Genomic DNA, 129,226 nt, shown 5'->3' on the forward strand with positions numbered 1-129,226 from the left:
TGCTTCCCCAGCACTCTCCATAAATCTCTTTTATCTGCCAGCGCAGACAGAGCCAGGCACGTGGTGCAGGCGAGACAGCGGCTGGCAGCCTGCAAGGACCTGCGTGCACTGCCATGAGGTTTAGGGGGTGGCTGTGTGGTGTGACCAAGGCTGGATGGTCCCTGTAGGGCCTGAGACCCATGTGCCAGGGCTCAGGCATCTCTTGCCTTGCAGCATCCCTGTGCGGGGCATCAGGAGGTGGGGGGGGGGGAAGGAGGTGGTGGTGGGGAACAGGGCAGCATGGTGCTTCCCTGCAGTTCTTGCATCAGGGTTCAATGAGATATAACTCCATTTTTACTGCCACTTATTGATGATGGGATTACCTGCCTTGTTAGCACTGCAGCTTGCTGTGTAGGATTTGCTCGGCACTGCATGAGTAGCAACCAGCTGGCTGCTCCAGAAGGGAGGGTCCCTGTGCTGGGGGAGATGATCCCTGTTACGGGCAGAGGGCCCCTACGATGGGGGAGTGGGTCCCCCTCTCCCTATGGTGAGGGGACAGTCCTTGGAATGGAGGCAGAGGGCCCCTCCAAGGGGATGGGAGGCAGATGGGAACACTGTCCCCTCTCCATTGGTGGACCGTGACATCTCATGCTGATCCCACCCGGAGCCCCCACGGCTGCAGGTGAGCAATCACTCAGCAAGACCACGAGCAAGTTTGCAGCCACTGTGGCAGTGGAGGAAACTCTTCAAACCTGACCAGCTGAGACCTGCTGAGGCATCTGACATGGATTGTTATTTTCTGAGCATTGCATAAGCTGTGATCCTGCACAACTGGCTTCTCGACAGCACCAGGACCAACCAGTGGGGCCAACAGATTTGGCATGCAGCCACCCTACGTCATAGGGACACTTTGCCCTTCCTGGCTCCACCCGGGACTTGGGCACAAAGAAAAGCTCCCCCTCTTCCTCACAAAGATGCCAGGACTGACAGCAACAGCCCTTCCCCTCCCCTTCCCCCCCCAGCAAGGCAGATGGGGCAACCAAAAGCCTCCAAGTGAGCTGTCACAGGAATTTCCCCTACCCCAGTCCCAGCTATATGAGCCTCCCTAAGTTGGTCCCTAGAGCCCTACTTTTGCATCCAAAACATGAAAAAGCCCAGCCCAGGCCCAGTTAGGAGGGATCCTTGGCAGGCTATAACTACCCTCAATGAGCTCAGACCTGAGTAGCCTGTATCTGATATGCTCCAGGGCTGCAGTCATGGATTGAGGAGTTTCCATCTGTCTATAAAGTCTTTACAAGGAGTAACTCCTCAGCTCTCATGCACTGGAAAGGATGCCAGGAATGGAGTGAAATCCCCACCACTAAAAATCCTTTGGCATGCAATTGAACCCACCCTGCTGCATGGGATCAAGTAGGTGCCACAGGGCACTGGCCCTGGCTGCAACGGCAGGGGTATGCACAAGGTCTGTGCCATGCAGCTGCTCTTCAGCTGCTTGCTGTTCCAGTCTAGTCCCCTCTGAAAGCACTCTCCCACCCTGCTTGCATGCCTCAACCCCAGGCTCCAGGCAAACACGCTCCCCTCTGGTGTCATCTCCTCCCCTATCATCAGTGCCATCAGAAGCCAGAGACATGGGTATCCACAAACCTGGGGAGAAATCAAAGCTGTGCAGAGCCTCCTTCCACCAGAAGCACCCAGCTTGCCTGCTTCGCTCCCTGGAAGCAGAGATTGAAATCGCTCCAGAGCCAAGATGCTACAGCTCCATGCAGGGAAATTTCTCTGCATGCCAGTTTGCCTTCCACAGCAACATTGATGGGGAGCATGCCAGTCCATGCCAGCCCAGGTGCAGACATGTATATGTGCTTGCAGAGCTGAACCCCATTCTCCTGGGGACAAGGGAATGGAGATGTGAAGTGCCTACTTTGGGGTTCCCACAGTTGCAGCACCGTGAGGCATGCCACTGGCTTGCCTGCCACTGGGGCTCCAGGCACTGTGCAATGGGGAGCAAGGCAGCCGTGCTGCCATGTTGGGGCTTCCCAGATGCTGCCTGCCTGGCGCCGGGGCCATCAATTCCTCCTCTTTGCCTCCTCCCACTCTTTTGTTAGCTATTTCCCAAACCTCTTATTTTTAGGTTGCAGCTGAAAAGCTGTGAATGTGCAGCTCTTGGGTAGGATCCTAAGTGTGGTACAGGTGGGAGCCATAGCAGGGTCCAGAGCAGTGCTCCCAAACCCTGCTGGGGGCAAGCAGCAGGAAGCAGTGGGAGAGATTCAGGATGGGAGACTCCAAAGGCAGGAGAGAGGGCCTGGCTGCAGGCATGGGATGCAACAAGACACCAGTGTGCGAAGCAGCGTGGCCCCCGGACAGCTGCCCTGGAACCAAGCGCAGTGATGGAGCTGCCCTACTTAAGTGGACCTGCCGGGCAGAGCATGGCCACATGTCTTGCTGGGGATGCTGATCCTGGGTTCAAATCCTGTCACTGGATGCAATTCCCCCACTCACTGACTTCCTACTGCCATTTTCTCCTCATTTGGCTGGCTGTGAGGAGCTGGCCTGACAGGTTATGGGGCAGAGCTGGGCAAAGGCACAGCCATGGGAGTGGGGCTGGTCGCTGGCAGCGACCTTGCCCTGCCAGGTGGCTGTGAACATCTAGCAAGGACCTGCCTGGGAAAGGAGATGGAGATAGTGCCAGGCAGCCCTGTGGCTCTGCTGTCATCCTGGTGGGTGCCTGGACAACCTCACACACATCAGCTGTCCCTCTCCAGAGAAAGCTGGAGAAAGTTTGAAGCACTGCATCCAAACACACTACGTATGCATGCAGCAAGAGGAAAGGGAATAGACACCCGCTCTCTATCTATGTATCTGTCTGTCTATCTGTGCATTCCCCTCTCAAATACATCCATCAGTCTCTCCATCCTTCCATTCATCCCTCGTACACATCTGTTTATCCATCCAGCCATCTGTCCATCTTCCAGAGCTGTCAATCTGCCTGTCTCTGCCTCCCCCAGCATGACGCTGGCTGGCTGTCCACCCTGCCCTGAGTGACTTTACCTCAGGACTTTCAAACTCCCACTTCCTGATGGTTCTCTCTGGACCAGAGACCTGGCAGGGACAGTCCATGCACCCAGTGCCTGCAGCTCTGGCATCCATGTGCTTCCAGCCTCTGGCATCCATGTGCTGGCAGGACTCCAGGACCCACCTCTCTCACAGAAAACTGGGAGGAGGTGTAGGGCCACAGGTTCTCACTCCTGACCTCCCACCAGACTGAGCCCCACCAGGGAGAGATGAGCCAGGGCCTCCTGACAACCTGCTGCTGCTCTCCACCGACAGCCCCAAATCGACCCCATAATGGGGAGAGGATGCTCGCAGCTCCTTGCAGCCCTGCACTGGGCAGTGCTGCTGCACAGCAGTACCCCCCTTTCTGGCCCTCCCAGCATGCCTGCATCTGTAAATGCCAGCCTATACACTGCAGCTGCGCTGCTGTCCTGTGCCGGTATGCGAATGGCAAGCAAGCTGCATGCATAGCACGTTCATGTGCTGCTCAGCCAGGTTGCACAGCCTTCCTCTATGCATGCATGCAGCCATGGGCATCACTGCAGAGCAGACACATCAGCATCTGTGGGGCAAACCACCCATGTCCACTCAACCAGCCCAGCACTGCAGAGCTACCTGCAGCCACACATGCCTGGCCCCATGTGCTGGGTGTGCCAGCCTGGTTGTACATCTCCTGTTGTCAGATAGCATCCATGTAATGCCCAGGGGATGGTAGCACACGCGGGGTGGCTGGGCTGGATCCTGACCCCAGCAATGCTGCAGGGTGGGCAGGTCCCCCAGGGACATGGCCTGTGGAGGTTTGCGGTGCATCTCCCACTACATGTCTGCAGGTACCACTCCTCTGCTGCTTCTTTCCTTCCACTGAGTGTCCCTTCTCCAAACAGCAGCACCCAGAGCAGGAACAAAACCTGTCTGGCCTCTTCCCCTCATCCTAGCTTGGGACAGAGCCACTGAGCGTGATTTATCGCACCCATGGCAGCACTATGTGGCTATTCCCATGGCTAGGAACACGTGGACACTTCTCCACAACAACCATATCAGGCAAGGGCCAGTCAGCACGTGTTGCTCCCCAGAGGGACCATGAGCAGAAACTTATGGTAGAAGAAGAATTTGGCAAGTGTATATGACTCTTTCCTCAATGCTCTTCCAGTCTCCAATTACTTGTGGCTCAAGATTTCCTGAGACTATGTGGTTTCTCTGTTCAGTGGTCCCCAGGGGCTCTCTTTTCCCAGTGAGTGTCTGGTCCCCCCTGAACGCACAGGACTTTCTGCAGCCATGCCATCCTTTGGCAGCAAGTCCCATAGGGTTTTTGTCCCTCACATGAGGGACCTCCTTACTTTGAACTTGGCTCTCAACAGCTTGCTTTGATGCCTCATGTTTCACAAGAGGAGTGCCTTTGGCTGCTTTCTCCCACTCAGCTTCAGGGCAGCCTTTTTTTCTCTTTCTAGCCAACTCCTGATGTCTGGAAGGATGTCTCTGCCCCAAAACATGGATGTGGGCAGGACTGTCAGGCTCATCACCTGTACACACAGCCCCTGCCAGAAGCCCCCTCCCCTTGGTAGGGGGTTGTTGCAGGAGCATCTCGCAAAGGTGCCGCCCCAACACTGGTAGGTCCTCATATAGTGATAGCTAGATTAGTTGAGCGGTGGTGGGAAGAGGAGGAGGAGGAAAGCTCTGGGGACGGAAAGGCAAGAATTTGTGCTCATGAAACCGCTGCTTGTGGAGATGATGGCTGGAAGGTGCAGAAGAGCCAGTTGGGCTTGCAGGCACACTTCTGCCCTGCTGCCCACTTCGGCAGCAACACACACCAGGCGTTTAGTGTGAGCAGCAGCACCCTACACAGCACTGGCTCCTGGTGCTGCTCTAGCCCAGGGCATACATTGCTGTTGGTTCTCATGCTGTCATGCCACTGTATCTGCTGACATTGCCTGGCCTCTCAGCCCAGGCAGGAGCCAGAGCCTCCAGAACCTATTGCCAGTGCAAATTCTCCTGTATACCCAGCCACTGAGGGATCACAAGGAGCTGGGCCCAAACAGGGACACCTGTCCCCACTGCCACTGCTGCTTTCCCACAGGCCTAGCCAGAGTGGAAGGAGCATGTGCAGCTCCCAATGGGGGCATGTGGACCCCCCAACTTGCAGCCCCAGGGCTCTGCTGGCAGCATCCCCCAGCCCAGGAGCAGCCCACAAGCACAGGGAGAGTGGTGGCTGCACTGTTCCTCCTCCACTGCCCTGGTGTCCTTCACCACCCCAGCTTCATCTCCGTCAGTGAGATTAGCCACTTCCCTTTCAAACCTCATTAGTTTCCCTGAAGGTGACCCTCTCCCCGTCTCGCCTGCCCTCCTCCTGGGCTGGTGCCCAGCTTGCCAGGGTGCCCACCTGTGCAGTTTCCCACACCTCAGCGAGCCCCTTGGACACCTGAGACCAGCTGCCTGGGACAGAGCAGCCACTGTGCCCTGCACTAGCCCTGATCCCACACAGGCACCTGGCATCACATTCCACTCCAGGAGCCTGAGCCCCCCATCAGCACCCCATTCTATGCTTTCCCTGGGTGCTCTGCCTTTGCACATAGTCCCTGCACATCTGCCCTGCTGTCTGCTTGTGGAAAGCCCTTCCCCTGCTGAATTCATCTACAATAGATATTGTAGCTGAGCCCCCAGGGGCCAGGGGGTGGCAGTGATATTATCTGCATCTGTCTTCATTCCCATCTCCCCTGCCCTTCCCTGGCAAGCTGAAAAGCCGCGAGAACAGGCGGTGCAAAGCCGCCTCCAGCTCCTCTCTTGTTCTTCGGTGTGGGAGAAGATTGGGCCTCCACAAGGCCCAAACTCAGGGATAGACCACCCTGCCCTTCAACAGCCCCCATCCCCATTGCTGCTGGCCTGGGAGTGGGAGCATGCATGTCACATGCATGTATGTGGCCTCCCGTGGGCACTGGAGCTATTCTGGGAGGCAGCAGCCCTGAGTGCATTGGAGGGCTGCTACTGAGATGGTGGAGAGAACGCCAAAGCTGGCAGGACACATGGGAGAGGGTCAGGCAGGGTATGCAAGACAGAGCCAGAGGGGCTTAACTGCAGGCATGCACTGCTGCTGCAAAGGATGTGTCAGAGCAAAGCTGTGGGGTGCCGGGAGGATGCAGGTGCTGCCAGACCCAGGTATGACAAGATGGGATGAGGCCCCAGGGCAATGCTCCATGGCACAGCAGTAGCCACCCCTGCACTTGAGCCCACAGCCCTGCAGCACCAGGAGTAGGATGGGGGAGGGCAATCAGGTGATGAACCCTGCCCTGTGCCAGCCCCATGTGGGACATGTGGCTGCAGCAGGTGCCTGGCTCTCAGCAAGGCCACCCAGCCCACAGCTGTGGGTGCTGCCCAGCAGCTGCCAGCTCTTTGCTCTTTGTCTGCCTTCCCTCAGCTTTCCTCCTCTTCCTCCAAGTCTATTCACACAGGACCCATTGTGCAATCTGCCTCCAACGGCGTGTTTTGTCTTATTTTTAACCTGGCTGTCGGCTTTTGTCCCAACTCTCGGGATCTGAGCTGTCATTCCTCCCAACACCTGCCATGTGGGCACACAGACCTCACTATTGCTCCCTGCCACCTGCCTGGAGACAACATTCAGAGAAAAGGCACAGCCACCTGGTTATTTATTCACTGCCTCCAGAGGGGCCATGGTGGCTCTGCTCTCAGCTCCCTCTGGCTGAGAGTGAGGAGGCTGCCAGGAGAAACGGAGCTTCGGGGCGGGGAGGCAGGGATGCACGGCGGTGGTGGATGGACAGAGTAGGGCCCAGGGCAGACAGGGGATGCAGGACCAGGTGCAAGACTCAGTGCCCTGGCACCTACTTGTTCCATGGAGGAGATGAAACAGCAGGAATCAAACTGCCTCCCAGGAGAGGGGACAGCTGGCATTGGCATGAGGAAGGAGAAAGATGGGAGATCTTACATCGCAAAGGAGAAGAGGGCAGGATCTGGCACCAGAAAAGTCAGCTTGGCATGGTGGAGATACATCTCTGTGATAGGGAGGGCACCTTCTGCTCCAAAGCCAATCTCTGTTTTGCAATCATGGGTTTCCTGACATGTTGCAGGACACAGGTACCACAGGCAGTGGCACCTGAGCAGCACGGCACCAACTGCTAAATTCTGTCTGCATTCAGCTGGGGTGGGGGTGGGGAATGAAATGCTCTGCAAAGCACCTAGGTTTGGTCCCAATTTCAACTGTGCCAAAACATCTCTCCCTGCCATGCTCCCTTGCAAGGTCTCCCCATTCCCAGTAGAGCTGAGCTTCACAAATTTATACTCTGGCTGCAAGGCGTTCTTTGTCCTGGATCATAAAGCACTTCACAGATGGCAGCAAACAAAGCTTCCCAAATTACCAAATTTCTCTTTCCCCCCACCATGAAACGCAGCCGGTGCTGGAGAGCCACAACCGCCATTCCCTAGCACAGTCACACAGAACAGCAGACAAGGCCAATGCTGTGTCTGGTCACAGGGCCATGGGAATTCCTATTGGCAAGAAGCACAAGGCAGGATGTGGATATATCGCACACAGATCTTCCCTGGATGGGATTTGCCTCCAGAGGAACACAGCATGGTGTTCAAAAGCTCTCTTGTATCAGCGCTGCCAGTGTGGTGCCTCCTTCAGCCAAGGAAGGGCCTGTTTCTTGCCAAATCTGGAGGATACCCTGATGTCCTCACCCAGCTACCACAGATGCTCATGCCCCAGCGCTCCCCAACATCCAGCTGCACTTGAGGGCTCAGTGGGACAAATGTCTGGCTCTTTCTCTGCCCAAAGACCACACAGGAGTGGAGGGCTGAGCTCCCACTACACTGGAGCTCTGTGGGTCTGACCAGAGCAGGCTGAGAGACACCCAGGCTGCCCTATGGCACCCACTGCATCTAGCCATGTCCAGTGTGTGAGTCCAGGTGCAATGGTGGGGTTGTATAGCACAAGGGTGCCACACGCTCCTGCTAAGCAGGGCAGCCTGGGGATACATTTCCCTTACTGGGCAGTTCAACAGGGCTAATTCCACATGGGACATGGTCAGAGAAAAGGCCCTTGCCAGTATTGCTCCCAACCTTCACCAGTGGAGGAAAGCCTTAAGCCTCCACAGACAGCATGGCCACACCTTGGCTACACAGTGGTGCGGAAGGAAATGAGGCAGCACATTAGGGCATAAAAGAAGCAAAGGGCAAAAGGGAAATGGTGAATCAGGCATGCAGTGTCCTGGTGCCAGCTGAGAGCTGCCTGGCACAGGTATATTCTGTGCCCGTAGACCCTGTCGAGGCACCCTGCTGCTGACAGCACCAAGATGAACAGCACAGATTGCAACCAGGTTGCTGGAGATATGGGAAAACTCCCATTTGGTGAGAGACAGATAAGACAGGATGTTTGGTTTGGGAAGGGATCTGCCCCTGGTTTGAAACCCAGGGGATCAGGACAGTTCAGGCTCAGCCATTTTAATCGGCAGCCTGCTAGCAAGCCTGGGGAGCAGCAAAGGTGCCACAAACACTGGCAGTACTGTCCGCTGCAGGTAAGGAGACTATCAAGTGGAGGCCAGGGGGCAAACCAGGAGAAGACACACAGGGTAAATAAGCTCAGGTGCTGTGGCAGATGTTCGCTGCCCTCGGGCTGTGGGAAGAGCAGCCCAGCCTTGATGCTGCCAGCTGGAAACGGGCTCACAGCCCCACTCTGCCATCGACCTGCTGAGTAACCTTGGACAAGGCACTTAGCAATGCTGTGCTGTGCTTCCCTGTCCATAAAGGCACCTCCACAGGGGCGTGAGACCCAGCTATTCTGACACTGCAGAAAGAGGGACTGCTGAGCATCTAGGGAGGAAGAAACGTCCCATCAAAGGCAGCTAGTCCCAAGCTACCAACTCCAGGGCAGCACCAGTGCTGCCACAAACAAATGCCAGAGTAATATGGTGCCCAGCACTGCCCCAGCCTGCTGGCTGCTGCAGGCCATGCTCCACTAAGCGTCCCAGGCATGCTGGCATCGGCAGTGCCTGCTCTCCAAGCACCAGGGCTCTGCTATGTCTCCCACCAGCATGTCCACATGCTGCCACCGGACATGCCATCCTTCTGTCTGTCAAGCCCAGCAGCAGCTGCTCCCTTGGCCCCAGGACCCTGCAGGTAAGCGGTTACCAGGCCTGGCGAGCTATGTTGCTTCCTGTGGCATCCCTTCCCCTCTGCCTTCTCGTCATGCTGGCAAGGGGCTGGGGCTGCTGCAAGCTCAGGCAGGCCCTACTGTGTTGCTGTATGCCCCAAACCCTCCAGATCAGCATCCCAGCTTCCTAAGCACGGAGCTGACTGATGCCTTCAGAGCATGAGATCAGCAAAACAGCGTTGGCTAAAGCACCTTCCCAAATTGTCCTTGGTGGGCAGAGGTGCAATAGGTAGATATGGGGGAGCATGAGGGAAATCAGGGCTCGGGGGAGCCCCAGAAGCAAAGGGCTGAGGCAGATGATGATGCTCTGCTCAAGGCTGGGTGTTTGCCTGCATCTGTGGGCTTTCCTTGGTGCCTGCACTGAGTGCTTCCTCCCAGGTGCCCTCCTGGGTGCTGGGAGATTGCCCTTGCTCTAGCACTGGGTGCCTGCCTGGTGGCTGGGTGCTTGCCTGGAACCAAGGTGCTTGTGTTGGGTGCTCTCCTTGGAGCGGGTTCTTGCCCCAGTGCCTGCCTCGGGACTTGGGGAAAGGTGCTCACCTGGGGGCTGGGGGCTTTCCCAGGGGCTGCAGGTTCACCCGGGACCTGCTGCTCGCTCCGGGGGCTGGAATCGGGCGCTTGCCGCGGGGCTGATGGCTGCCCTGGGGAGCGGCCGCTGCCCCGGGAGCAGCGGGCGCCCCGGCCCAGGCAGCTCCGCAGGGCGGTGACTCATTTGAAAGCCGTGGCGGCGACTTTCTCCCCAAACTGTCCTAAGTCCCGTCCGGCAACTCTGGCGGGACCAAGCGGGGACTGCGGGCGGCCCCTTCGCAGGCATTTCCCCCCCGCCCTCACTCCGTTGCTCGGCGCTGCAGGGACACTCACCTCCTGTGGCAGCCTCCGGATGGAGGTGCATGGCGCCGGGCGGCGGGGCGCGGCGGGGCGGTGGGGTGGCTGCTGCCCGGCGCAGCGGAGCCGCGGCTCATCAGACGGCGGCGGCGGGCGGCGGCGGCGGCGCGCCGGGCGCGGGGGCCGCAGGAGGCGGCGGCGCGGCGGCAGGGGCCCGCATGCGGCGGGGGGCGGCGGAGCCCAAGCTGCCGCCCGGCTGCTGCTGCCGGCGGGGCGGGCGCGGGCGGGTGTGTGTGCGGATGTGTGTGTGTGTGTGCGGGTGTGTGTGCGGGCGTGTGTGTGTACGCGCGCGTGCGCGCGCGCAAGCCTGTGTATGTGTGTGTGTGTGCGTGTGTGTGTGTGTGTACGTGTGTGTGTGTATGTGTACGTATGCGCGCCCGATCGCACATCCACTTGCTGCTCACTGCTGGTGGGAGAGGAAACTGCAGCCGCCGCGGCGAGAGAGATGCTCCGAATCTTGCCTGCTCGCAGCCCGGCGCGGAGACGCGCGGACGCACGCAGTGCTGCGCGCGCGCACACACACACACACGCGCGCGCACACACACACACACGCGCGCACACACACACGGGGTTACCACGCACTTACATGCACAGTAACACACACGGGGTACTACGCACATGTGATAGTTCTTGTGGGGTCCCATGCAAGCACACACATGCACAAGCATGACATGCTCATATGCACACATGCACACAGAGTAACATACATGGGGTAGTACATATACACATGATAACACATGGAGTACTGCACACATGTACAGTAATGAATATGAGGTGCAGTGCACACACACAGGGTAACACACTCGAGTTACCACACACATCTTTGTGGTAACATGCAGGATTACATGTACATGCAGGCTAGCACACACACAGTAGCATGCACAGGGTTGCACATATACACAGAGTAGCATACATAAGACTGCACACACAAAGTTGTGAGCACACACACTGGGTAGCACACACAAACACACACACAGAGGGTGGCACTCACACGATTACACACTCACACACATGTATCACATGTATTCAGGGTAGCATACACACGGTTGCACACACACACCCCAGGAGAGCAAACACAGAGTTTTGCATGGGCGCACACAAACACACTCACACACACACTCATGCACACAAAGAGTTGCACATAGACACACAGTGGCATTCAGCTCCCAGGGAGGCCACCTGCTCCCTGGAGCAGGATCCAGTCCTAGTTTTTCTGCGGGGACCAAGGCTCACTCGGCTGCCACTAGTGGCAGAAAAAACAGGCCCAGATTTCACATGTGGAATGGGTCTGAGCCATGTGCTCACTCCCACTGTTTGCCCAATGGGCAAGGGCAATTTCTGACTGTGCTTTTACTGCTTGTTTAACATTTGCTAAACAGAGCCAGGTGAAAAACAATCACACTGCAAACAAATGAGAAAGCTGCTCTACAGTGGGATGCCTGGATGTTCATGGCGTAGAAACAACAGGACCTGAGGGAGGCTGGTGGAAGAATGCTTCGGTTCACCTGGTCACCTGTGACTCCATGGTCCTGGGGGGTCAGAGACTTACCCTAATGCATAGTGATAGAGATAGGATACTCACCCGAATGGTCTGGATCCTGTGGGAGCTCTAAGGAGCAGATCATAACTGTGGCCTTGTGAGATCAAAGGATTAGTGTCCAAACTCTCCAAAGTTTTCCTGGGCACCAGGCTGCACTGGGGAAAGCCAGGAAACCACGCCCATGGTGATTCAGAAGCTTTTGGAATTATCTGCACTGCAACACATCATCCAAGATTTTCCTTGCCCATAGGCTGCATTGCAAGCAGTTAATACTTCCTTATATAAACCATTTAATGCAGAATGGAGGCAACCCTGACAGAGCAGTGATTGCATTTAGGGATAGGGAATCTGGCTTTCCTAGGCTGCAGGCAAGTTCATGCACCACATATGCTGCATCCAGCACCTGGAACAGGTGTCCATGTGGCCTCAGTTGCCTGGATGAGAAGCTGGTGCCTACAGAGGTTCCCACTTCTGTTTAGCAGGAATGATGGAGAGGTAGGGCTTTCTAGCCAGGTTTGCAGAAGCCCCTGGGACTGAGGCCCTGAATGCATGTGTGTGAGTGTGTGTAACCATGTGAGTACCACCCTATATGTGTGTGTTTCTGTGTGCTAATCCTATTCTGAGGAGGAGAGGATTAGAAATCTCTTAGGCAAACTTGACATTCACAAATCCATGGGCCCTGATGAGATGCACCCACAGATACTGAGGGAGCTGGCAGATGTTGTTGCCAGGCCACTCTCCATCATCTTTGAAAAGTCATGGAGAACGAGAGAGGTGCCTGAGGACTGGAAGAAAGCCAATATCACTCCAGTCTTCACAAAGGGCAAGAAGGAGGACCCAGGCAACTACAGACCAGTCAGCCTCACCTCCATCCCTGGAAAGGTGATGGAACAGATTGTTTTGGATGTCATCTCCAGGCATATGGAGGAAAAGAAGGTGATCAAGAGTAGTCAGCATGGATTCACCAAGGGGAAATCATGCTTAACCAATCTGATAGCCTTCTGTGATGGCATGACTGACTGGGTAGATGAGGGGAGAGCAGTGGACGTAGTGTACCTTGACTTCAGCAAGGCTTTTGACACTGTCTCCCATAATATCCTCCTAGGTAAGCTCAGGAAGTGTGGGTTAGATGAGTGGACAGTGAGGTGAATTGATAACTGGATGAAAGGCAGAGCTCAGAGGGTTGTCGCTGGTGGCGTGGAGTCTAGTTGGAGGCCTGTGGCTAGTGGTGTTCCCCAGGGATCAGTATTGGGTCCCATACTGTTCAACTTCTTCATCAATGACCTGGACGAAGGGACAGAGTGCCTCCTCAGCAAGTTTGCCGATGATACCAAACTGGAAGTAGAAGAGGGCTGTGCTGCCATTCAGAGAGATCTGGACAGGCTAGAGAGCTGGGTGGAGGGGAACCCCCTGAGGTTCAACAAGGGCAAGTGCAGAGTCCTGCACCTAGGAAGAAATAACCGTAGGCATCAGTACAAGCTGGGGGCTGACCTGCTGGAAAGCAGCTCTGTGGAGAAGGACCTGGGAATGCTGGTGGACGACAAATTGACTACGAGACAGCAACGTGCCCTTGTGGCAATGAAGGGCCAATGGTATCCTGGGGTGCATTAGGAAGAGTGTTGCCAGCAGGTCGAGGGAGGTGATCCTGCCCCTCTACTCAGCCCTGGGGAGGCCTCATCTTGAGTACTGTGTCCAGTTCTGGACTCCCCAGTACAAGAGAGACATGGGGCTACTGGAGAGAGTCCAGCGTAGGGCTACAAAGATGATCAGAGGGCTGGAGCATCTGCCCTCTGAGGAACGGCTGTGAGAGCTGGGCCTCTTCAGCCTGCAGAAGAGAAAACTGAGGGGGGATCTTATCAATGTGTATAAGTACCTGAAGGGAGGGTGTCAAGAGGATGGGGCTAAACTCTCTTCAGTTGTCCCATGCGACAGAACTAGAGGCAACAGGCAAATACTGAACCACAGGAAGTTCCACCTGAATGTGAGGAGGAATTTCTTCACTGTGAGAGTGATGGAGCACTGGAAGAGGTTGCCTAGAGAAGTTGTGGAGTCTCCTTCTCTGGAGATATTCAAAGCCCCCCTGGATGCAACACTGTCTAACATGCTCCAGGTGACCCTGCTTGAGCAGGGGCGTTGGTCTAGATGATCCGCAGAGGTCCCTTCCATCTTTACCAATTCTGTGATTCTGTGGAAGTAATGCTGCATGTTTGGAAAACAGCTGGGAAGAAGGAAGAGCTGGTGTGTTGTTGTTCCCATAGCCTAAGCTGGCTCAGTGCAACCCCAGAGGAGAGCATCTCTCTGTGCCCCATATGCACCTGCGAGCTGGAGCGGCTGCTGCTTGTCCAGCCCAGACTTGCTGGTAGGAATGCTGCAGTATTCCCCAGGCCAGAGCATGGTGAAGGACATCTCCTGCGGTTGGGACAAGGCTGGGCCTCATGGCCCTCATCACTGGCATGCCCACAGCATGAGCCAACTTGGCGCATCCCGCCATGCCTCATGTCCTGAATGTTCAGCAAATGCTCTCTGAAAAGCCAGAGCTTGACCACGTTAGGATGAATTTCCTCAAGCTACACTTGCGCAAGGCTCCCCATCAAAGACTAATTTCCCTGCCAAATTGCAGTTTTCAGTTCCCAGCCACTCTGGCTTTCACACACAGGGTCATTACACTTCTTTCTTTCTCTTTCTCTTTTATTTGGACGATGGGGAGAAAATGGGTATTTCTCCTTCTCCCCAAAGGAGAGGAGCCACCAAAAAGGGAGAACCTTTTCTTTTTTTTATTTCTTTTTCTTCCATTGCTCAGGTCTTTTATACAAATTAAACTTTGGGCTAAGGCCCCCAGGGGGAAATTTCATCTAAAATGATGGAAGTTTTGAGCCTAACAAGAGTAATTATATGTGGTTAGAAAGCAAACTCTTTTGCAATTTTAACAAGAGCAGAATGTGACCTGGAACTAGTTAATAATTAATAAAAATGTTAATGAACCAGCAATAACAATGCAGCATTCAGATTCCTCCCCTTCTTTTCCTTCTCTTCCAGGTGTCTTGGCTTTCCATTGTTTCTCCCTGTTCTAGGAGCGGGGTCTGATGGCAGGAGTGAGTGGTTGGAGCCCCTTTGAGCAGATGGTGGAACTCACCAGTGCAGCTGGTGCAGTGAGGGCCAGCATTTAAGTGAGCTGCAGGACGGTGGTGGGCAGAAGGCCGTGGGTGCCACAGAGCACAGGGCTGGCCCTGCAGGTCCTTGCCCACTGACATCAGTGGCCCATGCAGCCTGATGACACAGTGCCATGTTTGTCTTCCTGTGCAAACATTGCACAGGGAGCAGAACCAGTCAGACAGCACAGCAGGATTAGCAGCGCTCTGGCTCACATAAGCAGCTTGGCATGTGCCTGTTTGTGTGTTTGCATGGGTCATAGGAGACCAGGGCCACCCCAAGCCTGGCCCAACCACCAGGAAGAATGCAGCCCCATGGGCTTACCTGACTACTTGCCCTTGGGATGTACTGTGTGCATGCAGGGAAGAGAGCAGCTGCCAAGTGACTCCCTTCAGGAGGATACCCATCACTTCAATGAATTATTTCAGTGTACAAATAACAGTAACTGGCAAGTTTGTCAAGCCAAGTGCACTTGGCTACCATACTCATGGAGAAGCTCTGGCAACTTACCCAGCAAAGGAGCTTACCCAGCAAAGGAGGGAGAGCTGGAAACTCATCCAAGCAGCCCACTGGACAAGCTATGCATCCATTCCTGCTGAGGATTCAGTTCCTCGTCTGTCATGCCATGGTGGAGAATCACAGAAGAGTTGAGGTTGGCAGGGACCTCTGGAGACCATCTAATCCAACACCCCCTGCTTAAGCAGGGTCACCTAAAGCACCCTCCAAACACTGCTCTGCACTGAGTACCCTGGCACCACTGGTGGCACTCAAATGCTAGTGTCACCTGAGGGCAATCCCCAACATGTCCTTCAGACTGGCCCAGTCTCCTTTGGCGCGCACATACATTACCACGGGCAGCCAGTGCCATGTTAGTGCAGCCCCTCCCAAAGCCCCATGCAGGATGTGGGGTGATGCCAAGCAGACAGAATTGTCTGGCCTCGAGCAAAATGAGCAGTGGGAGAGGGTGTCTGGGGAGCCGCAGCTGCCAGCCTCCACCCTTGGCAATGAGGTGCACTTTTCACTTGGAGGCTGGCATATGAATATTGGGCTACTGGTGACTGAACTGTCTTGCATGTATTTTAATTACCGAGAGAGCATCTGTCATGTGTTGCTCCCGCGGTGCAGCTGTTTTGTGCAGCATTTGCTGGGACATATTTGATCACTGCCAAAGTCTTCTGCTCTGGGCTCAGAGAGAGATTTCTGCTGTCATTGGATGCTGGTGCCGTGGGCATCATGTGGGCCTGCCCCTTTGCTTTGCCTGAGTGCTGGGGCAAGGCCAGCTCTCATTGGCTGCACACTGCCCCAGTGCAGGCTTTCCATGCAGGGCTGTGCCGCACCTGCCACAGCAGTGCAGAGACAGCGTGTCCCTGGCTGCTGGCCCGGGTAGGCGGCAGGAGCCCGAAGTGCAGTTGCTCTCTTGAGAAGGTGCATCATCAGTGCTGTGTCCCCTTGCTTAAGCTGTAGCCTGAAGACCTGGGATTGGTGCCGTGAGCCAGGAAGTTCCTGTACGGAGCCAGCCAGCTGCCTGGGAAGTTGCCCTTCACGGCCACACCATGTGCTTTATTGCACTGGCTCTGTATCAAAGCACTTAGCCATGACTTTGCAGTGACTGAGCTGCATGGACTCCCAGCCCCGGGCTGTGAACGGCCTCTCCCAGGCATCACCACTGGGACTGGAGGGTAGCACTGATGTTCTTGCTGCAAACAGGAAAGATTTGGGCTCTTCCTATTATTAAACTTGGACGTCCCAGTGGGGGACGATCCCCCACTCACAGAGGCAGTTCTCATGCTTCCCCTCCTGCCAGCCCAGCATGCCTCCTCTGCAGACTTGCCTTGGAGACCCATTTCTGCATTTTTCTGAGACTCTCTTCCAGTCTGCCTCCAGGTGAGGGTTTTTTCCCATGTCCAGTGCCAAGAGGTGAGCCAAACATCCCTGGCAGATTCCCTGGGAAGAAGAACTGGGGAAAGAACTTATGGACAACAATCACAGTTGGGAAGAGAAGAGTAATGTGGAAAGGAGTATGCTTCTCCAGTGGGCTGGGGCAATCGTGGCAGTGCTGAGACAACCAGGGCACTCTGCTCAACCAGGTTGAGTGTGCATTGCTGGAGAGGAAGAGCTCAGAAAGGAAGGGGTCAGTGGTCCTTCAGCCTGATTCCTCCAGCCCTGTTGCTCACTGACATAAGAAGTCATTATTTCTCCCCTCCCAGGCAGTAAACAGTATTCAAAGAACAGAAGAAACCCAATGAGAAACATGAATGATGATAAACCTGAATGCTAGAGTCAGCGGCATGGCTAGAGAAATGCATTCTGGGACAGTTGTGGGGCTGTTGCCCATAGCCCCCTGGCTGGCCACACAGCTGAGCTAGGGGCAGGGGTAGCACTTCCACCCCCAACTGCATCCCCATGTCCAAGCAAACCCTCAGCTTTTCTTAACCCTGGGCAGATATATGTGATGCAAGGGCAGATGAGCAAGATAAAGACAGAAGCAGCTGTGCATGATGGCTCCTGAAACCATGCCTCCTCCCAACCAACTGCATGCTGCATTTGCCTGCCATCCTCGCTCCTCTCTTTGGTGCTCCTGCTCCCTCACAGCCCTGGCCTAAGGTCTTGCACACCTTTGCTTTCAGGCTAACAAGTGCTTTGTGTCTCTTCAGGAGCAGTTGTAAATGCTTATTGCTATCCTCTCTGCTTTCCTGGAGACAGTTGTCTTCCTGGGCACTTGTGGCAGGATTTAAAATGGACCGAAAGGCTAAACTGCCCTCCTTGACATGGCCATGGAGGGAGTCAGCCAGCTGCAGCGGGGGCTCAAGGGAGGAGGGCCACCAGCTTCCCAGGTGGCCGTAAGGCAGCAGCAAAGGCACGGAGAGGTGGCAGGTGGAAGAAGAGCCTGAAAGGAGTGTGTTGGATTTTGCTCCATTCTGTCTGAGACCATCACCGAGGCCCCGGCCCCCTCTCAGCCATCCCTAAGCCCTCCACAGCCAGTGTTTTTTCATGTTTTAGTTGCCATTAAATAAAAGGATATTAAATGGCTCTGGCACTTGGCCTAAAATGAAAAATGTGTCATTCACTCACCATCTCTCATGTCCCCCATTCCACAGGTGCTGGCTGCTAATAATATTTCCCTAAATAATTGCATCTGCCTTGAGCACTGCAGGGCGGCAGGGACCAGAAGGGACAGAGAAGTAATGCAGCAAATGTGCAGCCATTGGTTGCAGAGGACTTTCATATTATAAGCGCAGTGGTTTAAGAGTCAGGTTTCAATCAATGAGGCCACAGGAAGGGCTTGTTCCTGCCCTGCTGACCTGACTCATCAGGGCAGGACCTGGGGCATCGCCATCAGGTATGGATGCTGATGGCCCCACAAGTTCCTGGGGCAATGCCAGCTCTCCTGGAGGTGGCTGTGGAAGTGTTTGCAGCAGCCCTGCCAGGTGCTCCCAGCTTTTCCAGTTCCTGCCAGGAGCCAGTGGGACAAACTGCTGTTCTGTGATGGACTCAACCTCCAAGCAGATTACACAGCCTGGGGACCTTTGGCATGCACTCAGAGCCTGTTAATCGCAGGCTTCCCTCCTGGTGCTTGCAAAGCCCTTCAGGACTGGCCTCTGGTTATTTATTTTTCATGAGTGCTAGGAGACATTTGCAGTCAATGTCTCCACTGGAAGCAGACGTTGCCTTTGCACAGCCCGTACAGGTGAGAGCGCAGTACATTGCGGCTCCATAATTGCACTGCACTTCCTACGGGACCCTTAAGTGCTCTTGCTTGGCTGATCTGGGCCTAAGCGGTTGGACTGTGCGAAAAACAATAGCTCTTTGCATCCTTATGCTTGTATTGTTTGTAGTACACGGAGCTGTAATGAATGGTGACCTCTATTAGGTATGCTATTAGTCTCATCAGGGGCTCCAAAAGTACATTGCTTGGGTTTTTTGATAGATATAAAGGTAGTCACATTCTGCTGAGCAACTGTATAATTAGGAATAAATCATTGCCATGACTGCAGTCACTGATTAATTGAAACCAGTGGTGATGGCTGGGGGTGACTCGCAATTTCTTCTGTTTTTGTTTTTAGCCATGGCATCACTGCAAGGGTAGTGTTAACATTGGTTGGGAACGGTTCCTCTGGTTTGTCCCATAAGGCATCCAGCCTGAGCATGTTGTATCATCTTGTTTTTTGTGCCAGGTAGGGGGATTTCGTCCACTGCACAGAACATCAGTTTTGCTTTGCTTTATGACAGTTACAGTACTGGAAGTTTTTCCACTCCCTTTCCCAGAGCCAGAGAGAGTAATCGCTATCATTCTTGAACTAGCAGAACCTCCCCTCACTCTCTCCCATATATGCATGCCTGGAGTGCACACATATTGAGTGATAATGCCTTTCATCATTACTATGGCTCTGACACCACTTGAAGTCATTGCAGCTTAGCCCACTAAGAGAAGGCCAGTCATCACCGGCCTTCCTCCTACGGCACTAGCATGGCCTTGGCACCAGGCACCCCAGCTTACAACTCACCCTCAAGCACCCAGGAGCAGGCCATGATGTGAGGGACCCTGGTCCTGCACATCATGGATCCCCACATTGGTGACACTGTTGGGACAGGGAGGAGGCAGGAACATACCAGTTGCAGCATATGCACCAGTTCTTTTTTGCTTGCAAATTCAGATGGATGCATGTATATATTTTTGAGTTTCATTTAATTTTCCTTTTCCAGCTTCCTTTTCACTTATGTGTCCTTGAAGCACCTGAATGCTGTGCTTTCCCAAGGAAGTGGATACTAGTATCAAAAGGGCACCCTACCTTAATCTCTTCAGAGTTGCTTATGCAGAACACACTACTTACAACATTTATGTTTTCTGAGTCAAGACACTCACTTGCAGCCAGCCTTCCTCCACCTCCTGCACACTGACTTATTAGACAGATGTATAACTTTGCCTAGGAGAACAAATCCAGTGATTCAAAATAGTTTTTTCTCGCCTCTGTAGCGCATGCAAGGTTTGGCATGTAAAAGGTATATAAGACATGTTCACTAAAAGCATACATTCTTCTAGGGTGCAATTGCAAAATATACTTGTTACAGTGTTCATGTTATCAGGGGAACTTGGAGACTTACTCCTGCAGCAACACTGGCAGGGGTAAATCATCACTTAGCAGAGGTGAGTCCTCTCCCCAAAGCCTCATGAGGCATCCAAGCAGTGTCAATCCATCATGGTTTTGCACTAGCATCAAAAAATTTTCTCTTTTCAAAGCAGTTGCCCGTTGGGCAGAACTAGCCCTGATCTTTTGGCCTACAGCTGTGTTTTCTGCTGAGGACGTCTCACATATGGCTGAGGAGCCTTCACAGTGGGACTTGGGTGGTTGCAAAGTCTGGAGCAATGAGCATGTTCAAAATGACACAGCGGAAGATTTGGGACTGGGGAGAGTGCTCCTCTGGGGAAGTTTGAAAGCCGAGATGCTTCTTGTTATGATGGCAGGCTGTTCCCACTTGTAAAAGCTGGGGGAGACCTTGGACCCCAAATGAACCAAAGACTATGGAGATCAGGGAGAAGAGATCCAAGACAAGCCTGTCTTCACAAAGTTGCAAGGCAGAGATGGTCACGAGCAGTGCAGGAATGGTCACGAGCAGTGCAGGAAGCAGACTCTATTTGCTTCCTGCCAGCTCCATGCCTGTTCTTACTACAGACATGTCCTGCAGTGGAGTGTGGGCAAGAAGGCCTAGTCCTGTTGTAGCTGGTATAGCTTGATAAGACCTGGGCTACTCAGAGGATCTCCTGAGCCCTGGGATGTCTGTCAGAGGTTAAGACACCAAAGATATTTACAGGACTGGAGTGACTGGACCAGACTGCACAAGGTGAGACACTTGGAAAACCAAAGTAGAGGAGTCTTAGCTGGACGTGCTGGCCTCTGCTGGGACTAGAGTGCTCTGGTGCACTTAGAGCCACTGTGCTGAAGTCTGCACATTCTGCTACAGCAATCAGTATTCATCCAGCGGGCACTGTTCACAGCTCAGGCTCTGAACCTGTTGGCATATTGAAAACTTGCAAACACGGAGAATACCCCCACAGCAGCAAATCAGCTCAGGCTGGGTTGGCAGAGGAGGAACTGGTGTGTCTGAGAAGGCACCCTCTGCACCCTCTCTGGCAGTGTGAGCACTTTCCACTGACTTTGCTGCGAGGGAGGGCTCTCTGGCTAGCAGAGCTGTGAGGGGGTGGCCATCTGCAGTTGAGTACCACTACATCTGCGTATAAATTAAATGTTGCTGCAGATGTTGGACAAAAGTCCAGGATGACCAGAGTCCCTGCAAGACTTGAATCAGATCTGGTAGGAGTAGCCTCCAGCATTGGGCTGGAAAAGGGAAGCAGATATCCAGGAAGCCACAGCCTCAGAAGAAAGGAAGAAGCACTCTGTCTTGATGCACTCTGTCCCAGGTACAGGAAAGACAAAGGTAGGAAAGCAGCCAAGCTGTTTAGCTTGCCATTCAGCCCCAGCAAAAAATAACCATCCATGGAAGAGCATACTCATGAATGCAAGTGCTTATGAGAAAGGTTTCTAATAGCCGGTGAGCAACACGGGTTCATTAAGAACAGGTTGTGCCAAACTCATCTAATAGCCTCCTTAGGTATAATCATGGATGAACGAGATAAGGGAGCACAGGGCAAAGAGGCTCCTTATGTTTCAGCCAGGCAGTTGCTCTAGTGTCATAGCACAAACATTAGGAAACTGGACACTCACCAAGCAGAAAAAGATGCCTCTGCATGTATTAGCAGCTGATGGTAGAGCCAGGAGCACTCATCAACCAGGAGCCCTCTGCCCAGGAGAGGCTGCAAATGGGGTGAGCCTGTCGAGGGGCTGTCAGGACACCCAAAGCTTCATATTGTCCTCAGCTGCCTGAGGAACAATGGGATTTGACAGAACAGAGATTAGCCAATGGCATCCAAACCAACTGCAACAGGCACATGGGGAACGAGGGGAGGTAGAGAGAGAGGAGCCCAAGGGCACCTGGACCCTGGGTGGGTGGAGAGCATGGCCATAGCTGGTGGCCAAAGCCAGATGAGGAGAGGAGCTGATAGCTCATGGCCTTGTACTGCCATGCCTGGTCTAACCTATGTGGTTTAAGGATGGACAGAAAGGGAATGACCCCAAGCTGGCAGTGGATTGGGGACTGCTATCTGTCCGCAGCCTCTGGGGCTGAGAGGAGGAGGGTGCCACAGCTTTGAACTGTACCTGAGCAGCTAGTGAGCAGAGATAGCTGGTAATGAGGGGATTAGCAGTTATTAAATGGTAATGACTACAGTCAGTGCAATTGCAGGGAAGCAGACACTTCACACGGCTGTAATAATTTATCACTGGCTGCTCTGCTTGCAGGGCAGTAGGATGGTGGAGATGACTTCCAGGTGTACGCTGCAAGGAGCAAATGGTTGCCAGTTTAGTTGAGAGCCCCTTGCCTGTTGCGGGAGCCTTTGCAGAGCCCATGTGCCTTGCCCATCACATCACAGCCTCTTTGCAGTGCACATTCAGTGCCCAAGGCCAGGTGGCCATCCTCCAGTCCTGCAGTCCTGCCCCAGCAGTGAACTGGGGCATCTGGTTGGAGGGACCCTGCCTCATGTACCACCGCATCCTACAGCTCCCATGGCAATCCCACCCGGGAGCCTCCTCCCATGGCTGTCCTCCACCTTGCAGGGGGCTCTGCATGCCTTGTTCCCTTCACACCAGGGATGGCATCACAGAGAGAGATGGCATCCCCTCTCCCGGTGGCTGAGGGTGTCTGATTTCTCCTAGACACCATCAATAAAGTCCTGCTAAATCTGGCACCCAGCTTTTGGGGGGTGGGAGGATTTGCATCAGTGGGTGACACTTTTAGATGGGGAGGGGGACTACAGGAAGGGAAGCAGCTGCTGGTTGAATCATGCATGGAGAGGGCTCTTTGAGGCAGCTGGGGACTGCCAGCAGCCCTGAGCGTGGGACGGAGAGTGGGCTCTCTCCCTGGACCTGCTCCTAATGCTCCCTTTGCAGAGGGGGAGTGAGGGGAGGACTGCAGCCAGTGAGGTGCCAGCAACTCCTTCCCTCCCAGGGGGCTCCCCACGGCTATCTCTCTGCTGAGGCCCCACCATGGCTGGGACACAGTGATGGCATCGCTCCTGCAATTCCAGCAGCCAAGCTGCTTCCCGCCAGATGCTGGGGCTGTTAAAGCTCAGCATGCTTTTGGCAACCTGCTGCTCCAAATATCATGAGCTGGTCTGTGACACCATTGTGCTCATTTCCCCGCAGTCCCCGTGGCTCCTAACAGATGTCCAGCATCCCTGCTCCTTTTGGCTTTCACAGCATGCTCATGCATCCCTGCTGCTCTGCCTGCACCTCACTGTCTTGCGCAGAGTGCACCATATGGGCCACCAGCAAGCAGGCCTGATGGGCTCTCACACAGCAGAAAAAAGCAATTCCCTGCACAGTGGGAAGCCCAGGGTGAGGCTTCACTGCCAGCACCATGTGGGTCGGATGAGATGCTCTCACAGAGGCTTCGGCCCCAGCATTTCTGAATGAATCAGTTGTCCTCGTGCATCTCTGGCGAACAGGTCCTGGCACCCATTTCACTCCATAGCAGACTGTCTAAATCCCAAAGAGACAGCGTCTGACTGTTAGTGCTGCTGAGCACCTGCTGACTTCAGCTGGATTTGTGAGCCTGTAGTGTATCTCAATAATGGCCCATTTGTTTAGCTGTCTTTACATGAACATGCAGCATCAGAGCAGAGCCTGCCCTGGTGCTGTCTGTGACTCTCCCTGCTTCCCCATGGACACCAGTGGGTCAGGTCCTGGCATTCCCCGCAGCTCTCAGGCTGTCCTCTGCTGGGATGAAGCAGCTGTGGCATCCCAGGCAAGCTAGCAAGTTGGCAGGGGAGAGGGTATGTGATCACACAGTTAATGGCGTATCGTAAAGCATATGCAGGAGCCAGAGGAAGGAGCATGAATGAATTAAAGCAGCACGACAATTTGCCATTTCCTGATTTCTAAGCTCTTAATTTCATCCTGAGTAAAGCACTTTAGGCCTCTGATGTGCATGCATTGAGGCAGTGCCAGTATTTAGTTGGGCTCTGTAGTGCCTTGCCCTCATTAGAGATAGCCTGTCCCCAAACTCAGGCAAGAAAGGAAGAATACCCCTCTCCATTTTGGAGGACAAAGACTGGGGTTTGTTTCTACCCCTCTGGGCAGAGCTGGACATGACACCAACTTTCTCTGCCAGCTTGGAAACCCTCCTGGCAGGCAGTGGGATGGGATATGATAGAATATGGGATGGGATATAGGACTGGATAGAAGAGAGTGGCATGAGGTGGGATAGGAAGGGAAGGAAGGGAAGAGGAGGAGGGGAGAGGGTTGGGATGAAAGGGAGGGGTGGGAAGAGGATAAGATATGGGACAGGAGATGGGATGGAGGGAGTGGGATAGGATGGGAGGTATGAGGAGAGGATGAGACATAGGATGACTTGGGAAAGGAAGGAGAAGGGAGAGAAGATGGGATAGGTAGAAGAGGGAGTCATGAGATGGGATGGGAGGGGAAGGAAGAGGAGGGGTTAAGATGGGAGTGGATGGGATGGGAACAGCTCATTCTGGCTGTCATCTCCAGGCATATGGAGGAAAAGAAGGTGATCAAGAGTAGTCAGCATGGATTCACCAAGGGGAAATCATGCTTAACCAATCTGATAGCCTTCTGTGATGGCATGACTGACTGGGTAGATGAGGGGAGAGCAGTGGACGTAGTGTACCTTGACTTCAGCAAGGCTTTTGACACTGTCTCCCATAACATCCTCCTAGGTAAGCTCAGGAAGTGTGGGTTAGATGAATGGACGGTGAGGTGGATTGAGAGCTGGATGAAAGGCAGAGCTCAGAGGGTTGTCATCAGTGGAGTCCCCCAAGGATCAGTATTGGGTCTCATACTGTTCAACTTCTTCATCAATGACCTGGACGAAGGGACAGAGTGCCTCCTCAGCAAGTTTGCCGATGATACCAAACTGGAAGTAGTGCCTGATACACCTGAGGGCTGTGCTGCCATTCAGAGAGATCTGGACAGGCTAGAGAGCTGGGTGGAGGGGAACCCCCTGAGGTTCAACAAGGGCAAGTGCAGAGTCCTGCACCTAGGGAGAAATAACCGTAGGCACCAGTACAAGCTGGGGGCTGACCTGCTGGAAAGCAGCTCTGTGGAGAAGGACCTGGGAATGCTGGTGGACAACAAATTGACTACGAGACAGCAACGTGCCCTTGTGGCAATGAAGGGCCAATGGTATCCTGGGGTGCATTAGGAAGAGTGTTGCCAGCAGGTCGAGGGAGGTGATCCTGCCCCTCTACTCAGCCCTGGGGAGGCCTCATCTTGAGTACTATGTCCAGTTCTGGACTCCCCAGTACAAGAGAGACATGGGGCTACTGGAGAGAGTCCAGCGTAGGGCTATGAAGATGATCAGAGGGCTGGAGCATCTGCCCTCTGAGGAACAGCTGTGAGAGCTGGGCCTGTTTAGCCTGGAGAAGAGAAAACTGAGGGGGGATCTTATCAGCATGTACAAGTACCTGAAGGAGGGTGTCAAGAGGATGGGGCTAAACTCTCTTCAGTTGTTCCCTGTGACAGGACAAGAGGCGTAGGAAGTTCCGCCTGAGTATGAGGAGGAATTTCTTTACTGTGAGAGTGACAGAACACTGGCACAGGTTGCCCAGAGAGGTTGTGGAGTCTCCCTCCCTGGAGATATTCAAAGCCCCCCTGGATGCAACACTGTCTAACATGCTGTAGGTGACCCTGCTTGAGCAGGGGTGTTGGACTAGATGATCTCCAGAGGTCCCTTCCAACCTTACTGATTCTGTGATTCTGTGGGATGGAGGAAGGTCACATGAGATGAGATGGGAGGAGAAGGAAAGCAAGAGAAAGGCATATCAGAGAGGAAGGGAGAAGAGAGAAAGAGGTATGTGAGGGGGAAAAGATATGGGGGTATGGGATGAAAGAGGATAAGAGGGAATAGTCATGGAAGGGAGGAAAGCAGATCAGAGAGGAGGGTAGGGCAGAGAAGGGGGTGCGATATGGAGTAGGATGGAAAGAGATGGAAGGAAATGGGAGAGGATGGGATGGGAGGAGATATTGATGGGGGGATGGGATGCGATGCTATGCAATGGAAGGGGATGGGACAGAAGGAAATGGGGCAGGAGAGGAAGGGAGTTACAATTTTGTGGCTACTGCTGCTGAGGAGCTGTGCCCCGACGCTTAATCAGAAGGCTCTGCAAAGCATAATGAGACCAAACATGTGGTTTGGGATATTTAGGATTTTCACCACCCCAGCTCCAAACCTCATCTGTAATAGGAATGAGTGATGGGCTCACTGTCCCTGCTGGGTTGTACGGAGGGTGGATCAGGCCAGGCTCCAGCCCCAGGGTGCCCTGTGAGTGGTTGGGGGTGGCCAGGAGTGCATCAGTGAGGCTCCTTGCACTTGCCACAGAGCTGGCCAAGTTGGGGGGGGAGGGAGGGGGGCTGGATGGCTCAGCACAGCCTGCTGCATACATCACTCCAGCTTGACAGCTCCCACGTCAGAGCCAGGAGCTGGCAAAATGCCACTGACAGTGGGGGAGCTCATCAAAAAGCTTTGAGAAGCTCCCCATGCTCCTGTCCTTCCTGTCCTCCTCTCCCTTTCACATACCTGGCTGGTCAGGCCCATCTCAGAACTACCAGCAGTCCCCAGCTGCCTCTGGGGGCTCTCTCCATGCATGACTCAATTGGCAGCTGCTTCCCCTCCCAGAGTCACCCTCCACAGCTAAAAGTGTCACCCACTGACGCAAATCCTCCCACCCCCCAAAAGCTAGGTGCTGGATTTAGCAGGGCTTTATTGACAACGCCAGGGAGAAATCAGATGCCCCTAGCTGCCTAAAGAGGGGTTGTCATCTTACTCTGTGATGCTTCCCCCGGTGTGCAGGTGTGCCATGCTCCCTGCAGGATGGGGGGACAGCAGTGGGAGCAGGAGGCCTCTGGGGTCATTTAAGTGGGATCAGGAACCATTGCATGTCTGTTGTAGATGTGAGACACATTTCCCTGACAAGCAGACTGCAAATTCATCTCCTGTGGCTGCATGCATATATACACAGAGTCCCACTGCTGCAACCGCTGCCTCGCACCTCTTAGTGACACTACTGGATGGTGGGCTCAGGGTCTGGACTTGAGCAGGAACCAGCTCTGCAGCATCTTGATTGTCCCTCCAAACCCTGCATCCTTGCAGGGGGCTGAGTGGTGCAGTGCAGGAGGCTAGGAACTTGCAAGGGTTCCCAGCACCCTGGCTGGGTCCCTGCAGCAGGGAACAGCTGCTCTTTAGCTACCACCTCTTGCCTCCCAATTAACCCCATGAACAACAGTGCTCTGTCCTCCTCTCTGTGCCAAGCAGAGCAGGCATTGGAGGTGTCAGCCTCGACATGGCTGCATGAGAGGGGCTGGGGGCTGCTGGTGGCATGGCACGGGAGAGGAGGACTTACGCCTCTGTGCAGGCTCCTCTCCCACAGGGCAGATTACACACCTCTCGCTTGTGGGGAGCTGGCAAAGCCATAATTAGCCCTGTTCCTGCCGCCTGCTGAGCAGCACTTTCGTGCTGGAGAGCCCAGGCACAATGAGGTGCCCACACACAGGCCCACAAGACATTGCAGGTCTCAGCCATCCCACATGGCCACCTCATGCTCCTGCAGGGCCGTCAGCTTCTTTAGGGCAAGGCACAAAAGCTGGAGGCAGAGTCTTGCTTACTCTATAGATGGGTGGTTGCTGGGCCGGGTGCCCGCCAGCTGCAAGGAGGAGGCAATGCTCACTAGACCGTGCTGCGGCAGACCTAGGACACGTTTCCATGCCCAGTGCTGGCACCACTGTTTGTCGCTGGCACAGTGGCACAGAGCTGATGCAGAGCAGGTGTGGGCATGAAGCAGACAAGGCCTGATGGCACAAGGCCTACCAGCAGGCAAGAAGAGCAGAAGTGCCTGGAGGTGCATAGCACAGCCTGCATGAGAGTTGACCTGCACTTACACATCGAGAGTCAAGAGTGTGGCAAGCTGTTCTGAATAACTTACTTCAACAACAGGGGCAAAGTCCTTGCACCAGTTAACTCCAATACCTGCATGCATCTCTTTCCCTGTGGCACACTAAGGACCATTCTCCAGCCCTGTAGCATTTCCCACTGACAGCACCATGAGCCCAAGCGCATGACTGGGCTTGTTCTATGCCCAGGATGTTCCAAGCACCATAATGATGGGACTAGACAGAGGTGCAGGCCTGGGGACCTCCGCTCAGCCTGCTCATGCATCCAGCAAGCCCTGCTTCTCCCCCACAATCCCTTGGGTCTCCCTGCAATCCTGCTGTAGCAAGGCCTGGCAGTGCAGAAGCCTGCAGTGGAGCAGCAAGGCAAGGCGTAGCCTGGGCAAAGGTGACCCTGAGCAGCGCAATCCCGAGAGGCTCCTGAAGGGCTCTGAGAGAGCAAGTCCATGTCCAGATCCGACCTTTCCCCGGGGACAGCCTGGTGGGAAGCATGGCGAGCTGAGAGGGAAGCGTGGGGCAGGGATGGGAGCCCAGCTTCCACCGGCCCCAGGCGGCTGCACTCCCAGGGCAGCATCCTAGGGGCGGTGCGAAGCTCCGGCAGCCGGCGCGGTTCAAAAGCGCCTCCTGGTGGCTCCCGCGGAGAATTCCCGGCGGTGGGCGCTGAGGGATGAGGATGGACGAGGAGGTAAGTCCCTCCGATCCTGAAGCCCAGTGTGTGCCACTCCGACAGTGCTGTCTTAGCAGATGACAGTAGTTGCCCTGGGTCGGACCAAAAAGCAGCATAGCCTCTGTGTCCATCTCCATAGCAGCCAACGGCGGAGGCACAGGAAAAGGGCATGCCTGTTCCATGCTGGCCTCTAGCAGCTTTTTCTCAGGTCCTTCCTGCAGCCAGGGGCTGCATCTTCCTTTGCCCTTAGCAGCCTTTCATGAGTTGTTCTTCAAGACTTTAGGAAGTCCAGGTGAGGTCTTGGCACCCTGATGTCCTGGGAAAGGAGCCTGGGAAAGGCTGTCACCCAACAACACTGCAGCAGAACTACTGAAGCTTGCTCCTTCATTCACACCCCAACAGCTCCATGGCCTCCATGTTTGGCCCAGGGGAGGTGTGGAGAGGCTGCTGGTTCCAGGGGCTGTCCTGAAACATCCCTTCTCCTTGTGTGTCATGGCAGGAGGGCTTTGCACTGGTGCAGTGTCCCCAGGGCTGGCTCCTCCCAGCTGCCTTGCCCTTGCTGCCTGCGATGGGGCCACAGCTGCATCCAGGTTCACTTCCTGCAAGAACCCTGCCAGAACAGGCCACTTTGTAAATGGAGCAAACAGCCACCCCAAAATAGTCCCTCCACGTGATACATCATCAGGGTAGGATTTCCGCCTGCTTCCAGTAAGGCATTAAGCTAATGCATGAAATATGATTTCAGGCCATAGTCCCTGGTTGGATATGTGTGTTTGGAGTTAGGCAGGAGCAGCGAGACTGGAAAATCCCTTCTGCTAGTGGCAGCAGTTTCTTTTTTTCTCTTACTAGCAAAAGTCTTTTTAAAACAAGAGGGGAAGAGGAGGAGGAACATGAGCAACTGGGGCCCTCAGGGCTGTTCATGGTTGCATTTCCAGAGTGCTGTGTTCCTTTCCTCATGCTGCAACGCAAAGGCCCAGACAGGCTGTGCTGTCCCACTGCCTGTCCCCCTTCCTGCCTGGGTCAGTGGACTGGATCCTTCTTTGGGAAGAAAACCTCAGCCTGGGGGCTGGAGGCCACATAGCACCACAGCTCTTCCACAGTGAATCTTATATACCTCATCAGGTTTCTGCTCCTCTGCAGAAGCCACAAAACAAGGTTGCTTGCCCTGGCTGGCATGGCTCGAGCTCACTCAGCCCATGGTAATACCTGAGGAGGGACCAGCAGAAACATTGTGAGCCCCCTCAAGTAATTCCTAGCTCTGGCTACAGGCACAGCCCACCCTACTTCCTGCAAGCCCTGGCAGGGGGAATAGGCCGTGCCCCAGGCATGGCCAGCTAGCGAAGCAAAGAGGAAGGAGACTGAAGCAGAGGCCAATTCAATTGCCAGATACAATTCAATTGCCAGTGTAGCTACACCGCCTTTCTTCACCCTTGCCACCTGATACAAGCACTGACCAAGGGGCATGGGCAGAGGGAGCTGGGTCTCATGTAAACAGACATGCCCCTCTGACACTCTACCCGCCAGTTACAGATAGACAAGGAAAAATCGATACCTGGCTCAGAAAAAGAAAAAGAAAAAGAAAAAAGAGAAGAGAAGAGAAGAGAAGAGAAGAGAAGAGAAGAGAAGAGAAAAGAAAAGAAAAGAAAAGAAAAGAAAAGAAAAGAAAAGAAAAGAAAAAAGAAAAAGGTACGTATGTGTCTCTTTTTATAGAAAGCTGTCCCATTTGCATCTTTCCTCATCTCTGACCTAGAGAGACTGACCTCTGGCTAAATTAGCTATGTTGTCCCAAGAGAAATGTGCTTTAAAAAGCAGCAGGCAAAGACAGGGAGACAAATCTGACCATGCTGGAATATTCCATCTCAGCCCACTCAGTCCTTCACCGCCACTGTCTCCAGCCCTGCTCCCACATTCCTCACTCCCTACAGACAGGGATGTTGATCCCAGGTGGCTTTGCCCATTGCCAGGGACAAAGAAGACATGGCAACCCTCCCGGATGGGTTTGGGGAAGGCTGCTGCATTCTACCCTTGCTGCCATCCAAGCCCAGACCTGCAGAGAGCCCAGCGCTGTGACAGGGGACACCAGATAGAGCAGCCCCTCAAGGAGGTGGAGGAGAGACGTGGGGTCCCTGAAGAGTCTGCAGAGTTTCTCAACCATGAGGACAGTCCAGAGACAGAAAGGAGCTGGCCCCTACCACCCCTTTGCAGAAAGCTCCCCTGCAGCCCACTCGCACCCTCTGGATTACACAGGCAGCAAAAAGGGGGAGCGGAGTGTGCTGGCGTATCTAGGTCACAGATGTGAGCAGGTACATGAGGTTCCTCATTAGCTGCCTCTGTCTCTGCATTGCACATATGCAGTGCTGGGGTAACAGCACATAAATTACTCTTCAAGTGCTGTAGCTGAGCCCCATTTCTACATGGAGCAGGGGCTGTGCTGCTTGGTTTGGGACCTGACAGGAATGGCACAGTCCTCCCACTTTGCAAGAGGTACTGGGCACTCACCCTGGCCTTTGAATGCTCCTGGATATGGGCTTGGAGGTTGTCATTGACCATTATCGAAATCTGTCCTGATAAGGAGGGATTTATAAACCCCTGAGTGGGAAGGAAAAACAGATGGGTCCATTATCACAATTAGATTGGAGCAAGCCTAAACATGGGGAGCTAGCACTACACTGGCATGGTGAGGGAGGGAAAACACACAGCATTGCCAGGAAGGAACGGATGGAGGGCATTGGTGGAGGGGTCACACAGGCACACACTGAGTGCAGGCTCTGGTGTCCTCAAATTGCCCTTGGTTTTGGGGCTTCCCGGCATGTTGCAACCACCCACACAAATGCCAGAGCAATCAGCAGCTGTATGTGAATGTTTAGTGTCTGTCCATGGCACTGGCTAGCTGCACAGCTTTTCCCATATCCAGCATATCTGGCAGTCATGGCATGGGGAATTCCTCACTCTAAATTTCACTTCTGCACAGATTGTCAGCAAGCCTTTTGTAAAGAGTTTTTTCCCCTCTGCTTTTGCTGGTGGTGCATTAAAGGGAGGGCAGAGATCCAGTTGCCCTCTCTTGCTAGCCCAGGTGGCACCAAGCATCTCACCTGATGATTGCATGTGGAGTCACATTGATAAAAGAGCATTCAGGATGCTTGCTCTTGTGGGACTCCAACTCCAGTTGAGCTGTTCCTGTCCTGACTGCTGGAGGTTCAGCTTATGCCGGCAGAACCCAGCTGTGTTGCCATAAAGATCTTTTTTGCTCTCATTTGCTTATGCCTTTTGTGGCTGAACATTAAATCATGGCATAGGGCTGCTATGGTGCCTGAAGCCCTCCTGCTATGTTATTGCTACAGGTAGGTCCTTCCACCAGAAGAGTGCTTTTCTGACTTGAGGAGAGGACTCTTTGGGTGTGTGTGGCCTTTGGAGCACATCTCTGGTACTCCAGGGCAGCCCCAGCTGGGAGATCTGTGCAACCAGCTTACAAAAATAGTGGTGTTCCCAGCTTTGGCTTCCCAAGGCGGCTGAGGGAGAGCAGTGGGGTAGAAGGCAAAGAGCTGTGATCATATTACTGACAGATAAGATCTGGAGTGAGACTGGCAACAAAAGTGCTGAGAATGAGTCAGTGTCACCGATAATGGGGCCGGTGACCAGCCAAAAACTGTTTCAAGGAGACTCTGTTACAGTTCTTGTTTTTGTGCAGTGCTGTGGGCTGTGTCAGTGGAGTGATCCCCAGGAAGGGCTGGCCCCTCTCCCTACCTAGCCTGTTCCCCCCCACAACATGAACCTCCTCCATGTGCCTGTGCCCCTGTCAGGTGGGACGAGGTGTGCGGCAGAGGTGTCCCATTATGATACAGCAGCTAGACCAGAAGCCTTCACAGCACCATGTAGTATCACCTTGTGCCTGCGCTGGGTCCCAGGCTGACAGCAGCAAGCTGCTGTTTAAAAGACCTCAGCAAACACTAGCACCTCATTATTAAGGTAGAAGCCAGGAGGGCTTGTGCTGTGCTCCACTTTTTTGTGAATGGCTGCAGCAACAGAACACTCAGGTGAAGAGACAGGTCTAGCAGGCTACAACTATGCAGACCTGGGTGTATAACTGGTGTCACTTAGAGCAGTTGAGGCTGGCATTTTTTAGATGAGTAATTACATGAGCCTCATTTCAAAAATCAGACTCTTAATGTCTTGCCAGACTCATTTGCAGGACAACCCTGTCACAGTCTGTATTGCTGTGCCAATATTCAGGCAGCTGGGAGCCCTGCTGTCATGCTTCCTGCTGGCCTGTGGGGATGGAGCCACTAGAGATGCATGGGTGCAACTGCTTTCCCTTCTGCCTGGAAGGAGGGGCTTTTTTCTTCCCACTGCCGTGTCTGGTGAAAAAGAGGAAGGGGTGTCCAAAGGACCACTCAGGCAGCTGGCAGGAGGTGAGTTTGACAGGCAGAAGGGGATCTTCAAAGTCCTTGTGGGTACAGGGGAGGGCTCTGGGACATGTGGGCAGAGGAAAGCAAAGGGCTTGGGAAAGCATCTTTTTCTTCTTACTCTGTGTTTATTTTTGTGCATGTTTTTGGTGGTAATGGAGTGAGGGGAGAGGGCACCTCTCCTTTCTGTGCTTGAGTGAACTTCTACCATGCTTGAAGGCCAGTGAGAGGTGCTGGGCTGGGGCTGGCACTCTCTATCTCTGTGCTGCATTTATCCAAGCTGTCCCACAGATACTGCAGTCCTGCCTTCCCAGAGTGATCATCAGCTGGGCAGAGACAGGGTAGTTTTGACTGTTAATGTGAAGGCCAAGCATGGCTGTGGCTGGTAGCAGAAGAGCTGGGCTATAGCTCTCAGTGACAATGAGTCACACAAGTTAGCAGGCTGGTTTGGTCCCTGTAAACGTCATTGCACAATCTGTTGCACAGAGCTGTCCTGCTTGGAAGGAGGTGGGGTGAGGACATGCAAGAAAAGTACATCTTATCTGCTTGGCCCCAGACTCCTAGGCTGAGGTTTCAGGATTTGGGGCAGGGGGAAGGGTGTCTCGCTGTGCAGGAACCTGTTGCTTTGCGCTGGAGGCTTGCTCCAGATGAGGCTGCCTCAGCCAGGCCAGGGTGGTCAGTTGGCAGCTCCTGAACAATGAGATGAGAGGCAAGGCTTGACTATCCTGGTGTGTGGAAAGACATAGTGAGACCAGTAAGGAGTTCTGGAGGGAGTGAGCAACCAAGGAACTGCCTGTGGCTCTGCCTCTTGGTCTCCATCAGGACAGTGGCCCTGAACAAAAGCCCTTGTTCCTTGCAGAGCTCCTCAGAGCACCCCCCGCTCCAGAAGCATCCAGGCATCCCTCATCAAGCAAGCGGCTTCTTGCCAAGCATGCAGCATTGCCCATCTGGCAGGGCTGAAAGGACTGTTTTAGGAGGAGTAAGTGGAAACAGCTGCAATGGCATCTTCTTTTTAGGGAGAGCAACATCCCTGAATCACCAGCCTCTGGCTGAACAAGAACCAGCAGGAAACATGGGTTGGTGGGCTCTTGCACTTAGCCATAGTGCAAGTCCTTGTCCCGCAGGCAAGGCACTGGGTCTTCACAGATGGGACAGAAAGGAGGAAATCACAGCCTTGTGAAGCCAGGTCTCTGCTGTGCTAGGGATGCCAAACCAGAGAGGGAAGTATTACCTTGCTCCTACCCAGAGGAGTTTCCTTCAGCAAGCAATTAGGAATCAGTGGAACAAATCTCAGTGGTGTAAATCAGTTTGGCCATGCCGCAGTCAGCAGGTGTCATGTGACTGACATTGGTCAGTTAGGTGGGGTGGGGGACTTGCATGCATTGGACTTGCCACTGCCTAGGGGCCAGAGGAGAAAGGTGTTCCCCTGGCTGTAGAGCTCTCCTTTCTTCTTGCTCTATCACCCAAAGCCTGTGCCTGGCTTTGTGTTTGCTGCTACAGGCCTGAACTTGGATTAAAGTTGGTGTCATGCAAGCACAAAAGAAAGAGCCTGAAAGGAAGGAGGCTGAGCCCCTGGCAAATCCCCCTTCACTCTGATGTACTGGAACAAGATGTGTTGATGACTTCTCCATCCTTACAGGACCACCAGGACAAGCTGGAGAGCAGCCAGTCCAGGGACAGCCCATGGCATGGTAACAATGCTGATATAATATATATCTTCTTGACTTGTCTAAATGTCTGTTTGTTTGTGTGGGTTCATCTCAACAGCAGCCATGGCAGTTTGGCATCCAGTATGGTAGCCGGCAATATGTGCAGCTTCTTCAAGCGCAGCTCCAAGATGTAGCTGCCTACACAGACAGCTGAATAGTCCCAATAAATCGGCTCCTAGCTGGCTCTCACACTTAATGTCATCTTCCCCCTCCCTGCTGCAGAGCCTGTTAATTCACAGTGGCCTGAGGACATCTCACATTGGGCAGAGCAAAGCTGATGAGTGATGGTGGCACGTTCTACCTCCTGCCTTGTCAGTGGTGCATCCTTCTTCTGGTGAGCCTCAAAATATCCCAGGGTGTTTTGCTTAGTGTTGTCTGCTGTTATTCCTGGTGCAGGAATTGCTTACATGAGTCCTAGTACAGCTGCAGAACCAAACAGGAGGAAAGCAGAGGTGCTCTGTGGCTGGCTGTGTAGAGCACCAAGATGGCCATAGCATCTTCATCTCTTGCTTAGCAGCAGGAACAGAGTAATCCTGCAAAGTGGTTAATCTTGTCCCTGCTATTTAGAAGTCTCCTCCAAGTACTCAATATGTGTGCACGTACACGGGCCTACTGGGAACAAGACTACCTAGGAAGGATCCCATTTGGACACTTGCTCACAGAACTGCTAAGATCTGCAGGTCCTCATTAACCTTCTGGGATGATTTCAAGCCCAAGTGGCATTTCTGACAGTGGTTTGGATAACAGTGTCATGTTCACTGCTCCTGCCCCCCTGCCCTTAATTTGCAGGTTTCTCTGTTTTAGGCCCTTGCTGCACTGCCAGCTGCGAGGATTATGATGGGAGGCAACCTGGTCTCATCCAAGGTGACAAGAGAGCCCTGGTCAGAGCTGGGAAGGGAGCACAGATTCCCCAAACCCAGAGCTCTGCCCTCAAATTCCTCAAACACAGACACTCTCTTCAGCCTTACACAGTGGTACATGTCTTGGTTTGTGAGCTCTGCTTTCTTTGCTGCGAAGTTTTGGGGTTTTTTTTAATCTCTCTCCTTCAGTGATTTGTTTATAGCCATCAGGATTTGACAGATTCTTGGCACCCTTCCCACCTTCAGCAAATTACATGGTAGCAGAAACTCAGGCCACCTCCCTGCTTCCCCTTGTTCTGCCACCAAGATTTGAGATCTGTTGGGGGGACTGCATTTGCAGGGAAGCCAAGTTGGAGATTTTTGGAGCCAGAAAAGACCTGGCACAGGGATGACAGCAGCAGAAGCCAAAAGGCTCAGATGGTTTTAAATGTCAGGGAGAGGTGTAAATGCGTCTCAGAAACAGTATGTCCAGGAGGCATGGTATTTTACAGACAGTCTGATCTCCAGAGCCAGCATTCTCTTGGCTTTCCTCTCTCTCAGAGCTGTGACTTTGTCCTGTCACTGTCCCAGGGCCTGCTATTGCAGAGCAGTGCTGTGATTTGCATGCGATGATACTCACTGCTCCTCAGGTGCCAGGTCTGGGGTGGTGGGGATGTTGTTGGTTTTCGTGGCCTCCTTGTGAAAAGGAGAGCATGCTGAAGGGCAGGCAAGGGCTGGAGGAGGAAGAGCTCTTGATGAGCTACAGCACTTAGTCCGTCTCCTCTTCCACTGCTTGTGTGACCTTTTAATTAAGAAATGATCAATCTTGATAGTTAGAGGCAGAGGGGAGGGAGGAAGCTGTGGTGGTCTTACTTTTGCTGCTGTGTTTGCCTGTTCTCCCCACACACATCTTCTTTCCTTCCTGCCCCCTGCAAAATCAGAGTTTTGAGTCTTCAAGAGTCAGCAAATTCTCTGTGCCAGCCATCTGTCCCATTTCCCTTAGCAACCACTCGTCATTTTCTTCTCATTCATTAGGTATCTAAAACAGATCCTGACTGTTGGACCCTCTCTCATTTTCCTTTGTTCTCTTGTGTTTGGCTCTCTGGATCCCTTAAGTTTGTCAGTATTGTACATTTTCCTTGCCTAGAAACACAATGCTCCCCTGCACAGGGATATTCGTGTTCATATTTTGATGGGCTCTTTGTTTGCTCGTGTTCTGGGCAGGTTCTGGTTGCTGTTCCTGTATTCCCAGGTACCAGGTGAGCCTGAGTTGCTGAGTATTTCTTTATAGCTTGTTCTTTTCCAGTTCCCTCTCCCTTGGCCTCATCTTGATCCAATTGCTGCCTCCTCAGCCTGTGTCTTGTTTTCTAGTATGCACAAGTTTGGTAATATGAGTTGGCACTAAACATGTCTCAGCAATGCAGCTGGGCTCTGACCCATTTGGCTGTCTACTGCTGCAGCAGGGTAAAGATTTAAATAATTCTCGGGGAAGTGGCTTTGGAAGGTAAGGACTGGAGAGGTGGAACTGGAGCTGTGGGTATGTGTTAATTTGATGGCTTCTGTTTTGGCTAATGATGTAGGTATGGAACGAGTGACTTCCAAAACAAAATAGCTTGAACTACAGCAACTGAGGTGAACAGGGCACAGCTGGAGGCTCAGGGAATCATAACCTCATCCTCTCAACACGGAGGAGACTGACAGCTTGCACACCCATCATCTCTGTCCCTGCTCTGGACAGAGCTGATACAGCTGAGCAACTGGATTTTCAGCATTGCCTGTTCAGGCCTTATACTGTCTCTGTTTCCTGGCACGAGGCAATGAACTGGCAAAGGAATTCTGCACCCCTTGAGATGCAGCACATTAGCCTTGACAGTTTTGCTGCTTCAGCTCCCTCAAGTGCTGCTTTGGGCTCTTTGCACCATTTCCCTTGCCATGGTTCCACCCAAAGGTGCATGAGGAAGGAACACCCTGGGTTTTGTTGCTCTTCTCCCAGCAGAAATGGGTTGTGGCCAGTGAGCACAGCTCCTAGAGGCCACCTGGACACACGTATCTCAGCTGGGCTGCTTCATGCCTCAGGGACAAAGATAAGGCTGTTGGTGCACAATAATACTAAATGTTGCTTTGCAGCTCTCACTGCTACAAAACAGGGAAGTACTGAAGAGAGACCCATTAGGAGGGAAACTGCCTTAGCAGAACCAAGACCTTTGAAGACTTAAGGCACAATGGCAATCTGTCTCTGTTGCTGCTCTAAGTACTCAACAAACTGCATTTTTGAGGGAGGGGGGAGGTAATACCACCCTGCTGTTCATGGGCTTGTAAAAAAGGGAATTGCTGTCTGCAACATAAAACTAGGAAATCAGGATAATTCTAGGATAGGTAGGATCATAGAATCATACAATCAGTAAGGTTGGAAGGGACCTCTGGAGATCATCTAGTCCAACACCCCTGCTCAAGCAGGGTCACCTACAGCATGTTAGACAGCGTTGCATCCAGGGGGGCTTTGAATATCTCCAGAGAAGGAGACTACACAACCTCTCTGGGCAACCTCTTCCAGTGCTCCATCACTCTCACAGTAAAGAAATTCCTCCTCACATTCAGGTGGAACTTCCTGTGCCTCTTGTCCTGTCACAGGGAACAACTGAAGAGAGTTTAGCCCCATCCTCTTGACACCCTCCTTCAGGTACTTGTACATGCTGATAAGATCCCCCCTCAGTTTTCTCTTCTCCAGGCTAAACAGGCCCAGCTCTCACAGCCGTTCCTCAGAGGGCAGATGCTCCAGCCCTCTGATCATCTTCGTAGCCCTACGCTGGACTCTCTCCAGTAGCCCCATGTCTCTCTTGTACTGGGGAGTCCAGAACTGGACACAGTACTCAAGATGAGGCCTCCCCAGGGCTGAGTAGAGGGGCAGGATCACCTCCCTCGACCTGCTGGCAACACTCTTCCTAATGCACCCCAGGATACCATTGGCCCTTCATTGCCACAAGGGCACGTTGCTGTCTCGTAGTCAATTTGTCATCCACCAGCATTCCCAGGTCCTTCTCCACAGAGCTGCTTTCCAGCAGGTCAGCCCCCAGCTTGTACTGGTGCCTACGGTTATTTCTCCCTAGGTGCAGGACTCTGCACTTGCCCTTGTTGAACCTCAGGGGGTTCCCCTCCACCCAGCTCTCTAGCCTGTCCAGATCTCTCTGAATGGCAGCACAGCCCTCAGGTGTATCAGGCACTACTTCCAGTTTGGTATCATCGGCAAACTTGCTGAGGAGGCACTCTGTCCCTTCGTCCAGGTCATTGATGAAGAAGTTGAACAGTATGAGACCCAATACTGATCCTTGGGGGACTCCACTGATGACAACCCTCTGAGCTCTGCCTTTCATCCAGCTCTCAATCCACCTCACCGTCCATTCATCTAACCCACACTTCCTGAGCTTACCTAGGAGGATGTTATGGGAGACAGTGTCAAAAGCCTTGCTGAAGTCAAGGTACACTACGTCCACTGCTCTCCCCTCATCTACCCAGTCAGTCATGCCGTCACAGAAGGCTATCAGATTGGTTAAGCATGATTTCCCCTTGGTGAATCCATGCTGACTACTCTTGATCACCTTCTTTTCCTCCATATGCCTGGAGATGACATCCAAAACAATCTGTTCCATCACCTTTCCAGGGATGGAGGTGAGGCTGACTGGTCTGTAGTTGCCTGGGTCCTCCTTCTTGCCCTTTGTGAAGACTGGAGTGATATTGGCTTTCTTCCATTCCTCAGGCACCTCTCTCGTTCTCCATGACTTTTCAAAGATGATGGAGAGTGGCCTGACAACACCCACCAGCTCCCTCAGTACCTGTGGGTGCATTCCATCTGGGCCCATGGATTTGTGGATGTCTAGCCTGCCCAGAAGATCTCTAATCCTATCCTCCTCAACCAAAGGAAAGTCTTCCCTTCAGAGTTTCTCCCTCACGTCCAGGCTACAGGATTCTTGAGGGCTGCCCTTAGCAGTGAAGACTGAAGCAAAGAAAGCATTCAGTAATTCTGCCTTCTCTGTATCCCTTGTCAGGGCCCCTGCCCCATTCAGTAGTGGGACAACATTTACCCCAGGCTTCCTCTTGGATAATTATTCCAGGATACCAGTCTTCATATACAGCAACCTCTACTTTGTCCCTAGGCTCCTCTCTCATCTGCTTGAGTGGATGAGATCGCAACACCTCTGTGCACAGCTGTGTGGAGAAGCTGTGTTCTAACCCATAGTGTTGGGAGAATTAGGATCTCAGTGGGGAAGCACATTCTCCAGTCAAGAGCAGAGACCCCTCCCCCGAAGCATGAGTTCAGAGCTGGACTAAAGTCAACTGTGTTTAGAAAGATCTTTGAGGTCCTAGAGAACTGAGGGATTGTTCTGCAGCCTGATGTGAACAGTATGGGAAAGGACCTAAGAAAAGAGCCAGAGAAGAGGAATCCTTGATTTGAAACCTTTTGGTTCAGCACATCTACCTAAGCCTGTTAAGAACCACCTCTAGAAATAAGCGCTGTAAACACTATTCAAGTTCCAAAGTAAACATAGATGGTAGTGCAATTGACCTAATAAAATTATCAAAGTGTCCTGGCTCCAGCTGCTTTTTCTTCAATTGTGTCTGACCAAGGAGACATAGCAAATGGGGAGGAGTGGCATCCTTGGGCAGTGTCTACATCTAACAGTGATGTTTGCTGCCCCTCTTGCTTCCTGCGGAGCCTGGGAGGCAATACGTGCTGCTTGTTGAGAAAGAGTCAAACTTAGTGCTATCAGAAGACCACTTCTCTCTTCATTTCCTTTCCATTGGGGGAACACCAATTCAGTTGGGAATAGCTGGCTCTTGGGCCCATGTCAGATGTTTGTGTGTTCTGCAGACCCAGCATGGCAGGCACAATACTGCTGAACCATAAACCTTCCTTCCCTGCTGCAGTGATTCCCATAGCAGGAGATTAACAAGCCACTAGGAATCAGGAAACAGTTCATTCTCTGTTATCCTATGAGGTAATTTTTCATGCATGGAAACTGTATTAGTGCAACCTGAACAAGTCCTGCAGAGTCCTGGGAAAAGGCCAGCTCTCCTGTTGAAGGGGGAAGGGGAGGGGAGGAATTCATTCCACATTCCTAAAGCTCTTGTTAAATATCCTGATTCATTTCTGGGCTATAGCTCTTCTTCCACATGAGGTTTTAGGAATGAGGATAGAGCCAAGGGCCTTTGAAAGGTAGGTGATGAGGAGAAATAAGAGAGTACACATGAATTTAAGGAAGTCAAGCAGATGAAGAAAATTGTTACCACACCTGAAATAGGCAGTGTTGTAAGGAAAGCAGGGCCTCTGCTGAATTACCAGTACTGTAAACAAACTCATGAGTCAGGTGCCCAGAATCATGAGCTTTGGACTTGCATTTGTCTTCTTGCCTCTGAGCCTCTAGAAATCATTTTTGTGCTTTCTTTTCCCTCAAAACCACCAGGCTTTACAATCCAAGGAAACTTTAGCATGTGACAAAGTAAGGCTTACTGAGATCAAGAGGTTTTTCCAAGATCCAAGAGGAACTGTGAAACAGAGGTAGAAGCTGATGGCAGAGGTACTAAAGCCCAGAGCGCTGCTTTAACCACTCACCTCACTTGTCTCTAATGGAGAGAGGCCACCTGTTGCTGACAAGTAGGAAAAAGGCCCTGAGCACTGCTAGCTAGACTTTGCAGCAGTGAAAGAATTCTAGTGAAATGTTATTTAATGATTGCCTTCAGTGGAGATGGTTATTTACTAGCAAGAAATTTCTGGGCTGAAGAGTTACAGTTTGGGTAATGCTAGGTAATGTTTATGGAGAGGGGAGTGCTGGCAGGATTTATAGCAAGCCTTTGAGTATTGCCTTCCATAGTTAGATCTGGTACAAAGTTAGAAAAGCAGCCGGAGGATGAGTTTGTGCTTGGAATCATTAGCAGCAAGGGTTGTACTGAATTACCAAATGCAACCTGAGGGTTGACAGCCTTGACAAAAAGCCTAGAAAAAGTAAAATAAACACATGTACACATTTATATATTTACTATAGGCTGAAAGTGAACCCACAGCATTGCAAAGGCATGTGCTGCCCTGGCTCTTGGTGTGCGAGGTTGCTTGTGGAAGATGGAGATCCTTACAAAGCAGTGCCCAAGAGAAAGCAACTTTGTGACTAGAAAGGCAGTCTCACCTAACAAGAGAGAACTGGGAAACATCAGGGCTGGACCTGCTCACAAGATGGGAAATCTACCAATGCATGTATCTATGACAGTGCAAAAGGGAAAAGCTGTGGCCTAGACAAGGAGCTGCCAATTTGGTTGGGAATATGCCATCTCACAAGCAGTGTGAGATAACAAGCACACACCAGGTGAGTGCAGGGTTCAAATGGGTAATGGGATGGCAATCTTTTTCCTGTCTAGTAAAGAAGAGTGGCAGCGCAGCTCTCTCTTGAGAAGATCCAGCTAGAGCCTTGGACACTATTCTGAACACTTGTGGAGCCACAGGACAAAGTCCTACAAAGGTAAATATTCATGAAGACTTTGGGACAGGCTCTGGCCCTGCTAGGTCTCCTAGCTCTGATGTACTAGGACCTGCCCACTGCTTTCTCTGGGAGGCCCCCTCGCCAAACCCATGCAATTACTCTTGTTGCTGTTCCATACCTCAGTAACAGGTCTGTCTCTTCAGTGCATGCATGGGAGAAATTCTTTGCTGCAGCAAGTAGATGAGCTCCTGTCCTGAATGATTTTTGGGAGCCATTTCAGCTCTGGAGCAGTCTAGAAACCTCAGGGTGTCAATCCAGCAGCTTGATTTGCAGGATTCGGCTTGCGATAAGAATGGGCTTGTTTCAGAGGTCAGATTCAAGCATGCTGGGTGGGACAGGAGCAAATCCAGCCAGCCAAGGTGTTCCATATTAGACCAGCCTCTAGCCTTTTGAAAGGCAAGAATGGTGGCAAGGCATCTATCTTGCACTGAGCTGGAGTTGGTATTTCTGTCCCCAGTGGAAATCAAGCATCTACACCTGGGTGGTTTGACTGATGGCAGTACCAATGGAATATTTGGGTCAACAGTACCCCTGCTTTGATTTGTCCAACTCTTACAGCAGATAGCTATTTTAGCTGTAAATATACCTGTAAAATGCTAATGAGTCACTTATTTAATACGAGGTGTAGCTAGATACAGAGTTCTGTTATGCTCCATTTTTGAATGCAGTATGGAGCAGATGCTGTTGGGTGAAGCAGGTAGCGAAGTGATTTTTGTGCTTAGTATATGGGCATGTTATATTTCAAAAATATGTTCTAGTGGCTAGAGGATCTGCAGAAGGCCCTGACCCAGCTTGGAGCAGACCTTTGCAAACATGCTGAGTACAAGAAAAGTGCCTTCATTAGGATGGTGCTATTTACTTAAGACTTAAGCAATGCGGTTTTTCTCTTCAGTGCTGAAGCTGCTGGTCTTGCTGCAGCTGGTGGGGAGGAGAATTAGCACCCATTAGAGTTTTACAGTTCAAGGGTAAGGGAAGGGTGAGTGTTGAGAAAGGAGGAGACATAAGCCAGTCTGGAACATGGTGGTTGTGGCATATGCTCAGACTCCAGCTATGTCTTATGGACATCAAGGCAAAGAAAATTTCTAGGGAGATCTGACAATGGCTAATGAAGGACCTACATGGCTGGTGTGGGGGGAACTTCTCCTAAGCTGAGGAGAATCAGTCTGAAGATGCTAGCTTAGAAATACTTCAGAATTAGGTGATGGAGGCTGATGTCTCTGGCTAATTGCAGGTGGCAGTCCATGCTGGATAGTGCAGGAGAATTGACAGGTAGGCTTGGGAGGCACAGGAAAGGGTGGATGCTGAAGATAAAGAGGCAGCTTACACCTGATGTAATGAAAATGGGGGACAGGAATTCCTGTTGATTTTGTTTGGTTTTTAAAAGCTTTAGTCTTAGTGCTTCCTAGATTCTAATCTTATCTGGCATTGATATCATTTGAAGAAAACTCTGTGATGTTTCTGTATGCTTTAGTGAAACTTCTCTTTGGACCTCTAGTTGACTGAGGATCCCTGGAAAATGAGGGACCATGGATGCAAGGTACTGGGATACTTCCCTCTGACATAATGTTATCCCTCATCTTTTGGTAATGTCTTGTCCCTAGTAACCTTCTCTTTGATAATTACGAAAAAGTCTTGCCAGGACACTTCATGCAGCCAGCGTTTTGAATTTAACCATATGAAACAGTGATCAGCATCAGAGGGCTCCTTTGGAAGAGCTAGGTGCTGATTACTTCCTGCACATTGCTAAAGCTTCCTGTAGCCTCAGTTTCAGATAAGCTACTGTGTTGTCAGAATTAGCGAAGAGATGGCTTTATTTCCTGATCTATTTGGTGGAAGTGGCTGTGAAATGGTCATTTGGTGGTGAGAGTTAGTGCCAACCTTTTTAAAAAAAGGGGGGGGGGGTGATCTCAAGGTAGTGAGACCCTACAAAGAGGTAACTCCGGAGCAGGACATGCTGTTTAGGGAGACTGTCTTAATTTCTGTTGCCTCTCCCACCTTCAAGAACATGCTCCACCTTAGGTTAGGACAGGCAGTGGCCAGAAAAGGGGGGGTTTCCTATTTGGAGGCTCAGCTGTTGAAAGAACTGAGGTGACCCAGGTTATCTCCATGCTTCAGGCTCTGCTCAGAGGCTGAGGTGAACCTGGCACAGGAATTCTGCAGCTGTCGAGGAGATGACAGGTTTTAGCTTGGTATGGTGTTACACAGGGCTTGACAGGAGACTGGAGTAGGTTTGGGTAGCCTGGGTATTTGAACCACTCTGTCTGTTATCTTTCCTGTTCATGCACTCTGACTAATCAAGCAGCTTTTTTTCTTTTTTTTTTCTTTTTTTCCCCCTCTCCTGCTTTGCCTTTCACAGCAGTTGCTACCCAAGTGCTCTACCAGCTGCCTTCATGATGGATTCAGTAGAAGTAAATGCCCTTCATGTATGGGTAGAGTTGGAGGGTATTTGAGGATTTGTACAGGAAATGGGATTGCATAAAATGAAGCCTGATCTTGCAAATTGCCACTGCCTCAGGTGTTTTGAAAGAAAGAACTGTCAATAGCTGTGATGTACTCTTTTGCTCTAGCTGTGCTATAGATATGGTCTGGTCCTTTTTATCAGCAATTCTTTCATGGAGCGGAGTTACAGGTATGGACAGCTGGGACCGTTCACAAGTGGCAAGCTTCAACTATATGAGACTAACTGTGTATGATGACTTGTGTATATTAATTGGCATAAGTGTTTGCAGGATATGGGCTGGTATATACTCTATACCACTATTTGAATTTAGAAGTCTTGAACAGCTACAGATTGTATTTTCATTAATAAAACACTCATTTATAGTTTTCATGAGATGTTGCTTCCATCTGTTCTACATTTCAGAGCTTTTAGGAGGTCTCTGACCTCCAGACTGGTACGGATGAGAAGATTTTGTGCTAACAGAAGACCTTGGAAGTGCCACATATGAGATAAAATGATTTGTTTGAATGGTATATTTATACCAGCTTTTCATCTAAACCAAAGCCATTTTACACCTGTTTGACAAGACAAAAGGACTTAAAAAGAGCGTAAGTGTAATTTCATGCCGGAGCAGTATACAAAGACCTCAGCATAAATGCATACCAGAACTTCAAAGCAGTTTTTGCCAAATATATTTCTCTATTACCTATAGTACTATCTGTTTTTTTAAAAAGGTACAGTGATATTCACTGAGCTGACTGTTTGAAGACTAGTATCCTACTTGGTCTAATGAGGAATGGGCCAAGTGCAGCTATCGCTGTCCCCTGCTGGATGAGCGTAGCTGTTTCCTAGGACCTGTATTCACAGCCGCAGGAGACTCATCTGCTGTTTTTCTAGGTTTCTGTGATAAGACTCTCGAAATTCTGTTCTTGGTTGATGAAATGGATAATGCGTCTGTGGCACATGGGGTCAGTGGGAATGCTTATCTGACCTTTTGGTGCAAACTGCATCCAGTATTGCAATTTTTCAACAGGTTTCGTTCAAAAACATTGACTTGTCAAATCTGAAACTCTGTGGGAATGTGCTGGTTCCCACCAGGAAAGAATTTGTACGACTTCTGGTCCAAAGCCTGGAGAAACTAGTAAAGGCAGATGCTTTGATACGTGCTACGTTGAGGTCATTGCCATGTCAGATGCTGGCAAATGCCATCCTTCCTCCCACCCAACACTGTGACCAGGAGCAGACTACTTGGGGCGGGCATGTCCTTGTGAGGAATGGGTGGTAAGTGATGTGTGGGGCAGGGGCGTCCATACCAGGACTGGCTGTTTTAGGTCAGGCCAAGCTCTTGGCAACATATGCCAGTGCTTACTGATGGCCAAGGCCCTGACTCCATTTTAGTCATAGTGTAGTTCAAAGCTTTTTGATTAAAAGGTAAGTAAATTTCAAGCTCCCCGACAGTAAAGCCTCATGACCCATGCTAGAGGTTTAAAAAGGAGAGGTGCATCGGCTATTTACGCACTGGGTAGCGGCTCTGACCCAAAAATGGGGCTGCAGGGCGAGGCTGCGAGTCCTGGGCTAGAGATGGCCTGGAAGGAATGTTTTATTTTGTGCAAGGAGGCTTTCCTCAGGGAAAATGCCGTCGGGATAGCCAGAGGGGACTGATCAGTTGGGGTCGCCCTACATGCAGGCCTGTCCACTTGCTGGTGTCGCTCTGCTGCAGGTGGCGCGGTGGGGGCGCGGGTGACTCCGCCTCCGGGCAGCCCTGCCTTCCCCCCAGCGCCTCAGCGCACTGCCTCAGCCCAGCTGCGGCCGAGGGCCCGGCTCGGCGGGGCGCCAGCCCTATCGCCGCCTGTCCGCGGCTTGGGGGCGTCAGGCCCGTCTCGCCGCCGCCCGCTTTGGCGCAGGCAGCGCCGCCGCCGCCCGCCAGGGAGCGCGCCAGCCCGCCGGCTCCCTTCCCCGCGCCCCGCCCACCGTCGCCATGGTGACAGCTGGGTGCGTAGCGGCCCTTACGAGGCTGACGCAGTGGGCGGCCCGGCACGGGCGGGGGCGGCCCCTGAACGGACGGAGGCGGTGTTAGAGAATTGGGGGGCCGCGAGGCCCCCGGGATGGAGGTGGCGGTGGCAGCCCTGGGCCTGCGTCGCAGCCGACGGCGGCGGAGAGGTGAGGGGCGGCCGCCGCGGGCTGGGGCCGGCGGGGCTTTTCCCTCTGAGGGAAAGGTCGTGGGGGCCTGTGGCAGGTGGTCGTCGGGTGGGGGGTGCGGGGGGCCAGCCATACGGCCTCGATCCGCGGGGCGCGCAGGGGCACAGCGGGCGGCGGTGAGGTGATTTAGGGTCCACTCAATGCAGCCTCCCCGTCGGCATCTCTTGGCTGTCCACCATCTTCGTGTCCTCTCCCACCGTCGTCTGCTCTCCTCGGGAGGCTGCAGCAGGTGCCAGCAAGGGCCTGTGCCCGCGGGGAGCAGTTTCCTCCCGTGGAAGCTGTGATACTGTGGAAAGGTGCCCAGCCGGCTGAGAGGGGCTGCCTCCTTCAGAAGGCCGCTTTCCTTGGTGCTTCCAACTCTGGCAGGAGCTTCTAGAGGCCCCAGGAAGGACCCATATGTGCGTGTACAGTATGGAAAGAGGCTGTCCTTGCCCCAGAGAGGTGCGCCTGAATAGCCACGGAAGGGACTGATGGCAGGGTTGAAGCCCCAGTCCCCAGTAAGCCCATCTAGGCTGACCGTGCCTGTCAACAGTAGCCCAGTGTGGGAGAGGGAGGTGTGTTGCTGTCTGGTTGTACAGGGAGAAACTGAGGGTGTGTTGGAGGTGGGTGTGACACAAGGGTTCTTCCTCTCAGCCTTCATCACTTCTCCACAGGGACCAGTATCTGATAATATTACTTTATGCTAAAAGGATTAAGGCCACAAGTATCTGCCAATAGCACATGATGAGCTCTGACCTTAAAAATCCACATTTAGGGTAACAGGGACTATATTCTTTTAAAAGTGAGGCTGTGTTACTCTGAAATCTTACAATTGATACACTGCCAGACTCTCCTCAGCCAAAATTCATGCTGGGCCCATTCTGGGAATTGCTACCTTGCTATGCACTTGGAACATCTTTCAGTTGTCACTTGGAATATAGAAAGAGCACTTGTTGAGTCTACAGGTTTTCATGCGCATCATGGTTCCTAACCCAGTACCAGGTCAAAAACAGCATAGTGATTGCTAAGGATAAACAGATAGAAGATAAAAAGTGTATGCAGCTTCTCTGATGCTGGAGTGTTTGAATGTTGCCAGTTAGAGAAGTTAAAAATCTCCTCTGGATTAGCCAGCTTGTTCAAAGAAAATGCTTCTATGGGAAAGCGTAACCTTTGCCAAGGTTAGAAGGGAGATTACTTGCTTGTGACGATAAAACCTTGTGTTACCTGGTGGTGAGTTGCTACCTCTTGCTGACTGTCATTTTGTGGTAGGGCAGGGAGAAGTGTCTGAGCTAGTGTGGTCAGGCTGAGTGCTTTTAAAATAGTAGTGGTTAGGAGATAATGAAATTGTAGAAAGTGACTTTTGCAAAGACAGGTTCTTTAATCTCTTGGTTTTATGACATTGGCTTCTGTGAATTGTGTATGTAGTGGTGAAGTGTCTGCACTCTTAAGGAGGTTAGTTTATGACTGTAGAAGAAGGAAATGTCTGTTGGGCACTGGTGGAAAGTTTTCAAAATGGAAAACATTATCTGGTTGTAGTTGTTCGTTGTCCTAGGTGTTATCTTTCTGTGACATAAAAATTGCATTGGGTGCTTATAGCCCCTGATTAGATTACTTCTCAACCTAGTGAATATGTGTCTCTCTGTAGCAGACCAGTAACGGCTAACAGATAGGGCAAGGTCCATGCAAAAACTCGTAGGACACCTGTTACTCTGTCTGTAAATAATGCGTGTAACCTAGAACTTCTAACAAAAACTCTTATGAAGGGAGTAGGACAAATCTTTCCTTCTATCTTATATTTAAAGAAAAGATCAGATTTGGGAACTACCATCTCTGCTGCTTTGCAAAAGTTTTACTCCATCCATAACATCTTACAGAGACAAAATTCCAAACCTGATAATATGTGTCAGTAATACTGAACTATAAAAGCTGACCTGATCAGGATACATTTTTACTTAAGGCACAGGACTAGATCCTTGTGATTACTATCTGCAAAATCAAATCAGAAGTCACAGAAATTAGAATTGCTGTAAAACCCTGACAGCTCAGTCTTTGCCAGCAAAAAGGCACTGAAAGGGTGAACTTTATTGTATTGCGTCTACCACTTCCCCTCCTAGAGTCCTACGAAGGAACACTTATGTGGCAATATTATTGAAGTGATTAAAACTGATAAAATTGCTACTTCAGGAAGAAAACTATGAAGGACTAAAATCCTCCCTCAAATGACAAAATTATGTTAAAAATACTAGTGAAGAGGAGCAGGGTAAACCAAGATACATATTGGTCTATTTTATTTTATAGATAGATAGGAGTGATTGTAGATATTAAACTGTTTAAAAGTATTAGCTCAGCTGGTTACAGCATGGTGCTGCTAATGCCAAGGTCACAGGTTCAGTTTGCGTATGGGCTAGGCTGAGGGTCGGACTAGATGATCTCCAGAGGTCCCTTCCAACCCTTCTATGATTCTGTGATTCTATGATTCAGATGACTTACCTTCAGCAGATACTCAGTGCTCAGCAGCAACAGAATTTGCATGTGTGAGTGTACGGATGTGCTTTGGATTTTGGGAACGTAAATATTACATTCTTTGTAGCACAAGTCTATCTCACTGGTTGTTCTAAGGCAGGAGAAATTTTTATATGTTCATTAAGCAGTGCATACATCTTACCAAAAGCTGGAGATCTAAACTTGCAAGCCCTCTAGCTCCCTATTTTTATACTTTTTTTCAGCCCTATTTGTATACTTTTTTCAGCCCCACCTATCTTTACTCCCCTCTCTGTACAACAGTTTGGAATTCCTGGTGGGATATCAGCTTTAATCCTGGGATGCTGAAGATGCGGAGTTTAATGGCTTTTACAGTACCTAATGTAAGGGGGGGGGTCTTTCATGTGCAGCCTCATCAAGAAATGAATTAATTTTGGGAAAGCAAATCATTTTGTTTTTTGAACTGGAATAAAATTATATGGATTTTTTGTTTAATTGCAAACAAGATTCATACACTTATTACAAAGCTTTGTAACTTAGAAAACAATCTTAAAGCAACATGCTTCAAATATCAGTCTGCTCGTTTCATTGGTGCCTTCCCAGCAAGGACAAGCAAGCTGGAGACCTGTAGGAAGTACAGGAATGCTAACTTTTGAGAGTGTTGACCCCAGGATGCTTGACATACTGCTTGGCTTTGGAGAGATTATAGCCTGGGTGACTCCAAGTCTTTTACAGGCCTACCTACAATTTCTTGATCTTTCTTGCATTAACACAGCAATGATTCTGTTTTGCTTTCATGTGAAGGATATTTGAGATTTTTTTTGTGTGTGTAGCAAAGTTGTATATATGATCTAGAACAAGAACCTTTTACTTTGAGAAGTCTGCCTTTACTCTGCTTTGCCTCTGACAAATCAACATACTTAACATTTCAGTTTGCTGCCTAAATAGCAGTTGTTTAAACTAATATCTTTTCCATAACCTTATATACAAATTTTTATTGCTGTATCTGTAGCGCATTTTGTAATCTGGTAATGAAAAGTGGGTTTTTTGGTGTCTATTTTCTAAGTGTCTATTATTAGCTTCGTAAGGAGTTTAGTGTGCTGCTACTTTTAGATGTGAGATTGTGTTGCTGTTCTCCTCCATATTCTTAGTCTTTGCCAGAGTGAGAATATCCTTGTGCCTAGAGAGAGGACTAGCTGAAAATGCTATTGGATCCAGGAAGTTCAATCACGATAGATATCTATGTCAGCCGGCTGAGATATCTATGTCTTCTTCCACAATGTTCTGCAGTGTCTATCAGGACCTTGGCATGTTTAGGGGTGAGCAAACATTGATGATTATTTTAAGAGTATGTTCTCCCATCTTTGCTGGTAGGATACCTTATTTGATGCAGTTTTGTGTGAGACAGGGAGAGCTGCTTGTAACATCTAAACAATGATTCTATCCTATAGTTGAAGAGCTTATGATTGCACATCTTCATGAACAAGAGGAGAGACTTGCTGATACAAAAATCCACTGAACGAGATTCCCTTCCTCCTGTGAAGACATAAGATGATTTTAACCAGTGTTTATGGTTATTAGGAATAACTAGCTAACAAATAAGTATGAGAAGGCTACCTTAAATGCTCTAAGGTGCTCTAAGCCTTGCTGTAATATTCCAGTGCAACATTTCTGTTCCTTCTTTGACCTGTTGCACTAGTGGTATGGTTCTTAGCACAAACATGGAAGATCCTCAATTCAGATACAGACAGACTTGTAGACTAAGTCCTTATTTTTTTCTGAAGAAAAGCAGATTGGCAAATGAAATGATGAATATTTTAGGCCAATTGAAATACTTAGAGTTGAACAGGCTACTAGGAGGAATCAAGGAAATTCAGGATCTTGTGTAGTGTCATTGGAGTTAAGTGTAATAAAAATGGGTGCGCTACTATGAATAAAAGCTTAGTGCCTTTCTATCCTAAAAGGTTTGCAGTTGGATCTGTCATGCCTCTCCATGTTTGTTAGAAGTTGGAATTTACAGAGCTCTACATTTTTTGGAAAGAGAATTTATCTTTTTTTTTTTTTTTTTTTTTTAGGTTTAATTTTGGAAAGTTTAATACTATGACTAGTCTTTTCAGCACAGATCTGTGTAATGTGCTTACTGGTGTTTAGGTACAGCCATAGATACAGCCTTGATGCATTTTGGAAGCCAGGTTCCAGTTCTTGAGTCTGGGCTTCTGGAGGTTAGTCTTTTCCCTATGTAATCCTCCAAAAGATTTTGCAAAATTGTATTGTTTTCTCTTGTGGGAAATTAACTATTTCACCTCCCAAAAAATAAGAGCAAGTCAGATTCTTTTGTGAGCTCACAGCATGTCAGACAACCTATGAGTGCCCTGAATGAAGTGAATCCTACTTTCTTTTGTTGTCTTAAATACTGTATTTCCTTCCTGATCATATCAGCACCTTTCAAAAGTGTGCTTCATCAAAATTCAACCTAGTACTATCACACAACTTTCTCTTTTTGCATGTTCTTTGTTTTTGTTACATGTTCTTTCCCTGTTGAAATAAAACTCAGATTTTGGTGTTTTGACACCATAGAAAATTCAGATGTGAGAAGCTGTAAATGAAATGGCTTCATTTCTGTGGCGGATAAGCCTGAGGGCTGTGCTGCCATTCAGAGAGACCTGGACAGGCTGAAGAGTTGGGTGCAGAGGAACCTCATGAGGTTCAGCAAGGGCAAGTGCAGAGTGCTGCATCTAGGGAGAAATAACTGTAGGCACCAGTACAGGCTAGCCTGACCTGCTGGAAAGCAGCTCCGCAGAGAAGGACTTGGGAGTGCTGGTGGATAACAAGTTGACCATGAGCCAGCAATGTGCTCTTGTGGCCAAGGCGGCCAATGGTGTCCTGGGGTGCATTAGGAAGAGTGTTACCAGCAGGTCGAGGGAGGTGATCCTGCACCTCTACTCAGCCCTGGGGAGGCCTCATCTTCAGTACTGTGCCCAGTTCTGGACTCCCCAGTATGAGAGAGATGTGGAGCTACTGGAGAGAGTCCAGTGTAGGGCTACGAAGATGATCAGAGGGCTGGAACATCTGCCCTCTGAGGAACGGCTGTGAGAGCTGGGCCTGTTTAGCCTGGAGAAGAGAAGACTGAGAAGAGGTCTTACCAATGTCTACAAATACCTTAAAGGAGGGTATCAAGGGGACAGGGCCAAACTCTCTTCAGTGGTGTCCAGCAACAGGACAAGAGGCAACGGGCACAAACTGAATGCCAGGAAGTTCCGCCTGAATATGAGGAGGAACTTCTTTCCTGTAAGAGTGACAGAGCGCTGGAAGAGGTTGCCCAGAGAGGTTGTGGAGTCTCCCTCTCTGGAGATATTCAAGGCCTGCCTGGATGCAGGCATGGATGCCTGTCTAAAATGCTGTAGGTGACCCTACTTGAGCAGGGGTGTTGGACTAGATGATCTCCAGAGGTCCCTTCCAACTTCAGCCATTCTGTGATTCTGTGAAGTGAACTCAGTGCAGTTTTTCATCACTAAATGGTTCAGGAATAGTAAGGGGATCACTTTGTATTGCTCATCTCTTGCTTGACCCAAAAGAAGACTGCTTTTAAAAATGCACTAGCCAGTCTTTCTACCCCAATGGTTTGTCTCTTGTGTTCCAAGATATCTCCACCATGATAACATGTCCTTCTGTTTCCAGCATTCTGTGTAGCAGTATCCATCACCTGTCAGACAGATTCAGCCTTTTAAACTACAGCACCCTTTATGTTACTGTGTTGTGTTGATTCCGTTGTTTGTTACCATCTCCATGTTATCCAAACATCTGATAGAGACAACTGCTTCACTAAATTATAACATTTTGATGTGAACCTCTGTATTTTTACTTTCTGGGGTAATATGTGTCCATGGTCCCTTGTCAGAGAAGGTGAAGAAGATCCCATTTGCTCTCCTGGGTGGTGGGTAATTTTCTTCCTTAAAAAAAAATGAAGAAATGTTGATTTGCAACATCGTTCTGTAATGTTCCTGAAGACACTCTTGTAGTAGATAGTCCTTTTCTTCCTTGAATAGATTACATGAAGAATAATGTGAGTTTTCTTAAATGATAGATTCTGTTTGTGTATGCTGTGGGACTGTTCTTGCACTCACCTTTGTCATTTTAACTTTTTTTCTAGCAGAGAAAGAGGCTGCTCTTTCAGGTCATCTTTCCAACGTTAATATGTGGCTGAAGCTACTCAGTACATTAATAATAGACTGCATGTGCAGGAAGAGAGATGCTTTTCATGAAATGTTATGCTCATGTTCTAAAACATAAATACCTGAAAGACTAGAGCTTTCCTCAAATGTCAGTGGCGTTAGAGGACTGTAGAGCAAGATGCCTTTGGATGAATGTGTTATTAAATTTCCATTATATTGGAAGCCATTGTATTCTTTCCCCAGAAGCCCTTTCCCCTCCATTTTATGCCTAGTCATGGATCAATACTTTACTTCTGGCAACCTGTCTTTTATCCTCATTTGATTTTGGGGATAACAGAAAAGGCCTCATGTTCTTCCGGAACTCTAAAAGCAAATCCTTTTGAACATCTCGGGGGCTATAATCAAATTTAACTCAGCAGGAAAAGTGGGCCATCCACAAATGCAGTTTTGTCCTGTATGCCTCCAAACATTAGAGGCCTGGAAGAGTTTTAGATAAGGACCTTTGCTGGTCACATGCAGCTAGGTAATTGTCCATCTTGCTTGTAGGACTTCAGCTCTCCACTGGTTTTAAAGAAAATTAATTCTCCGAGGCCTTGGTATCAGAGAATCACAGAATGACTTTGTCTTTCTCTTGGATGAGGGTGGAGGAATTAATATAGGCATATTTTGGAGGTGGGAACCATGTGGGATGCTGCAAAAAGAAAGCTCATTCTTCTGAGAACTGATGGCTGAGTAACAGTGTGGAATGTACATCTGCAGTGCCTCATAGGAGACTGCTGTTATTTTTACTACATATCCAAATTTCATGAATTCTACATGTGAGTTTACACTCTAACCCAGGAAGAGTCAAGTATGTGCAATTAGTTGTGCCTGTGAAAGTGAGTGTATATGTATGTCATCTTGTTCAGCAAAGGATAGGTAGAAAGTCTCAAGATCAACTGACATGTCAGTGTGAGGTGCATAGTAGGTATTTGGAGAGAGGAAGTATGTATATGCCTACATTAGCAATTTCTCCATATTCTAGCATTCAAGTTTGCAGGATGTGTATTTGTACACGAATTGGCCTACCTGTTTCTGGGTAGTTAAAGACACACATTTAGGAAACAAACAATGCTAAGGTGCCCTTCCTGATGTAATGAGCCTACTTGTTTGTGTATGTGGTTGTGCTGATTCCTCTGGTGTCAATTGCTTGGAATGGCTTGAAAGCCTCCTGTTGATTTGGAGCTCTAAAGTATATTACATCTTTGACTGTTGCTCTTTGGGATGTGCAACAGCTATTTTGTGATGACTTACCTGACTTGAACTTTAGGCCCTTTCAACAGATGAAGTTCTAGTAATAAGTTTAATTTAATATTTGAGGAAGTAAGTCTTTTGGGTGTGGGTGTGAGTAAACACTTCTCTTTTTCTATTCTCTTTCATTCTGGACTGTCTTCATCATGCCAGTATGGCTGGGATACAGCTTTAGTGTTGACAGTAGGAATTCCAGATTGATCTTCTTTCTTTACATCTGAAAGTGTAAGACTTTCAGTGTGCAGAAGACAGTGCCAGAGGGTAGGAGATTGGAATTCCCTGTTGTCCAAGCCTGGAGAAGCAAGAGATTCTGATTCCAGAAAAAATGTCTGTCTGTTTCTTTGTACTTTATGATGAATCTGGTGGTATTTGCTCAACTGCCTTGCACCTGACTGCTGACTGTTTGCAGAAGGATTTTCCTTGAGTTTGCATTTCACAGTGGAGTCTTTTTTTTGAACTCTAGATTTTTTGAGAGAAAAGTGGCAGATGCCAATTAGGAGAGGGGAATAGGGAAGAAGATACGTTCATCCAAGAATATTTGACCCTCAGGACTGAGTGGCTGCTGCTCCCTTTCTGTAGGGAGCGAAAGTAGAAGAAATGAGGAAGAAATATTATCTTCATTAGTTTTTTCAAACATGCATAATGTTCCTGCTGCACAGGAGCAAGACTTCTTTATATGTTTCTGCTATTAGAAATGGAGATGAGGTCAGAAGCAGTTGTGGCTCTTTTATGTTCCTGTGGAACAGATAGTAGATGCAAGGGCTTGAATCCTTAACTATAAGGAAATTTATCAAGAAAGGTGAGAGAAAGATGTAATCTTTAATTTGGGTGGGAAACTAATATACTTCATTTTCTACCTGATTAGCTCCTGACTGCAAGCTTTATTGCACTGAATAAGAGATGAGATTTTGTGTGCAGTGCCCTCAAGGCTGTGCCTCATTGCTTAAGTGTCACAGAGTTTATACAATGTGGACGAAGAGATGTATGAGTCCACTCTGTTGCTGTTTTATGGACTTCATAATTAAATGCGCTTCTTGTATGAGGGGGAAGCAAAAAGGCTGCGCTTATCTGCTGGAGGAGAATGCAAACATGACTTTATTCCATTTAACGGTCGTGCTTGTGGGGCAGGGTTAGTAACCCATTTTGACTGAATAGTCCAAATTGAAATGTAGAAATGTTTCTGAACACACTTTCCACCCTCTTTGAAGTAAAGAAGATGTTGAAGGCAGAGACATCAAATTTTCTGTTTCTACTGCACTGAACTATAGCCTATTGTTAAACTAGCCTAGGGCACTTCCTAGTAAATCCCTTGGATAGATTCCTGGTTAGTAGACCTTGCCTACTGCAAGTCCTGTTTAGCATGCCTGTCTTCCTGTAGAGATCAGCTAACATGGTGTTAATTCTCTCTATTCCAGAAGATTGGGTGATGTAAGATTTCTATGTGCCTCAAGGACCACAGCTGTATTATGTGGTTTAGAAGGAACTGGAATCCCAAAGTTAGACTGTGCTTTCTGAGGACTGAAAAGGAAATGGCAAAAGACATAAATCATACTTAGGAAAAGATTTAGTTTTCTAATACCTGATAGAATGACTGGTTTCCAGTTGAAATCAATGGAAGGTAGGTCTCTATCTAGGAGTTGTGGCTTACAGGCTGTTCGTTAGGTGTGCTTCCTAGGTCATGAGTTCAAACAGCTTGAATGTTTTTTTAAAAACAGAAAGTCTAGTGACTTTGTAAGAATTTGTCATAGTAACTAAAGATTCAAGGAAAGAGAATTTTGGTCTTAAAATGGACCTTATCACAAGAGCAAATCACAAGAGCAAAACACATCGTATTGTGCTTATCTTTTACAGAAAGTTTACTTCAGTATTTCTGTCATACATGCATGCAGTTTGCACATCCTGGTTCTTTGAATGTAACAAAGTCAGCACACTATGGCCAATGAGCAAAATTAGGACTGTGGCTCACATCTGCTCTTCAAATGAGTAGGAAGTGTGGCATCTGAGATTCTGCAGTGATTCTTTGGCAGATGCTGCTCTGAGAAACTTTAGATGGATACAGTGATTAAAGAAGAAAATAGTAGTGTTGGGGCTCTGACTGAACAGTTACACTCTGTGGAGCTTTTCCCTTTGGGAAGTCCCAGTTCCACTTCTGTCTCTGTAGATGCACTGTGACTGGGTTTTGGTAAGTGCATCTGGATATTTTTGTCTGTAGGGCTTTATTTCTGATTTTATTATAAGAGGGATAGCTGCTATATCCAGGCTTATCTGCCCCCGAAAATGAGGGGTCTTCAGGTAGCTGTTAGCTGGCCAATAAATATGATACCTGCTAGGTACTTAAAAACTTTACTCTCTTGTGGTCAATGGAAGTGATATCTCCATAATCTTTTTTTTTTTCCATTACTAAAATTATTATTTGAATTGATGAAATTTCAATTAAGGTCATCTACATCTACAGAAAATTTTCAGGTGGTCCAATTAAAAGATCTTTTAAAGCAGATATCTCTACCTTCTTTGTAGTCTTTGGATGGAGGGCATTTGTTGATGACTTTGAACTATTTAGAGTATAGTTTCAGCTTACTTGTGGAGAGGGGAAAAAAACTCATCCCCAAAATGTTTTTCATGAATTTTCATTTTTCACTGCAAAAATCACATAACAAAAAATCTCAGATTACTCAAAAATTAGGATGAGCTAACACTGTGCACACTTGAAAAAAAAAAGGAGTATTAGTTGTGTACTTCTGGTATGTAAGTCTTCTTTTGTATTCTCCAAAGATGGATAGTGCAAAGGTCACTCTGCATCCCTTGCTGGCAGCCTAGAGCAGTAATGTTTTCCCGTGTTGCTTTCAGCCTAGGGAGTGATATTAAAGTAGCAGACTCTTACTGTGTTTATTTAATATTTCTAACTTCCTTCCCTGGGTTCCTTGACTTGCATCCTGACACATTATCACTTTCAACTCCTTTTCCAACTGACCTGTTAAACAAGTAAGTTAATCATGCGCATTTTGTTAGGGGTTGCCAAATTCAGTAGCCAAATGGAGATGAGGCTGCTGGAGCACTGTGCCCCCAGGTCAAACCAGTGTTCCCAATCAGTACACATGCGAACACGTGTACAACACATATGTATACACATGGTCTGCCACACCGATCAACATAGTCAGAAGTATTCAGCACCTGCATAAGCACAAACAGCACCAGCAGCAGACCCACAGATCTTATGGTCTCTTGGGTTGTTGGCCTGGGCCCTATGGTCCCTCCATTACCTAGATTCTCCAGTGATCTTGCCCTCAGAGATGCCTTGGAATTCAGGTATGGATGTACCCCTGAACTTTTTGCCAGCTAGTCCAGCTCAATATTCTCCAGCAATCAAACACTCATGTACCCTCACTTGATCTAGGTACTTGCTGGTGCTACAGATTTATAGGCAGATTTATAGGCCCCTGTGACCCCATGATCTGATGCCAGTGACTGAAACTTGGGCCTTCATACACACATGTACACCCAGAATAGAGAGGCCTTTCACCCAGGAAAAAAATGGTGTTTAATGAGAAAACAGGACAGATGGCGTAGGGCATGGCCAGACAAGAGTGCTGACCAGCAACCTGTTTGCGTGCGTGACTGAGCCTTTTCCAAACCACCTTGATCCCTCCCTTTTGCTACCTTTAGTGCATTCACTAAACCTCCCATAGTAAGTCTTATCTTAGAATCATAGAATGGTAAGGTTGGAAGGGACCTCTGGAGATCATCTAGTCCAACCCTCAACATAGCTTGTATGGGGACTGAACCTGCGACCTTGGCATTAGCAGCACCACGCTCTAGCCAATGGAGCTAAACCTAACCAAGGCAAAATGCACTTCCTCTGCTTCCTGAAATGTGTCCCATACCCACTATGCAGTAACTCCCCTGAATCTTTGAAGTGCTGCAGTGAGCTGCTTTCATTCACTCATGGTGATGAGGGTTACTGCCCGGCCTGTGGGGCCGATGGTCCTCATTGGGGGAGACAGGGTAGAGGCTTGTTTCTTTGACTAGGTTATTGGGGCTCCCCCACTTGTCTTTGTGGCTCTGGAGATGAGCCTTTGATGGGCTGATTGCTCTCCTGTGATGGCTCTAGGAGGAGCCCCCACCTGCTGTTGCGCCCTCTGCATTTCTCTGGGTGTGTGGAGATGAGTTTTTCTCCCCCCTCCACCTCTTTCTTTCATATGCAGATATCACTACTGGAAATAGTTCCATGCTTCACTTTGTCTTCTCCCACTTACTGTGGTAAAGATAGGGAGGTGAGAACGGGGGGGGGGGGGGGGGGGGGAAGGGAAAGGGCATATATAGCGGCTGGTCTTGCAATTTAAAATCTGCTTATGCAAAGGAGGTGAGGTTATTCTTGATGGGTCCTTTATTTACCTTTTCTTTCACCTTTCCCAGATTAACTTCAGTCTGGCAGCTGGAACACCTTTAAAGTTACAGTGATGCTGGGAGAGATTCCTGAACAGAAGGTAAATTATTGATAGTGTCATTCTGCCAGCATTCTTGTTTCCTTGCTTCACAAGGATTATTTTGGCCAGTTGGTATAATTCTTTTGATTGAAGCAGAATACTATATGCTAGTGCCTGCTCTTCTGCCGCACACTATGATCCAAGCTATGATTGAGAGGAATGAAGCAGAGGAAGGAAGAAGCCTGTGGACATTCATTTTTTCCACTTTAAAGAATGCCCAAATTCGTCACATTCTGGACAAGTTATTGCTCAAAGCTGAATGCTGGAATATAATTTCTGGATCTGTGTTCTGCTGCTATTTTCCTCTTTGCGGTGAAAATGAAAACATAATTTATCTGTGCAACTTTTTGCCACATGATATAATGGATGCTATGTATCCTAAGATTTACAAAATAAAATAGGTCTTTATATAAAAAATAGTGGTGAGGCTAGTATGTATAAAATAGGAGTTCTTAATGCTGATATTCTAACCATAAACTAATCACCGATTCTGACAATATATTCCCCACACAGTAAAAATATTGCAGTATTTTCATAAATTTTATTTTTGTAATGCACCTTTTGATACGTACCCTAAGCCATGGCAAGTTTCAAGGAAGGAATGCAAAAAAATTAATTGAATGATAGCTACCTGCAGCTCATGGGGGAAAGGTTAGAATCAGGGGAATGCTTAACCAAGCTTGTAGTATTACTGAGGTCACCAAGAATGGACTATGTTCAAGGCATAGGTTTTCATTGAAGAAAGCATGTTGTCTGTGGGCTGTGGGAGGGATTATGAGCCAGAATACCTTGAATAAGAACTACTTGGCATCTAAATGTAAATGTATAATTTGATCTGTTACTGAATACTGAGGAGACCCCCTTTTCAATGAGATTGTGACTACCGTGATATCTTGAAAAATAATTCAAACTATCTGACAAGGCAGTATGCTTTTTCTGTAGCTTTTGACCTTGCTTACTGTTGTATACACAGAAGATCTCTGATCCTCATCTGAAGATATCTAGATTATATTTGGTAGTGATGTGGGCTAGACTGATGGCTCTGTGAATTCCATGCAGAGTTCAAAGTCAAGCAAAACATCTCTGCAAGGGTGCAGGGTACAGACGTAATTCCTATGATCCATCTTCATCAAGAGTGGAAATATTTTCCCACATTACTAGGAAAAGAACTGCAGTCAGTCTCAACTTCAAGGGATCATGGCTATGTCCGGAGTTCATGTGAGAAAGTGAAGAAATTGAGGAAAAAGTAACAGGATTATGCTACAGAAGAATTGGACTAGGCTTGTGCCTGGTACTTAAGTGCTTTATTATGCATTAATCAGATGTGGTATCTGCAATATAATGTTGTTCAGAGACTTTGGAGCTCTAATCAAGGATGAAGATCTGAATTAGGTGCTGTATCTGGGAAAAAAAGGTGAACTAAAGATTTTTTTTTGCAAAGTTTGAAAGTTCACTTGCAACAATAATAGAAGAATTAGTTAATAAACCCCAGATCTTGTGATCAGACTGATGCTCATGATTTGTTCCAAGATCATTATAGCATTGCTACCAAAGACTGGTCTTAAGCTTTTACTTCTGAACCCCAGTTAAAAAAACTTCAAATGAATGGATACTTTATGGTTAATTGTAATATAATCAAAGGAAAATGGGAAAAGTCCAAACCTAGATAAGTCCTGCAGAAAGCATTGCCAAAAAGGCACTAAATTTAATTACAGAGATAATAATATATTGCCTGCAGCGTGAGAGGAGAAAATACTTTCTCATCTAATAGCCTAAAACTGTCTTTCTGCTTATTGGCTCAGAACCAATCACTTGTCCTAGAGTGTATCTGAATAAACAGCTGCTTTTTTTTTTCTTTTTTTTTTTCTCCTTATAATCCTGTTTGGATTATAAATTCAAGTGTCAAGACTCATTTAGTATTAACATTTGAAATTCTGGCAGACTAGTGAAAAGGGGGCTTAATTTCTCATTTGGAAATCAATTTAAAAATGCATCCTTTTCTAAATAGCTGTTTGAGTATTGGTCATTTTCATTTTATAAGCATGAACACGCTTTTCTGTTGTTCTCCAAAGGAGGTTTGGGTTACCTTCTGTTGATCATCTTCTACTGATAGAAAGTGATGTTGCCTTCCTTTGTTTTACCAAAGCTGCTAGGTTACTGATGTGCTAAGTTTCCAGTAGAACTTATTTCATTATAGATCAAGGGGGACTTAAACTAGGACTGGCTGGCTTTCTTCCAGATTGTACAGCAACCTAGATTGCAGAGCATGCATCTTCACAGCTCTTTATATTTGTACTTTGGAGCAGATAACAAGGCTAAGAATAAGCCCAAGGATGAACCTGCTGATTTTTTTTCAGCATTTTCTTGTATTCTGACAAACAAATACTTCAATGGTAGTTTTAGGAGGAGCGCATTATGCTAGTCCACCATCCTTTGAAGAGGGAGAGAGAATAGCACAACTAATTCCACTCTGGAAGTAAGATGTCTTCTTTTCAGAAAGGTCTGTAGCCGGATGCCGGATGAGCTATACCAGTGAGCTGTATCTGACAAATCTTTTCATGTGTTACTTGCTCACAAATAAGATGGCTAGACTGCCTTTCTCTTTTGCGGTTCACTGGGCCCCAAGCTGCTGTCATTCAGATGAGGCTTGTACCTAATTTCTATTCATTTCTATTTGGCAGGGAGAAGATATCAAGCTCCTTTCCCGTTTCTTCTTTCGTGATACCAGCTCCCTTTGTCATCATGTTTTCATGCTCCTTCTCTCTGTATTTTAGCAATCTAGTTTTTGATGCATATTCTGAATAGTTTCCAGCTGCTTTTTTGTACTTCCTACCATAGCCATTGCAGTCTGCAACACCAGGGTTAGTGGACTGCTGCTATGTGTGGCTAGTCCATGTTTCCTATGCTCTATTAGCTTGCGGAAGAAGAATTCCTTATTTTCTTTCTGCACAGTCAGTCTGTTTCTGTGCCTGATGATCAGAGACACTTGTAATTCATACTCTGCAGTTCATGTCTGCATAACTGCTTGAAACCCATGAGTGTTTTTATCATAGAGTATTCCTATTGCTGTAATGAAGGCTGCAGCTCTACTCTCCTTGAGTCATGCGTGAGATCTGCTTCTGCCTCACCTCCTTTCGCCTCACTTTTTTGATCTTTGCTGAGTTGATTCTAGGTACAGAGCTGAATGGCCAAGAAAATAGGAATGCTATCCCTGCAGTAATAGGTTGCCTTCTCCAGCAGCTGCTAACAAGAGAATGCAAGGAGTATATGGAAAAGAGGGGGATAATGGCAATGGGGAGAAAAATATTCTTGCTTTCACTAAAATATCAAGACCACCTCTGGGATGGGCTAGTAGCACTTTGAATGATTACAGTGAGATCTTGAACAGTTAAATGAGAGCCATGTCATATGTACCTTTGTACAAAGGAGTACACAATAGTCTCCACAGCCTACTTTTGTGTAATCCCCTTCTGGAGCTGAAATAATCAAATTAGCAGTAAATAGTTTGTGATACGATGTTACTCTTAGACATAAGGACAACTGGAACTTCCAGAAGAACTGTAAGACAGAGCAGAAGGATGCAGATAGACAATGTGTCATGGAGACACCTGAGAAAAATGGGGGGAAATGTTGATTTCAGAAATAGATGTGAAAACTTGTGGATGTTACAAGAGGGAAGTGTGAAATACCCTGACCTAAAAGAGAAGTGTGAGAGTGAGCTACCTGTAGCAATAAGTTTGTCAGAGACTTAGGAAGTTGATGGTTATTAGCTGTTCCCACTCCAGAGTTCTAAGTGATGAAGAGATTCAATTGTCAAATTAAATCATTGTATTTTGCTATATGTTTCCAAATTGTTTGGTTTCTTCTAGCATATTAGAACTAGGAATAGATAGGAAGAGGTTAATATCACTTTAGCACAAAATCTTTGGTAACCTGCAGGAAAAAGAGAAAGTGGCAGAGGAAGTCTATGATGAGGGAAGAATAGCTCTGTAACAGAACAGGAAAAAATATTTGAATAAATATGCATCAGGCACGGTGGGAGTAATCAGAGGACTCACAGATGGAAAACTAGTGAATTTCAGAATTTAAATAGGAGGTTTCCTAAAATGAGGTTATCTAATCAAATAATTATTGAGGTAGAAACTGCTTTCTGTACTCATCTACTGGCTCTCCCTATGGAGTAGCAGGAGGAGATATTTGCCAGCAGAGGTCGGTTTGGGATGTATGTGCTTTATAAGTGCAAGGCAAGACATAACCACCAAAGGCCTGGAGATTTCTGTAGATCTATGCATGTAGATTATGTGCTGTATGTGTGCGCGGAATGTACTGTGTGTGGTAAAGTGGGGAAAGGACGTGTATACTAGTGTTTAGAAGTATAGCTAATGGAGGTTCTGTCTGAAAAGAAGTGCTTTTAAGCTTTGGGTTATAGGAAGATGTGTATAAGGCCTAATTATGACACATGATCAGAGAAACCATGGACTTGGTTGACTCTTGCTTACATAAGCGAAATGAAAACAGGAGTCCTGACCCCTTTTATCACACACCTTCAAATCTGAAATCTAATCTAGCTACTACAGTTTGGCAAGATTTAGTCCAGATTTGCAGTTTTATCTTCTTGTTCTGTTACTAGGGAAGCACTGAATGGACAAGAGATCCTAGGAGGAGGCAGCTGGTCTTCTTACCCCAGTGGCTGGCAGTGTAGAGAGGTGTGGGACTTGTGCTGTCATTTACTTTTTTTGTGCTTCTTGCAGCAGGATCATGAAGGTGTGGTTATAGCATCTTCTAAAGTACTGGCCAGGGAAAGTGACTAGGAGGGAAGGTTAACTGATAAATCACAGGGAAACTGCCCAAATTTGGTTTTCCTTGAGTCTGAATTTTGGATTTAATTTCCAAAACCAGGGAGAGTTAGAGCTACATGCACTGAGCAGTCTCTGATCTCACTCCTTGGAGGCACACTACACTCATCTTCAGTGATCTTCTCTAGTTTCCTGAAGAATTAGCCTTTCAGGCTAAAGAACAGCTGTGAGCAGCTGGAAGGAGAAACCCTGCTTGTATCAGGATGTTTCAGAGCCTCTTAATAACATAAAAAAAAATAGATGAAGAGCTGTAAAGCAATGCAATCAAGGGAAGCCATATAAAATGTGGAGACTGAAAAATTAGAGTAAAGGGAGAGGATGACAGTATAATGGAGGAGTGGGTTGCCAGAGGAAAAATACATAAAATTGGAAGGATGAGGTGAAGAGGCTTTTAGAAAGGAGTGTACATACATGTGTGTATGTGTGTGTGTACAGGACTATACTGGAATGTGGGAATATATATGAGAGATGCACTGCATTTAGGGAAAAGGTGTTGGTGTGTGCATAATTGCGGAAGGAGGCAGTTCTTAAAGCTGATGTGTGTACAGAGCAGTACAGATCTTAGAGGGTCTCTGTGAGGTGACTAAGGTTTTGGGTTGTTGCAGCACTGAGCCCTGGAGGGTGTTATTTATAGCAGCAACCGCTGAGGCAGGAAAAGTTTGCTCAAGCTGTCATTTGTGTGAGCCAGAGAACTGGAGTCTAGCTCTCCCTCCCTCCCTCCCTCTCTTGCTTTCTTCAGATTTTCACTGTAATTAGCAAGCTTTATGTGAGCTGGGTCAGAGCTGACAGCTTTTTTAGAAGACTGTGTTCTCCAGGCAGGAATGAGGAGAGATTTTTCTTCTGGGGATATTTATCTTGTGCCTTGTTTTGTTTCAAGGATTGCTCTGCTCATGCAGAGGTGGAATCCATAAGACAGGAGTGGCAGAACCACAGATTTCTTCTGAAGTCCCAGCAACAAAAGTCTGTGTCTGAAAATTCACAGCCAGACTTTTAAAAGTTCGCTTTGGATTTAAGTGTAATAATAATAATAAAAAAATGGCTTTTTAAGATTCCCATCTCATTTTGGCTGGCCTAGGATGAGAAAAGCCCATTAGTTAATATAAAATTGTTTTATTATCATTTACCTGGAAAGTCTATTTCCTTTAAAATCTAACAAACTTCCTGTTGAGTGCATAAGTAGAAGTGATGAATTGAAAATGGCAAAGGGTCAGTGTACAGAAATAAATGGTTAATTTCTATGTTTCTGTGACAGATGGTGGCAGTGATCTTTTGTCATGTAATGTAAGGTCTCTCACGTTTTGTATGTGTGGGTGATATGGCTGGTATTATCAAAAGCAAGGAAATCTCCCAGTTGAAATTAAGATTCTCTGCTACAGCATAGCAAATGTGATGTGGTCTTTGCGCTATGTGAGATGTACGTAAAGGCAGTCAAGGCAGTGCAGACAGTTGTGCTGGTACAAATGTCTACCTTTGCCAGTGGATACAAACACTCATATATATTCAGTAACACACATACTGTCCTTCACCACATAAAACTCCTGTTACTTTTGTGTTTGATCATTTCTGCTTTAATGTCCTAGGAAAAATATTCCAGTGATACTAGCTATATCTCATGATACTGGCGCATGGCCTGCATTAGCGCCCAAAGAAGCCCTCCCTTGTAAACTACTTGAGACTACTTCTGAGGAGCCAAATACTGAAGAGGAGGAATGATGGCAATATAGAATTAGGTTTCTAAGTAGGATGCCATAAATACTGATTTGGATTCTGTTTTATTAAATATGTTCCCAAGAATAAATGAAATTGCTTCTTGCAGTATATCCCAGCATTGGATTAAGTTTCAATGAAGGCTCTAATAAATGCACAGTTATGGGCAAGACGTAAGAGTTTCTGCTTGATAGAGTTCAGACTGATGCTCTCAGCAAGAATAAGATATTAGAAGGAGGAAACCCGAAAGCAGGGAACCTGAGAGTATTTGGGGAGGAAGAGAAAAAAGCAGATTTACATGCATTTGCAGTGAAATACAGCAACAATATTTTTCAGGGGAATTATGTTACAGAGCATTTGAGAATGCTTCCTCTTTCAGATCCTGATGGGAGTAAAACTTCTACTGTGCTGCAGAATGAGGTGAGCCCATTGAATAGTGTTTCTGTTCACTGTTAGTATCATAGAATCATAGAATCAGTTAGGCTGGAAGGGACCTCTGGAGATCATCTAGTCCAACCTCCCTGCTCAGCAGGGTCACGTAGAGCATGTTAGACAGGGTTGCATCCAGGCAGGCCTTGAATATCTCCAGAGAAGGAGGCTCCACAACCTCTCTGGGCAACCTGTTCCAGTGCTCCATCACTCTCAGAGTGAAGAAATTCCCCCTCACGTTCAGGCGGAACTTCCTGTGGTTGTAGGTGTCTGTTTACTTTTGAACTTATTGGGATTTTTATTAGAACTTTGGAAGGAAAAGGATGGAGAAACTTGAGGAACTGGTTAAAGACAGACATTCAGAACTTTGTTTTAGAGTGACTTCTTAAAAGATGATTAGGAGAAGATGGCTTAACTATATTCAAGGAGTTTGTGGGAGTAGAGATCTAATGAGAAACTTCATCAAAGGGCAGTGTACTGGGAGTGGTAAGAGGAAATTCTTAGCGGTGAATGGCATGGAAGAACCATCCAAGGGAAAATAGTGAGAGCTCAATTGTTTGAGTCATTTACAACAAACTAGAGAGACCTCTTAAATTCAGGTCTCATTTTAGGTGATTTAAGGACATAATAGAATATGCATGACCTTTGGAGTATATGTCCTTGATGACCCTATCTTTTCAGTCTAATTTCTAGGAATGCAAGATACATGCACGTCCTTCTTTCCCCAAATAAAGAATATGAAACAAAAGAAGCAACCTGAAACTAGGTAGAGGCGCAAGCCATCTGGGGAGATCAACAGGTGTTGTACTTCAGTGAAAGTGTAAAAATAGAGAGACCAGAGAAACCACACGAGGGCAAATGTTTTATTAGAAATGGAGCTTTTGGCCCAATATCCAGTGGTCAGGGACACAACTGAGCAAAATCACTGAAATAAACCAGGCAAATATGCAGCTCCAGTAAAGTAGGCATAAATTGTATCCAAATAAGACTTCAGACTTTCTGAAGCCATTTTCCATCACTGTTAATCTTGGCAGTTTCACGTAGTTAGCATCCATATTTAACAATTACAAATCATATTAAGAAAAGGTACATTAGAATGTTCTAATGTCTACCAAAGAGCATGCCATTTGGCAGTGATTCCCAACGTTTTTGACTTGCAATCAGGCATATACCTGCCAAATCATTAGTAGTGACCTGTGAGAATATGAAACATCATAAGATAAGTTTTTGGGAGGTTATGAAACAGAAAAAAAAAAGGAGAGTGATTTGTGAACCCTGTCAAACATGGGACTTGCAATTTGGGGAGGGAGGGTGGAGTGAGAGGCTCTGAAATTCTGAGCATGCCTCCTCTCTCATCCCTGGTTTGTATCATTCATGATATGGGGAGGGAGAGGAGATAGTGTTTTAATTCCCCAGCCTCTTCCCCATCCAGAAACACCTTCCTTTCCTCTATCATGTGGTCCTTGAATGTGAGGGGAACCAGCATTTCCTTCTTCCATCCTGACAGTTGCTTCTTAAGGAAACTGTTCTTTAGCTTTTCTAGCTCAGGAGCCTAGTGCTGTCTCTCTGCTGCTGAATGGGTATGATACTGCTTGCTGGGGAGGGAAAGAGCAAAGGACTGCCAAGGATTCTTGACCACACAGTTTTCCTGAGTTTGGCACTGTTCTCTGATTTCTTTCATTCTTTTTGTATTGGCAGTGGTGGTCCATTTGTCTCCTGTAGAATGGCTGATGGCTTTCCCTGTAATGACTCATCATCTAGGGAATTCCCTAAGCAGTGAGTCAAGATAGCAGGAAAACTGTTTGTCCCCTTGCTTAAACAAGGGACCTTGGCCATAGTTTAGTAGAAAAGCAATTAACTTTCAGTGTGTCTGGGCTTGTCCTGTCCTTTCCTAAAAGCAGGGCGTTTCAAGATTAGCTGTACAACCGATACGTCATTGATAAGGTTTTATTATTTATTTTCCCCTTGAAATGTGCTCCTCCTGATTTTTTTTACTTATTAGATTTTTTTTTTAGGCTGTATGTAAAGTGACTGATCTGAGAAGCATTCCAGGGTGGAGTAAAACTGACACTGACAGATATGAATTTGCCAGTATTGTAATGAAAAACAGTTTGCCTAAAGAAACAAGGCAGTCAAACTGGCGTAAGTAGTGTCAGTGCTGACTAACTTAACCCAGTGTTTATTGTTCTTCCTATAGACAGATTAATAGCTGTATGGTTTACAACCACGCATTACTAAATTTTGAATGCAGCCATGGGTATATTACAACAAAAACAAAAAACTTGAGTCCTCCATAGCTATACTCAGGAAAGATGAATTATCTTTGAACAGTCATCAGAATACCACGCATGTCAGCAGAAGTTAGCTGAAGTTCTAGATATTTGCATTGCCAGCTGATGTCAGATAGATTTGAGGTGCCCAGCTGCTCAGCATTTTTGAAACTGAGGTGCTTGCTGCATCTACTGACTTGCATTGGCTCATCCTAATGATCCTTCTCTCAGCATCTCTCCCCTATCCCATTTAAGCCAAGCTTTTCTTGTCACCCATTGCTGACTATTACACATTAGCAGATTTTATTACCCTGCAGAACAATAGGTTCTATTAAAAATACAAAATCAGTTTCATTTTTTTAATACATCCCCCCACCAGCAATTTGGATACTATTTTTTCACTCAAGCTTGGAATTGTCAGAAAGCTCAGATTGTGGACTTTGCCAGCACAAAATGTAGGTGGTTGCAGCTATGTCGGCATTGATACAACACTTGAGTGTTTTTTTTTTTTTGACTAAATTAATGTCATCAGACTTCGGTTGTTCTTGTTTCTCCACTCCTATCTCTTTAATGGAGTGGCTCATTTTAGTGGCCTTTTGTTTCTTCAAGTTATTCATAAACCTTTTTTAATTCTCTCATAGTCTGGCAAGTGTGGAGCTTGGAGTTAAATTCTGCTCCTATTGAGGTCAAAGAAAGAAATGTCTCCAGTAAACTTAGGACTGTCGAGTGAATCTGCTTGTAAGATTTTTCTGTGTTTCTCAGAACATGTTTCATCCTTTATTTTGGACACTCAGAGTGATTGTTATCTTTATGATCTAACTTACTTGATACTTGAAGATGCTTTCAAGAAGAGGGTGATGCTTCCCCTACAAACTTATTCCTTGTTTCCCAGGATCCTGGCTGTGGATTATGCAAATTTGAAAAAAGGGGAGACTTTGAATCCTGTTAGGGTATTTCTTTTTTTCTTTTTTTTTCTCTTCTATTTACACGCACATCTTACTAAAGACAACAAAGAAAATGGGCAACACCATTGGCAAATATACCTATTAAATGCGCTTACTGGAAATGTTTGTTCTGTTCATGAAAAATATACTGAGAATAGCGTTGTTCAGTTCGTGTAACATTAAATAGAAGTAGTACAGAGACAGCAGGGAGTGTCTGGGGATATCCTCCCAGAGGGAGGCAGTATGTACGGTGTGACTGATGCACTTTTGTACAATGGTGATCCCTGGGCACAGATTCTAAACTGACACTGGTATATGAGTAAAGTTGAGGGAAGGGGCATATTCCAATACAGAGAATTTGTCCTGGCTTTCCCTTTCATTCAGTGGATCTGTCATCCTTTTAACTGGTGATTGTAAAGTTGTGAACAAGTTCTGTAAATAGGAGTATTTCAGTATCATTTAAGTCTGCTTAGGACTTTTCCATATTCTTGCACTAAAAACAATGAGAGTAGTAAGATAATTCTTTTCTTCCAGAAAAACATGCTGGCAAGTAGATACCAAGCAGAGGCATCACTTTTTCCAGTGTCTCTGTGTGTATGTCTCAAACAAGTAATAATTTGCAGTGGCATGGCTACCCAGCTCTCCAAAAGCAAGCAAGATACTAAGTCACAGAATAATGTTGATAATTTTACCTGGTATCACCTTGCATACTGTGTGCTTGTGTGTGACTTCCATTGAATGGAGGCAAATGAAAGTTGCCAGCTTCCCCTGTATTTGTTGTGTTTTATTAAATGCTTACTTTCTCTCATGTTGTTGTTAGATGGAGAAAAAAAGTTTTAATCCTTGTAGTTGCTGGGAAATGCTTGGAAAATTTAACCCTTTATATTCAAAGCCCCCAAACTAAGAGGTTTTGAAAACAGTCCTTTTTAAAAATACCTCTGAATTTTGAGACCTCAGTTAACAGCCTTGATTGCCTGGGATTATCAATACTATTATTGCTCCAGAGCAGGTGATACATAAATGTTGGACCCTATGTGATGTGTTGTGTGCAGCATTGTCCTACAGGAAGATAACTTTTGAAGAAGATAACAAATGCAATCCCAAATCTTCCCAAATCCCAAATAAGATTTTGAGAGCTCAGTTTTCCTGATGAGGGAGGAGGAACCTTGTAGAAAACACTTATAAGAGGTTTTTGAAATTCCAGAGAACAGATTGTAAGTCTGGGAAGTTCAAGAGTAAGGCATAGAGATTTTGTATACATCTGAAAATCATATAGGACTCATGAAACCTATTTCTACCTAAAGCAAGAAGTATTTGGAGTAAAGGGTGAAGGGGATGAATTTAAGCAAGGAGCACTTGCACTCAGAAAACATCTCGATGTTTTTCTGTAGCCTGAAAAAAGAGGTTTTGTGAAAAAAATAGTAGGGAGGAATATGCTGAGTTGGAGATTGGCCAGTGTATTGGGCCAGCTGGCCAGTCTGTTCTTGTTACTGTCGATATATTCCTGTGACCTTCACTGTTCCATTTTCAAGAGTGTTGTTTTGCTGGCATTTACAGTTTAAGCTGGATTGGCATACAGGTAAGTGTTTGTCCTTTGGGTTTTGAAGGTCAGTTTATACTCCAAAATGTATTTTGGGTATTTGTGTCCGTGGGCAGCGAGGTAGTGCCAGATCTAACCTAATCACGTTAGTTCTGTAATCATGATGTTGTAGAAAGATTGTTGTGGTGCAGTGGCCTTATCCTGAGGGAGCTGGGTATGAAATATGCTAAGCCACAAAAGGCTTTTTGAACTTTTCCCTTCTCAAATCTGGTGGCTTCGTCTCATGACTCTGGTATTACATCTTATTTAATTTTCTTCTCTGTGGAAAATGGGAGATTGTAAAGGAGATCTTAAACGTAGGTGTGAAATTTGTATGCCAAAATTAAAGACCCCACTAATTCCACCAGTACTTCACGCCTGTGTTGAAAATCTGTGACTTTGTCGTAAATACAGCTCCTAGATGTTACATTAATACATATAATAGTCTTTAAAATATAGATTTGTTCCCTTAGTCATAATCAGTCATGATAGAGCTATCCTCAGAAATTTTTGGCAGTTGCTAAACTGCCAGAAGCAACTGCAGTTGCTTCCCTCCTAGGAAAGGAACTTTGCCTACAGTTCTTGCAGACATCACTCACAGTAGATGTATCTTGCCACTTGCAAAAGGCAGCCCTATTTTGAATGGTTCTTTGGTAATATGGGAATTGTCTTCCTCTTATACTATGAGCCCCTCTCTTCCACATCGTTTGTTGAGTAGGTGTCTGTCCCTGTTACAGAGATGCTCTGAGATCTGCTGATCCATCTGATGGATACCTTCCATCCTGGAAGGGCAGTTTTCTGTGATATGATCTGGACTTTATATCTCTTTCCTCTGTCCCACTACTTGCTCCTAGTGTTTTTTGCTAGTGGTTATGGGTAAATTGTACAGGAGAACAGTGTGGCAACAGTAGTTCACTGCACACCGAATCTTGCAAAAGGTTCTGGAGAGGAGATGGATTTGTACGTGTGTAGCCATAGGCAAGCAAACACTTTCTAGCAAACTTCAGGACACTTTGTAAGAGTGAAGTTACATCCTTTCTTTTTCCTGCCAGGGAAGAACAATTCCCAGATTGTAAGAATTCAAGCTCTGGAGCAGGAAGTGCTCCATTTAAGGCCTTAAAAAGAGCTGGCTGAGGATTGAAGAAGTTTGATCCAAGTTCCAATTGATGATTTCTGTCAAGTGCAGGAAATGCTTGTGAAAAAGTGTATTTAATAGGAAGCTGTAAGCTACAGTAGTGACAATCCAGCCTGAGACAGAGAGCCTGTGTGGGGCAGGCATGTGAGGAAAAGGGAGAATGTTGGCGGCGATCAAGTAGGGGATACCTTAATGGGGCTGATCCCTTTACATTAGTGATATGTTATTTCAGGGGAAGAGATGGTATTTTTATGAATCAGCAGATACATGAGGGTCACTAACTGTACAGTTAAACATGCTGATCAGAATGTAACTTTTGGTTGCTTGAATTTGACAAATGTCGTTATTTTAAAATGTTGTTGCAATTTTTTTAGTACACTTCAGTATAACAACACTTCGTTTGGCATCTGTAAGAAATAGAGAGAGCTTCAATTATCCTGATAAATAATTTCAGAGGGAGAAGCAACAAACATATGGACAAGGTACAAAACATGGTTCTGTCTGATACAAGGAGATATGGGAAGATGTATAATGCTATAGCGAAGTACTTGCAGTTGCCATGATGTGTGGTAGGAGAGAGAAGACTGTTCTAGAGGATGCTTCTGGTTAATTTAGTTATTCAGGCATTGTCCTGTGTCTGTCTGGGCAATACAGGACATTTTGCTTCTTTTTTGTGAAAAAAATAGTAGGGAGGAATATGCTGAGTTGGAGATTGGCCAGTGTATTGGGCCAATACATTTTGGCAATACATTTTGCCAAAATGTATTGGCAAAATAAAGGCAATACATTTTGCTTCTCAGGACTTACCTTTGAGGTGCCTCTGTTCTCCTTTCAAGGCTTCTGAGCCTGGCTACAGCTCCTCTGCCGAGGGCTTGCAGAAAGTGGTGTACTGGGCTGTGTGGGTGCCAATGTTGTGCCTCAGGTGTCTGAATGATACTGTGAACTTTACAGCACATCCTGCATGTGAATTTGGGCAGTGGGGAGTAGGCAATTCTCTCCTGGGGTGTTGGCATGGTGTGGGTGGTGTCCCTTCCAATAACATCTACGTATCGCCCTTTTCCTTAGGCTGTAGCTCTGCTCAGCTTGTATTTGCTTGTATACCTTCTTCTGAGGCTAATGACAGGAATGGCAGGATGTTGGGTTAAACTAAGTCTCCTAGATTTAGCTGCAATCTTGTCTCACAGTAGCATCTTTCTTCTATTTTCCTCTTTTCTCTAAGCTTTCCCCTACAGACAGCTAATTTATCCCTTCCCCCACATCCTGTCATACCCGGGAGAGCATGTCATAAGGAATTAATGGTTGAAAAGGCCTGGGAGAGGCTGCTCCTTTGGAACAGTCTCTCCTTTCTGTGACTGGGATGGCCCCTTTTGTGTGCCCCTTTTGTGTCCTGTCCAAATCCCCTCCCCCTGGCCATTCAGTGAGTGCCAGAGGATAGACCAGTGGCCCAGTGCCTTTCCAATCTCAGCTCCAGCAGAGCTGTGTCTGATGCCATCAGCTGTGTGGAGAGGGAGGTTCCCACAGGCAGCTGAGGCTCCAGGACATTCCTGAGTTGCTGCTGCAGCACTTGGTCCCTCCTGTTTCTCGGTGGCAGGAGGGAGAAGGTTTCTGTGCTGCTGTGCTTGCTGGCAGATAGCTTCCTTTGCTCCCATCTCTGTGCAGCTCTCCCATGGTTCTGACAGCATCACTCACCCTTGTTCCTAGTCTTCCTTCTCACAATTCACATACAATCTCCTCAGAATAGGGATGATGTCACTTCCTTCCAAAGTGCATGGGGGTGTGGAAGGGGGAAAGTCACGACCCCTGGCTCACTCTGAGCAGCCCCCGTTGATTAAATGAGGTTGCTGTCTGGGGCGGGGGGGGGGGGAAGGAATTGCTTTGAAGATAATGCCTGGCTTTGTCAGTAGACAGTCACCAAGCCACCCTTTCCTTTTATGACTGGGATTTTCAGTGGCTGCAAGAAGAGTTTGCTTTTCCCTCTTTCACGTGTGATGTCTTATCTCTGTGGATATGTACTTTTCCTGAAACACACTTATGGGAGAGAAGAATATGCATCAGCTGGACCAGACATCATGTAAGAGCTTTGCTTCATGTAGGTCTCTCAGATCTGAAGGTCAGAGGTCTGGACTTCTTGCTTTCAGAGCTTGTGCCTGCATGTCCTTCCCCCTAATTTGGGTGTTGGGAGCTTGGGGCTTCTTGCACCAGGGTTCAGGTTTCAAGGATCTGGGAATTTTTCATTCTTGTGTGCAGTGATTTTAGAGGCAGCATAAGAAGTTCCTTGCTGTTGCAAAACTAGGGTCAGTGGTCTCAGGGCTGTTTGTACTCTGACCTGCACTTTTTCTCCCTGTTCATTTATTAGATCCTGTCTTCATGCTTCTTAAAACATAGCTGTTGAGATCTTGTACCCTAGGATTAAGCCAAAGACTCCTCACACTAAGAGCATTAACTTCTCTTTTTTGGGGAGGGAGGGTGCGGTGATAGGGACGGTGGTTTATAGTCATTCATCTTTCTTGTTTCCAGTCTGGGGGCAAGGCCCCAGACATCCTGGTTTGCATCTAGTGTTGATAATTCTAGAAAATTATTTAGAATTCTTTCGGCAGTGTACTGGGAGCCTGGTAGGAAGATGGCTAAGAGTAGCAGTCCCACTGTGAGTATTTCTGATGTTTGGCAGTGAATGACAGGCTATTCTGCTCTGTCTCCATCTGTTGCTCTGCGTAAGGAATTTACTTTAGATGTTCACTTCTTGCAGATACACTGCTTCTTGATCTGGCAGAGGGTGGTAAAAACATACAGAGTACAACTGCTTGCATTTCTAGAGGTGGAAAAGTTGTGAAAAGTGCACTGGTGGGATTCAGACATAAGCCAAGGGATGGTGGGAACTGTGCACTGAGATTTAGGGTAGACTGAGAGGCACTGCAGTGGCCAGAAACAGAGTAAATGAGTGTACTGAAAAGCATGTCTACATATACTGAGGATTAGCAGTCCTCAAGTATTCAAGATACAAGTGCTACCATACAGGTGGTACGTGATAGGCAGACAAGTTATTCATAGCAAGGCTAGCGGTAATCGCCATATGGCAAGAAGAGAAAGCAATTTGAAGGTAAAGCTGCCATGTACTGAATGCTCTGATTATTATGTGCTAAGGAAAAGTGAATCCAAATGCTGTTGCAGTTTCACATTTTGTTTTGTTTGCAGAATATAATGTTTGCTCTACTGAACTGAGTAACAAACTTGAAGTGTGTCAGGATATTAACTGTGGAGTCTGAAAAGTGTGAAAGACTTTTACAGTTATTCAGTACTTTGTGACTGAAATGTATAGGGAGATCTAGTCCTCCTGTGCTAGGGCTCAGCTGAGCGTCAGTATAGGAGAAGAGAAACTTGCATGTTCTGTGATACTTTGCCTAGTAGGTAGCTCGTTGGGATAACCAAATCTGACTGGTGAACAGGTTTTGGTGTGATGGGGCAGCTTGTGTTACTGCAGCTGTTTTGTGCTGTGATACAGTTTATATGGTCTGTCATAAAACCACCACTTGTGTGACTTTGAAGAAACAAATTAGTTTAAATGTGATCATATCACTCTTCCAATTTTGTTAGCCAGAACATTAGAATTTAGTACATAATATACAAGTTACAGTTGTTTTTTATATGGTGCATGAGGTACAGCAGGTGACGTCCCCTCTGAAATGTTGATGGAAATCCTGATTACATCAGAAGTAACAAATATGGATGTTTTCATTTTTGCCTCTGTGAACTTAACAACAAATTACCAGATCATGATGAAGAGTAGTTATTACTTCAGAGATGCAACCTGGGAATGGTGTGATTGGTGCAAGTCATGACTAGAGTACCCTGGCAACAGCTTGTGAACGTGAAGGATGGGGAGGTAGTAATTAGGAACTGAAAAGGTTGAGAAAACTCAGGAGGTGTACCAGCTCATAGCAGACTCTAAATGGTGGCTGAGGACAAGGGGAATGGGCTAATGTGTGGTGTCCCCTGCTCTGTCGTAGCATAGAAGGGTGCAGGTCAGCACAGAAGTGTTATGGCAAGTTTTAACATGCTAATGTATATTTTGGCCAAGTGAGGGAAGGCAGTGTTAGGCAGTAAGAGAAGAGGCTGGCGGGAGGTGCACCTGTAGGAGAACATGGTGATAGGAGTTTGTACAGAGTTCAGGCTGGTATAACCTGTCAAAAGCACTCAACACTGACTGATTGCCAACACAGAGCCCTAACAGGATTCCAAGTCAGCTTGTGAAGTGGAGCTGGGTGAGTGTTAACTTTGTGCAGTGTGAGTTACACACCTTTTTCACCTAGTACTCACTCTTTAAGCATTTAATTCCTTAAATTCTTTTGCTCTATCATTTTTGAGCATACTATGCCCCCTGGTGCTAGATGAAAGTTCTGCCATCTATGGCATAAAATATGATAACTCTCAGGTGTGCCCTTGCTGGCATGTGGTTGTGGCTGTGAATGGCTTTTTTGTTGTTGGGGGAGAGGTCAGCAGCATCTTTGATTCTGTTATTTCTTTTCCAGGAGGTGAGTGTTGTGCCTGCTGAACCTCTTCAGACCCGCTAGCCATGCCAGGGATTGTAGTGTTCCGCCGTCGCTGGTCCGTAGGCAGTGATGACCTTGTTTTGCCAGCCATCTTCCTTTTCCTACTTCATACCACCTGGTAAGCAAGAAGAGCAGGTGCTAAAAAGCATGATACTTACTTTGAACTGTCTCATGAATTCTTCTTATGCCTCCTGTTTCTTGCAGCAAAAAAAAAAAAAAAAAAAAAAAAAAAAAAAAAAAAAAAAAAGCTTATACATGCAGCTGGAGGGCTTATATGGGCATTTCTGACAGATACCAGTGTATTCCCAGCTTTTGATTCTTTGGATCTATGCTATTTAAAGTTCTAGTTCCAGTGTCAGAGAGGAAATCTCACTAGAATTTCCTGACTCCTCCTGTGCTATCCAGGTTTGTCCACTGTAATTTGGGTCTGTGTTTCTGTACAGAGGCTCAGGGCAAATGACTGAAGTAGCAGACCCCATGGAATAGCATGGCTTGACAAACATTGTCAGATTGTTCTAACTAGGGCAGCAAGGTCTTTACATGATTTGTGGGGAAGAGAGTTCCAGAACAAATTAATATAGACTATAAGGAGCTGAATTAGCTACCAGGAAATGAACGGGATGCTGAGGATCTTCAGTAGCATTGTTGGGAGAATAAGCATGGGATATTACATGCAGCTTTGTTTGACTTGCTGTTGATAACAAGCTGGTTTGTGATTGGCAGGTTTGTGATCCTCTCTGTGGTGCTCTTTGGGCTGGTGTACAACCCTAACGAGACCTGCTCACTTAACCTGGTGGACCACGGCAGAGGCTACCTGGGCATCCTGCTCAGCTGTATGATTGCAGAGGTGGCAATCATCTGGCTCAGCATGCGAGGCAGTATCCTGTACACAGAGCCCCGGGACTCGATGCAGTATGTGCTTTATGTCAGACTAGGTAAGAGACAGTGGCCTGAGGCCTCCTAATGACTCACTCTCCACACTACCATCTGTTACCCAAAAAGACATCTCTCCCTACACACTGACAAACACATAGCTCCTGAAGGACATCCAGATGGCCACTTGTATGTGATATACATCTGAATACATCATGTATACTGCACCCTGTCATTGCTGTAAGACTTTCATGCAATGTCCCGAATATCTTCCTAGCAAACCTTTAACTTGTCACCCTCATTGTGATGCAGGCACATCACTTTCCTCTAACAAAATATGCTCCCCTTTTGCCTTGCAATAGAGATCTCCTATAGTGAGATGCATCTATACCTCTCTCCAATCTCTTTCCACAAGATTTCCTATAATAGAGACATATCCCCATGTAAATCATGGCTGTTCTCATCCTGAGGCATGTACATGTCCTCACCTGTCACAGGCATTTAAGCCTGCACCTACTTACCTTGAGAAATGTGTTTGACCTCTTGACTTATATGTGTGATGCATCTCTCCATCCACCAACCTGCACTTTGATACTCTACCTCCAGGCACCATGAGATAAATAGGTGTACCACCTGCTCACTCATTGCATCTTCTCTCCTGGACGTTGGTCTTGAGTGAGTTCCTGTCTCACTTACCCACTTTGAACCTTGAAGAGCTAGATCAGAAAAAGGATTTTTCCTTTATTTCTTATACATGGTTTTCCCTTTTAGCTTTTCTCCCCTCCTCTCTCTCTTTCCCTTCTTTGAGGTACAGAATGAGATCAGACTTTTCTGTCCTGAATGAGGGGTTTGTGGGGGTGAGCTGTTTTTTTTAGAGAATCTGAAGAGAAAAACTTACAGAAAGGTAGATCAAGCCCCTTCCAAACAAAGCGTCTCATGGCTTATTCTGTTTTTTTGCTGTATTGTTTTCGTGCAGAATTTATTAAAAACTGGGTACCCTTGCTTGAAAGCTCTGTCTGAGCGACATTTCAGCCTTAGAGTGCTAACTGCAATCATTAACATGAAAAGCAAACAAATCCCCCTCCCTCAGGAAGCATGTAGAGCCTGACAGTTTGAGTAACACTGTGTTAAAACCAGACAAAATGGGGCAAGGGAAGGAGAGAGAATCCAGAGAGCCATTTTCCTACGTAAGTATCATCCTTGTCTGCCTTAAACTATGCCTATGTTTGGAGTCTGTATTTACACTTTATCTTGGATCTTGTATATGCTTATTTTGTGTGTGTTTTTTTTTCTTTTTAACTGCAATGGTTTTATCAGCTCTTTTACGATAGATATAGGAGTGGGACTCTAGTGTAGACAAGGTCAATGTGACTGTCCCATTTTAAGCATGTGCTGTGTAATGCATAAGAATCTAGGGAAATCTTTTCATTACAAACTGAAGAAGGTCTTGTCTGTGCTACTGCTGCATCTGCCCTGCAGTAGATAATCTCAGAGGGGAGACAAGCCAAGGTAGACAAGGCCTAGTGCAACTTAAAAATATAGGCTGCACTGATAAGGAATCAGATTCAGCCTTGATTCCTTGCCCAAAGCTGTTGAAAACTGTATTTGATATGTCATTCCTTGAACTGGTCTTTCCAAGATGTTGAGAGTCCACAGTAAGATGCCTGGAAGGATAAACTGTGCCAAGATACTGAACTGAATAGATGGGAAGATAGATGGTTGGGATCTGCTAGGCTGGAAAATAGGTTCAGTGAGTTCCGTCAAAAACTTGCTAATTGTTACTAAGTAAGTGAGCTAATTACTTTCTCTGTAACTTATATCCCATCCATTCTTTGGGTTTGTAATGCATAGGGAAAGTGTGGTCACTTTAAAGCTGTGTTTCCAAACATTTTTTTCCAATGAGCCGCTGTTAGCCCTCAATTTCTTGATTGTTATCATGCTAACATGGAGAACTAAGGAGCCAATAAATGTGTCCTTGAAGACTGTGTCCTGGGAACTATTGCTGTAAGGACTACAAAGGGTGGAGGTGCTGTGAAAATCTGTGAAGTGTAGTAAACAGAAATAATTCTGAGTACATACCACCTCCTGTAATTTCATCTATTGTTTTGAATCAGGCCAGCTGTTTGAGGTGATTAAGACCTAGATACTGCTACACAGTGCTTCTTGGTACATAGAGAAGTCTTTCCACTGAAGTGAGTGGAAGATGGCTCTCTGAATCATGCCTCTGATGCAGCCTAGAGCACTTGCAGCTCTGTACATATGTGGTCCTTGCATTACTTAGGAGCAGTGAATATGAAAGAGACATTACTTTTTTTGGCTCATTTTCTTGAAGGTTGCCCTCCAAAGCACTGGGACCCAGTTATGTAGTAGTTAATCCTATGCAACTTTCCTGCTAGAGTAAAGAACCTGTCACAGGGAAGTATTTAGTTGCCAACTCTTAGCACTCTGCACAGTGTTCTTGTGCATTCTCTACAAAAGACGGGGATAGGCAATTGTTGATTATGAGTGAGATGCTGCTACTATCCATAGTGTTCTTTTTGTTTCAGCTATCTTGGTGATCGAGTTTGTGTATGCTATTGTGGGCATCATTTGGCTAACACAGTACTACACTTCATGCAATGATATCACTGCGAAGAGTGTCACTTTAGGTATGTATTTGGAATGTGATTTGTGTGCATGCCTGAGTATGCAGAGACATCCTCTTGACTTAGAGAGCTAATCCATTCATGCATATGGGGACTGACTGTTGAAAGTGGATTGTAGCTGTAGATGGGATATCTTGAGATGTTACTGCTCAGAAAAATTGTCGTATTCATTTTTTTTGTGCTGTCTGCAATGAGACAGGAATCCATGTTCCTATGGAAGGGTCTGTTCAGTGAATCTGAAAGGCCTAGTTACCCTGTAGTTCACCATGGCTTTACTATTTTCCTAGAATTCATTTTGAATCTCAGTCAGTCTCCTGGGGGCACCTGATGCTAGTGTTGCAGTCCCCCTAGACACTCAACATGTCCTTTATGATCTTCTGAATGGATAATCTCCCAAAACAGCTGAAAAAAACTAGTTGTGGTCAGAAGACTTTCCAGAGGATTTTCTTTTGCTACAAGTGGCTGCAAGAGTATTTGGGGTAGCTTTCTCTATCTGCCTTGCAGCACTGGAGAGGTGGATGTGATGTGCGTGGAGAAGAACAGGAGATGGCACTGCCAAGTCTTAGGAACAGAGCACCTAACTTCTCTTTTTTCTTTGCAGGAATGGTAGTGTGCAACTGGGTTGTCATCCTGAGTGTCTGCATCACTGTCCTGTGCGTCTTTGACCCAACAGGGCGGACCTTTGTCAAGCTGCGTGCTACAAAGCGGAGACAGCGCAACCTCAGGACATACAACCTGCGGTAAAGCAGCATTTCTGGATGTGCACCCTGCTTTCTTCAGTTCTTGCCATTCTTCCTGCCTTACTTTGGGGAGCATTCAGTTTCAAGCACTGCTTCCCGTTACTGTTGAGGATTGTTTTGGAAGAATGCAGTTCAGACTGTTGGGTGCTATGTGGGGGCATCTGTATTCAAAGGAGGCAAAGCAACATGAGATTTGGCTGGATCGTATGTTATTCAGTGGATTTGTAAATTCTTATAAGCCCTTTTTGCCACAGTGCTGATCACAACAGCTTGTTTGTTCACCCTGTGACACTTGTGTTTTGCCTAGTAACAGTGAGGCAGTACTTAGACTTAACTTAGGTCAAGATAGCATCTTTTTCGAAAGCCTCTTCTTTCTTTGTTTTTATCTTCTTCAAAATACCAACTTCTGGCCTGAGATGTCTTATACATGGGGTTGACTAAGAAGCAATTTCTTTTGTGTTGGCAGTTAGATGTTTTAATTAAGAATTGATTGCATCTTTGTAAGCTACCCAGATGGGGATATGAAAGCTTTTTTTTTTTTTTTTTTTACCAAGGAAGGCATTAAGGCATTTTACAGAAGTCTTCTCCTCTTCTCTTCCTGACGCCCCCTCCCCCCCCCCCCCCGCGTTTCCCCCCCCAATACTGGGACAACAAAAACAGGCTTTGTTTTTGTATGCAGTCTTGACATATGTCGCTGTCGGCAAAGAATGTGGCTTTGTCAGGCTGAAGGCCTGAATGTGGCTTTGTCAGGCTGAAGGTTTTGAATGAAGAAATGAGACTATTTAAAAATACTCTGGAAATCATGAATTTCTCTTTGAGAACATATATTCAAGGAGTGTTCCATAGTCCTTCAGAGTCTTGAAATGGGATCCTTCAGATTGTCTTGGTGAGATAAAAATCTTCAGACTTTTCTGGGGGCAATGCAGCAAGTACAGATATGTTTGAGAGAACTTGTTTCTTCCTGCAATGTGATATGGCACTCTTCCTTACCTTCTGAATATAGCACTAACACTAGTTTTGTCTTGAGTGTTTAGGATTAATGCCCTGTTAGGCTAATGTGTGCAACTGTTTCATTGTAATCAGGACATTCCCAGGGAGCTCTGATTGAAGAAGCTGTGCTAAGATACTGTAGATCTAGGACCCCATGTTAAATTAGAGCTGTTTGACTTGATCCATTCTTCTCCTCGGAGGAAACTAAGTGCCACAGGTTGCAAAGTTCTTTATGTCTGAGAACTTAAAAAGCAAAACAAAACAACCAAGTCATCTCCTCTGTGCAGATTTTTGAGATTCCAGAACACTTACGGTAGGTATTTGTCCCTTTAGTCCTGACCAGATTTTTCCTCCAGGCCTATAGCATTTCAGTTAGTAATGTGCCTGCTGTTTGTGGATTTCCACTCTAGAAATGGAGTGTTAACAGATGTTAATAACTGTGGGGTAGAATGTGAAATGGAAACATCAGATGTTACTGTGTATTCAGTAACAAGCATTTCCAAAAGGAATATTTTGAAATTCTCCACAAGTTTCTGAGGACCAGCCATTCCTATTGAGATCTCTCAGTTTGAAGTAATACACACCTTTTGTACAACAGTGTATAGCATGGAAAGCTATAACCTGACTTTGTATTACACTTAAAATCTGAGTTGTATTTCCTCTATCTTAACTCATGAGAGAACTTGACTTGTTTTTCACACTAAGAAGACACATAATTTTGGTAGCTTCCTTTTTGTAATACACTTCCGTAGCTACTGGAGTCTTACTCAATAGTTTTTCTTTCCTAGTGGCATCTTGATGTGTGTGGGCTTTCTGTGTTCTTGCTGGGCTAAAAAATAACACAAGAAAAGGCCTAACTTATTTTGCTGATAGTTTTCTAAGAGAGTTGCTTTAAGGCCCATATTAAACATGTGGAAGTTCAATATTAGGAGGAAAAAAAAGAAGTATTTGGGAAAACTTGGAGTGAAAATAGCTCAGAGCACACTTGTTTTCTCAACCTCTGTGGTGACGTTGTGAAGTTCTTAGCTGCCTGAGTTCTTTTGGCATTTGTGGAGCAAACTAATCATTGCCAGCTCTGTCTTAGGACAGCCATATTCCTGTTCCACTTTTTGAATCTTACTTGGAGGTTATGGATAGTTGTTGTTTTAAAATGTTAAGATGTGAGAAGATAGATTACCTAGCAAAATCCTGACCTTCCATTGCAGGTAAATACTCCTTTGTCAGCAAGTTTTTCTTCTCATTCTCTGCTCTTGGGCTTTTCCTGATGTGATCATCTGACAGCAAATGAAGTGTTTTTTATCAGTCTGACCCATGTTAAGTTAGTCTGTATTGACATTAAAAAGAAGACCTTGCATTAGAGAAGCTGTGGGTTGCAGGTATACTAGTCAAAAACAAGGCAATGTTATCCTGCAAGTGTAGTAACAAGGACAAGCTCACAACAGTGAACTCACCTATACTTCATTTTAAATAAGGTTGTTCAATTAGCTAATTTTGAAGCTGAAATTGAAATATTATGTACACTAAATGTGGTTGAGTTGAACCTATTCTATTCAGGATTTTTTAACCTTTTTTAAATTAAAAGAGAACCTTCTGGTTGTTTTCCTTTCCTGATTAGAGTTATGCACTATGCTTGAATGAAGAATGCAAATTGCTATATATAAATGTTTTGCCAAATAAGCTATTTCTTAGAAAAAACTTGTCTCTTATAGTAAGTGCTCACAGCCTTTTTTTGGCCTGCCTCTCCTCCAGAAGTAAGTTCTCTTACTAGTAGTGGCAGTAAATCCTAGGATATGGTGCAGCTACCAAGTTACCATTAGACTGTCCTTCCATCTGGAGGGCCAAGTGCTCTTAGACATCCTGCTTCCAGTAGATCATAGAATAGCAGTAGCCCAATTACAGCCATCCCATTCAGGCAGGACAGCATGTATATAAGTACTGAAACTTTCTCCTGACCAGAACAGCTAGATCATTAATGACCTCATTTCCCTATAACATGAGCTGCATTCTTGTCTATATAAAGTGTCCTTGGTTCTCCTAGACCAGCATAAGTAAGAACATCGCTTAGTATGCATGCTACTAGTGACAGAGAATAGGCTGCTTGCTGTATGTATTGGATCCTACTGTTGTTCATGTGCAAACATATTCTTCTGCCTGACTCTGTGGGTATACCTACCCTTTACTTCTTTATTGTAGGCATCGCCTGGAAGAAGGGCAAGCCAGCAGTTGGACACGCCGACTCAAAGTTTTTCTTTGCTGCACACGAACAAAAGATTCCCAGTCGGTAAGTACCAAGGATCTTTCCTATCAGAGAGTAACTTCCTTGTATGGCTGACGATACATGGAACTCAGCAAACCACAGCAATGTGGGATTCCCATATCAAGACTGAATGTGTGTCTTGTTGTGTGGATGTTGTTTGAGATCTAGGTGCGTCAGTGAGCCTTAACAGTAGTGTATGCAGGAACTGGAAATGCCCTCCAAGAAGCAGCAAGCTGAGTACTTGCAGAGAGAACAGGCTTGAGGGTTTGCTGTATGCTTATTCATTTTCCTTCCTTCGAGACGGAGTAGTCTGGCAGAAGAATTGCATTCATGTAGAAGGGCACCTGGATCAGAGATCCATGCCTAAATACAAGGCAATGTTCTACTCTAGATAAAGGTGTAACATCCTTGAAGAGCACAGCTATCTTTTGAAAATGGCCAATATTAACCTTCCAATTTTGAATATTACAGTACACTCTCTGGAGGGCACATTAGTAGCCCTGAAAAGCAAGGCTTTCAGTTTTAAGCTCTTATTTCCCCTGAAGCTATTTTTTACCTTACTGCTGCAGTGAACTTTTAAGGTGTTTTTTTTGTTTTTGTTTTTTTTTGTTTGTTTGTTTTTTGTTAGACCATGTTTGGTCTCAGCATTTGACAGCACTTTTTGTGGTCAGCTTCACAGTTTCTCCTTTGTCAGATAGTTTGCTTAAGTAATTTTTCCTATTGTTTGTGTCTGTCTCAGAGGAAAAGCAGGAAAATAGACAAGAACAGGCAAAAGAATGCTTCTAGACTGCTAATGGATCAAAACTACAACTTAATCCATGAATTCAAATGAAAATTATTGCTTTGAAATTTTCGTGTGCTACAGTCGGAATTCCCATGCAGATATCTATCCAACAGAGCAGACTAAGGGGCTTGATTTTGTTTCCATAAATATTAGCAGTTCCTCCATATCTAAGGCAGTAAAAGCCGGTTTGTGCCTTAGGGTAGAGTTCAACAGGAGTCTGAATAACCTACTAGAGAAGTGAATAATAAGATGACAAATTTTGGTGTTGACTTGGTAATATTTAGATTGGTCAGAATTATGAATATTTGAGAACTCTTCCTGAATGACTAGGCAGAACCAGGCAATTGTTACGAATGATAGATGAAAGTCATAATACAGAAGGATGAGGTGAAGCACATCTGAAGAAACAGTTTAAATTACTTGCGTACACTGGTTCTGAATTAGTTACAACCTCTCAGGAAAAGAGCAAGGAGTTATCAAGGACACCTCAAAAAAGACATCTGCACAACAATGGCCAAAGAAACTTAAAAGCTTCAGTAGAAGAGCACAGAAAATGACGTGGAAAACACTGATGGACTGACTATATCAGTGATACGTCCTCACTAAACACAGCATAATGTCTGGTCTCCTTAAAGATGCAGCAGAAAAAGGAGCACGTGGAAGTGACGTGAACTTATATAGGAAGAGAAATGAGACTGAGATTTTAATGTCAGCAGTGAAGATGTAATAAAATGAAGAGCTGTGTAAAATGATGAAAACTGAGGTGAAGCCTACCTGAACATCTATGTTTATCATAGAAGGCAAGATTAAAAGGAACTGTTGGCCAGAATTATCCTCTGGATGAAGTTTCCAAAGTGTGAATGGCGGCAGGAGTCGTCATAGTCCTTTTGTAGAAATTCATCAACAAGTGCTGGCACACTGGTCTTCCTGATGACATGCTCCTGGAAAACTGCATGAAATACCACCATGTTCCCAGGGAATTTACCAGCCCCAACCTCTTCTCCTGCTGAGAAATATTAGTCCAGAACTCCCATCTTTCACGGGTCATCTGCTAGAGTTGATTGGGAAAACCCACTTGGAAAACTGAAACAAAACAGGCTTTGTACAATGGCAGTTCAAACAGCAATATTCCCTTGGCATTTATTTTCTGTTCCCCTACTTGCCTATGCTGCCTAATCAAAGAGATGCTTTCCAAGTGCCCAACTTCCCTTCTCTCTGACCACACAACCAGGTAGCCTTGTCCATGTATCCAAAGATGTCTGTCCTGAGAGGGCAGCATGGGCACTGTAGCCAGGCTAAGGAGCCTTGAAAAGAGAATAGGGGCACCTCAAACGTTAAGTCCTGAGAGGCAACAGCGTTGCCCAGTTTCTGAACAACCTTCAAATAATTTCATTCAGGAATGCAAAATATTTCACTTTGTGTTAAGCTTTTTATTTATTTAAAACCAATTTTATATTCTGCAGTGAGCATCTGTCTCCTTTATTTTTTCTCTTTTTTTTTCTTTCCTCCCCTAGTTCAGGATGAAAGCAGATACCAGAATCTCCAAGTTCCATGTGCTGTAGGATTTCCATTTTACATTCAGCTTGAGCAATTTTCAGGCTCTTTTCTGTGAAACCTTTGTCTAACTTTGTGTTTCCTGGCGTGGTAGTGTGTGGAATGAATGCATATGGTAATGGATCAGAAATTAATCCATTGCTGCCTCTCCCAGGCTTCATGGAAAAAACTGTTCTAGCAGAGAAAGATCATTCCTTTGGCCAGCAAATAGAATTCTGCAGAGTGGACATGGCATCAGGGCAAGAATCTGCTGTTACACATTTGGAATGACCTAAACAGTGCTATGTCTCCATAGGTTCTGCCAGGCCCCAGAGCCTCCAGAGTTTGTAGCCAAATATTGCAGTCAATCCCACAATATAATATCAGGAGCTCTAGTAGAAACTCTTTGTTCTGAGCAAGAAATACATATTAAACATTCTGGCCTTCACTTTGATCAGACTGTTAAATGGTGTGGTTACTTTGGGTTTATGGGAGTTTGACATCTTTTATTTTGAGCGTGTTCAAAAAACTGGCTAGAATTTATGGGGTCAGTGCTTTGAGGATAGTGCAGTTGTAATGCTGTGGAAAAGGCTGATGCCAATTTACTCTTCAAAGATATAGCTAATATGGAAACCTGCAGTGTTGGCACCTGAAACCTTGTTCTTAATGATGATTCTGTTTGCTGCTGTAGACAAGTGAAAATGGTAGGAAATAATCTTGCACTGCAGGATTTTGTCAGGTAGAAAAATGTGGCTTATTTCCTCCAAAACTCTTCTAGGGAAAGAATGTATTTACTTTTTTGAAAGCCTGTTGAAAGGGAGAGATAGAGATATCCTATCCTGAAGGCCTTTCTTCTAGTGCACAGCTTAGAATTTGTCCAGACAGACTCCAGTTGCATGTACAATCACATTTGTTACTGAGCAAAGGATGCTATGAAAATACGAGCTGAAAGGTCTGGATAAAGCTATGACCAGCCTTTGGAGAAAAGGATGGGTGATGGCAGTAGTCAAAATACTGACCATTTGTTACTACAGCACTTGCTCAGTCCCACTTTTTGTTGGTCCAGCCTCTTGGATGTTTTGAAGACAGAGCTACAGAAATGAGGCCATCACTGCTGCATTGATTCTCATTCTACATACTGTTTTGAGGCTTCCCACAACCAAACTCCTCCTTCTAAACCCTTATTTCATTGGATTTTGCAGGATGCCTACTCTGAAATCGCCTACCTTTTTGCTGAGTTTTTCCGAGACCTTGACATCGTCCCATCTGACATCATTGCAGGCTTGGTTCTTCTGCGCCAACGGCAGCGAGCAAAACGCAATGCTGTGCTGGATGAGGTGGGTGGAGGGGGCACATCACTTTGCACTGAGGCAGTGGGTATCTCGTTTGGCCTCTGACTTACCTGCTACTTTTTAAGCAAGTTTTCTGAGACTTGAGAAGGGTCCAACTGACACTGAGTCAATCTTGAAACCTGTCCTCTTTTCTAGGTAGATGATGCATATGGATTGTGCTCTTGACCCCATATGGGCAACAGCCTTAAAGAAGGGGGCAGTTACTTGAAAGTGAATGCAGAGAGTACTCTTCCCTCTTATATAAAGGTGACTCCATCATCTGGACAAAACTAGAGGAGGAACTTCAGGGGAAAATTCATAAATTTCCAAGCAATTATTGGCATTGGGATTTTCAGATTGCCAATCCAGTAGAAAAGGTTATATTCAGAGGTGGAATTCAGATGTCAGTGATCAGATGAGGTGGAAATTGGAACCAGATCAGGAATCAGGACAAGATAATTGCAAGCTGTCTTGGACCAGGTTACATAGTGCTTTCTATTTCTCAGGCATAGATTTTGTGTCTTAATAGCATGGAGAAGAATTTTTATGTATATTTGTGACTTACAGGCAAACAATGACATTTTAGCTTTTCTGTCTGGGATGCCAGTGACCAGGAATACAAAGTATCTGGACCTGAAAAATGCGGTAAGTCACTGGACTGTGATTTTGCAGACTCACCATGCTTCCCCATGTAAGCTGTCATCTTTTTCTGAGTGTTTTCTCTTTCCCTCTTCTCTGCCCCTGACTCTGTAATAGTTAAAGAAATGAAAAATTATAACAACATATTATAACAACAGTGCTAGCTTTCCTGGAGACTTTTTTGGACTCTGGAGCACTTTTAAAGCATTTTTTGTCTCTGCCTTCTGCTTTGAAGGAGGTAATAATATTTCCACTCAGAAGGGGAAAGGTAGTGTGAGGTTTCTCTAAAGCCAGGGGTATGGGTTCAGTGCTGCAGCCAGGAGTGTCATGCGGAGCTCCACATGGAGGTATCATCAGCGGAGCCCAAGAAGCCTGACATTCTGGGCTCTATCTTGATTAGAGTAGGGAGCTGCCTGGAGTGCAATGGAGCCTTCCTTCCTGGCACTGATTCTCTCAGCAGTTCTGAAGATGAAAGTGGCTGTGGTTTGCTCTGTTCTATGCAAACCTGGCTTTTCTCCTGGCTCCATGTTGTCATTGTAGCCCTTCGCTGGGCAAACTTGTTTTTATCCCCCTTGATTAGATGATAACTTTTGCAAGAGATGCTGACCAAATCCAAGCATCTCTGATCCAAGGTGATTCTGTAATTAACCTGCTTGTGGCTGTGCTCTGCTGTGCTACATTTAGTGCTAACATCCTGCTTGTGTTTAGACTGTCCTTCATTCTGAGTATGTGCCTGTGGGGAGGGATATCAACATGATTTACAGAAGACAGCACTGAGGTATACAATCCCAGACTGACTCAGTGGCTTTACAGTCTTCTCTCTGGGCATATTATGGCCTGCAGCTATGTGGAAGTAGTATAATTAGGGAACTTCTCTTCCTGACACTTACAGTAGTTTCTCCTCTCCCCAGCTAGGGTAAAGTAAAACAAAACCCACAGGACATGGCCTTGTCTTACAGAATGCTTTTGGTAAACAGAGGAGAATACCTCTGTAACTATTTTCTAGCTTGAAGTTTGGCCCCTCCACTCACAAAATTTGGCATAGCTGTTCTTAAGAGGGGGAGGATCTAGCTCAGTGTAACCAGCTTGCTATAGTAGTCCCATGGAAATGCAGTCAGTGTTGCTGTTCTGGTGCTGGTGAGAGAGAAGAGTGACTTTCAGAAAAAAGGGTGCACTTCTCTAACTGTGATGGGAAAAGGGAAGCAGTAGAAAAATTCACCATCTAAAAGATTATCAGGCCTTTAGTGAGTCTCCTGTCTCTTTCAGCAAGAGATGCAGCGATATAAAGAAGTGTGTTACTACATGCTGTTTGCCCTGGCTGCCTATGGCTGGCCCATGTACCTGATGAGGAAACCCACATGTGGACTCTGTCGCCTCGCCAGATCCTGCTCGTGAGTGGCTGTCCTGTCTATTTGCTCTGCCTTTTCTTCCTTTATCCCCTTTTCCCTTCTATTTCCCCCCTGCTTTAGAATTCTACTCTCTTTTATCAGTTTGCTCTCTTTTCATCTCTCTTCTATTTTTTCTCCTCCTTTTCTCCTCTACTTTTTTCCTCTTTCTCCTTTTCCTTTCTCATTCTTTCTTTCTATCTCTTTTACTCAGTCACTTTCTGAGCCTTTTCTACTCCCATATCTTTTCCCTCAGTCCTTTCTTACATTTACTTACCTGCTTACTCTGTTAAATAAGCCAGGCCATCTTATGGTCTGTCATCTCTGGTACACTAAAGATCATGCCAGTCCTGTACAGTTTGAACAGCCAGCAGAGAAAACTTATCTGGCATAAGACTATATTCACACTGAGTCAAAGTGACTTCTTGGTGCTCAGTAATCAAATTTATCAGCAAGCTCAGAAATACAGGGGGTTGACATTTGGATCTTTAATAGAACGTCAGCAAGACTTGGCTACAGTTTGTGCTGTGTCCTCTCTGACTGATTGGAGTTTTCCTGTTGTACTATATATTATTTATCTTATGGTAGCAATACAATAAGTTCAGTTCAGGATTGCACTGTCATTTTAAATATTTACCTCCAACCATCATAATTTTGTCACCAGATTGGGTTTGAGATTGAACTTTTTACAATTAGGTTCAGCACAGGAGTTGCTTGTATGTTAGGAAGAATATATTACTCTTTTACGTGTGAAATGACTCATGAGGAGGGAAAGAAAATCTAAGTTTCCTTTTTGGTTCTGGGATGATTCTAGAACTGTTTTGTTGTTTTGTTATAACTAATGCTAAAAAATAGATGTAGAGCTCAATAAATGCTAGCTGACTTGTGTACTGAAGCATTTTAGGACTGTGCTATTAAGCAGGGTGTGGAGAGGTCCCAACTCCACATGCAATGACTCCTTGGAGACTTGTTGCACTGTAGCGCTCTCTGGTGCTCAGAAGGAAAACTACAGCCCATCTCAGTGCCTTTTTTTTGATGCTGAACCAAGTTGTGTTTTCTGTTTTGTGTGAGAACACCTAAAAGTGAGGGAAATCACTGGTGTTGAGATAAGGCCTGTGTGTCATGCAGACTCTCTCTTCCTTTCCCCTTCCTGTCTCTGGACATTCTACTCTAACACCACGGTCTCTTCCACATTCCTCTCTTTTCCACAAAACAATTTTCTTTTTACTTCTACAGATGTTGCTGTCTCTGTCCCTCACGTCCCCGCTATGCACCTAGTGTCACCATTGAGGAAGATAACTGCTGTGGCTGCAATGCCATTGCCATCCGGCGGCACTTTCTGGATGAGAATATGACCTCAGTGGACATTGTTTACACTTCTTGTCATGATGCGGTGAGGAGAGTCTGCAAGCCCCTTGGTATTTGGGGCATACTGTTGTGGCCCCTTGTTACTAGGCATGTGTGCTTTCAGGTGTAGGGGTACAAAGAAGGTAACCTAAGCCTTTTCCTGCCCTTAGAGCCCCTTCTCCAGTCTCTCTGCCAAGGAATTCTGCCATTTGGACAGAAGTATTTGCTACTCCAAAATATCAGTGCTCATTCAGTGCAGTCCTTCCCTCTAAGATATAGTTTGTCATGATACTTTGCTTGCTTTGCCCTGAATAGGAGAATAAGTAAGCCAGAATGCCTCACCAGCATGTTACAGTAGTAGATCTTTTCCAGGTTTATGAAACTCCTTTCTATGTTGCTGTGGACCATGATAAGAAGAAGGTGGTCATCAGTATCCGAGGAACTCTGTCTCCAAAAGTAGGTACACTATATAGTGGCCTCAAATACCCTGGGCCCTTACCAATCTTTGGGGATAATCTGAGACATCTGGACTTGTTCTTGGTGTTTGACTTGTCCAAAACATGGTAAATTCTTTCTTCCAGGATGCCTTGACTGACCTAACTGGAGATGCAGAACGCCTTCCAGTTGAGGGTCACCATGGAACGTGGCTGGGACACAAAGTAAGTAGAAGCCACTTCTTATTCTTAGGTTGTGACTTTTTAAGTATAGACAAAAATAGCAAACAAAAAACTTTAGTGGTCTTAATTGCTTGAGGTGCTCCCATGAAGGGTGTTATTTGATTGCAGTGAAATGGCTATAAGGCTAAAAAAAAAATCCGTTGCAGTGGCATAGTCATTGAACCTCATAAAAGGATATTGGCAGGACTTGCATCTGTATAATTAGACTGATGTTGTATGTCTGTCTTAGTGATCGTGACTGGGCTGACTAAACTGTTTTAGTATAGAGCTCACCTTTGCCCCGGTCCAGCAAAGTAATGACACACATGCTGTGTTTTAAGATTATCAGGAATTTGGCAGCCTCTCAAAGATGTTGTGACACTGGAGAATATGTGTGTTAGAAAGAACTTAGCATCAGTTGGGAAATGCTGCCTCTCAGGGAAGCAAGATGCTACTGATCATTTGGTCAGGGTTCCTTCAGGGCAGGACACAGAGCTCGTAACTCAGAGCCACAAGATGGGAGTTCCTGCTTCTTCAGCCAGTTCTTCCAGAATGGGCCCTTTTTGAAAACAAAGTTGTGTTCCTTTCTATTGTGATGATTAGTATCTCTTTTATATTTTTCCCCAAATGAATCAATGTAACAGTTAAATAGGATGTAGTAATGAAACCCAGATAAATGAGGCAGTATTTTATCACATGATTTGATAAGTAAACCTTTATTTTTTAACACTTTTTAAGCACTATGTCAACTGTCAAAGCTAATTCCTTTAGTTCAAAATGCCTTTGCACAATCCTTATGATAAACAGTTTATATGAAGTAAAAAAGGTAAAACAAAATGAAAGGAAAGTAATGGGAACTGTTTCTGCTTTTAATCTGTACAAAATCTAGTAATAGGTACTTGCAGAAGTTACAAATTTTCTTTTGATCTTTTTTAACTGGAAATATTCATATGCCAGTAATTTATCTGAAACTTTATCAGATCATTCCCTTCTGCTCTATACTGAGTTTTTATTCAGACTTCTCATTATTTCCTTTTCTATTGTTACTAGTATGCAAATACAGCTTTATTATAAAGTATTGTCAATATTAATCATTAGACAATAATGTACTAAGGACAAGAGGCAATGGGCACGAACTGAAACACAGGAAGTTCCATCTGTGTATGAGGAAGAACTGCCTTACTGTGAGAGTGACCGAGCATTGGAACAGGTTACCCAGAGAGGTTGCGAAGTGTCCTTCTCTGGAGATATTCAAAACCCGCCGGATGTGATCCTGTCTAACATGTTCTAGGTGACCCTGCTTGAGTTGGGTGGTTGGACTAGATGATCTTCAGAGGTCCCTTCCAATCTCAACCATTCTGTGATTCTGTGATATTATTGATTCCTGAGAGAGACTAGTGGAGAAAAGAGAATTCTAAAATGTATGTCTTAATGCATTTTTAATGTCCATAAGTCAATTTTAATACAGAAATAAATGTTTTGCTAAAACTTGCATTTAATTTGAGAATAGTACTTGGCCACTTGGGAGCTTCCTGCAAGTTTATTTTTTTATTATTATTATTTTTCATGCTGATACCCACCTGCATGCATATCCTGCGTACCAACCAAGCTGAAATAGCCTGTTAACTCTGCCTGTGGAGCCAGTCTGACATTGTACTTCCTGCAGTGTCAATCAGACATTCTACAAATTAAGGCTCTTGAAGTTTACGTTCCATAAGCCAACTCATCACTCCACCAATACTACAACTGAAAATGTTTCTCTTTGGGTTAACGTTAATGCCTCCATTAGCATTTAGTTCTGTGAACTATTTGCGGTCAAAAAGCTTAGCTCTAACCAAGGTTTGTGAATTGCTATGCCTAAAAAAAAGGAGATAGTCTCAATTTGGGAAATTAACCATTAAAAAAAAAAAAAAGATCTCGGCCTCACTGTTTAGGAAAAAAAAATCACTGATTTAATAACAAAGTTAATTTAAAAATAATTACAAGTCCAGGGTCTGAATCCGTACTTGATTACAGAATCATGGAATGACTGATGTTAGAAGGGACCTCTGGAGATCATCTAGTCCAACCACCCAGCTCAAGTAGGGTCACCTAAAACACGTTGCACAGGATCTCATCCAGACTGGCTTTGGGTATCTCCAGAGAAGGAGATTCCACAACCTTCCTGGGCAACCTGTTCCAGTGCTCTGTCACTCTCACAGGAAAGAAGTTCCTCCTCATATTCAGGCAGAACTTCCTGTCGTTCAGTTTGTGCCTGTTGCCTGCTGAGCACAACTGAAGAGAGTTTGGCTCCGTCCCCTTAACACTCCCCCTTAAGGTATTTGTAGACATTGATAAGACCCCTTCTCAATCTCCTCTTCTCGAGGCTAAACAGGCCCAGTTCTCACAGCTGCTCCTCAGAGGGCGGGTGCTCCAGTCCTCCAATCATCCTCGTAGCCCTACGCTGGACCCTCTCCAGTAGCCCCAGGTCTCTCTTATACTGGGGAGCCCAGAACTAGGCGCAGTACTGAAGATGAGGCCTCCCCAGGGCTGAGTAGAGGTGCAGGATCACCTCCCCCGACCTGCTGGCAACACTCTTCCTAATGCACCCCAGGCCTGTTTGGCTGCAAAAGCACATTGCTGGCTCATGGTCAACTTGTGGTCAACACCAGGACTCCCAGGTCCTTCTCTGCAGAGCTGCTTTCCAGCATGTCAGCCCCCAGCTTGTACTGGTGCATGGAGTTATTCCTCCCTAGACGCAGGACTCTTCACCTGCCCTTGTTGAACCTCATGAGGTTCCTCTCCACCCAACTCTTCAGCCTGTCCAGGTCTCTCTGAATGGTAACACAGCCCTCAGGTGTATCAGGCAGTCCTCTCAGTTTGGTATCATCGGCAAAGTTGCTGAGGAGGCACTCTGTCCCCTCATCCAGGTCATTGATGAAGAAGTTGAACAAGACTGGCCCCAATACTGGCCCCTGGGGAACACCACTAGCTAAAGGCCTCCAACTAGACTCTGCACCACTGATGACAACCCTCTGAGCTCTGCCTTTCATCCAGTTCTCAATCCACCTCACCGTCCACTCATCTAACCCACACTTCCTGAGCTTTTCTAGGAGGATTTTATGGGAGACAGTGTCGAAAGCCTTCCTCAAGTCAAGATAGAAAATGTCCACTGCTCTCCCCTCATCTACCCAGCCAATCAGTCCATCACAGAAGTCTCTCACACTGGTTAAGGATGATTTCCCCTTGGTGAATGCATGCTGACTACTCCTGACCACCACCTTTTCTTCCATATGCTTGGAGATGATGTCCAGAACAAGCTGTTCCATCACCTTTCCAGAGATGGAGGTGAGGCTGACTTGGTTCAAGCAACTGAGGTCGCCTGGGTCCTCCTTCTTGCCCTTTGTGAAGTCTGGAGTGATATTGGCTTTCTTCCAGTCCTCAGGCATCTCTCCAGTTCTCCATGACCTTTTAAAGATGAGGGAGCCTGGCAACAACATCTGCCAGCTCCCTCAGTACCTTTGGGTGCATCCCATCAGGGCCAATGGATTTGTGGATGTCAAGTTTGCTGAAATGATCTCTAGCCCAATCCTCCTCAACCAAGCAAAAGTCTTCCTTATTCCAGACTTCTTCTCTCATCTCTAAGGTCTGGGATTCCTAAGGGATGGCCTTAGCAGTAAAGACTGAGCAAAGAAGGCATTCAGTAATTCTGCCTTCTCTGCATCCTTTGTCACTGGGACTCGTGCCCCATTCAGCAATGGGCTCATGTTTTCCCTATTCTTCCTGTTCTACTGATTTATATTTGAAGAAGCCCTTCTTGTTATCCTTAACATCCCTTGCCAGATTTAATTCCAAATGGGCCTTAGCCTTCCTTGTCGCATCCCTGCATACTCTGACAGCATTCTTATATTCCTCCTATGTAGCCTGTCCCCTCTTCTCCATTCTGTGTGTTTTCTTCTTCTGTCAGAGCTTTGCCAGGGGCTCCTTGCTCACCCATGCAGGTCTCCTGCCCCCTTTGCTGGAGTTCTTACTCAGGAATGCACTGCTCTTGCGCTTGGAGGAAGTCATGCTTGAATACCAGCCAGCTCTCTTGGACCCCTCTTCTAGGGCCTTAATCCATGGGATTCTTCCAAGTAGGTCTCTGAAGAGGTCAAAGTCCACTCTGCTGAAGTCCAGGCTTGTGATCCTGCTTATTGCCTTGCTTCCTCCATGCAGGATCCTGGACTCCACCATCTCATGGTCACTGCAACCAAGGCTGCCCCCAACCTTCACATCTCTAACCAGTCCTCCTTTATTAGTTAGCACAAGGTCCAGCAGGACACCCCCCCTCATTGGTTCCTTCACCACCTGTGTCAAGAAGTTGTCATCGATGCATTGCAGGAGCCTCCTGGACTGTTTGTGCCTTGCTATGTTATCCCTCCAGCAGATGTCAGGGTGGTTGAAGTCCCCCATGAGAACCAGGGCCTGTGATCGTGAGGCTACTTCCAGCTGTCTATAGAAGGCCTCATCTACTTCCTCTTCCTGATCAGGTGGCCTGTAGTAGATACCCACAGCAGTGTCCCCCATGTTAACCTGCCCTTTAATCTTTACGCATAAGCTCTCGACTGGCTCCTCCTCCACCCCTAGGCAGAGCTTGATGCATTCTAGTTGCTCTTTTACATAAGGAGCAACTCCACCGCCTCATCTTCCTGGCCTGTCTTTCCTGAAAAGTATGTAGTCATCCATGACAGCGTTTCATGCGAGCTCTCCCACCATGTCTCTGTGTTTGCAATGAGATCATGGCCCTGCGACCACACGTAGATCTCCAGCTCCTCCTGTTTGTTCCCCATTATGCGTGCATTGGTGTGCAGGCATTTCAGAGAGATAGTTGTGCATGCAGGTTTCCTGGGAGAGGTGCAGGAGGATCCCCCATAGCTATGTCTCATATGCTCTTGCCCAGCTGCATGCACTTGCTGGTGGCCTCCATACTTGAGCTGTGTTTTGTTGAGTACCCTGTCTTTATAACTCTCCCCTTCCCCCATCCTACCTAGTTTAAAGCTCTCTTTACTAGGCTGGCCAACCTGTTGGCAAAGACAGGCATGCCTCACTTAGTGAGGTGGAGACCATCTCTCCCCATCAGTTGCTGATCTTCAAACAGGGTCTTACAATAATAGAAGCCAAAACCCTGTTGCCAATACTAGCAGTGCAGCCAGTTGTTAACTTGGAAAATGCATCTATTCCTTCTCTATTCTATTGAACTTGTACAGAAATAAACTACTAAAATGATGATGTAATGAAGGCTTATTTTGTGAGCCAGACAAGGTGACAGTAAGCAGCTGCTAAAAGGGTACCCTGAAAGCCCAGCCGTAAGAGCTTTCACTCATTTGATAGAACAGTTATAGATAGATAGATAGAGCAAAAACTTTTAACAACTTTTTTATTATCTCTGCCAAATACAGCCCTCTGTGGGTATTCACACTTGTGTGCAAGGAAAGCCTGAAAATGTTCCATGCTAGAGAGATACTGATATTGATATTATACAAAAAAACCTTGTTTTTCAAATATTGCAGAGACATTTTGTGCCTTAAAACTGCAAAGCAATATAGAATATTTTCTTCTCACTTTCCGTAGATTTCTAATCTCCCTGACCATTTACATGTGAAGTATTAAAATTAAGCCCAGATATAGTGAAACTTATAAAACAGACCATTTTAACAGAGAGCTTGAGTGCAACTTTGCAGTGATGAAACTCTGGTTCCATGATTTTAAAATCAAAGTATATATAATGACGTATTATCATTACCAAAATATAGCTACAAGGCTGACTGACAGTCTATTAGTAGCATCACCATGGATTTAGGTCATGCTTTACAAAAATAGAATCCTAAATCCATATTAGAAATTCATGTAAGTAGTCTGCCATTTGTTTCTCATTAGAGTTGGAAATGGAGACTTTCCTAAATGCAACTGAAGCTGACAAGCTACTGAAAGAAGGTCTGAGCGCACACATGAAATATTATGACATCTGATCTTTGATAGTGATGGTAACGGTGCAAATGTTGCATTTACAAGTTCAGCAAAATCACCTATGTTCTGTTTTTCTTCAGTAGTCAGATTGGTTTGATGGTTTTGAAAATCATCCATTTCTTTGCTTTTTGTGAGGATCATGAGTTCCTTTTATATCTGAGATTAAACAGTCTTCAGTAATGTTCGTATTGTATTTAAACTGTTTTCAGGGAGAGGTATAATCAAAAATAACAGAGTAGATAAACTTCTCTGTTTTTTGGCTGGCCCAGGTAATGTTAATAATTTGATGTCCGAATTGAGCAAATTGGAAGTAGCTGATTTCTGTTTACTGATGTTTATCCTGGATTACATCACTGTTCTTCAGCCTTTGCTGAAGGGGCTGACCTGCTGGAAAGCAGCTCTGCAGAGAAGGACCTGGGGAGTCCTGGTGTTGACCACAAGTTGACCACAAGCCAGCAATGTGCTTTTGTAGCCAAAACGGCCAATGGTATCCTGGGGTGCATTAGGAAGAGTGTTGCCAGCAGGTCGGGGGAGGTGATCCTGCACCTCTACTCAGCCCTGGGGAGGCCTCATCTTCAGTACTGTGCCTAGTTCTGGGCTCCTCAGTACAAGAGAGACTTGGGGCTACTGGAGAGAGTCCAGCGTAGGGCTACGAAGATGATTGGAGGACTGGAGCACCCGCCCTCTGAGGAGCAGCTGTGAGAACTGGGCCTGTTTAGCCTCGAGAAGAGGAGATTGAGAAGGGGTCTTATCAATGTCTACAAATACCTTAAGAGAAGGTGTCAGGAGGATGGAGCCAGACTCTTTTCAGTGGTGTCCAGCAACAGGACAAGAGGCAACGGGCACAAACTGAACGACAGGAAGTTCTGCCTGAATATGAGGAGGGATTTCTTTCCTGTGAGAGTGACAGAGCACTGGAACAGGTTGCCCAGGGAGGTTGTGGAATCTCCTTCTCTGGAGATATTCAAACCAGTCTGGATGAGATCCTGTGCAACGTGTTCTAGGTGACCCTACTTGAGCTGGGTGGTTGGACTAGATGACCTTCCAGCATCAACCATTCTGTGATTCTGTGATTTCTCTGTGAACTTGTTAGACTAGTTAATGTTTTCATTCACAGATTTTAAATGAAAGTGTAAAGTTTTGTAGTTAAGACACTGACACTGCCAAAAGTCATTTGTCTGCTCTACCACAGTTCTCAGCATGAGCTGAACAACCTTATGCACAAGGTTGATGCACAACCTTATGTTCGATAAATGATTTTTTTTTAGGCTATACAGTGAGTCCAGGAATAGGACCTTTGAGTATTGTCATAACTTTAGAACTATTGTTTCTCCTAAATAGTTCATGGCTGTGCTAATAAGTGTGTGACAAGACATGCCTAATGCACTTGGTATTCCTGCTCAATCCTGACACATGCTATGTGGCACTCTGAGCTTACAGGTAGTAATAGCTTTCAGGTAGTATGGTGCTGGCTAGTTTAGGCCTGATGTGCAACTGTTCACATTCTGTTATCTATCTTTATGTCTGTCCTCAGGGAATGGTGCTATCTGCTGAGTACATCAAGAAGAAATTGGAACAAGAGATGGTTCTTTCTCAAGCCTTTGGACGAGACCTGGTGAGCATTAGTTTTCTTTTATCCTTGCAGGCTATACAGAAGATGAGGTTTCCCTGAACCACTGGTGTTAAAACTCAACCTCTATGTCCCTCAATCTGTCATACTAATTTCTTAAAGCTTCCTTCCAATTCCTATCACTCTTGATTGCCAGGATAGGTAGTTATTTATTCCTCCAAGGCTTTATTTTATTTTGAAGTCTTCTGCTGAAAAGTCCTGCAGAGATGTTGAGTTTGCTCTCAGGCAAGTTAAAACAAGACCCATCTGGTGGTACAGGTGTTTTAAGGAACACTAAAATCAACAGGAACTAAAATCCCATATCTGTAGAGAATCTCTCTGGAGACAGTAATGGGATTCCATGATGACTGTGTGTCTGTATTTCTTGTGATGGAATGAGCTATGGGAGAATTCAAGAGGGATGTTCTGAAGAAACTTACTTTAGCTCATGTGTCAGTATTAGTACAGTCTATGCCTGACTGGAGAGGGCTTTTCTGAACCTACTGGTTCCCCACTGACAGCTGTCATTTTCTCATGCCTGAAGAATGCCTTAACCTGAGCAATGCTTATAGGAAACTAGCAATAACAGAAGGGAGAGAGAAAATGATAAGGGGGATGAAAGGCTAAATTGTGCTCTGAAATTTAATGTCTTAAGTTAACACTGAAGTGTCTGCTTTGTAGTGTTGGGTAGATGTATGGCGAGATACATAGACATTTGACTTCTTTATATGGTGCTTTATTCCTCTGCCCAGAAAATGAAAATTGATCTTGTTAGGTGAGCTGATGCTCGTGGGGAATTTTTCCCAATGTGCTATAGAGCTCAATTGTTACCTGACTGGCAAGGATAGTGACATAGCTCTATATTTCACTTGTCTTCTGTGTGTGATAGTACATATCATATTGTACTCTGCTCAAAGCTAGCATTACATATGGTGTGCCCAATTTTTAATTGCTGTAGAACAGTGTAACTAACTGGACCTGATCAACAAGGATGGAGAAAGAGCTCAATTAAACAAACATGGAGAAATAGGCTTTTGTGCAGAAAATGAAATATCATCTGAATCTTGACTTTGAGAAAGATCTGAAGAAGTGGAATGAACAGGGCACAGGTGCTGTCCCAGGTCATACCAAAGGTTCATCTAACCCAGTACGTTGTTTCTGACAGTTGCCAGCAGCAGATGTTCAGGAAGAAAGTATAACAAGTGAGGTTTATACAGTATAATTCTCCCTGGCGTTTACCTCGCTGACTGTAATAAGTGTAATGGTGACTTAGAGGTACCTTGAGAAGAAAAACAACCTCAATGATAGAACTTTCATTCAGGTAATTTGGTCTTTTGTTCTATATTTGATTTCTGATCTTATGCAGAGATTCAATTATGGCCTCCATCATGATGACTTGAGGTCTTGGGAGTATGATGCTAGATTCTCTATCTCTGTATAAAATCTATAGGGTGCTGGCACTGCTTTGTGATCCTACAGAAAAACAAGACTCAGACTTCTGAAACATTGTTTTAGTAAACTTCTTGGGTTTGAGCCATGCTTAACACTCCAGCCTCTGAATATCAAGAACAGTACTAAACTTAGAGATTAGTATTGTCCCTGAATTAGTCGTGTAAATCTGCTGACTGTTGAGAATATGTAGACTTCAGATAATTACTGTTCAAACTGCAAGTTAAGATTTCTGTTTTTCAGTATGACTGAGTAATGAAATTAATGAGAGTGAATCATCATTTCTAGAACCAAGGAGAGCTCAGATTTGTGGACTTGGAGTCAGTTTTTCTCAGAAGGCTGTCAGATCTGAGGAGGAGCAAAAGCATATATCAATTCCCAAATAACCTACGTAGTTTGAGGACACATTTTTTCATTTTTCTTCCCGAAAAAGAGTTAATTCCAGTATCCCTTCAGAACATATGGAACTATTGCGGAGCTGGAACTGAATGTGCTTGGGCTGCCTCTGTGACATAGACTAGCCAGTCTAAATCAGAACTTTGCTCCCATTTCAGAATTTGTTCTAGTTTCCATTGGTGGAGAAGTTAGTGTGGAGAGCTAATGTATAGGAAAAACTCATCAGCTTGGGGGATGGACCAGTTTTGGGATTTGTTGTGGAGTTTCCTTCCAGTCTGATCCCAATTTCTTGTTTTGTATTTTGTTTTCAGGGCAGAGGGACAAAACACTATGGCCTGATTGTGGTTGGTCATTCCCTAGGGGCTGGCACAGCTGCCATCCTGTCCTTCCTCTTGCGTCCACAGTATCCGTCACTGAAGTGCTTTGCATATTCTCCCCCAGGTGGACTGCTGAGGTAAGTGTTGGTACAGGAGGTCTGATGAGGGAGGGTGTGTAGTTGTAGCAGGATCAGATCCTGTTTGTGATGTTTTTTTGGACAAAGATAGTCTCTGCCTTGAGGACCATATAGGAAAAGAGTGACAAGTTGTAGGAGCTGAGGGTTGTTGACAGTCTTTGTTCTGCATTGTCATCTGGAGTTTAGGTTATGATGGCAGATGGCCACTCTCCCAAATATTCAGGTTTGTGACTCGGTCATCTATGGCTAAAGCTCTTAGTTTTACCCTGGTTAGCGGAAAATGAAAGTTGAGAGGTTGGTAGTGAACAGGGTATGATTTCCTTCCTTATTGCCCCGTGCATAATGCCAGTGTGTCCTCTCCCCATCCACTGTGAATAGAATACGAAATGGGAGATGTTTGACAAAAAATAGATGTCTGCATCAGATCTAGTTTGCATCTTTTTGCAGCTGACAGAAAGAAATAGGCACTTCCAGGGTGTGAGTTCTCTCATCCTGAAGTGGATGCCTAACATAGGTCAGATGGTTTGTGCTTCTCTGGTGTTTGTTTCTCTCCTTTGGCTGTAGGAGGAATCTAGACTGACTACCTCAGATATGTCTGCAGAGAGGTAAAGTGAATTCTTCATACTGTAAATTGGAACAGACCTGCCAGTTGTATTAATTCCATAGCAGCCAAATAAAAACATCCCTCTTCATGGCCATGGAGTGAGATAAAGTCTTTCTAGTCATGAGAAACACCATGGGGACACTTGAAAGCAGCTATGTGTTGTGAGAAGCCCCTTGTGATAGCTATTGCATCATGTTCCTACGTCAGCCAGGGGATTTTAACTATCCTGCTAGTGAATCTGGACATTAGCATGCCCTGTTATGATAGTAATCCCCAGTCATCTGTTGCTATAGAAGAGTTGTTCTTCAGAATTTCCATAGAATTTTATAGCTTTCTGTTCAGAGCTCTCCCTCCTGAGATCCCTGGATAGCTGTGCCAAGCTGCTCTGTGTCGCCTCAACTGTCTCAGAGTTCAAGGAAGTGTCTCTGACTGCCACACATCTGATCTTTGTTGCACTATATGTCATGCCCAGGATCATTCTCTAGGTCAGTGATTCTGGCATCTACCTGTGGTGGCTCTTCAGAAGAAGGTCTCTAGGAAGGTAGCTCTCTGGAGAAGAAGCAGGTGAAGGAGTGAAAGCCATAATTCCCTCTCATCGTGGTGCTAAGGTTGCTGCAGAAAGTGGCCATCTTAGTTCTACAGTATCTTTTTAGAGTAGTCTCAGGAGCATGTAGTATCATTTTCTTCCTTTTCTCGTGTCCTGGCCATTCCCGAACTATAGGAAAATCACTATGAGGCGTAGAATCTGAATACTTTTCCAAATATATTCAGGAAGGAAGGAAGGAAGGAGCTATTCTAGCTGTAGGAAGAGTCCACTATACCATTAGGGTGTAATGGTGCTTGGGGTGTGGGACATGGATTTCAGCCTTGCCTTAAGAGGGTGCAAGTCCCAAAGGTTTTGAGCAGCTTAGATTCTTCGTATGACCAGGTTCAATGTTTGGGAGTCAGGGAATAGAGTGTAGTTTGCTGCCAGTGAAACCCTTTTTGCTTCTCCTTAGTCCTGTTTCTCTTCCAGTGAGGATGCCATGGAGTATTCAAAAGAGTTTGTGACTGCAGTCGTGCTTGGCAAAGATCTAGTGCCCAGGCAAGTTGAGAAGCCTCTGATTCCTTGACAAGTATCTGCTGTTCTGTAGTAAAGTCACTCGTTCCCTATCGGAAGCCCTAAGATCATTTCTGTCTCCAGTTTCCTCATTTACCTGTCCTTGTGTGCTTCTTACTTGTCTCCCTAGTTACCTGTATTGCTTTATCTTTTATGCGGACACCTATATTGGTGTTCACACACCTTTGTGTGAGCATATCCCTCCCCTGTCTCGCAGTTGCCTGTATGAAAGAAAATGATGAATATCCTGTCTCTATAAATCTGTACATTGCAGTATCTGATATGTCTGTGCCATCTCCTGGGTTGTCTGTGTTATGCCATCCCTCTTTACCCTCTGCTCCAAAGTAGGTATACTGTCAGCTTGTATTTTATGCTGTTTGTCCCTGGTTACCTGTTCCATATCATCTTATATCTTTGAGCCAGCTCCCTAATTTCTTGTATCTTCACATTTCTCACCTCTCATCATCTCCTGGGATATGTCCTCCTGAATGGGCATTGGACTAGAAGCCAGGCAACCTGAGTTTTTTTTTCACCTCTGTCCTGTTGTGTGATCTCACATAATGGTGCCATTTCCTAGGCTTGTAGAGTTCAGTGGAGGAGCAATACTACAGTACTACTAGAATTTGCCTGTTGGTGAATTGTATGACAAAATCTTTTCCATCCAGTAATCTGTTTACTGATATCACATATCTCTACCATCTTCCTGGTTTATCTTTTTGTGACATCCTGTAATTGTTTCCTACTTGCCTGTTTCTGAGATTGCACTCTTGTATCATCTCCTTCTTTATCTATTCATTGACCTCTCTCATACTTGTGTTCATTATTCTGATTCTGTTACTGCATTTCATACTTGTTTATTGTTGCATTGATTTCCTGTGGCTTCTTTTCCCTGGTTCCTGGTGCAGTGTGATGTCACACCTCATCTCTGAAGTCATCTGCGTTAATGGCATTGTTGCATTCTTGTAGTATCTCTTGTAGCATGGTTTCTGTTCTGTGTGTATCTATTGTCCTCTGTTACCTGTCAGTAGTTCCCTGTCCAGGCATTGTGAATACTTCTTCTCTTTTCCAGGATTGGTCTCTCACAGCTAGAGGGGTTTCGCCGGCAACTTCTTGATGTTCTTCAGAGGAGCAACAAGCCAAAGGTAAGAATGAAGATGAACAGACACCTCAGTGTAAGTCCCTGAACAGTGAAGATAAACTTCCTTAATGTCACACAACAATATTGCAAACTTCTCCAGCCCCTCAGGTCCACTGTGACTACTGTCTAGGTAACCATAGGAGTGATGACAAGAGCTAGAAGGCAGCTAGAGAGATCAGAGCTTAAGGCTATATGCTGCAACCCAATAATTATAGTTTCATGTGATGATTCTGGTTCACATGCTTTAAGTTCAGTGCTACAGTCCTAAAACAACTAAGCAGGCAATTCTCCCACCTGAGCTTGTTTTGAAGTCTGTGCTCCAGCTGTAGCTTTTTCTTGTTGGTAAGAAATGGTAACAGTATTGGAAATACAGGAATTGTGAGTTTATATAGGCACAGCTGTGTGTTGTCTGAATAGTGCTACAATACGCAGCCAGATAACATTTTGGAAATAGGTGTGTGAAGTTGTTCCTGCTCAGGCTTTTTGACGGTCACATTGAGACAGAAAAGCTCTAAGATTTTAAGATATTTGAGGGTAAAATAATATAAAAATGATTGGGAGAAAAGTGAGCTTACTTTTTTTTTATTAGCATTTTATGGTGGGTTTTTTTGTGGTTTGGATTAGAGGTTTTTGGTGTTTTTTGTGAGGGGGATTTCTTTTAGTGCATAAAGAAGAGCCTAAAGGGAATTTTTGTCTGGTTATGTTATATAATCTTTTGCTTGTTTTTAAACATCAAAAATTCAGATTTTTTTTCTACTTTGTTTATTTTGGAAGGTTTGGTAAGTTATCATTTGAGAGATAAAGATGTCCTTGTTCTAGATCCCTAACTCTAAGAAAGTTTCCAGCAAAAAGAGGAAAGACAAGATTTTGCTGTTTTTAAGATTAAAATTGGAAGAGGAAAGGAGGAAGAAACAACCTTTCTTTTTGGATGGGGTTATCTCTATCTTTGGGTACACGATTAGGGAACCAAGTCACAAGCCCCATTCCTTTCATGTGTTTAGTTTAAACGAATCTACTTAACAGTCTCTAAGATGATTTTGCTTTTCTCCATTTTGTCCCTCCCCGTTCTTGTATTGGACAGTGGCGAATCATTGTAGGTGCTACAAAGTGCATACCGAAGTCAGAGCTCCCTGAAGAGACAGAAGAAAATTCAGTAACCAGTAATCGCCTGTGGACCCATCCTAGTGATCTAACTATTGCCCTGTCTGCAAGCACACCCCTCTACCCACCTGGCCGCATCATCCATGTGGTACACAATCATCCTGCAGAGCAGTGCTGGTGAGTGTGTGCAGAGCTGTGAAGCCAGCCCATGGATGGGAGTGAAAATTACTTTTGGAAAAGACTCCCCAGTAGATGAACCAACCCATATGAGGGAGTTGATTTTTTTCCACTGTCCTATGGTGACTATGTGCTATGAGGGTGGGAAGATACTCATATTGCTGGTGATGCAGACTTCTGAAGCAATAGCTGTAGCATGTGTACTATAATATCTCCTATCTCCCTTTTTCTTGTTGTTGCTTTTTCTGTCTCTGTAACCTCTTGTTACTTTTGCATGCCAAAGTACTGGCCTACTCCCCATTTTTCTCTTTGTAATACCAACTCCTCTTCTAGTTGCTGTGAGCAAGAGGATCCCACTTACTTTGCTATCTGGGGTGACAACAAAGCATTTAATGAAGTGATCATCTCACCAGCAATGTTGCATGAACACTTGCCATATGTGGTCATGGAAGGGCTCAACAAGGTAACACTGAGAATTGGGATCAAGGATTTGGGAGGGGTCGTTCAGTGGGACAGCATGGACTTTGACTTGAATGCATAAGAGGCCATGGTTGGTCAGGAAAGGCTTGGTATGATAGTGCTGATAAGGTGAGTTTATAGTCACAAATGGACAAGGGATGTGGTGATTTAAGCATACAGGCTGGCTAGGCTTCTCAGTGCCAAGCAAAAGCTCTGCATGTATGTTGGAAAGTCAGAAAACTGCCCTGATGCAGTCCAGTTTTATTAATTCTTATGGCAAAAGCACTTAGATGCCCTAACTAAAGCTAGTATCTTGTCACAGCCCTTCATGAACACTTTGCCCAGCAGAGCTGGCTATTAAATACCCAATACCATTTATTTTGTGGAGAGGGGGAGAAGACTGCTCTGGGCCAGTCTTGCCCAAACTATTAGTGTCAAATTTAATGGGATCTGGAAATTGAATATAGATCTTCATCCCAATACCAGTGTCCTAAACTAGGCCCTCTTTCCAAATATGATGCCACAGTTAACTGATGTTGAGTGGTATTTAGTTCCTTCTCTCAGAATCTGCTCATTCCAGGTTGTGATAGAACTAAATGTCTGTATGTGCAGCTGTGGGGTTGGAGGAGAGGGTTCAAAAATCTTACAGCCTGCTGCTGCAGCCCCTCTGTTACCCCGTGGGGTGACCAAGTTTGTGTATAATGCTTGCAGTATGCCTTTGCCCCTGAACTACAGTTTTAAGCCATGCAGCTCTGACATGTAGATTTAGCCAAGACTCTTATCCTGCTGGAGTCTTGAGGTTGCTTCTGGCAGCATCTTTGGTCACCTCCCCAGTGCTGATTTCCCAATAGGGCATTTTGACAGGGTGGATGGTGTCAAAGTTATTCAATGTAATCCTTTATTTCAAGATCTTGCTCTGTGCTTGCAGAAGGCATTGATAAGAAACAAATGGACAAATCTAGCAGTTTCGGGCAAATCTAGCAGTTTCATGAAAATCCTGAGCTGAGAACAGCAAAACTGCTATCTCCAGTAAAACACTGGTGTTTCTTTGCTCACTTTGAATAGGTCCTGGAGAACTACAACAAGGGAAAAACAGCTTTACTTTCTGCAGCCAAAGTAATGGTGAGTCCTACAGAAGTGGATCTAACCCCAGAGTTAATCTTCCAGAGTCAGCCCTTGCCTAGTGGACCCTCAGTACAGATTGGAACTGGAGCCATAGCAGTGGACAGAAGGAACAGCAGTATTAAGTAAGGACATATCTTTGATTTCTTAAGAGATTTACTGGATCTGGGTGTGGGTCCTCTTCCTCTTGGGGCACTGTGATAAATGTTTGTGGGAAGGACAGATCCAAGGCCTGCCTATGTGAGACCTTTACTTAGCCTCAGTATACCTTGGACATGTTAGAGGAAAAAACAATCTTTGTCTTACTGAAGAATACATTGATGCAGCAAGGTCAGGAGGACCTAGAAGACAAGGTATGGAAACTTCTTTTTCCATTTATCAAGGCTACTAGGGTTTTTGTGGTACCACAAAGCCAAACCTTGCAGTCTTGCAGCCAAATCTCCATTTTCCTGGGTGAATTATGTGCTCAAAGATACTCTGTGTGGTAATTCTCAAAAGCAGCAGATGCCATAAGCTTACCAGCAAATATGTGCACTTAATGTTTCTTTATAATATGTGACTTGTGGAATAATATAAACAGGAGAATCTGGAAACACAGATACAGGTATCTGGGGTAGCAGTATGGGACAAGAGTGAAGACGATTTCAGTGTGATGGGAAAGCAATAGGTGTTCTGTCTGTGAAGGACTAGAGTCAGAAGCTCAGTCCAGTGGAAACCAAGCAAGGGAGAAACACATGTTCTGAAAATGTTCCTGCAGTGATTATTTTATGAAAGCTAGACCACTGGTCAGTGAGCAGTGACACAAATATGCTGGCAAAGACCATAAGTTGGAGGCTGGGTAGTACATCCAGCATGTATACAAAGGATTAGTGTGAGGAAGAACTTGTTCTTTCTAGTAGATGTAAAGCAGAAAGACTCCTTGCATATTTTCAGATGAAGTTTGAGGCACTGAAGGAGACCACAGATTTGCAAGAGGCAGAAAAAAAATATATAAAAATATGGACAAAGATATGTTTCAAAGTTGTAAGATGAAGCATGTGACAGACGGTGGCAATGTGGTGAGAGAGACTCGTTTCTTTGCAAGGGAATCTCTTCTACTTTGGAGATTTTGAGTAAAGAAACTGAAAGAGAAGCTGTGCAGTGTCTAAATAGATTGTGAGAAGAGGCAGGATGAAATGGTCTGTGCTGAAAACAATGCACAGCTGAGTGTCCTTGAGGTAACATGAGTGAGGTGTAAATTTAAAGAAAAGATGAGAGAGAAGACAGTAAATAATATGAAAATAATAAGGTTCTTGTCACAGAGAGAGGGAGTGATGGCCAGAAACAAGCAAAGGAGAGCTTAGACAGGAGGAGAACCACAGCACTGAAACAGCAAGAGGAGGGACTGGTTCATGTTTGTGAAGGCTCCAAGAAGTCCAAGAAGATGAATTAGGTCAAACAGCAGGAAGGAGAGTGGTTTCCATGTCATAGCCAGAGCAAACCCTGGAGAAATAGCCTAAGGAATTGCTTCATCTTGAGGTGAGTGAAAGCAGAGAGGGAATTCTTGTGAGATATGAAAGGGAAAGTAGGAGAGGGAAAGAGCAAAGAGGCTTTGGGGAGGTATTGGAGGAGGAAGAGTTGCAACTTGATGGTGTTTAGTTAAAAAATGGAGCCAGTTACTGTGTCAGATTCCCTGTTTTGGGGGTTCTTGAAATCTGTTCGCATACTTTAGCAAGGCTAGCCATGCGCATATTAGTCTGCTCTGTTGAAATAACAGTTGGATCAAATCTTGGCTTAAATTAAAAGCCTTTCCCTATAGATCAGTTGTGCCTTTTGGCAGCTGCAGTAGTCATTTACTAAGCCCGGTTCTTGTCCCAGACATTTCTCAAGTTTCTGTTTTTAGGGCAGACACTTTCTGACTGCAAGTAATCTCAAGTTTTGTGTGGGCTTGGTATGGGAAGCTCTTTTCCTGTATCTTTGACCCTATATTGGGAGGAACCTGACTGATCTATAGAAGTCTTAGTGTGACTGGAATTTTCTAAAGATCTTTACCTGTCTTAAGTTGAGTAGATTGCTCTTTTACCTATTTTAAAGTCGTCTGTTGGAAATGGTACCTAAATTGGTCATAGACAATGCTGTAACATAGTCTTCTGTCACTTTTTGGTAGTAAGGTAGTGATTGCCAGCAGGGAGAAGGAGGGGAAGGCATGAGACTGGAATGGTTCAGAGAATGAGAGGAAGGAGAAAATAGTCATAGGTTAACTGTAAGCCTGTCCTTTAATGTCTCATACCTCAAGCCTCTCTATTAATGTAGGAATTAGATGTGGAGGGGTAGGTGTAGAAGTGTTAGGTGGGGGTTAGGTGAGGGCTTAGCTTTCAGCTGGGAGGAGGAAGAAATGAAGTGTCTCCTACACTTATGTGAGATGGCTCTAGTTAGAGAAGTGATGTGTGCCCAAGACTCAGTTCCTCAGTTGTGGTTCTCTAAGGAGTGATGCAAACTCATGTTGTCCCTGTTACTCTTTGCAGGAGCAAGTCTCATTCTGAAATTAGCTTGGAGGGATTTTATGAGACAAAGGCAGTTTCTCCTGTGCAGAAAGACCCTGTGGAACTTCTCCTCCTAGATACAAAGGAACGGCTGTCTGTGGAGCTCCAGGACCGTCGTGCCCCTCTAGCAACCATGGAGAGCCTCTCTGATAATGAATCCATCTACAGCTTTGACTCAAGGCGCTCCTCTGGTTTTCGAAGCATCCGGGGCTCCCCTAGCCTCCATGCTGTCATGGAGAAGGATGAGACACACTGCTTTTATATAGACCCTGTTATCCCTGAGGAGAACCCCTCCCTCAGCTCACGGACAGAGCTGCTGGCTGCTGATAGCCTTTCCAAGCACTCCCAGGAGACTCAGGCCCCAGACACTGTTCTCAACAGTGGTGGTACTACCCCCCAGCGACGCTTCAGTAAGGAGGGGGCCAGCAGTGAGGGAGACCAAGTTTCTTTATCCCCTCATGAGGAGCTGTCCCTCCAGAATGGACGACTCACCGATGTTCCCAGTCCCCAAGTACTGGAGTTTGCTGAGTTCATAGACAGCCTCTTTAATTTGGATAGCAAAAGCAGCTCCTTCCAGGACATCTACTGCGTGATGGTGTCAGACAGCTCCAGTGACTTTGCAGAGATGCCCAAGTCTGTCAGTGATCAGGAGATCCTGTTAAGGGCCCAATATGAACCCAACTTAGTCCCAAAGCCCCCAAGGTTGTTTGCAGGCTCAACAGATCCTTCGTCGGGCATCTCTGTCTCACCTTCCTTCCCCCTTAGTTCATCCGGAGAACTCATGGACATCACTCCCACAGGTGTGAGCAGCCAGGAGTGCTTGGCCCCTGACAAAATCCGGACTTCCACCCCCTCTGGGCATGTAACCAGCCCTGCCAAGCAGGAGGACCTCATGATTTCTGCTCTCTAGGGCAGGGGTAAATGGGTGCGGCTCTGCGAGCTGATCCCATAGGCTGAGTGCTGGGATAATACTTGGAAGCGTTGGTCATTGGGCAGTTCAGGTCAGAGGAGACACCTGGAAACATTCCTTCTGGGGTGCCACAATGGCAGCACAGTGGTGTCTGGAGGACGGATTGTGCTCGGGACCCGTGCTTTTATTTGAGAGAAGAAGCATTACCTCACAATGCCTGCTACACTAAGAGGGTCTGAGTCACTAGAGGTAGATGCAAGTTCCCTACCTTAGCCTGTCTGGTTTCTATTAAGGGGCAGATTCCTTGCCCCAGGGTACTTGCTGAGGTGTGGGAGTGAAATATTCTGCTTCAGGGAATCCTTCGAGGTGAAGGAGTGGATTCTCTGAAGTTTGAAAGTTGTATGAACGGAAGCAAAGGGACCAGATCACCTCCCTAGTACTATTTTCAATGGTTTTGGAAATAAGCGGATTGAAACTTTGGGCCCTGTTGCACTAACATGTTGGATCTGGCCCAAGATCCAATTCGTCATACTTCCATGGGGATCGTTTTTGTAGGACACTCTCCCATTTTAAAGCCATTGGGACTGTATTCTCCCTAAATGCAGTCTCCCCTTCCCTGGCCAGGCACAGCAAGAATCAGGCAGTCACTGTGTTTTCACTCCCCTGAGTATATCTGTGTTCAGTGACCACCAGGCTGCTTTTGAGAGGAAAGGAAACTGTTCTGGAGAGCCAAAGCCCTTTGCCACGTTTCTTCCTTTGCCAGAAGGAGTTTTCCTGGATGTCGCCATCGTCACTTACAGATCCCTGGACCACTCTGAGCTGGCAACGTTCCCGCAGGACTGACAAGATTCTCATCTCAGAGCTGCATGGAAGGATCAACTTCAACATTTAGAAGGCTCATCTGCACCCAGCATTACTTGCCAGGCCCCTGTGGAGCCTAGGAGCCTCTGCTGGATCCTGCTGGGTCCTAACACCGCCAGTATGTAGTAATCACAGATCAGAGCCAGCCTCTGTCATTGAGAGTTCAGGGAAAAAATGAACTCTTACTAAGTATTGAAATCTCCTGTATGTTTACAGAGCTGCTAAGCTTTTTGGAAGGTATTTATTAAGCACACAGGAAAGCTTTCCCTAAGCGAGAAGCATGTTCATTCTCTCCTTCCTGTAACATTCCCTCTGGGGATATAGGAGGGAGAGAATGGGCAGACTTTGGTACAATTGCAAGTCTCCTGTTTTTAAAGTGCGGGTAGGATGATAGGAGAACCCCTTGGATCTAAGCCTAGGGGAAACTGCATGCATCCCTCACCCAGTCTCCTTCTCTGCCTCCCCATTGCATGACAACACATTACATACCCCAGTCATGTCACTGGTAAAACTATGTGAGCACTGCTGTGCAGAGCCTCAATGTCCAGAGTAGCCAAATAGAGCTGTAATATGGCAGAAATTTTCTGACCATGGAGGCAGGAGAGAAGCTACCTATCTAGAAAGTTAAACATACTATGACCTGCACAAATTCTTTAACTGACAAAATACACTCAAAGCTTGGCAGAATCACCAATCAGTCTTATGGGAGCTCTGACCTCTCTCACTGGAAAAGAAATTCCCAATTAACTTCCTTATTGTACCCATGTTGTTGTCCTCCTCTCTCCTCCTTTACTGTGGTATTTCTGTTGTGGGAGAATACTGTGCTTCCCATGAGCTTAGTCCAACTGTTCATGAGTACTACCTGGGATCTTGTTATCTGTAGCCTCTAGCTGTGTTCATCAAGTAGTAGCTAGAAGCCCTGGCCATGGATCTGGACTCTGATGTCCTGGGTGCTGTACAAACAAAGCAAGAGTGGTATCAAGCACTATTGCATCAGAACAGTAGCACTTTATGTCCATTGTTTATTGATGTAAATGACTTCAGCAGGTGCACAGAAATGCTGAACTGGACTTTGTGTCCAAGTGCTAAAGTCCCTTATAACAATTCAATATAAGACACTGTATCTTCTACTCCTTACAAATCACAGGGCCTCTAGAAGTGCAGCGGCTTTGTCAAATAGGCGGTCAAATATTGTCAAAAAGACAGTAAAATACTGTCCCAGTGGTTTACATTCAAAATGTGATCTCTTCTAACTTCTTGAAGGGAATAAGCCTTTCTGGATTCTAAGTACTTTGTACAAGAAAAAGCATTTCCTTCCGAGCAACAAAAAGTTACTTCTTCTTTTTTTGTAGATCCTTCAGAAAAGAGCAGAGTGTTGTATTCCCCTTGCTGAGAACTTCAGTAGTTCAGGAATTCATACAGAAGAGCTGTGTAAGTGTCATCAGATCATCCACTATTGCAGACGCGGGTAAAGGTGAATTGCTGCAGATACCCAAAATTAAAAAGGTGATGTCCAGGAATGCTGGACGATAAGCTGAATAGTTATGAGGGAGAAAGGGTCATTTGGAGATGGAGACTGATACTAGTAGGCTAGCTTACCTCCTGATGCAAGCTGCTTGACATTTTGGTAGAGTGAGGAAAAGGAGTTAATTTCTGCCTTTAAACGTTGGCAGAAGGTGGGTAGTAATAACTTAGCACTTAGGTGGAGTTTTATATCTGCAAAGCACTTTACAAACATTAATGAAAGAAGTGTCTCAATTCCTGGCAGTTAGTAATGAGGAGATGGCTTTCTCTGAGACTAGGTCGAACTGCTGGTGCCCTACACAAGGGAGGTAGAAGTTGACTCAAAGCAAGGAAGGTAGATTCCTCCCTGTTAGAAAAGAGTTATTGTTTCAGTAGTGACCTGATTAAGTTTAACAGATTGCACTATTGCACTAGAAAGTCATTTCTAATCTGGGTGTAACTCCATTATTTCTTGGCATACATGATCATGTGCATGACTGTTTCCTTTCTCTGTGCCATTGGAACTGTATCGTGGGGGAATGTGGCTACCTTGCCCTGACCAGCTGTATCAGAAACAGCCTGGCATGCTGCAATTTTGCTTTGTTTGTGTTCTGTGCTTATTAGGCTTCTTCTGAAAAGCCTGGAAATACCTCCTGCTTGTGACCTAGCTCACCATAGGCCAAGGCAGTGAAGGTGCAAAACAGCCTGTTTAGTTAAGGTTCTTATTGCAACACATTATTGGTAATCGCCGTTTTCCACTGTTTTCTCCTGACAAACAGATCTGTTCCCAGTTGCTGACCCTCACAAAGTAAATCTATGTTCTCTGCATTTTTGCTTTAAATGTCTTTCTGTATGTCTTCATTCTCATAATTTCTGTGCTGTAGGAGCATTTGCACAGGCTGATGTTGTATTCCATCTTGGAAGAGCATATTTGAAAAGTTAAAAATAAATACTAAGACTGTAGTTACCTTCTTCATTCATACTGCATACTACTGCCTACTTTCTCTGCCTTCTTCTACTCTGATGTGTAGCTGTCTTTGTTAAACGAAGCTTCTTCAGGTTTCTTAACCGCTTGGCTGCTGGTTTCTATTCTCAGGCTGTTATGCAGCCACTTTGTACATCTTAATGTTTAGATATTCCCTTAATATTTCAGTGAGACATTACACCCCATAGGGGCAGTACTAGAAGTGTTACTTGTGGTGCCTGACACACTGGACCTCAGCTAAGCAACCAACAGTTCTTTGGCATATCCTTAAATAGCAATTTGGAGCTACTGGATAAAGGAGTAGAACTGAGGCCATCCAGTTCCTGGAGGACAGAAAATGGACTTTGTGCACCCTAAAATTAAAGCATAGTCAGTGAAACCCTGTACACTGATGCAGCTTTATCAAAAACTCTAGCAAGGTTTTCTCTGTTCTTTCCATAGCCCTTCAGGTACACAAGTTTCATTTAACTGTGTAAGGATGGGATGTTGTCATCTCATGTTATTGGAGACATTCTCAGCAGACTGTAGTGGAATGTAATCCTGAAGCCTTGAAACATTTGGGGCAATGTGGGAGGCCCTTAACTAGGTGCATGTTTAACTACATCCATCAGCTTAGTGAGGAAGAGCCTCTGACCTTTTCTCAAACACCCTCGCAAGATATGATGGATTTGATGTTGCTCTGTTCTTCACATCTATAGCCTGCACGCTAAATATTTTAAGTATGTCCAAAGTGGAAGAAAATATTCCCATTGATAATATTCTGATATTGAGCCCTGAGCATGTAGTGCTGGCTAACTTTATTTTTGATAGCTCTTCTACCTCAGTAATGCTGCTTTTATTGTTTTAATTGCAGCAGTGCCAAGCACATAGAGAGGATCCTGCTGTGCTGTGTGTACAAATACAGAACAGAAAGACATCTCTTCTCCAACACTTAATGTTCTTCCCTCTCCTCTGTGGAGCTGTCCTATCTGTTTGGAAATGCATTTTCTTCTGAAGTTATGACTCTTTGATCTTTCTTTATTTCTCTAATCTCTATTCCTGTCATGTAATCAGGAGCTACCTTATCTCTCTTCTTGGTTACTCCATCTCAGGATGATGGTGTCTCAGTCTACATCCTTGGTAGCCCCACTGACACAGTTACTCCCCATGTTCTCATAATGTTTCAAAACACAGTGGAATGGGATTCCTGTCATTGTCTGTCTTCCCTAAATTTGTGTCTTGATTCACTTGAGAGCTGCTGCTTTCAGTGGCAGATAAGGATGTGTAGAAAGGTCATAGAGTTGTTAGCACTGAAAGGTTCTTAGATGTGAGTGTAATATCTCTAGCTTTTGCTTCTCGTGTTTCTGGTCTATATTTTCCATATTTATTCACAGCTTCTACAATTTTTTAAAAGAACTTTATTCAGAGGTGAACAGGAGTTATATGAGATATTTTGCTCTGTACAGAGGACTGATATGGCAAAGCTAGTTGTGAATGTAAATATGAAAATCCACTGACTCTCATTTCTGTGCTTTTGGGATATTAAATATGTTGTTTTAGATTACACTAACAGCTGAAGGTTCCAAACAGGAATGGGATTTAAAGAGGAACTAGGTGTTGCTGTCAATGAACAAAGGAAGATGAGAAGGAAGAAAATCCACTTGGATGAAATCCTGTCTAACATGCTGTAGATGACCCTTCTTGTGCAGGGAGGTTGGACTAGATGATCTCCACAAGTCCCTTCCAACCTTACCGATTCTGTGATTTAGTGAGCAATGGGGGGATGCACATTCAGTATATGCTCTTTAGAACTTCTGCTGCGAGAGCTGACTTATTGCCCTACCTTGGCCAGTGTATCCTGTCTCTGCCAAAGGAAACAGTGTAGGGGGGATCTGTGACAAGCCCAGCAAACTGAATGGATGTAGGATTACTTCTTCGGATATCATCTCCAAATAAGTTTCACCCCGCCCCTTCAGTTTCACTGTGTTTGTAAGGAGGAGCTAATTAAGAGGGGTGTTAAACCTTCTCTTTGCCTTCAGTGATTTTGTTTCTTTATTGAGTCTTTCTGATTTGTCCCTGCTCTAGATGCATTTTGTCCCACTCTGTGTGAAGTTTTTCTGTAGTTTTGTCTGTTGCTACTTCCCATTTTTAAATTCATTTTAATTCTTGATGTGTTCTGCTTTCAGACTGGGTATTGAGCTCTATACATGTTTGTGAGCATCTTGTTGATTTATAAAATGGCCTCTGGTAATATATTCTTTGTGCATTTGGTTGTTTTCTCTATGTTTTTTTTATCTGCAGGTTGGCAAAGACCAGTATTTTCATTGAACTGCCCACACAGCTACCCAGTTTAATTTAGAGCTCAGGGCATATGAGTGATAAGAATTATTCCTTGCAGCGGCCATGTGTTGATCATTGCTGAAATATATTTGTTGGTGTGTTTGCAATTTGCCTTTTGCAGCTATAGCCCTTCAGAGAAGCTTGAAAGTAGCTTCAGGCTTAGTCAAAAATATGTTTTTGTCATCTGCCAGTGTACTGACAACCTTATACTTGTTCCCTTTCCTAGGATCTCTCTCACATCTATCTGGGAGCAAAACAGAATATGTATTACCTTACCTATGCAAAATGTACCTGGTTTCCTCTGCAAGTTTTACAAGCTGAGTGGATGTGTTTCTAGATATTGTGAAATTCACTGAGGTGTCTTAAAATTTAATTGTTCAGTCACAAGCTACCTCCCTGTTTCTGCTGGTGAATAGATGTCATATGCTCATATGCATACATAAATACTGCATATACTTATAAGTGCTGCCTGCTATATCTAAATCCCAACATGACCATGACACTGGAAGGCATTCCAGCCTACCCCGTTTAATTTTCATGATCAACAGAAGCACTTCTGTATCTACCTTGAGAATCAGCTGGCCTGGAGATCTGCTAGATACCGAGTGTTCACTGTGTGATTATGCGTACCCACGGCTTGGATATTCTCCTCTCTTTGCAGTATGAGAACATTCTGCCTGCAGCAGCTTTTCTCAGTTTGCAGCAAGGTTACCAGCAGCATTTGATCTCTCTTTTTTTAGGCAAGATGGTTGTAACTACTGCCTGCAGGACACATTAAACCACATAGGCCAGTAATTTGCTGATAAAGTGGCTTATAAGTCTTTAAATGCAATGCAGAAATACTGGCAGTATTTAAAGTAACCTTTAGCCCTCAACAAGCCTAGCAGCTTTGCTGTTTGCTTGAAAGCTCCTTCAGCTTTTTTTGAATCTGTGGTATTACATTTACATCTTTCTGCTCAGACAAGTGAAATCTGAGATCCTTTTTGCTGAAGATCCTTCTATGCTGTCATATGTTTGTTATCCTGTCTTGTGTTGAAGTTACCCCAACTGAAGCTGGATTTTTGCTGAAAGCTGTTATGTAATTATGCTGCTGCCAGCACAACTCTCACAGAGCTGTGATACTCGCTTTCTATTCGGAGAAGCATAGGGTGAGTAAATATTTGTTGGCTAAATGCTACCTTGTTAGAGTTCTGTAGCAACAGAAGCAATGAGTTACAAAAGTAAAGGGAAGTGTAAGGAAAATGGATCAAATATCTAACATATTGAACCTGAAAGCTCAATGTGAAATCCCAAGATAGACTTAACAGGAATGGCTGTTGTTGCTATTAGCTTTGGGCAACAGTGCACAAAATAGAAAAGGACACATGCAGTCTAAAACTCCTGTCAGGTCCTTTTCTTAACAGATGAAATGTCAGCTTCTTTCCTGCTTGCAGTGTACATGGTGCCTCTTTAACCTGCTTAAAGAAACGGAAGGTTGGAAATTAAGCAGTTGTTTTGCACAGACTGCTCTGCTGGATTCTCTGAGAGAACTTACTGCTTTGAAGCATTTGAAAGCACTGGTTCACTTGGTCTTGTTGCACATCCTTATCAGAGGCTGTTCAGTACTGAGCTGCAAAGCTGAATTTAGGGAAGAACTACATCTCTTGTGCAAGAGTTCCCTTCCATGGTGCTCCCTCATGGATGATGCTGTCTTTCATGTTGCAGGCAGGGAGTGCATCCTGCTGGGAGGCAAACACTGCCCTTAGCAGAAGGGAGGGTGAGAGAGAGGCTGGAACTGAGACATATGACTTAGTTTGGGAGTTCATTGCTTTCCAGTAAAGTAGTCATACAGCTAATATGGGTGGAGAAGTATGAGAGGTGTAGGTGAAATGGGTTGTATGAATATTAATTGATGTCCTTCTCCTCCTTGCCAACTCCTGAATGGGCTCTATTCCCTTCAAGTGAGAAGCCAGTGCCCCTTGTAGTGAGTTGTTGCAGGTCAGATGGCATGGATCAGCACCTGGGGCCTGCAGTTTGTTTGCTTTTGTTTTACATTCCATCCCTGAGAGTCAGGGCCTTCTTCACTGCCAATTGGGTAGGTGGGTGGGTATCGTATCTGTGGTGGATAGAGCTGGAAACCTAAACCTTGCTAATTTGTAAACTCTGTGTCATTAGAACTGAGAAATATTTTAGGAAGGAAATCCTTTATTGTGTAACAATAACCCATCGTGTGGAGGGTGGTATGTTCTGCATGGCGGCAAAACTGTTGGCTTCCATTGCAAACTACCAAGCTTCTGTTGCACTTTCTTCTTCACCATCTCCACACTGTATCTACACCCTGTGCTTCTGTTAGAGCTGTTACACCCTGTGCTCTGTGCAGGAGAATGTTGCCATTCTAAACTCTGGCTATTAGTGGACATACACACTTAAAATTTGAAACTGTCAGAGAGCAGTTCCTCATTGTGTCGTAGAAGTGACAGCCCTAAACGACAAGAGGAAGTGTATGCACTTACCTTCAAGGACTTCACTGCCTCCATTATTGATATATGTTTTTGCTTATTTTCTTGAGTTCATACGTGTTGTGCCTTTGTTTTCCATTGGCTTGAGGTACAAACCTTCTGCTTGGGATCATACAGCTACTAGCTTCCTTTCCAACTTCTACACATTTTTTTTCCTCTGGAATGTGGATGCAAGGAGATGAGGTTTGGCCAAGGACTGATTCAGAGTTGTTCTTACTGTCGATACCTCTTTTTCTACCTCGGTTAGGCTTTGCAAGATTTCCCCACTATCTCCTGCCACTTCAGGTTATCTCAAAGTGCCAATAGCAAAGTCGGACCTGAGGCAGGCTGCTTCTTCATACTCACACCACAGTTACCCAGCCATCCCCCTCCAATCTTGAATCTTGTCTTGCAAGGCAATTTTTATCCACAGTAGGAAAGGAAGACTCCCACCATTTCTTACCTGTGGTGTATGTGATCTCAGACAATGTTTAACAGGTTTATTCATGAATATAACTCCCTGTCTTCAAGATCTGACCCTCTATGTGCAAGAACTTATGCTGAAAGGGACTTGTCATATTCTAAACTGTTCCCTGCAGTTTTGATGTAATGACAGTTCTCAGATTGGTTCTAGGATAGCTTCCAAACATAAGCTCTCTTATTAGGGAGTTGGGCATTTTTGCTGTTGTCGTTTCTGTGTTTGAGACCCCTGCTGACTTCACCATATCATCCCTTGTTCTGTTTTTCACTTGCTGAAATATTCTACCCATGCTTCACATCCATATGATAAAAGGACCTCTATTTGGTTTCTTATTTATTTCTGTAAAATCATTAAACACAGACCAGCACAAAAATGAACCTTCATTTTGGTTTTATTGGGATTCCACTGCCCTGCTTTCTGACACACGCTTTATGCAATTCTGATGCCTCAGAGTCAGAAAAATGTGATACATGTGGCAGTACCAAGATGAGGAGGGAGCAATCCAAAGCAGCATGTACATTGCTCAGCACTCAGACGTGTTTGGTGGCACTTGCCTGTATGATCTGTCCTGTCCTAACACATTACCTTAGGGAGTGTTGTGTATATGAAAACGATCTCATCACTGTGTGTTTGATAGACTACTACTACTCACCTCCTTGGGTCTTAGCTCCTTTATCAGCATATCTACAGGTTCCACTGGCAGCCACTGTCTGGTGGGTAAGTGGCATCGTTTGCAACTACCAAGGTTATAGCTTCCCTGCTTTCCCTCCACAAATACTGCAATTGACAGCAGAGGTGACATCCAGGGAATAGTTCCAAGTTCCTGTCCTACTGAAACTTCATTAATAATGTCAGTGCAGGGATTACTGATAATGAGTTGCACCTCACCATCTGCATGCATGGGGCAGCAGGAGAGGAGCACTCTGTACTATAAGACCTTTTCCTTTAGCTCAGCTGTCTGCTGCTATGTCTTTCCATGACAGCCCCCAGTCTGGTCTCTTCTCCTAGATGGCTGTTCATAAGCAGAGACAGTAAGACTGGAAAAACTGGGCAGAAGCTACTTTTCTCTCATTTTTTGGTGTTCCTTAGTGCCAGCTCTGTTGGGTGGAACCCAGCTCAATGACCTCCATGCTGTAAGAGTCACGGCTATATTTTGATGGGGGGCTCTACCAGGCAATGCGATAGAATAGCTTCTTTGCCTTCCACACCTCTGTAAGGGACAACACCAATGCCTCTATAGAAAAAAAACCTTTTGCTGGCTTCTGTAACCTATCTCGCATCACATGCTGGGGCAACTCACACTACAATAGCTATGAAATTAACTCTTTCAGCCCAACTGTCTCTTTATAGCTAAAGTCTTTTGCATTTATGGGAATAAATAATTCTTCTAGGGAGCTCTGAGCTGCTCTGGGTGCCTCTCACCGTGTGCAATCAGTGGGGAAAGAACGCAGGAGCCTCTGTCCCCATGCTCAAGGTCACTGCCCTTTCCAGGAATGCTGCCCTCTGGATCCCTGCTCTGAGCTGCCCCAGCATGAAGACTACAAGGAAGCTCAAGCACCCTTCGTGTGCCATTCTCATGTGACTTTTTGTACCTATATGTGAAAGAGCTAAACTAATATTGCTATAAAGAAAGATGCAGATTAATATAGCATATTCTATAAAGATATATGTATATAAAATACATGTATATAAAAATTTCTGTATATTGTATGGCACTGTGTATAAAATGAATGTAGAAGCATGACTGGTGTATGTGACTGTTCCCAAGCCTGACCTGCAGAATGATGTTCATGTGATTTGCCTGAGGTTATATCCTGAAGGGTTGTGTGTGCATTGTACTCTTATTATAGAAGGACAAGGAAGACGATGGTGCTTTATCACTACAACTGTCTGAAGTTCTCTATCTCCAGAGGCCCCTTCCAAGCTCAACCGTTCTGTGATTCTGTGATATGAATGTTTGGTGCTGTTTACACTATGTATGGAAAAATACGGTAGTATTTTCATGTTCTGGAAAGTGGAAAGCAGTAGCCTGACTACAGGGACAGAGAGGCAAGGAGAGCAATGGAACAAGTTAGTGAAAGGTACAGGAGCTTTCTGACCAGTTGTTGGAAATATGGAAAAGGAATGCCTGGAAGAAAATAATCCTATTAATGGCTGCCTGGAATAGTTTTTACAGTTGTTCCTGAACAAACTTAGTACTCTCATGGAATTAAGAGCTACAAAGTGGCTGAACTACTGAGTTCCTATAAAAATGTCTAGAAAAAGTGCTGGTATGTATAAATGCTTGTCTGATGCTTTGGTAGGGGTTTGCCCTCTCCCTCCTCATCCACCATAACCATATCAGTTAGTCTGATAAAAGGATATTACCTCTTCTATAAACACTTTCTCAAGCTAAAGAAAAAAAAAAAACAGCAATAAATCTCTGGATACTACCCTTGTATAAACATAAAATAATCCATGCTTAGGAATGAGTGTTTTAATAGAATTACTAAGGTGAAAGTATATGAATGTGTACACAGCAGGCATTTTGGAAGTTGCTTTAAACCCTCTTTTACTACTAAGCACCTTAGCTAATAAATGTTGCTAGGGTTGTAGCTGCCATTTCCAGGAAGACTGTTTGACATGCTGGTGGCCATAGAAGAAATTTCTGGTTTACTAAGGAACATATTTTTTTTCGAACTGTTATCCCTAAAGTGTCCAGAATTACAGAGCAAAACAGTTTTTAAAACAATTTGCAGAACAGGTCGATGCATTCCCAAGCAAACAAAGAAAACATGTGGAAACTGATGTATGAGAAGTTAAAGTTGTTTTAGTTACTTGTAAATGAAAAGCATGGTGGCAGCATTGCACAAGCTGGTTCATCAGGGTTTTGTTTTGTTTTGTTTTGTTTGAAGAATGCTAGGTGGTCCTTCAGTTAGAAAGGAGAAAAAGAAAAGGTTAAGAAACAATAACTTAGAGGTGACTGTACAGAGTGTATATTTAAAAAAATCTTACCAAGAAAGGTCAACAGCTATTTAATTAGAGTCTACGTGTTAGAAGAGGTACTGATCTGGTCAGCTGTATTACACAAAATTTTACTTGACCAAGTGATATTTCTTGGAAATAGTGCTAAGCTCAAAGGAAATAAAAACAATTTACAGATGGAAAGGGCTTTTAGCTGGGTGATGTCTCTAGCTCTCAGTGGTTTGATACAGGTTTATTTAGTTCTTTCAGTTAATAGTACAGTAAAAAAAATAGGCATGCTATTCGGAATTCGTGGGTAATCCTGGTTAGTACAAACAGGTGAGGAGTCAAGTTAGTCCTCCTCAGTGTAAGGGAAATCTTGGAAAACTGCAGAAATGGGAAAACAGGATGTGAATGCTTTTTCCTGCTGGAAGTCAGTACAGGAGCTTGAACAAGCCTTAATTTCTTTGACGAGAAATGAGAGGTGGATGCATATTGCTTCCCTCTGTGCAGTTGTGGTGTCCTGTGCTCGTTTCTCTGGCTCCTGGTGCTAGATGCCCTGGGGAGCCTGATGGTCAGTCAGCTGTGCTGCCGCAAAGGGATCTGTCCCTGTGCTTGCAGCTGCTGCTGGCTTTGTACACTTACTCTTTGCAGGCATTCCCTGTGTCTAGCTCAGCTGAGCATCCACAAACTGAAGTTGTGATATGCCTGCTCCCCATACTTGCTCTGCAGCTGCAAAGTATGAGCCTGGGAAGTAACAATAATGTGTAGAATAACTGATCAGCAATGTGTGAGGGGCTAGGCCCCCTGGGGTCTTGTTGCTGGAAGGCCTCATGTATACTGTGAACTGGCACAAGCTCTGTGGAGAAGAGCCTGAGAAATCAATGCAGTAGCAGTATGAAAGAATTTCTTGTGTCTCTGGCTCTTTGGAAAGTCTCTTTCACTGGAAACATTGCTTACCACAAAGGTAGCTGAGCTGGTTATCAGGAGTCACAGGAGTTCAGCACAGAGTAAATGGCACTTTCCAACCTGCTTGAGAATGTTTTTTGTTTGGTTGGTTTTTTGTATGCAAACACTCCCACTCTGCCTAGTTGTTCTGAATCCCAGAATGCTGATTTGAATCTCCATGCTTCTGACTGCAACCTATCTCCTAGAATGGAAGTGTGTTCCCTTGCAGGAAATCTTCCTTTATTCTTTCATAAATCAATGGGGATGTTTTTTCATCTTGGGAACAAACCTCTTGCAGTTAATGAATAACCAGCGAAAGATTTATCAATGCTTTCTTTTTTTTTTTTTTTTTTTTTTTTTTTTTTTGCCAAGAAGAGATAACAGAACAAGCTCACAGGAGACTGATTCCGCCTCCAGCAGTATGGGAGATACCTTGGGTGTGTATAGAGCTTTGGAGAAGGATGAGATTGCATCCTCTGCTGTCTCTTCCCCGTCCACTGGCTTATACTGAAAAGCGGCTTGCAGTCTCAGTGCAAGGAGGTTCACAGTCAAAGCAGGCCATCCCCAAGAAAGGCTTTGTAAGGACAGGCCTGCCTAGGCTGAACAAGCCTTGCCTGTCTGATCTGTCTGTATTGGCCTTTGTGGTGTCACATGTCGAGTCAGACACAGAAGACCAAGAGGCTTGTGCATGAGGTGTGTTCTTAAAAGCATGTGTGCTCTTGCATTAGTGCTGATGATTAGCGAGTACTGATCCGTGGCTGCACTGAGGGACATCTTCCACAGCTTTGACAACCTGTCAGGTCTACAAAGGTTTTTTTGCCCATCACTTAGATATTTTTGCTCTGTGCTATAGAAGCTCTTTGCCAATGGAGCCAGGCTGATATCCTTCTATATCTGTTTGTTAATTTGAGACGTCTTGCTCCAGAAATAAGGGTTGGGGGGGGGACCCCTATTTGTCTTTTCATTGTGTTCTGAAGACAGAGCTCCTGGAATGGAGGATCTTCACTGAGCATTTTATGTCCCTCAAGCTGAGGAAGAGGCTCCCAGGAAGGCCCTTTAGACTCCTAGTTTGCCTAGAAACTGGCAGGAGTTGCCTGAAACACTAGTGAGAGGCAGCCCAAGCAAGCAGTGTTTTGTTTAGGTGGCTGCATAACCTCCCTTATGAAATGCCTGCATTCTGTACAGCTGGCAGGAGGCCCCAGAATAACCACACTTGCTGAAGAGGGGAAGAATTGCAGCAGTGTTTGAGGCAAGGAGATGCTGTAACACAAAGATGAAAGCTATCAGGCAGCCTAGAGAGACCCACACAGAAGACAAGAAAGATGCACATGGGGGCTGAAGGAAGAATGAAATGTACCTTAATTTTTATAAGATTGCCTGCTGATTGCTGTGCTGGCTGCCTCAGAGAGAGCTGCAGAGAAGTGTACATGCTCTCTAAAGCCAAAGAAGGATGGAGGATAAGGAGAAAGGGTCAAAAAGGAGAGAATATTTATATGAACACAGGCAAAGAAAGAAATCAACTGGTTGGATTTCTGATACAAACCCTGATTCTTCAGTTGGGCTATATTTACACTTACTGAACCCAATTACATCAGCATTGGTGATCATAAAAGGGAGGACTCCTTGTGAATGAGAAGTGTTCATGTAGGAAGTTGACTGGAGCCTCTTGCCAGCCTTCATCCTTAGTTCCCTTGGCGTATGAACCGGGAGTGCTCCTCTAAGCTGGGATGCATTGGCAATACGGTGAGACAGATCTTGCAACAAGATAAAACCAAAATATCTCTGTCCTAAGCAGCAGGTGCCCTACTGAGGCTAGGCTAATTTGCTTCCATGTTCAGACTCTCTCCGCTAGGCAGGCTATTTCCAGAATGCAGGAAGAGAGCAATCTAGGATGTACCTTACACACCAGTGATAACAGTATCAGTGAGTTGAAGTTAACAAGGCCAATGACCTAGGAGTGAATGACAGTCTGTGTACTGCTTCGATGTTACCTCTTTCTAGTCCCCTTACATTTTCCTCTGCCTTTCTGTGTCCTCAGATAAAGCCCAGTTACAAGAACAGGAAGAAGACTGAATTGAACAAAGAAAAGTTTCATAGAACAATACAGTAACAAGAAACAGAACGCAGTGTTATGGGCTTCACCCTACCCTTGTATCCCCAGCTCAACAGAGATGTCCCAAATATCCCTTCACACTTACCTCCACTTGTCTCCATTTTGAGCCATGCAGAACACAGAGTTCCTCCTCCCTGAGACTGTCAAGTGAGATAAGAATGGGATGTGATAACTCTGGTATCTGAAACCCTTTCCATAATGTCTTGCCAGCGAGCTTGCTGCATCATCCACGCGTCCTCTCTGCTCAGAGCTGGACTGTATGTCAGCCCCAATGTCTCACTCCAGCTACCATGGTGTAATTAAAAAAAACTTAGTCTCCTCAGCTCCCCTACCTTCTACTATTGAGAACAAAAAATAATCCACTTTTCAGTCATACTGATCAAAGAGATTCTCCTTCAATCATTGGCTACAAGCCTCAACCTGCTGTATCCAGTCCAACTATCCAAATAGTTTCTGTTCATCATCCTAGCATCCTACCTGTCCGCACACCACTACTCTACACGCATTACTTGAATATATTTCAGCCACAGATGTGGGCTAAATGTGTTAGAGTTCCTTATTTCCCCCCCACACACATACACACAGGTTAAATTTAGTAGCAAGATAGGCTGCCCTACGTTAAGGGGTGGCACAAAGATATATTCACCATAAAATTCAACATAACATACAGTATTATGTGCTCTTTTCAGAACTAGGAAATGCAAATGATGTCAGTGGGTCCTCCCTCTGTGACGTGTGAATGGGCTAGACCATGCTAAATATATGGTACCATCCTTGTGGCATAACCTGTTCAGTCTGTGATGATGATTCTGATGGTATGTGAATGTTGTACTCTGCCTAGTGGAAGTCAGCTGGAGCTGCAGGTGCTGCTGTGACCATGTGAATGCTAGAGCTGGTTTGAAGAGGTCTGAATCCGTGTTAAAGGCTGACTTTGGAAAAGGCCCTGAGGAAAGCAGGGCCCTGAAGTCTGCCAGCTCTTGCTATACAACCAGCAATGCTCACCTATTCCTGTGTGTGTCATTGACTGCATTCCTATGGAGTTGTTCATTGAAACTTTAGTCTTCACTTGTAGGTTTCTGATCTCTGTGTGTTCATGCTGAATTCACTGGCAGGCTCAAAAGAGCATTGTCACACTAGATAAGAGCATCAGCTCTTCCAAAGAAGTCAGGTGGTGTCAAAGAAAGAAGCTTCTTCTTTGTACCCCTATGCAGCAGAATGATCTTGGGAAATATGTAAGCTTTGCACATAAACAGAATATATATGCTCTGAGAATGAGCTGACTCTAAACCCCAGAATGAGTATAAACTGAGTAGAGCACAAATGAAGATGCATGGATCATCCCCAAATAAAGTCTTTACACAATGCTACTAGTAACTGCCTTGGCAGCTCCTTCAACAGGCAGGATGTCTTCCCAGTCACCCACACAATCTCACACACTTCCCCCAGGTCAGGAAATTAACTTGGTTTCCATACAGATGGCTATGAGGTTACACTCACAATAACCCTGTTAGCAACTCCAAAGACCCTTACTGCGGTTTACCAACATACCAGAATGCCTGTCACCTCCTAGGTCCAAAGTGGCTCCAAAGAGGCTTGCTACCTCATAGAAGGGGAAGATTGGAACCAAGCAAGGGAACTGCTGAAATGTGCTCCTGAATTGTAGGCCTTTTAACCCTCCTAGCATCTATGATGAGTAAACTGCTGTTTTGTAGACAGTAATTACAAACATTTGCAACAATAGTACCTCTTTCCTTTCTTTGCAGACTTCAAAAGTGACAGTAGATTAGCCAGATTACTGTTTCTCTATTTTTTAAATCTAGTGGCTACAGCAACCTATGAAAAAGCTCAGAGGCTGTGTGTGCAGTGTTTTTATTCATTTTAGCCATGTAAAATTTGACTAAATTCAGAATGTTTATCTGGTTTTCAGGACACTTACTTGTTTCTGTTTGCTTGTGCCTGTAAGCATGTCTTAGAAAAAAGGTCCAATTGAGAAGTCCTACTGTGGCTTGTCTGCAAGTCTTTGTAGTTGTTTTACTTCCCAGTTTGGATATCTGGAGACTCTGTCAGAGGATAAAATCAGTCAGAGGATTGACTAAGATAGTGGGTATTTTTAAGATGCAGCAGCTACTGTTATCCTGGCTGACATATTCAAAAACTCTGGATAGCTAAGGAAGTTGGTTGCCTATATGTGATTCACATGGTCCACATGAAAGTTTCAGTACATCCTGTTTAATACAAGGTAAGATCAATACTATATTATCTAATTCAGGCATCCCTAAAGATACACCTTTTCTAGTTGGCTCTGCGAACATGCAACTCCATGCTTGCCTTTCTTCCTTGCAGGAGTGAGCCACTCCAGCTACTGCGAATGTTTCCCTTCCTGCACTTGCACTTCTTCATCCTGGTCAACAATTTCATAAATCAAGCAGAGGATCTTCAGTTCCAGATGAAGCAGCAGTCTTCTAGTAGCTCATAGAGCTGAAGGCATTGAGTAGTAGGAGAGAGGTCTGAAAAATTAGCTTGCAGTCATTGTAGAGAGACAATAAAGAGCACAGGCAGTTTATGAGGACCTGTGTCCTTCAGCAGACTGGTTGCTGTGTTTTCAGTGAGTTCACTTCTAGATAGTTGTCCCACAAAGGTGGCTGTTTTGTGAGCGGTGGAACAAATGTGGCCTGGTTTCTGATGGATTTGTAAAGGTGAGGATCCTCACTGGTGTAATGATCAGGCAATTTGTCCTGCAATGAGGAGTGGTTGGTGCCTGGTAAGGGTGAAGCTTACACTGTGACTTGTGCCTTCTTGAGACAGTGATCATCTTGTTCTTCCGTCTAAGTTGTTTTCATGAAACTTTTAGGAACTGGATCTCTGAAAAGTGTCTTTCAGATCCCTACTCCTCTCTTAAATGCAGATGAGGCTGACTAGTGCAGCCTGAAGTTTGATAGCAAGGCACAGCTGCACACACAGAGTGTGATTTTGTAAGCCTCATTTCCAAAGGAAACCAGACAAAAAACAAAGAATGAGGAATTTAGACTGCTGATGTAAAACTACCTTTGATATGGACACTTACAGCCTAGCTGCACCCTGATTTTTATGACAGTAAAATACAACATCATCATTTCTAGTAACCTGAATGGGCTTTGGATCAAAATATAAATTGATATATCTTAATTGATATATCTTAAGATGCTTAAGAAATAGATATTTGCACACTAGGAGTATATACCAGGTATAAACCATTAGTATGAGATATTCAGTATTCCAACAACTCCAAAAACTAATTAGCAGCTTGTTTGTCATCTCATGGCAGAGTCACATCAGGAGCAATCTTTTGAACCAAGTGCTTTACTCAGCTGAATCTTATGTTAGCTAGATTAACGAGATGTTTTGTTCGAAATGTGATGAATTATGCTTGCACGTGCCCAGAAACCATGGTAAGCAGGTCACTGGCAGGGTAACATCAACTCTCTTTCCCATGGCTTGTTTTTAGCAACTGTCCAGGCTCCCTTACAGCTAAAAGCAGATCATGGGAATCTCTCTATGGTACACATGTCCATACTGCTTGGCTTGGTAGATCTAGTTCCTCTGGCCCAGCTTGAAATAGGAATGGCTGTTCTGGGAGCTCTGTGGCCCTGTCCTGCACCCCTTAAGATACAGTGTCTGATTGCCTCTCAGTTACCAGGGAGTCCCTTTGGCCCACTGTATAGGGACTGGGGTGTATGTCCACAGTCAATGCTGAGAAGAGATGATAAAAAGGTGAAAAAAATTTCTCACAGCTGGGTCTGAAAAGCCTGACTGTGCCCAGGGGGTTGGGAATTGAGGAGGCGGGGGAATTGTTGAATTATTTTTCTGTTTTAAACTGGACTTTGAAATTTAGCACTGGAGGGAGCAGCATCCACACCTTTCATGAGTAATATCCCTCCACCCCCTCCTTGGCTCATACTCCCAACCAACCACATGGTATT

General features: G+C 45.8%; 1 protein-coding gene across 1 annotated transcript; it reads left to right on the plus strand.

Annotated features, from left to right (window-relative positions):
• Window positions 1-46,416: 46,416 nt before the first annotated feature.
• On the plus strand, window positions 46,417-121,004 carry DAGLA (diacylglycerol lipase alpha). Its single transcript, XM_062576568.1, has 21 exons — window positions 46,417-46,520; window positions 58,895-58,965; window positions 76,412-76,550; window positions 77,156-77,367; window positions 79,852-79,953; window positions 80,552-80,690; window positions 83,874-83,961; window positions 87,457-87,591; window positions 88,153-88,230; window positions 89,491-89,615; window positions 90,846-91,002; window positions 91,329-91,412; window positions 91,538-91,615; window positions 99,132-99,212; window positions 101,363-101,505; window positions 103,125-103,193; window positions 104,278-104,350; window positions 105,428-105,624; window positions 105,958-106,087; window positions 107,149-107,330; window positions 109,710-121,004. Exons 3-21 carry the CDS (start codon window positions 76,456-76,458, stop codon window positions 110,635-110,637), a joined length of 3,096 nt encoding a protein of 1,031 aa, XP_062432552.1. The 5' UTR covers window positions 46,417-46,520; window positions 58,895-58,965; window positions 76,412-76,455; the 3' UTR covers window positions 110,638-121,004.
• The last annotated feature ends 8,222 nt before the right edge of the window (window positions 121,005-129,226 follow it).

This window comes from Rhea pennata, chromosome 5 (assembly GCF_028389875.1).
Source record: "Rhea pennata isolate bPtePen1 chromosome 5, bPtePen1.pri, whole genome shotgun sequence".
NCBI classification, from domain to species: Eukaryota; Metazoa; Chordata; class Aves; order Rheiformes; family Rheidae; genus Rhea; species Rhea pennata.

What these genes read in the sequence shown, in the direction of transcription:
- DAGLA (XM_062576568.1), top strand. Translation starts at nt 76,456, where the DNA reads ATGCCAGGGATTGTAGTGTTCCGCCGTCGCTGGTCCGTAGGCAGTGAT. An exon ending in CGCCTCGCCAGATCCTGCTC is followed by an intron (nt 89,616 to 90,845) that starts GTGAGTGGCTGT and finishes TTACTTCTACAG; the next exon opens with ATGTTGCTGTCTCTGTCCCT. An exon ending in CATCCTGCAGAGCAGTGCTG is followed by an intron (nt 105,625 to 105,957) that starts GTGAGTGTGTGC and finishes CTCCTCTTCTAG; the next exon opens with TTGCTGTGAGCAAGAGGATC.